Source organism: Oncorhynchus kisutch, linkage group LG24 (assembly GCF_002021735.2).
Source record: "Oncorhynchus kisutch isolate 150728-3 linkage group LG24, Okis_V2, whole genome shotgun sequence".
NCBI classification, from domain to species: domain Eukaryota; kingdom Metazoa; phylum Chordata; class Actinopteri; order Salmoniformes; family Salmonidae; genus Oncorhynchus; species Oncorhynchus kisutch.
Window position 1 is genome coordinate 36,337,717 of NC_034197.2, and position 139,913 is coordinate 36,477,629.

A 139,913-nucleotide genomic window follows, 5' to 3' on the forward strand; every position below is an offset into this window, starting at 1 on the left:
TCTAGGCTGTGACATTAGGGAACTAGGCCCTGACGCAAGGAGTCTAGGCTGTGACATTAGGGAACTAGGCCCTGACGCAAGGAGTCTAGGCTGTGACATTAGGGAACTAGGCCCTGACGCAAGGAGTCTAGGCTGTGACATTAGGGAACTGGGCCCTGACGCAAGGAGTCTAGGCTGTGACATTAGGGAACTAGGCCCTGACGCAAGGAGTCTAGGCTGTGACATTAGGGAACTAGGCCCTGACGCAAGGAGTCTAGGCTGTGACATTAGGGAACTAGGCCCTGACGCAAGGAGTCTAGGCTGTGACATTAGGGAACTAGGCCCTGACTCAAGGAGTCTAGGCTGTGACATTAGGGAACTAGGCCCTGACGCAAGGAGTCTAGGCTGTGACATTAGGGAACTAGGCCCTGGCGCAAGGAGTCTAGGCTGTGACATTAGGGAACTAGGCCCTGACGCAAGGAGTCTAGGCTGTGACATTAGGGAACTAGGCCCTGACGCAAGGAGTCTAGGCTGTGACATTAGGGAACTAGGCCCTGACGCAAGGAGTCTAGGCTGTGACATTAGGGAACTAGGCCCTGACTCAAGGAGTCTAGGCTGTGACATTAGGGAACTAGGCCCTGACGCAAGGAGTCTAGGCTGTGACATTAGGGAACTAGGCCCTGGCGCAAGGAGTCTAGGCTGTGACATTAGGGAACTAGGCCCTGACGCAAGGAGTCTAGGCTGTGACATTAGGGAACTAGGCCCTGACGCAAGGAGTCTAGGCTGTGACATTAGGGAACTAGGCCCTGACTCAAGGAGTCTAGGCTGTGACATTAGGGAACTAGGCCCTGACATTTTTTTTTATTTTACCTTTATTTAACCAGGCAAGTCAGTTAAGAACAAATTCTTATTTTCAACGACGGCCTAGGAACAGTGGGTTAACTGCCTGTTCAGGAGCAGAACAACAGATTTGTACCTTGTCAGCTCGGGGGTTTGAACTAGCAACCTTCCGGTTACTAGTCCAACGCTCTAGGCTACCCTGCCGCCCCATAAGAACATAAGTCTTGTGAGAGGAGTTGGAACCTGTTGAAAGCTGTTTCCCTACTGATTTTCGGCCTATTGACTAAGAGCAACTACTGATGAAGACAACCATTGAGAATGAGTAATATAACAGCGGTCAGTGGTGTAAAATACTTAAGTAAAAATACTTTCAAGTACTACTTAAGGAGTTTTTGGGGTATCTGTAATTTACGATTTATATTTTTGACAACTTTTACAACTTTTTTTTGACAACTTTTACTTCACTACATTCCTAAAGAAAATAATGTACTTTTCACTACATACATTTTCCCTGACAACCAAATGTACTCATTACATTTTGAATGCTTAGCAGGACTAGGCTGTGACATTAGGGAACTAGGCCCTGACATAAGGAGTCTTGGCTGTGACATTAGGGAACTAGGCCCTGACTCAAGGAGTCTAGGCTGTGACATTAGGGAACTAGGCCCTGACTCAAGGAGTCTAGGCTGTGACATTAGGGAACTAGGCCCTGACTCAAGGAGTCTAGGCTGTGACATTAGGGAACTAGGCCCTGACTCAAGGAGTCTAGGCTGTGACATTAGGGAACTAGGCCCTGACTCAAGGAGTCTAGGCTGTGACATTAGGGAACTAGGCCCTGACTCAAGGAGTCTAGGCTGTGACATTAGGGAACTAGGCCCTGACTCAAGGAGTAAAATAGTCAAATTCACATCCTTATCAAGAGAACATCCCTGGTCATCCCTACTGCCTCTGATCTGGTGGACTCACTAAACACACATGCTTAATTTGTAAATGATGTCTGAGTGTTGGAGTGTTCCCCTGGCTATCTGTAAATGATGTCTAAGTGTTGGAGTATTCCCCTGGCTATCTGTAAATGATGTCTGAGTGTTGGAGTGTTCCCCTGGCTATCTGTAAATGATGTCTGAGTATTGGAGTGTTCCCCTGGCTGTCTGTAAATGATGTCTGAGTATTGGAGTGTTCCCCTGGCTATCTGTAAATGATGTCTGAGTATTGGAGTGTTCCCCTGGCTGACTGTAAATGATGTCTGAGTGTTGGAGTGTTCCCCTGGCTATCTGTAAAGGATGGCTGAGTGTTGGAGTGTTCCCCTGGCTATCTGTAAAGGATGGCTGAGTGTTGGAGTGTTCCCCTGGTTATCTGTAAAGGATGGCTGAGTGTTGGAGTGTTCCCCTGGCTATCTGTAAATGATGTCTGAGTGTTGGAGTGTTCCCCTGGCTATCTGTAAATGATGTCTGAGTATTGGAGTGTTCCCCTGGCTGTCTGTAAATGATGTCTGAGTATTGGAGTGTTCCCCTGGCTATCTGTAAATGATGTCTGAGTATTGGAGTGTTCCCCTGGCTGACTGTAAATGATGTCTGAGTGTTGGAGTGTGCCCCAGGCTATCTGTAAATGATGTCTGAGTGTTGGAGTGTTCCCCTGGCTATCTGTAAAGGATGGCTGAGTGTTGGAGTGTTCCCCTGACTATCTGTAAATGATGTTTGAGTGTTGGAGTGTTCCCCTGACTATCTGTAAATGATGTCTGAGTGTTGGAGTGTTCCCCTGGCTATCTGTAAATGATGTCTGAGTGTTGGAGTGTTCCCCTGGCTATCTGTAAATGATGTCTGAGTGTTAGAGTGTTCCCCTGGCTATCTGTAAATGATGTCTGAGTGTTGGAGTGTTCCCCTAGCTATCTGTAGAGGATGTCTGAGTGTTAGAGTGTTCTCCTGGCTGTCTGTAAATGATGTCTGAGTGTTAGAGTGTTCCCCTGACTATCTGTAAATTATGTCTGAGTGTTGGAGTGTTCCCCTGGCTATCTGTAAATGATGTCTGAGCGTTGGAGTGTTCCCCTGGCTATCTGTAAATGATGTCTGAGTGTTGGAGTGTTCCCCTGGCTATCTGTAAATGATGTCTGAGTGTTGGAGTGTTCCCCTGGCTATCTGTAAATGATGTCTGAGTGTTGGAGTGATCCCCTGGCAAAAAAAAACAAGAAAATGGCGCCGCATGGTTTACTTTATGTAAGGAATTTGAAATGATTTAAACTTTTACTTTGATACTTAAGTATATTTTAGCAATTACATTTACTTCTGATACGTAAGTAGATTTAAAACCAAATACTTTTATACTTTTACTCAAGTTGTATTTTACGGTGTGACTTTCCCTTTTTCTTGAGTCGTTTTCTTTTAAGATTTGTTTACTTTGAATCAAGTATGACAATTTGTTTACTTTGAATCAAGTATGACAATTTGTTTACTTTGAATCAAGTATGACAATTTGTTTACTTTGAATCACGTATGACCATTTGTTTACTTTGAATCAAGTATGACATTTTGTTTACTTTTAATCAAGTATGACAATTTGTTTACTTTTTTAAATCAAGTATGACAATTGAAAGTATGAGTGGGTACTTTTCCCACCACCGACAGCTTGTGATGAGTGATGGGCTTTAAGATGGACTATGATATATCTATCCATTCAGCTTCCTCTCTGCATTCTCAATTACGCTTCTCTTCTTTCATTTTATTCCCCTCTTCATGCTTATAATGACTTTTTCTCTCTCCTCTCCTCTCTCTTTCCTGTCCTTAGTTTCTGTTTTGGCTATGGTCAAATGAAACGGAAGCCCCTGGCATCTCAGAAGCTCTCTCTGGCTAATCCCCTTGACTAAGAGGACACATTTCGGTAAACAGAATTGGGTCACAAGACATAAAGAGGCAAATGTTCACCAATTACATCATAGCATTTCCTGTAAGAGAGTGAAAGAGAGAGAGAGAGAGGGGGGGGTGGTGGTGTGCTTGACAGTGGGGGTGTAGGGGAGAGGGAGTTGTTGTGCCCCTGCTCCCGTTTCTGTGGAGATTTCTTTGACGATTTCGTGAGAAAAAGACATGTTGGAACAGAATGAAGTATTTCACATGGTTCTCTCTTCACCCCCTCGCCCTCTTCCTCTTTCCCAATCCCCCCTCCACAATCTTCCCCTTTCTCTCTTTTCTCGTGTATCTCTCTCCCGTCTCTCTCCATTTGAAACTGATTAACAGGGTAAAGCGTGTTCTCTCTCTCTCCTGGCTGGAGGAGATTCCACAGGAAGCCATGATGTGACCCAGCAGTGGGCCATGAGCCTGTTCTGGCCTGACCTGTTCTGGCCTGACCTGTTCTGGCCTGACCTGTTCTGGCCTGGTTGAACCTCCTCCTACTTGTTGGAGGAACACTGTGACCCGTCACACAGACAGGAGATTAGTTTCCAGGCCTGAATCTGGGGCTGATCTAATCCAAGCCAGGAGACTACATTAGGCCATGTCTGGGAGGGTGTCAGCTGACACATGGACCCTGTATCTGTCACTGTCGTTAGCCACCAGTCCTGAAGAGTGAGCAACGTGACGTGATGCTGTCTGGAGGATCTTGACACTGATGTGAGGTCAAAATGTCTTCCCCACACAGGTTTCAGTAACAGCTGGTTTTTGATAATGATTATAAAGTGGTCATAAAGATGACATAAATATGACATGCTAATGGCAATGTCAGGCTGCTCTGTGCAGACATAAGTCATCAGAGAGAGGTGGATCTGAAGCTTTGTTTTTCCTCATCAATCATACAAGGCTCACTCCAGTCCACCAGCCTTGAAAACTAAGCACACAACGTTCAAAAGAATTGTCTGAGCGTGTTATTTTTTTCTTACTGAACCCACCAGCTGTAGAACTATAAATCAGAGATTTAAAAACACAAATGATTATTTCTCTGCGAAGGATGACTGTTGAACTGTTGAACGTAGTCAGTAACTGTAAAGTAAAAATAGAACAGTGCGGGATGAATATTGACTATGGCTTTACCACTTGACTGGTTAATAGACCTCCCCTGTGTGACCTATGACCCCCCCCCCCTACTCTCAGTGGTCAGCTAGGGGCAGGGGATGGAGGGTGGGCCTGTGGGGGTGGTGAGGGATCAGAATAGATCAAAATGAGGTTACCAAGAGAGAGAGAGAGAGAGAAAGAGAGACCAAGTCACTAGGCAACACCCTGACGACGCGCTGGGGCTAATACATGCTATTTTTTTTTTAGGGGGCATGACACGGCCAGAGGGTAGGGTCCCTCTCCCTCCCAGTGGGCCCCCTCAGAAGCACACCTGCATCGGGAGTGGGGGTCTCAGCACAAAGACAGCCTGGAATATAGAGCAGCTCCACTATAGAGCCCCTAGGAGGAGAAGATACAGCAACAGACAACGAACAGGAAGAAAGCTTTGAAACCTGACCCCTCCACACACACACGCACGCACGCACGCACGCACGCACACACACACACACACACACACACGGTATAGTGCATTGTCACTGCAGCCTTACTACAGCACCATACTCCTAACAGCTGTCTCGTGTTGTATTCCTCTCTAAGTGTGTGTAGGTGTGCGTGTCGGTGTTTGTTCTTAGATCATGTTTCCCCGGCCACAACGTTCAGGCCTCTCTGTAGCGGCTTCAGTTTCACCACACAGGCCCGTGGACATGGTTTGCCTGTTGTCATGACACTGGGACTTGGTGCAGAGTGAATGCTGGGAACTGGTTTGCATCTCGGGACTCAGCAAACACAGCAGGGCAGAGACCCATGACCACCAGAGGAAGTCCCCCCCCACCCTACATACATACACGTCAGATATTAACTGAAGGAATACAATTTGACATTTTAATCATTTAGCAGACGGTTTTATCCAGAACAACTTGGAGTTGGTGCATTCATCTTAAAGTACATTTGACACAATAAATCAGCATGGGCAAGTCTGATAACAGCTTTTAACTCCTCTATCAGTGAGACTAGCCTATGTAATGTGGTAAAGAGGGTATCAAGTATTTATTATATCCTCCATGACGATATTACATCCCCATTTCCTATCTACAGGTAATATCTTCAGCTTCCTGCCTGTCCACAGAGATCACTGTGATTCATAAAGTACTTCCCCCTTCACACACACTGACGTGATGAATTCCAGATGTAGTTGGCATGTTTTATTAGCGGCTGGACGGCAGACAATAGGTCTTTACCTCAAGACTCTTCTCTTCTCTCTCAAAGGGCTGGACTGCAGACAGTAGGTCTTTACCTCAAGACTCTTCTCTTCTCTCTCAAAGGGCTGGACGGCAGACAGTAGGTCTTTACCTCAAGACTCTTCTCTTCTCTCTCAAAGGGCTGGACGGCAGACAGTAGGTCTTTACCTCAAGACTCTTCTCTTCTCTCTCAAAGGGCTGGACTGCAGACAGTAGGTCTTTACCTCAAGACTCTTCTCTTCTCTCTCAAAGGGCTGGACGGCAGACAGTAGGTCTTTACCTCAGACTCTTCTCTTCTCTCTCAAATGGCTGGACGGCAGACAGTAGGTCTTTACCTCAGACTCTTCTCTCTCAAAGGGCTGGACGGCAGACAGTAGGTCTTTACCTCAACACTCTTCTCTTCTCTCTCAGTATCCCCTAGCTACCAGACTGTCTCCACTCGGTAGCCACTCACCACCAGATTGACTTTAACTGTATAATCAGAATCACCTTTAGCCAACAAGGACATTTACATACACCCAGAATTAGATTTGGTGAAATGGTGCTGCTACGGTCAATAGAATCAACAAAGAATATAGACAATAAACAGAACACACAATAGATACTCATCGTTATCACCCTTAGTATCAGCAGAACTAGCAGCAGCCTCAACTGATTTGACAAGAGTTACAAAGACCGATTACACAACTTCATATCAGTTTCCTTCTAATGTTAACTATTAGGAGTCCTGGGCAACATTCGTAGAGCTTCTCTCAAATGTTAACAGTGTAATGAATCTACCTAGAGGATGGGGGTGTGACTAACACAATGAAACAGAAGGATGAATCTGGGCTCCTGCAGAGACATTTCCTCCTCTGCTTCCTCTTCTGTACTCTATCTCACGGCTCAGTTGTAGAGCCGAACCACTACGCCCCCTTGTGGCATATTTTCAATCTACAACCACTCGTAAATTCCTACATCCCTTGAGACAACTTATCCTCGAACACTTTGCTTTAGGAGGGGCATCACAGTAATTCCTTCACATCTCCTCACTATCCAAGACACCAGATACGTGTGGTTTCATAAATTCTCTCTCAGCTTGTTTGTCTGTCTGCATGTCTGTTTATCAGTCTGTCTGGGAGGCAGGCATGGGGCCAGTAACCGAAAGGCTGGTGGTTTTGAACCCTCAGAGCCGTAATGTGAAAAATCCGTTGATGTGTCCTTGACCGTCGTGTCCTCAAACAGGGAGTACAGGAGGGTGCTAAGCATACATCCATGTGGAATGGAGGGGTCAGCGTTGTGGAGGTGTTGTTGCCTACTCTCACCGCCAGGGGTCAGCCATCAGGAATTCTACGATCCAGCGGTGTAGTGAACAGACTCCAAGGCGCTTGCAAGCGTAGCTGCAGGTGGGAGTTTTTTAAATAAGCAACACTGGAACCTACAGTGCCTTTTGGAAAGTATTCAGACCCCTTGACTTTTTCCACATTTTGTAAAGTACAGCCTTATTCTTAAATGGATTCAAAATAAAATATTTTACTCATCTACACAATAGCCCATGACAAAGTGAAAACAGGTTTAGACATTTTAGCAAATGTATATTAAAACACAAGTATTCAGACCCTTTTCTATGAGATTCAAACTAGAGCTCAGGTGCTTAAAATACTGCTTGATTAGTTGGGCTCTTGCTTGCTGTACAACATCGAAACCCATTCAGTCTGTCTACAAACAGGCTCTCAACATGCCTGATAGGAAGCCCAATAGCCATCATCACTGTTACAAACTCAGAAAAAATCTTGTGCAACACACCAACGCATGTCTTGTATTCAAAATCCTAAATGGCCAGTCTCCTCCCCCTCCACTCAATACTTTTGTTAAACAGAAAACCCAAACATATGGCAGCAGATCCACAAGGTCTGCCATGAGAGGTGACTGTATAGTTCCCTTAATGAAAAGCACCTTTAGTCAATCTGTTTTCTCTGTGAGAGCTTCCCATGTCTGGAATATACTGTCAGACACACAACTGCATCACATATCACACTTTCACAAAATGCATGAAGACATGGCTAAAGGCCAAATCAGATTTGTGAACATTATCCCTAGTTGTATATTGCCGCTTTCCATGTTGTCTGTAGCTCATGAGGTGTGGAAACACTTGCTTTTATGGATTCTCTCGTTGCTGTTTGTCCTATGTTGCTCTGTCTGCATGCTACGTCTTGCTTGTCCTATGTTGCTCTGTCTGTATGCTACGTCTTGCTTGTCCGTATGCTACGTCTTGCTTGTCCTGTTGCTCTGTCTGTATGCTACGTCTTGCTTGTCCTGTTGCTCTGTCTGTATGCTACGTCTTGCTTGTCCTATGTTGCTCTGTCTGTATGCTACGTCTTGCTTGTCCTATGTTGCTCTGTCTGTATGCTACGTCTTGCTTGTCCTATGTTGCTCTGTCTGCATGCTAAGTCTTGCTTGTCCTGTTGCTCTGTCTGTATGCTACGTCTTGCTTGTCCTGTTTCCTCTGTCTGCATGCTATGTCTTGCTTGTCCTGTTGCTCTGTCTGCATGCTACGTCTTGCTTGTCCTGTTGCTCTGTCTGCATGCTACGTCTTGCTTGTCCTGTTGCTCTGTCTGTTTGCTACGTCTTGCTTGTCCTATGTTGCTCTGTCTGCATGCTACGTCTTGCTTGTCCTGTTGCTCTGTCTGTATGCTACATCTTGCTTGTCCTATGTTGCTCTGCATGTGCTCACTGCACACTGCTCGTTTGTTTTCTTAATGTAATCGTTTCTAATAACCTGCCCAGGGACTGCGGTTAAAAATTAGTCAGCTGGCTAAAACCATCACTTTACTTAAACGTTGATTAATGTGCACTGTCCCTGTAAAAATAAAACTCAAACTCGGGTGCATCCTGTTTTCATGATCATCCTTGAGATGTTTCTACAACTTTATTGGACATGATTTGGAAGGGCACACCGGTCTATATAAAAAAGGTCCCACAGTTGACAGTGCATGTCAGTAAAAACCAAGTCAAAAGGAATTGTCCGTAGAGCTCCGAGACAGAATTGTGTCGAGGCACAGATCTGGGGAAGGGTACAAAAACAATTTCTGCGGCATTGAAGGTCACCAAAAACATTGAGGGAGGTGACAAAGAACCCGATGGTCACACAGAGATCCTCTGTGGAGATGGGAGAACCTTCCAGAAGGACAACTATCTCTGCAGCACTCCACCAACCAGGCCTTTATGGTAGAGTGGCCAGACGGAAGCCACTCCTCAGTAAAAAGCACAACAGACCACTTAGAGTTTGCCAAAAGGCACCTAAAGAGGACTCCGACCATGAGAAACAAGATTCTCTGGTCTGATGAAACCCAGATTGAACTATTTGGCCTGAACGCCAAGCATCACATGTGAAGGAAACCTGGCACCATCCCTACAGTGAAGCATGGTGGTGGCAGCATCATGCTGTGGGGATGTTTTTCAGCAGTAAGGAATGGGAGACTTGTCAGGATTGAGGTAAAGATGAACAGCGCAAAATACAGAGAGATCCTTGATGAAAACCTGCTCTGGAGTGCTCAAGAATTCAGACGGAGGCGAAGGTTCACCTTCCAAAAGGACATGACACTAAGCATACAGCTAAGACAACACAGGAATGGCTTTGGGACAAGTCTCTGTCCTTGAGGGGCCCAGCCAGAGCCCGATCAAACATCGAGAGACCTGAAAATAGCTGTGCAGCAACGCTCCCCATCCGACCTGACAGAACTTGAGAGGATCTGCAGAGAAGGGAGAAACTCCCCAAATACATGTGTGCCAAGCTTGTAGCATCCTACCCAAGACCCGATGCTGTAACCACTGCCTAATGTCCTTCAACAAAGTACTGAGTAAAGGGTCTGAATACTTAAGTCAATGTGACATCAGTTATTTATACAATTAGCAAACATTTATACAAATAAATACAATTTTACGTCGTCATTATTGGGGCATTATGTAGATTTATTTATTTTTAATAAGTCAAGGGGTCTAAATGCTTTCTGCGCTGTAACATCCTAATTTCCCTCGAGTCATCCATCAGATGTGCTCTCCACGCCATCCCTCCTACAGCCCAGAATGCACTCCCCTGTAGAATGTTTTCTAAATAACCAGTTGGCTACTTCAACAAAAAACTAAAGACCTACACATTGGTTATGCTTCTCTACGGTGATACACACCATTTATTGAAAATAAACAAAGGCTGATAATATACTTTGAATTACACAAGTAGAATAGGAGAAAAGAAATGGTATATTTATTTGAAATGATAAGAGGGTTACTGAACTTCACCTAAACACATTACTACAGAACTCCTCAATCTTAAATCCCTAACAACCCCCCCCCCCCCCCCCCCCCGGCCTGAAACACACGGCTCCATTCTGCAAAAGGACAGAACTTCTACATAATCAAAGCAAAACAATCCCAAACCTAAAGAAAGAGGAACCATTTGATCCCCCTGGGTCTCCTCTCTCCGAGGACACGGTCTCCATCTGCAGGTACCGCTCAGTCACTGCACGTAACCAACTCCTATCCTAATACATTATTTCCATATAACAGACTCTTCTGATTGGATATGACTGAGCATGACAGAGTAAGACTCTCAGAAATCTCATTGTGTCATAGCAAATATCAAATCATGATTGCACAAGTTTAGTTACTTCCTTAAATACGCTGATCTGAATTCTAAGCGATTATTACCTTTACACTGGCCAACAAGTCAGGCGGCATGTAGTTACATGCACTACCAAATTGGTGCAATTATACCTTGAGAATGGTAGGTATTTAGGCCTACTTCCAGGCCAGAGGACAGTAGTACAGGTGAAGCTCCTTCTAAAGCATGTGTGTGACAATCGTAGACTCATCTCCAGCTTCCTTCACATCGTCCAATGACGTTTCATTCTCGATGAGGAAGGGATTCCTTTAGCAAACCAAGACGGGACAGAAACCAAACTAAACCACTGTTATCCGAGTATCCCGAGAGCAATTTCAAAAAAAAAAATCAGCTTCCAGTGATCTCAGATTCACCCAAAAAGAAAAAAAGGAAAACATATGAGTTTAAAATACTGGCGAATCAAATGAAATAAAAACCAGAAATATGAGAATGCAAAAGGGAAAGAAATACAAAACAAGAACGAAAACATAGGCACCAAAAAGCTGTTTTACAAACCACTTAAACTACAACATTTCCCAATGTTATAACAGTTATTTAATAAAAAAATCATCCACTTCCTTGTACAGCACACAACTGCAGGGAAACATGAACACCCTCCTAGGATGTGTATAGACAGGAGGGCTGCTGTGAACCTGGTGCCAGAGAGTGACGGACGACCTTGTAGGAACTTGGTCGTCATTTGTCTTTTTTCTCAACCTGTGTAGTCCCTTCTTTAGCAGCAACATCTTCCGCAGACACTTCCTCATACCTGTCAACAGAGACCAGGAAAGGATTAACAAAAACATTGATTTCACTAAGGCACAATTTATTCCAAATGAACATGCGTCATGCTGATACCAAAAAACAACCAATGGGAGAGGAGTGATGATTCCAATGCTGGCCCGGGACTCGGACAAATAGATAAAGACAACGTCTCAGCGGCAGCCCTTGAGATGACTGATGGCGTCTGAATCAGACATAACCAAAGAAACTCACAACACTTAAGATAAAAAGGGTTGGGGGTTTAATGTCTGGACCAGACAGGGCCTGGATAACAAAAAGGGCTGGGGGTTTAATGTCTGTACCAGACAGGACCTGGATAACTAAAAGGGCTGGGGGTTTAATGTCTGGACCAGACAGGGCCTGGTTAACTAAAAGGGCTGGGGGTTTAATGTCTGGACCAGACAGGGCCTGGTTAACTAAAAGGGTTGGGGGTTTAATGTCTGGACCAGACAGGGCCTGGTTAACTAAAAGGGCTGGGGGTTTAATGTCTGGACCAGACAGGGCCTGGTTAACTAAAAGGAGGAACCATTCTCTGGACATGGAACCCTTCTCAGTGAAAGCCTGACATTTACATTTATTTCAAAGGAGAGGGTTTGCATCTGCCAATGCCAGGGGTCCACAGAGCTCAGGTTTAAAAGAAGCGCACAAGAAATAGAGGGAAACTGAAAGCCAGGGTTGATGAGAGGGGTGGCAGGACAGGAGAGTGGGGAAGGGAGACATGGCCGAGAGAGAGGTGGTGGGTGCTCTGCCCAGTCAGACTGAACACAGGAGAAGTAAACAAAGAATGAGTGAATATAAAGTTTGTGTCGTCCGAGACACCAGCAGTGAGACAGACAGGAACCAGTCAAAAGTAAGCTGACAAGGCAGGTTGTCAGTTGGTACGAAGCCTTGGCACTGCCACCTTTGACACCCAGGTCTCTTAGCCTCTCCACATGTTGTGCCACCCCAAGGTCACATGTTGTTACCATGGTGATTATCAAGCAAGGACACATTCCTGGCAGGAGAGGTTTGGGGAATGTTTCTTCTCCTTCCCCAGCCCAGGTGGTTGCCCCAGCTGAGTGTCTAAGGACTGTTATTATGGCAGCAGGCAGCAGTCACCCCTCCACAGCCACAGGGCCGAGAGTAGGAGCTAGAGGGCTCCGAGTAGGAGCTAGAGGGCTCCGAGTAGGAGCTAGCGGGCCGAGCGTAGGAGCTAGCGGGCCGAGCGTAGGAGCTAGAGGGCCGAGCGTAGGAGCTAGCGGGCCGAGCGTAGGAGCTAGCGGGCCGAGCGTAGGAGCTAGCGGGCCGAGCGTAGGAGCTAGCGGGCCGAGCGTAGGAGCTAGCGGGCCGAGCGTAGGAGCTAGCGGGCCAAGGCCCTGAACCAGTAGGTGCATTTACATAACACACAACACTCCAAGCAGCACTGGGTGGGAGGAATGATATCAAATCAAATGTTATTTGTCACATGATGAATACAACAGGTGTAGTAGACCTTACAGTGTACTGCTGAATACAACAGATATAGTAGACCTTACAGTGTACTGCTGAATACAACAGATATAGTAGACCATACAGTGTCCTGCTGAATACAACAGGTGTAGTAGACCTTAGTGTCCTGCTGAATACAACAGGTGTAGTAGACCTTAGTGTCCTGCTGAATACAACAGGTGTAGTAGACCTTAGTGTCCTGCTGAATACAACAGGTGTAGTAGACCTTAGTGTCCTGCTGAATACAACAGGTGTAGTAGACCTTAGTGTCCTGCTGAATACAACAGGTGTAGTAGACCTTAGTGTCCTGCTGAATACAACAGGTGTAGTAGACCTTAGTGTCCTGCTGAATACAACAGGTGTAGTAGACCTTAGTGTCCTGCTGAATACAACAGGTGTAGTAGACCTTAGTGTCCTGCTGAATACAACAGGTGTAGTAGACCTTAGTGTCCTGCTGAATACAACAGGTGTAGTAGACCTTAGTGTCCTGCTGAATACAACAGGTGTAGTAGACCTTAGTGTCCTGCTGAATACAACAGGTGTAGTAGACCTTAGTGTCCTGCTGAATACAACAGGTGTAGTAGACCTTACAGTGTACTGCTGAATACAACAGATATAGTAGACCATACAGTGTCCTGCTGAATACAACAGATATAGTAGACCTTACAGTGTCCTGCTGAATACAACAGGTGTAGTAGACCTTAGTGTCCTGCTGAATACAACAGGTGTAGTAGACCTTAGTGTCCTGCTGAATACAACAGGTGTAGTAGACCTTAGTGTCCTGCTGAATACAACAGGTGTAGTAGACCTTAGTGTCCTGCTGAATACAACAGGTGTAGTAGACCTTAGTGTCCTGCTGAATACAACAGGTGTAGTAGACCTTACAGTGTACTGCTGAATACAACAGATATAGTAGACCATACAGTGTCCTGCTGAATACAACAGATATAGTAGACCTTACAGTGTCCTGCTGAATACAACAGGTGTAGTAGACCTTAGTGTCCTGCTGAATACAACAGGTGTAGTAGACCTTAGTGTCCTGCTGAATACAACAGGTGTAGTAGACCTTAGTGTCCTGCTGAATACAACAGGTGTAGTAGACCTTAGTGTCCTGCTGAATACAACAGGTGTAGTAGACCTTAGTGTCCTGCTGAATACAACAGGTGTAGTAGACCTTAGTGTCCTGCTGAATACAACAGGTGTAGTAGACCTTAGTGTCCTGCTGAATACAACAGGTGTAGTAGACCTTAGTGACCTGCTGAATACAACAGGTGTAGTAGACCTTAGTGACCTGCTGAATACAACAGGTGTAGTAGACCTTAGTGTCCTGCTGAATACAACAGGTGTAGTAGACCTTAGTGTCCTGCTGAATACAACAGGTGTAGTAGACCTTAGTGTCCTGCTTACTTACAAGCCCTTAACCAACAATGCTATAAGAACTTAAAAAATAAAAATACGTTTTAAGTAAAAAAACATCAAATAAAATATATCGTTGTAATCATGTAAATGATCTTTGAGTCTGGAGGAACAATTTTATGATGAGTGAAGATAGTACAAATTTGTCAAGCTAAGAGACAGGCAACCAATAGCACCATCTGGTGCTGCACGGTGAATGATTTTATTTGAAACAGGCTAAATGTTCACTACCACCGGTGATGAGGCTGACGCGTGAGCTTGGCTGATAAAAGAAATGTCATGATGGAAATAGGGAAGGTGTTATTACCTGAACATCTCAGTTAGTTCTCCTTTCAACAGAGCTACAACCAATGGGAATCCAATACAGGCTGGGACCAGGTATAGCAAGGCAGGCTGGGAAGGAAGAAAGAGACAAGACAACCAGTTGGTACCAGCCAAGTCGACATAAAGGTGACCCTTTGACCTGGGAATCAGTGCCTCTCACCTGGGCGTGTTTAAAGGTGTGCATGACCCAGATGGTCAGGCCCAAGCCAAAGATGTAGGCCAGGAAGCTGGTGTGGAAGTAGGTCCTGGTGTTCTTCTTTAGACTGGAGGGAGCAGACAGAACATAAAACACACGACAGGTAGGGAGAGGGAGGATATGGGCCATGTTCTTCAGACAGAACATAAAACACATGACAGGTAGGGAGAGGGAGGATATGGGCCATGTTCTTCAGACAGAACATAAAACACACGACAGGTAGGGAGAGGGAGGATATGGGCCATGTTCTTTAGACAGAACATAAAACACATGACAGGTAGGGAGGATATGGGCCATGTTCTTTAGACAGAACATAAAACACATGACAGGTAGGGAGGATATGGGCCATGATAGAAAAGAGTTAGAGCTCACCTGACATCAAAGCGGAGAAGTAAAGCAATGAAGATACCTGAAAAACAACATGTAATATTAACATTAACAGAGTGGGCAGCGCTATCAGAAGAAAATAAGGTGTACTGGAGGTGGATCTAATGCTGAAGTACTACCATTATCTAGTGGATGTGACAAGCCTATTGGTATGTAAAATTAGACGCTACTGTTGAGGGAAGAGGATGTTTTACTTGCCTGGAATGACAATATCTCCCAGCCCCAGCATTGCAAATTGACTGGCACCCAGACCCTTCTCCAGCAGGTCCTGGGGAAACACCACTGAGATGGACAGAAGAGAAGGGAGAGAGAAAGAGGGGGAAAAAATGGCTGTCACCGTGTGGTCAGATGTGATCTGATTACAGAGACCAATAGACGAGCACACACACAGTAACAGACATGAGTATTAAAATGGAGCTGGAATGCACAGCGGATGTTTTATGGGCTCCTGACCAAGTCGGCCATTTTGTCTGGGTTTCTTTTGCGCTGAGCTTAACTTTATTTGGACCTAATGTTTCAGCCAGTGTTCCCTCTGACAAAAAAAGAGCTTCTGGACATCAACTTCGAATTTGGATGAAGATTTCTACTACAACGAGTCGGTGGCACAGGACATACGGTTCACCCCGGACCAGGCTTTAATTCCGACACTCGGAAGAGAAAGGCAATATAAAAAGGCAGACCTAAGCACAAGAGGGCTGTCTGTTAACAGCTGGTGCCTAATCTCTAATATTAAGGAAGCCTCAAGGTTCTGCCCTTCCGAGTTAGAATACCTCATGATAAGCTGTAGACCATACTATTTACCAAGAGAGTTATCTATTAACCGCCACAAAACGATACGGTCACCGAGACAACACTCAACCAGATGTATAAGGCCATAAGCGAACAAGAAAACGCTCATCCAGAGGCGGCACTCCTAGAAAACTGATATCCGTCTGACCTAAATTCTACCAGCATGTCACCTGTGCAACTAGAAGCGAAAAAAATAAAAATAACTTGATCACCTTTGCATCACACAGAGACCCATACAAAACTCTCCCTCACCCTGCATTTGGCAAATCTGATCATAACTCCATCCTCCTGATTCCTGCTAACAAGCAAAATCTTAAAACATGAAGAACCAGTGATGCACCCAATATGGAAGTGGTCCAAACAGATGCTAAGCTACAGGACTGTTATGCTAAGCTACAGGACTGTTATGCTAAGCTACAGGACTGTTATGCTAAGCTACAGGACTGTTATGCTAAGCTACAGGACTGTTATGCTAAGCTACAGGACTGTTATGCTAAGCTACAGGACTGTTATGCTAAGCTACAGGACTGTTATGCTAAGCTACAGGACTGTTTCCCAGAACACAGACTAGAATATTATTCTGGGACTCATCCGACGGCATTGGAGGTTCCCACATCAGTTACGGGCTTCTTTAGTTTGTCGACGACATCACCACAGTGACCGTACGTACAGATCACAACCAGAAGCCATGGATTACATGCAACATCCGCACTGTGCTAAAGGGTAGAGCTGCCACTTTCAAGTAGTTAAACACTTACCCGGACACTTAAGAAATGCTGCTACACCCGTCAAACAGGCAAAGCGTCAATACAGGACTATGATCGAATCCTACTACACTGGCTCCGACGCGCCTCGCATGTGGCCGGGCTCGCAAACTATCAAGGACTACAAAAGGAAAACCAGCTGCGAGCTGCCAACTGACGTGAGCCTACTAGATGAGCTAAATGCCTTCTATCCTCGCTTCGAGGCAAGCAACACTGAATGATGCATGAGAGCACCAGCTGTTCCGGACAACTGTGTGATCACGCTCTCTGTAGACGATCTGAGTAAGCCCTTTAAATAAGTTAACATTCACAAGACAACAGGGCCAGACGGATTACCAAGACGTGAACTCCAAGCACCCGCTGACAAGTGACTTCACTGACATTTTCAACCTCTCCCTGACCCAGTCTAATAACTACATGTTGATTCAAGCAGACCACCCTAGTCCCTGTGCCCAAGAACACCAAGGCAACATGCCTAAATTACTATCGCCCCGTAGCACTCACATTTGTAGACATGAAATGCTTTGAAAGACTGGTCATGACACACCATCATTATCCCTGACCCAATCCAATTCGCATATTACCCCAATAAATCCAAAGATGATGCCATTTGTATTGCACTCCACACTGCCCTTTCCCACCTGGACAAAACGAACACCTACATGAGAATGCTGTTCATTGACTACAGCTCAGCATTCAACACCATAGTGCCCTCCAAGCTCATCACTAAGCTAAGGACCCTGGGACTGAACACCTCCCTCTGCAACTGGATCCTGGACTTCCTGACAGGGTAGGCAACAACACATCCGCAAAGCTGACCCTCAACTCAGGGAACACCTCAGGGGTGCATGCTCAGTCCCATTCTGTACTCCCTGTTCACCCACGACAGAGTGGCGCACACGACTCCAACACCATCATTAAGTTTTCCCGACAACACGACGGTGGTAGGCCTGATCACAGACAATGAGAAAGCCTACAGGGAGGAGCTCAGAGACCTGCAAGTGTGGTGCCAGGACAACAACCTATCTCGCAAGACAAAGGAGCTGATCGTGTACAACAGGAAACTGAAATCATTTACATCGATGGGGCTGTAATGGAGTGTTTCCAGAGTTCCCGGTGTCCACGTCACTAAGGAGCTCATAATCCAAACACAACACAGTCGTGAAGAGGGCACAACAACTCCTCTTCCCCCTCAGGAGGATGAAAAGGTGTGGCATGGGCAGCTGCACCATCGAAAGCATCTTGACTGGCTGCATCACCACTTGGTGTGCCAACTGCTTGGCATTTGAATGCATGGCTCTAGAGGGTATTGCATTACGGCCCAGTACGTCACTGGGGCCGAGCTCCCTGCAGTCCAGGACCTTGACACCAGGGGGCGTCAGAGGAAGGCCCTAAAAATGGTCCGACTCAAACCACCCAAGTCAGACTTCTCTTTGCTACCACACGGCCAGCGGCACTGAAGCACCAAGTCCGGAAACCAACAGGACCCTGAACAGCTTCTCCCAGCAAGCCATAAGACTCCTAAATAGTTAGTACAGATACCATTTGCTTATCTACATTGACTGTTTTTGCGCAAACTTTAGGCATCCGATACACTGCTGCTTACCATGTCACTTTATTTTTAGTTATATGTACATATCTACCTGAATTACCTCATGGCTTTAGAAGCTTCTGATAGGCTAATTAACATCATTTGAGTCAATCGGACATGTACCTGTGGATGTATTTCAAGGCCTACCGTCACACTCAGTGCCTCTGCTTGACATCCTGGGAAAATCTAAAGAAATCAGCCAAGACCTCAGAATTTTGTTTTGTTTTTTGTAGACCTCCACAAGTCTGGTTCATCTTTGGGAGCAAATTCCAAACGCCTGAAGGTGCCACGTTCATCTGTACAAACAATAGTATGCAAGTATAAACACCATGGGACCACACAGCCATCATACCACTCAGGAAGGAGATGCGTTCTGACTCCTAGAGATGAACGTACTTTGGTGCGAAAAGTGCAAATCAATCCCAGAACAGCAAAAGTCCTTGTGAAGATGCTGGAGGAAACAGGTACAAAAATATCTATATCCACAGTAAAACAAGTCCAATATCGAAATAACCTGAAAGGCCTCTTAGCAAGGAAGAATCCACTGTTCCAAAACCGCCATAAAAAAAGCCAGACTACAGTTTGCAACTGCACACACTGCTTTGCTGCAGGAGGGACTGGTGCGCTTCACAAAATAAATGGCATCATGAGGAAGTAAAAGTGTGTGGATATATTGAAGAAACATCTCAAGATATCAGTCAAGAAGTTAAAGCTTGGTCACAAATGGGTCTTCCAAAATATACAAGCATACTTCTAAAGTTGTGGCAAAATGGCTTAAGGACAACAAAGTCAAGGTATTGGAGTGGCCATCACAAAGCCCTGACCTTTATCCTGTAGAACATTTGCGGGCAGAACTGGAAAAGTGTGCACGAGTAAGGAGGAATGGGCCAAAATTCACCCAAATGATTGCGGGAAGCTTGTGGAAGGCTACCCAAAACGTTTGACCCAAGTTAAACAATTTAAAGGCAATGCTACCAAATACTAATTGAGTGCATGTAAACTTCTGACCAACTGGGAATGTGATGAAAGAAATAAAAAGCTGAAATAAATCATTCGCTCTACTATTATTCTGACAATTCACATTCTTAAATGTCAGGAATTGTGTAAAACTGAGTTTAAATGTATTTGGATAAGGTGTATGTAAACTTCCGACTTCAACTGTATATACAGCCAAGTTAACGTGACTCATCGCGTATCTATTATTACATTTTCTCTTCTCTCTGCGTTGCTGGGAAGGGCCAGTAAGTAAGCTTTTCACTTAGTCCACACCTTTGGTTTGATAGATGCAGCTTTTCACTTAGTCCACACCTTTGGTTTGATAGATGCAGCTTTTCACTTAGTCCACACCTTTGGTTTGATAGATGCAGCTTTTCACTTAGTCCACACCTTTGGTTTGATAGATGCAGCTTTTCACTTAGTCCACACCTTTGGTTTGATAGATGCAGCTTTTCACTTAGTCCACACCTTTGGTTTGATAGATGCAGCTTTTCACAGGCAGTCTAACATAAAAGTGAAGCGTATGGCTAACAGAGATTTACATAGCACTCGTTAAAGTTAAACATTAAATACAGTCTATAAAATATTGACTGCATTGACTTTAAAACAGGAAAACAAAAAAATCCCTTTACTCACACTTAATGGGTGCCTCGAATGACTTGGCCACAGTAACCATGACATTGGTGCCAAATACCTATAGGGATAACAGTTGTGTTTATTCAAGTGAGTCAATACACTCAGCTTAATGCTTTGACAGGGCCCGAGAGGTTTACTACAAAGCAGAATCAATGAGTAAACCAAATGCTTAAACAAGGTAGATGGCTATCTAGCAATCGAGATATTTAAGATAAACTTGAAATTGGCATGGTCTAATTGACTCAAATAAAAACACATACCAAAGTTCAGCTTTCTTAAATGAACCTGAACATCAATAGTTGTTTATCAAAGTAGCTGGATAACTCATTGATCCTGCTTTGTAGTAACACCCGCTGGGCTATAAACTGGTAGTACAGTATTGGGGTGATGTGGTAGACTTACCCAGAAGACATCATACACAAACAGCCCCCCCAGCAGGATACAGCCAGTACTGATGTTGTTCAGGTGCAGAAGCTCCACCCCATTCAGTGCGAACGCCAGGCCAAAGAGGTTGTTGGCAATCCAGTGCTGGGAAGAACCAAAGAACACGTTCAAAGGAGAACCAAAGAACACATTCAAAGGAGAACCAAAGAACACATTCAAAGGAGAACCAAAGAACACGTTCAAAGGAGAACCAAAGAACACATTCAAAGGAGAACCAAAGAACACGTTCAAAGGAGAACCAAAGAACACGTTCAAAGGAGAACCAAAGAACACGTTCAAAGGAGAACCAAAGAACACATTCAAAGGAGAACCAAAGAACACAAAGGAGAACCAAAGAACACATTCAAAGGAGAACCAAAGAACACGTTCAAAGGAGAACCATAGAACACGTTCAAAGGAGAACCATAGAACACATTCAAAGGAGAACCAAAGAACACGTTCAAAGGAGAACCAAAGAACACATTCAAAGAAGAACCAAAGAACACATTCAAAGAAGAACATATTCAAATAAGAACATACACAACACCCACACACCGAAGACTAGGAACCATATGTAAAATGTATGCACACATGACTAGGTCTCTTTGGATACAATAGTTTGCTAAATTGCATATAGAAATAATATGCTAAGACAAACTCAGATGAACACAACCACAAGAGTATTAAACTGGAGGGAATTTTATAGGACTAACTACAGGCTTACACACAACCTTAATATACTGTCATTTTAACTAACCTTCTTGAGGATGTACCAGACCCCAACCACAGTGCTGATGACCAGGCAGATCATGTCCTTGGTGTCAAACTCATAGTTGACCATCTCTGTTGGGGGGGGTAATCAGTGACATTAAAACATGTGCTTTTACAGTGTATTAACCATATGACTGCTTCTAGCGCTCTTTCCGGTTCCCCCTCACCTTCTTTGGTCTCTCCCGAGCCCTGAGTGAAGAGCAGCTGGTACTGCTTGATGGGGATGTTGGCAGGGAAGATCCTGTTCATGAAAGGACTAATGGACAGATTGGGGGGGGGGGGGCACAAATGTTGAGACTTTCAGGCTATATCCAATGTCATAAAGTGAAAGGTGAACCTAATAAAATGAACCAAAAGCTCTCACCTCATTGTGTGAGACAGTGCCAAAATCCCCAGGACAAAGAAATACATTGATAGCAGCAAGTTGATGTACTCTTGAGAGAAAATCTATGATTGAAACAAAACCAATTTAGCACTACTCCATTGACACAACATACAATCTCCCAGCACTAGTCTCACTAACTTTAAATCAGAGAGCTGGAAGGGAATACAGTCAAAGGGAATACAGTCAAAGGGAACACAGTCAAAGGGAACACAGTCAAAGGGAACACAGTCAAAGGGAATACAGTCAAAGGGAACACAGTCAAATGGAATACAGTAAAAGGGAATACAGTAAAGCAGAGGTACAGCACTATGTGGGAGATTGTTGGAGGGAATAGCAGTAGATTGTTACATTGTAATACTGCAGGAAATGATTCAGGACAAAAACAAGTGATGCAGGGACAAGGGGGGGGGGGGGTGATGATGCTCACTTTGAAGAAGAGATAGAGGCCGAAAAGGGTGCAGCTGGCAATGATGGGGAACCGTGCAGCATCTCTGCCTGTGATGGTCTCTGGCATGTCTGAGGAGTTCTGGGGAGTGAGAAACAAGGGTTGATGCGAGTGGTCAAGCATAAGCAGCACACTTCCTAAGTTCCTTCAAAACACAAAATAACCAACATAAGTTTTTCTTTTTGGGGGGGGGGGGGGGGGGGGGGGGGGGTTGCCTTTGTCCAATGTGTAGAATAGCGACGGCCAACAGGAGGGCCTACCACCTATGAGCCCAATTTTGATCCAGAAAAAAAAAACTGTTAAAGTTCCACTTCAAAAGAGAAAGCACTAGAATGGACTGTTTTTAGAGACTTTCTTTTTAGAGAATCTTTGTTTCATCACATCAGACTAATTCATCACAAAAGTAGTAGTTAGGTGACTGACAAACTCAAGCAGGTTACATGTTCGTGTCCCACTAGAGATAGGCCTAACTGAATGAAATTAGCAAATCTGCACAGGGAATATAATTTTAAAAAGGGGTCAATGTGGTGCGATGAGCAGCAAGGAACAAGACAGGACTGCAGCGAGCGATTTATTCCATCCAACTCTAAAGACCTCATCTCCAGTAAAATACTAGAGGCCTTTGACTTATCACCATCTGTGCCAGTTTCTTCTATAGCACAGTCACTGAACCTTATCAGCGTACACCCACCGCGTTCAGTGGGATTCTGGTCCAGGGGCCTTTACCTGTACACCAAACAGACCCACATCCTCATTGATTATGGGCAAAGCAGGACAATGAGGCCCACACCTTGACACTCGGTGCCTAACAACCAGAATGATTTCACACACAGAGATGGGAAACATACACGCATAGACAGTCATGAAGCATCTTCCAGATTGCCACAAACAATGTGTCAGAATAATACAAATCTGACTGTTCTGATCATCAGTTCTAATACTCACTCTGTACTCATAATCACAACCATTTTCTCCAGCAACCTAAGGACGAAATAAGTGCACAGAAAGTCATTAGCGGAGTATATTGCACGAGTATAGTAAGTAATCTATAGTAAACGTCAGGCGAGATTCTGGATGAGGCAGCAACCAACCACAAGTCAACACCAAACATGAAACGCTCTTTAGCAGAGTGCAAGTTAGTTAACCACACCACCAGAAAAAAAGTAGCTAGTTTAGTTTCAGCCACTCAAAAAGCCTGTCCTCTCTAATCGGTCATGTCATCAGACAACCAGGTCGTGCATCATCGGTTTCCCTCCACCCACCGACTGAAAGACCAGAAGTGATGGCAGTAAGGACACGTGTAGTTAAGAGAAACTATGATTAGCATATTCCTACTATACATTGAGCCCAGGGGCCTTAGAGAATAAAAAAAGCTAGAATTTAACTTTGAAACAATGTTAAAGAGTTCATGTTACCTAAAAACCTATCCAGATTATGCACACGCCAGAACAAAATTCCCTGAACCTTGTACATCTCAATCACCTGCTACAAGACTTGTCAGTAACACCCTCCTTCTTGGTTGAAATGATTTGAAAAACATCTTGCCAACTAGATCAATGTCATGATTTAAAAAAATAAAATGTATTGGCTACTATCAACAATAAACCAATCTAGTTATGTAGGGGAGTAAACTACCAGGCAAATAAGATGAACATATGGTGCATTGATCGCCCCAGTCAAGGCCGGCCAGTTCCCTAAACATGATTAGTTCGCTACATCATAATGTGAGTGACAGCTGGCTAGTGTTTCACGATACGTGTACCTGGGTGGGAAACTGGACAGACTGACAGGATCATTGCCTCCTTTTATGGCCCAACAGTTAGCTAACAGTGGGAACCTAGCTAGCTGAGTAATCTACCGCGGTACTTACTTGTAAAATGGCATTCATGTTAACATTACCTTGCTTTTGCCGCAGCTGACGGACCGCAGCGCACCGAAGAAGATGGGCAACAGAGCCATGAACACAAGGCTGCCATATGCCAGTGCTGTTCCCTCCGGTGTCGCCACAAACTTGGCCACTGTCGCGTTGACAGCGTCGGTACCATTGGAGTCGGTTGCATTCAGTCCGTCCAGAGCTGGAGTTTCGCTAGGTAAGACCGATCCTTGATTAACATCGGCCATGTTTGCAAGTTGCCCACCAACCCAACGGAGTCGTGTACGCTATTTGCCGCCTATCAAAACAGCTTGTTTCTATTAATGTTGGATTCTCCTTTGCTAAGGCCACGTTTCCTAACTCTGGCAATTGTCAAGCCTCTTCCTTGTTAGTTCACTTGTCAATATCGTTTCAAACCCGTACTTACTGCCGCCCAGTGGTCTGGATGGTTTGGGTAGACAGGTCCTCAAACAAAATGTGGCCTACTTTGTTTTAAAATCAATTTCGTTTTTATTTTTCAAATACTGTGTACAATACATGCATTGAACATTTACAGTGACAATGTAAAAACCACATCACATTAAAAACCTAATTGAATTTGAAATATTACAACCATTAATTTACAAAATAGATGTTACTAAATGCAGAAGTGGTGGCGTCGGGAAGCTATAGCCTTCCATTCAAGATATTATACGTCATACCTGAAACCACATGTCAGAGCAGAGCAAAACTGGGATCAGCAATCCAACACCAGAGTGTATACATAGATATGAATTGAAATGAGATGAGGGACATTATGCCGTCAATTTGTGTAGTGATACATGTTGCCGTCTCTAAAATGTCTGCAATCTCATGGGGACCAGTCAAAGATGGAATCACTGTTCATTAGAGGAGTGGTTCTCAAAGCTCTCCTCAGGAACCCCCAGTAGATCCATGCTAGCACGTTTAAACGTAGCAACTAATCATCAACATCTTGATTAGATGAATCAGGTGAGCAAGTTCAGGGCTACAGCAAAATAGTGAAGCATCTAGGGGTACCCGGGGACAGGTTTGACAAACCCTTGCATGAGTGAACCAGCTGCTCATTGAAGTTGTATAGATGTCCATACCATTGAATTAGAATGAATTCTACATTTCTATGATCCATACTCTGGAGAAGACCATCAGTCCTCCTCACACCATACTGGTTGAAGGTAAGATGTGCAGGGCGGAGGTGATGACAGAGAGAGCAATTAGCAGGAGAGGCTGAACCGGAGCTTGAAGCTGCCCTGACGATTTAGTCTTCAGCTCCACCTCAATAGGGAAGTGGTCACTCACTTCCAGAACCTGAAATTTGGAGATCAGTTTATTCTGTGTCATGACATCTATGACACAGGAAACAGACATAAAACAGGTGACTTTAGCATGTCTGGGATGGTACATCTTCTCCTGGGGCTTTTTTGAAGATGGATAGGAGTTTGAAAGGCTAAATGAAAATGTTGTTTGTAAAGAGGAAATTACCCTTTCTTTTGAGAGTTTATACTCATTGGCAATGTTGAAGACCTGAGCTGAATAAGGTTTGATGGTCTTCAGGAAACGCTCTCCGTGTACCACAATCCTAAGAAAAACAAAGTGTCCAATAGAGCTGAAGAGTAATATATTATTGGATCCATCAATACAGATAGTTTATAATCAAAATGCCCTCATTTCAAAGAATATCATTTCAGTGTAACTCATTTTTAAAATTTAAACCCACCTGTCATAGGCACAGCTGGTAGTATCCCCAACAGTGGTGTCCACCTGGTCCCTGATCAACCAGAAAAATCCAGGTATTGAGAAAAGTCGGATGTTCGCCTTGTCCTGCCGGGTCATGTGCCCACAACCAGCATTGAAGGCTCCAAGGAACATCACGTTCTATGGTACAGAGTGGCATTACATTGGTGAGAGAAGTATGTTCCAAAAGTTAGAGACTCAGAATCATGTAGCATGACAGATAACAGTAACTGCATTCATCTTACCGACACACACACTATGAAAAATAAGAACCAAACAGGAAACACCAACAGGTACTTGTCATGCCTCACCTCAGTATTCCACTTCATTTTGATTTCCTCAAAAACATCGTAGAGCTTGTCAATCTCCTTGATTGCGTCAGAGGCCATAGTGTGCAGAGGGATCAGAGAAAAGTCTCCAATCACTGTTCAGAGGAAGATCATTGGAAGTTATCCAAACAGAACACAATGAATTTCAAATTCTGATCTACTTAACTAACCTGTTTCCTTGGCTTGAAATCTAACAACAAAAGGGTCTCTGGAGAAAACAGCCGCGTTCCCCTCCTTTCTGTCAACGTACTGGTACTGAGCCGTCAACTCTACGGTTTCATTCCTGTGGAGAGGAGGTTACTTACAGCGCCATTCGTTTAGGCTTAAAGTCAAGCAGGACGACAGCGTTTAACCAGCATGTCGGGCCGAGATTCATTAGGTTAGGACAGGGGAGGCGGCATATTCAGGATCTCAAATGAATGCAAGTTTACGTCACGAGAGTAGCATTTAGAAATGAAGAGCTGTAATAGATTTAAACGAAAGCTTCACTTACCTGTACAGATAGACGTATTGCTCCTGGTCCTGAGGTGTTCGCCCCAGAACTCCACTGGCAACATATTTATAGTGATAGGCATCATATCTAAGAAGAAATTAACAAGAGGGTTGGTCCATAAATTAAGTGAAAAGACTTATCATAAATGATTTTCTTTATAATCAAAATCACAATTTATTGAAAGTGCATTTAACAAAAGACGCAATATATTTTTATAGGAAACAATCAAGGAATACAAAACAATGTATATATGCATCACTGAATGGTGCATGAGGAAGTTCCCTCAAATTGAAATCCAGACCTCTAAGCCAGTTCCACTGCTTTCCCCCTCCCCCCATCAGGGACTGTTTTAGACCTGGGACACCAGGTGGGTGCAATTAGTCATCAGGAAGAACAGAAAACCCGTCAGGCTCCGGACCTCGTAGGGTCAGATTGGAATACGCCTGAGGTAGAGTACTTGTTGCAGTCATAGATAGAGTTCAATGGATTCTCTTTCTATGGTAACAGTATCTAGATGCAACTGTACCTGTTGAGTGCTTCCACCAAAGCTTTAGTGGCATTGCCCTGTGTGTCTTTAACCTCCTGAAGGAGACAGATGTCACAGCGAGACACAATCTGTGGACAATCAACCAACCAGATTAGAACAAGAATGTCTAACAATCACAGAAAGATGCCTGAATTATTATAATAAAGTAATTGAGACTGATTTACCCAACCGTATGGAACTATAGTTTTAAAATGTTTGAGTTTAGTTCCTTCCTGGACCAGTCGTCATGAATAGCAACTGTATGATTGTGTTAAGACGAGGCCGAGTCTCACCCTGGTCAGAGTGTGCATCACCCTGAAGTTGGCTGCTTTGGCGTCGTCGAAGTTCTGGACATTGAAGGCACAGATCTTGAAGCTTGAACATAGCCCAAAAATACCAAGGAGAAGGAGGAGAGGAGAGTGGCAGGTCATGACTGAGCTGCTTGCTGTGAATGGAAAAGACATGTGAGACTACTGGTCAGGCAGGGTTTTGTTTTTATTACACTGAACGATACATATACATAGTGCAGTCGGAAAGTATTCAGACCCCTTCCCCACATTGTTACAGCCTTATTCTAAAATTCATTTATTTTATTCAATCTACACAAAATACCCCATAATGACAAAGCAAAAACTGGTTTAGATATTTTTTTCTAATGTATTAAAAATAAAACATACCTTACATTAGTATTCAGACCCTTTGCTATGAGACTCAATTGAGCTCCGGTGCATCCTGTTTCCATTGATCATCCTTGAGATGTTTCTACAACTTGATTGGATTCCAACCTGTGGTAAATTCAATTGATTGGACATGATTTGGAAAGTCACACACCTGTCTATATAAGGTCCCACAGTTGACAGTGCATGTCAGAGCAAAAACCAAGCCATGGAGGTCGAAGGAATTATCCACAGAGCTCAGAAACAGGATTGTGTCGAGGCACAGATCTGGCGAAGGGTACCACAACATGTCTGCAACATTGAAGGTCCCCAAGAACACAGTGGCCTCCATCATTCTTAAATGGAAGAAGTTTGGAACTACCAAGACTCTTCCTAGAGCTGGCCGCACGGCCAAACTGAGCAAATCGGGGGAGAAGGGCCTTGGTCAGGGCCATTACAATGAACCCGATGGACACTGACAGAGCTCCAGAGTTCCTCTGTGGAGATGGGAGAACCTTCCAGAATGACAACCATCTCTGCAGCACTCCAATCAAGCCTTTATAGTAGAGTGGCCAGACGGTAGCCCCTCCTTAGTAAAAGGCACATGACAGCCTGCTTGGAGTTTGTCAAAGCGCACCTAAAGTCTCAGACCATAAGAAACAAGATTCTTGGCATCACGCCTGGAGGAAACCTGGCACCATCCCTACTGTGGAGCATGGTGATGGCAGCATCATGCTGTGGAGATATTTTTCAGCAGAAGGGACTAGGAGACTAGTCAGGATCGAGGGAAAGATGAAGTACAGAGATCCTTGATGAAAACATGCTCCAGTATGCTCAGAACCTCAGACTGAGGCGAAGGTTCACTTTCCAACAGGACAACAACCCTAAGCACACAGCCAAGACAATGCAGGAGTGGCTTCGGGACAAGCCTCTGAATTTCCTCGAGTGAGTGGCCCAGTCAGTGCCCGGACTTGAACCCGATCGAACATCTCTGGAGAGACCTGAAAAATAGCTGTGTAGTGGCACCCCACATCCAACCTGACAGAGCTTGAGAGGATCTAGAGAAAAGAATGAGAGAAACTCCAAATACAGGTGTACCAAGCCTGTAGCGTCATACCCAAGAAGATGCTGTAATCGCTGCCAAAGGTGTTTCAACAAACTACTGAGTAAAAGGGTCTGAATACTTTTACCTCAGTTTATTTTGGTTAAATTTGATATTTTCTAAACCCGTTTTCACTTAGTCATTATGGGGTTGTGTAGATTGATGGGGGGGAACAATTTAATAAGGCTGTAACGTAACAAAATGTGGCAACAATGCCATACTCTTTTTGGACCGGACAGCATCAGATATGGCCTACACAGAGAGACAGGGGCATGGTTTCTCTCACTGGGATGTTTTACTCCTGTGAGATAGTCAGCATATTGCATTGCAAATTGAAGGAAAATTATGAAACATACATAAAAATATATTGGGGGGGGGGGGGGGGGGGGTCTGGCTTCCCCTTGGCCTCCATGAATATACCCCACTGATCCTAGAAAGACATTGCCTTTGGCTGCACATATTTGGCACATCATTGCACAAGTTAGGCTACACATGTAATATTTTGAGAAATTACAGACAGTAGCATACAAGTATGAAAATAGATTTAACATGAAATGTATTTCAATATGATAGGCCTATAAACTACGGTAGACTTAACCCACCTGTTGTGTTCATTTCATTTGAACTCCTTGTGTTCCCGGTCCAAAATGGCCACCCCATTATAGCTGATTATAAATCCATAATAATACATCTTATTCACCTAATCTTGTGTGAGATCTTTTTAAATCAACTTAAGTTTTAAACTTCCATTTGCTATTTATGGCCTGTAGGCCTCACTGACCTGAGCTCATTTTTTAGTTTAAATAAAGCATAATGTATTATTTTGACTATAAAACAAATACTCAGATGACAGTGCTAATTATCACAGACTACTTTGTGTCAAAGTTTAACAAGGACTCTCCTCCTCACCAGCGTCATGATCAAGAGCCTCGCAAACATACAGTACATCGTTTGGTCATTGTGGTGCCACAGAATGAATTGTGAGCAAGGCCCCAAAAAAGCTTTATATACCAGAGTTGCGAGAAAAGTTCTATATATTATTGAAACAATGTTAGATTGTGAGAATGACAACAGGTGTGGTTTCCGTGGGGTTTTCCATGGAAGCCAAGAAGGGCAGTAAGGTGTGTGTGTGCGTGCTCAAACACACATGCCTCTGGGAGAGGAAGTGTGTCCATCTGATGAATGTGCCTGAACTCAAATTTTATACACTAATTGTAGTCTCACACATTAATTTCTAATGACCGGTCGACCGGGAACACAAAAGTTGAATAAAACACCCAAAATGTAATAAATCTAAATGTATTTTGGTTAGTTAGATAAGTCTGAGAATTCAACATTTGTCTATAAAACATTCACACCAGCGGAAAAGTGATTAGATACAGACTCAAAAGAAGCAGACAAAAAAATAATCGGCGGCAGGTAGCGCGTTGGGCCTGTAACCGAAAGGTTGCTGGATCGAATCCCCGAGCTGACAAAGTACAAATCTGTAGTTCTGCCCCTGAACAAGGCAGTTAACCCACTGTTCCCCGGTAGGCCGTCATTATAAGTAAGAATTTTTTCTTAACCGACTTGCGTAGTTAATTATTATATATATTTTTTAAGCAGTTTCCTCCATGATAGTTTGTAGGCAACAACAAAAGCATTGAAGCATAATTACATTTAGAAGCTTTTGGGGAGCAAGGTGAAGATACAATATTTGAACAGAAAGAGTGAATATCATTAGTCTACCTTGTTTGAAGAGAACTTGGTGAGTTCCAGGTACACGGTGTTGAATTAAACTAATCTTTAAACACCTTGACAAAAGTCCCGTCTGGCTGCCGCTGGGTGTAGGTCAGGTATCAGTTTTCACCACGCCTTTAACACATCTTCCTGTCAGGTGATGTCCTGATCCGCTTCCTTTTTTTGGTCTTGTAAAACTGGAATCTACCAGTATACCGAGTGCCCAGTAGGAGTAAAATGCTTATTTTTTATATATATATATATATATATATATGTAAGTATATGTATATTGAGTCTCTATTTTCCTACCCACATAAAGGATGAAATCAGTGGACAACAGGTCAAATTCAAATTACGTTTATTCAACATTCTGACTTGTAAAGGGACTGTTTGGAATTTGTGACCCTATATGTTAGAGAAGAGCGAGGAAGGCGAATTCCACAGGGGGGGAAAAGTGTGAGCAAACTACACAGATCTGAGTCAGCCATGGCCAAATATCTTTAAATAAAAAATATAAACATGTAATTCTTACGTGACAGCTTTACAAATTCTCAAATAATACTTCTCACATAAACACATATTTTCATGTGGGCGATCAATTAATTTGGGACTTTTAGCCTAACTTACAATAAACACCAATAAAACATATTTGAGAAGTGGCTATGACACCAATCCACCAGACCGTCTAGTAAATCTCCAAAACTATTAAATTGTTCTATTGACAACATTATAATTTTTTTCCTCAGTGGAAAGCAAACTGACAATGTAATAGTCTTCTCAGTGCTTTGTAGAAGGCACACATCTGTAGATTAAATATATTTCAAGCAGTTAATGAATCAATATTTATCAAGCATCTCACCCAAACATTCAACTGTCTGCAATGTTATGTTTGCAAGTGTGATTATGGTACAGCTGATGCGTCTGTCTCTCTGCACGTTCCTCTGCCCAGGCATTGCTGACACAGGAGGAAAGCTTGGCATGGGCCCTCAAATCCTGAAAAGGTTCTACAGCTGTACCATTGGGAGCATATTGACTGGCTGCATCACTGCTTGGTATGGCAATAGCACCGCCCTCGATCACACAGAGGGTTGTACGGACAACCCAGTACACCACTGGGGCTGAGCCCCCCCCATACAGGACCTCTATATCAGGCAGTGTGAAAAATTGTCAGACCCCAACCACCCAAGCCATAGACTATATTCTCTGCTGCCGCACAGCAAGAGGCACTGGTGCATCAAGTCTAACAACAACAGGCTCCTGAACAGCATCTATTCCCAAGCAATATAATAAATAGCTAACCTTGTATCTTTATTTACCTTTTATTTCAATATTTGTTTATATGCACACTTACACTGTCACTCCAACACACACCCAAACACCCACTCCATCATCTGCTCACTCACACATAATATGCAAAAACATTTATAATGACTCTACACACCCACTCACATACAAGCTGCTGCTACTCTGGTTATCTTGTAAAGGGGACTAGGCTGTTGCCTAGTCCCCTTGCCCCTATACATATATACCACCATCACTTAATATGTAAGCGACCTCTGATAGATCATCAAATAGAACATCTCTGGATCCACCCTGATTGATTGATTGAATTTATTTGGCCCTCTGAGCAGAGATTTCAGTTTCAGTGAATAAAGTTGTGGAGGTGCCCATGGGGCTGAAGATTAGAGGTGTCCGTTGAGAGAAAGTCAGGTTGAGGTTGCTATGGTCAGAGTAGTACAGAAAGTGTCGAGCAGTGAAGAGAGTGGGAGAGGAAGATGGGACACTGAGAGGATTCCTGTGAGTAGGCGTAGACTAATAGAGAGTGATGGAAAGAATATGTGCTTTCAGTAAGGTAGGTTTCTTGGCATTCATAGCTACGGTTGTCAATTGTACTGCAGAAATGGATCAAAAGTCACTGAAAATAGAGGTTGTGGTGACAGCAACAGAGAAATACTTGGGATTGCGAGGTTTTACTGCAGAACAGATGCAGGGGTGTTGAGTGGCAGTGTTCTGTCCTCTCAGACCATTGGTCTGGAGCAGTACCTAAGTAAAAAATACTTGAAAGTACTACTTAAGTAGTTTTTGGGGGTATCTGTACTTTACTTTTACTTCACTACATTCCTAAAGAAAATAATGTACTTTTTATTCCATACATTTTCCCTGACACACAAGTACTTCTTACATTTTGACAGGAAAATGGTCAAATTTACACACTTATCAAGAGAACATCCCTGGTCATCCCTACTACCTCTGATCAGGCGGACTCACTAAACACAAATGCTTTGTTTGTAAATTATGTCTGAGTGTTGGAGTGTCAATCCGTAAATACATTTGTATTTTTAAATGGTCGTCGTCTATGTTTGCTTTATATAAGGAATTTGAAATGGTTTATACTTTTGATACTTAACCCTTGTGTGGTGTTCAGGTCTGTGGGACCCATTTCCAATGTTTACTAAAATAAAAATGGTTTTGTGAAGAATATGTAAATAAAAAAATAATAAAAAAATCAGTGAGTGCACACACTTGTGCACACTGTACACAATGTCTTGCGGGAAGCTACACAATGTCTTGCGGGAAGCTACACAATGTCTTGCGGGAAGCTACACAATGTCTTGCGGGAAGCTACACAATGTCTTGCGGGAAGCTACACAATGTCTTGCGGGAAGCTACACAATGTCTTGCGGGAAGCTACACAATGTCTTGCGGGAAGCTACACAATGTTATTACAATACATTATTTTACATGCTGTATTTTCCCACACTCTATCCCAGCCAGGTGCAAATTGGGGACACAACAAATAAATAGCTTTGCATGTGTGGCTCCTTACCGCAATCAATCAGTATAGCAAAAATCATCTCTGCTCAGAGGGCCTTAGAAAGAATGTTTGCAGAGAGAGAAGCCAGTGTGCAAGGAGCGTCTTCCACATTGGAATTTTGAGAATATGAGGATCTCTGAATTTACTCTCAAAGTGCTGACCTGTTGCATTCAACAACCACTGTGATTATTATTTGACCCTGCTGGTCATCTATGAATGTTTGAACATCTTGAAGAACAATCTGGCCTTAAATGGCCATGTACTCTTATAATCTCCACCAGGCACAGCCTGAAGAGGACTGGCCACCCCTCAGAGCCTGGTTCCTCTCTAGGTTTCTTCCTAGGGAGTATTTCTTCCACACCGTGCTTCTACATCTGCATTGCTTGCTGTTTGTGGTTTTAGGCTGGGTTTCTGTATAGCACTTTGTGACATCTGCTGATGTAGGGCTGCCGAGTGGTGCAGCGATCTAAAGCACTGCATCTCAGCGCTAGAGGCGTCACTACAGACTCCCTGGTTCAAATCTAGGCTTTATCACAACTGGACCCTGCCATAGGGTGGCGCACAATTGGCCCAGCATCGTCTGAGTTTTCCCGGTGTAGGCCGTCATTGTAAATAAGAATTTGTTGTTAACTGACTTGCCTAGTTAAATAGAGAAAAATTATTCAATATAAAAAGGGCTTTATAAATACATGTGATTGATAGGGTAAATAGTGGAATGGGGTGGTGTTTTATTTTATTATTATAAAACGTTTTGTTTTATTATTTAGTTTATATATATTTATATATATTTAGTTTTTTTTTAAACTTCTTTTTTTTTTTTGAGAGGGCTAATTAATAGTTGGCAAGGTCATTTCCCCCCAATTTTGTAGTACCATATCACAAATCAAATAAATGTAGGTACAGTAGGTGGCGGTGAATCTACCTTCAATTGGATGCGATCCGCCAACACAATTCCGAAGAAGAAGACATTCAGGGCCGCATCCAGTGGTAAAGAGGTCGGACAGACTGTCCTAAATAAGTTTGGGAGAGAGACCGAAGCGGCACAATGCTGATGAAATAAGGCTGGGTGCTTTACGGATCCATCATAACAGTGAGTAAGAGTTACAACGCCATTAACTTAGCTATTTTTTTTTTTTTTGCCAGCTAAATAAATTCAAGTAACTATGTAATTACCTAGCTAAATAGTTTTTCCTAGCTACTGTAGCATGTTGCCTCGTTGCTATAGCTACGTTAACAAGTTAATTAGTTAAATAAGCTGATTTCACCTGCTAGCTAACGTTATCTATTTGTATTATTTGTTAGCTTCGCTTAGCTACCTAGTTAGATGAAGTTAGGTAATCCTGTTAGCGAGCTAGCCAATCTATTTTACATTTGTAACTAGCTAGCTTGTCTGCTACTGTAACTACTTTCCCTTCTAGTTAAAGTCGTTGACAATACATTGTGCACGTTGGCGCTCTTGTCTTAGTTTAAAACACTAAAAACATACATGTATGCAACCATCAGACAAACGAAATATTAAAAGAACCGCTGACTAGTAAGATAAAGTATCTATTGTCTTTTTAAGAACCCCTACTCGAAGTGTCTGGTTTCGGGATTTCTGTTATTCATAAGCTACAATGTTTCCAGTCAAACGTTCTAGCTGGGGGTGTAACGTTAGTCACCTAGTTGACATGAGCTGTTACCATACGAAATAATGATTTGATATTTACTATTATAAGATGACTTACACCTACATGGATTTCTTGTAGGTTGTACACTAAAACTTACTATCTGTATTTCCTAGTGGTCTGATGGGATGGCTTCTAAGCTATTGGACAGACTGCGACGGACACTGTTCAAGGAAGGAGAAGTAGTTGCTAGGGAGTCAACTGATGTACCAGAGGACAGCTTCCCAGAGAGTTCTGAATTAGAGGACGACACAGAGTGTCTCTCAGAGCGGCTTGGGGGAACACTCTGCTTCGATGGGGAGAGAGCCATGGAATCAGAAGACCCAGGTGGGGCCTCAGGACCAGACAGTGATTCAGACTTCCTTGGAGAGTCCGTAGAGGATGGATTCAGCAGCACAGGTAATGTAGATCTTTGCAGCAACTAAAATAGGTGCCGTTACTCATTTCAGTGCCGGTACTGTTTTATATTTAGTTGCAGGAACTTTGCAATCATTTTTGAGCTAATATTCTGAGGTGCAGGAATGAAAGCAGTAGAATATTTGAGGTTGCTGCTGAGCATCCACAACTGTGATTATGTATGGACAATGATGTACTATTAGGCACAGTCAACTGAAACAGTCTGACCAGAATAACAATAGCATTCATTCCACGGTATCCTGTTTTCTTGAAACCGCACATTTCCTTGAAGGTTTTTCAGTCTGATCGTTCTCAGTTTAGATGAGTGGTTTTAGGGCAGTCTGAGCTGATGTCTCTCATTGTTCCTCAGACACCAGCCCAGTGGGCCTGTCTCCTGGAGGCTCATCCCTGCTCACATGTCAGCTGCAGGAGAGCTGGAGGAGCTTACAGAGCTGCAGTGTGCCTGAGAAGCTGGTGTTTGAAGTGACTGATGCCAGTGTGGTGCCAGAGAGCTCCTCCAAGTATGTGGTAAGTGTGAAACAGCAGAGATGAAAGTCTATTCCCTGGCTAAGCCTGTGTGTGACATCTCTCCCTCTCCTCAGCTCTACACCATCCATGTAATCCAGTCTGGGATGTTTGACAAAACCCCGGCCGTCATCACCCGGCGATACACCGACTTCGAGCGTTTGCACAGCCGCCTTCGCCGTCGTCACGGGGACCACATGGAGCGTGTCTGTTTCCCCCGCAAGAGGCTGCGCAAGAACTTTGTGGCAGAGACCATCGCCAAGCGGAGCCGGGCGTTTGAGCAGTACCTGGCCCACATGCACTCGCTGGCTGAGCTGCGGCGCTCGCCCACCTTTCTGGAGTTTTTCTACCTGGGTGACCTGCAGGCTGGCCAGATGCTGATGCGTGTGGGCCGTTACCAGGAGGGCCTAGGCCCTCTGCTCAACGGCCTGAGGCTCCAGGAGAAGCTAGGCTGTGAGCAGCAGGGGATACAGCAGCCTCACCACCAGCAGCGCACCCACTGGCTCTTCACCCTGTTGGCCCTGGTGACCTGCTTCCAGGAGCTGGAGCAGCTGGGGGAGGCCCAGGAGTACTGTGACCGAGCCCTGAGGGACCTGGCCCCCTCACAGGAGGCCCTGCAGCAGCACCTCTTTCACCCACTGCTCATCCCTCTCCTCCAGACCAACGTCAGGTTGTCGTGGAAGATCTCCAAGGATAAGCGGCGGTGGGAGGTGCTGCTACAGGAGATCCAGGACTCTGGGGCTGATGTAGGGAACCAGCCCAGCCTGAAGGAGTACCTGATGAAGGAAAACCTGGTGGAGAGCGAGGGAAACACTAAGGCCAAGGTCAAACGGGACGACGCCACTTAACCCGAAGATAATGGTCCTCCAGTTAGTTATGAGGAATGCACTTCATGTAGCCTTGCAATGAGGTATTTGGTCTCTTTTGACATGTATTTTCTACAGCAGTCTGGACTGTTAGCCATTCTAATATATACACTCAACTGACCAAGTCATACCCAATAAGCAGAAAACAATCACATTGTATAGAATGTCTCTAAAGTTCCAAGTATTCACTTAGCTTTACCTTGTAACTTGAAAACACTAAAGTTATTTCAATCATTATATTTATGATACAGCTGCTTTGTAGCAAATACTAATATTTTTATTAAACATTGTATTTTTCCTGGTCAATATTTCAAGTACTGCTGCTTTTTAAAACCTTTTTTCTTTTAATTATGCCATTCAGAATCTTGATGTGAGTGGATGAATAACTTTTAAGATAAAAAGGATCACAGTTCATTTTGATAAGGGAACAGGGATTTTCAAAGGCACATTTTCCACTGACTAATTTTCTACCTGTTACACGTGGGTGTTATTTGCTTGTTTACACAGTAAAGAATTAAGGGAAAACAATAGATGTCTGAGCTCTCGACAAAGCACTCCTAAATCTGTAAAGGAATTTTAACCAACCTTAGGGAATTGTTAATAGCCCAGATTATTCAGAGAATGTGTTTTATTGATATGCTTCGAGTATGCAGCCTCTGTACCTTTTTAGATTTGAGTCAGTATAGACTTACATGAGGGAAACGCATGTTAGTCTACGTTGAGTTCCAATTCTCAGATTTGGTCCCCTTCATATGCCATAAGGGGGAGTGAGAGGGCACAGGGAGGGAGCCAATTCACAGCTGGAAGTGTGTGAGAATGTTTTAGACGAGGTATGTTGGAACGGTGTATTTTTGCCACAATAACTGAAATAGGTCCTGTATTACAGAGCACAGTAACCATGCGATTAAGTGCAACAACAAAAAAGGTACCTTCCTACTCTGAAAGTATAGGCTGTAGTTGTCCTACTGTAATTGCATGAGTGACAATTCCAAACGAATGTAAAGATGTCTAGATTAAAATACTAAGCACTTGCAACAATGCATTTCAAAGTGCCTGCCTATTGTTTTATATTGTGAACTCTAGCCTTAACTCTGTATCCTTAACCAAATCCTATTTTCAGAGGACATCCTCAGTTATTTCCTTTGTCTATATATTCACTTAATATTATTGGAATATATTTTGTTGAATAAATCTATCCTAAAAATGTAGTGATGGCTTTTACTCTTTCCATTTGTATAGATGTAAACACAGTTAAAATCAAATACATTTTACTGATGTGCTTTCAGAAGATGACATTCAAGTTTCCATTTCTCTAAGAGGGGCCAATACAATAGAGACATTGACAAGTAGACGTATACCAAATCTCTGCGTGCTTCAGACAAACATTTGGTGCTAGTCATGGGCCTACTGTAGTAATCTGTACATCGTTACTATATTTCTAATATAATGGATGGACGTGTTGCTTCTTGCTTTGCCGTAGTATCACTTTCCAATGTTGTCATCTGAGGTGTGTGTTTGCGACAGTGCAATGCCATTAATCAATTGCTCTGATTGCATGGACCAAGAACAGAGATGGATCATGTTCTTCTTTCTCCAGACTTTACTGGAAGCGTTGAAGCCCTTTTAAGGAGAAACAAATGGAGGGGAATTACAAAGAACCCAACCTCAGTAACTCAGTCCTGTCAGCATCAGTCACAACTAAAAACATTATGTTTAACATGTGATTGATGGTTCCGTCACAGACCGTTGGCTGATCTTGGATAGTATCGATAGGCTTAGCGGACTCAGTCTTTTGGCAAAGCGTGGTGGCACAGTAAGACAGGACATCAATCAGGGTTTGTTGGACATAAGATGGTTTCCTCCAGCAACACTGGGGGACATGCTAGCAGCACCAGCTCCTCCTCCTGACTGGACATCCACAAAACCCATCCGCTGCCGCCTCTTCCTCTGATCCGTCATCTACACAGGAAACAGTATGTTAGCCAGGGGCATCCTCCTGGAAACACTAGCCTATATCATGAGGACATCAGTTAACCAAATTGTACTAGTTCTACCATTTTTTTTCTTCTCCAAAATAGATCAGCATCATAGGTATCTTATTATTTTGTCATTATAGTATGCTACCTTCCCTTGATAAGAGATGTGAATAAGTGCATTGTATATTGTTCTGGAGCTGGCCAGCTCCTCAATGTCTCTGACTAGGGGCTAGATTCTATCCATACTGCTGAAGAGCCGTGACATCGTTCGATTTTACATTTAAAAAGGTCATTTCCGATTGAGCCGACATGCAGCGTTTTAAACCGTAAATGGAGGCTTCGCGAACACGAGAAAATGTAAATTTTCAATCGCACTATAAAGTGGCTCTTCCGCGATACGGCTTGAATCTCGGCCTGTGTGTTATACCTGTTCTTTGAGCTCTGTTAGCTGTCCTGTGAGTTGGCTGACCACGTTCATAGTGGACGTCAGTCTGTCCTGCAGGTTCCTCATCTCGTTCTGGTCACCGTCTCCATCCGTCACCACCAGGGACATGGCCTGCATGCGGGGGAACCAGTCCAGGTTCTTACTCTGAGACAGACGGGGGGGGAGGACATGTAGAATCAGTGGCAGTGCTCTTCCCTAGCAACAGATGACCCCAGAGACAAAGGTATCCAATGCTACTTATAATAAGGATACGTTGTAAACTGGTTTCAGGGAGAGTTATTCTAGAGGTGGTTGTGTTAACCAATTAAAATAGAACTAAACCAGCTATTGCTGTACCTTTATCATGAGGGCCACATAACTCTCTGGTCCAGTGTAGTCCGTCTTGTTCTTCTCGCGAACAAGCACGATGAAATACAGGTAGTTCCAGATGTTGTGTTCCAACTTTATGTGCTCCTCAAAAGACACCGTTTTATTGTCAAACTTGTCCCTCTCCAGACCTGCAGGGAGTTTCAGGTTGAATGTTCAGATTGCATAACATGAGCTCATCATAATCACACCATGGTTATTTTTTGTTTGTTCCTTTCACAAAAAAATCTATTGGGTCTCACCACAGATGAAGCAGGTGGTCTTGAGGACCTCCTCTTTCTTCTGTTTCTCACTACGCAAGTCAGCGAAGGTGTCGATGATGACACCAAAGATCAAGTTGAGTACGATGATGATGACAATGAAGTAGAAGAGGAGATCGTAGATGACGCGGGCTGGGAACAGTGGCTCCTGCAAGGTACGCAATGACGCAAATTGTTCAAATGTAAACGTGAATGTTGGCTTGTGGAACATTTTGTACTCTGACATGAAGTGATACTGATGGATTGTAAGTAGGTTAATGTGTGTGGTGGGTCTTCGTTCGTACGTTTTTGGAGGGCCTGCGTAGCACGTCTCCCACCCCGCCACCGTTCCTCAAGCCGTGGTTCAGCACAGTGACGATGCACATGAGCAGAGTGTCACAGGCCCGCTCTGAATTGTTCTCCTCTGCTAAACCGTAAAATTGTTTAGCTATGTACCACTCACACCAGACTTTTTAAAGCACATTTTTACAAATCATCCATCCAAAATGTGTTTTATATTATTTCACTTTTATTTCCTATCCAAACCCATCATACGATGAGGGTGACTTAACCATTAAAGGAGCAATAGATGACTTACTAAGTAGAGACAATAAATAGAGACTAACCCTCAGGTTCAGCAGGGAGTCCTGCCTTGGCAGTGCAGCTGACTCCATCTCTACTGCAGGTGTTCAGGAAGTCTTGGGATGTCTCCTCGTTGCCATGTCGCCCTGCAGAAGATGATCCAAAATTAAATCCCAACCCTACAGTATACCATACACTGAACATAAAGTACTTTTTTAGTTTTTGTAAAAAAGAAAATGATTCGGCTTATCAACCAGCTAATTATTAGAATCAGGTGCGCTAGAGGAGGGTTGGAGTGAAAACCTACAGGAGGGTAGCTCTCCGGGAACAGGGTTGGAGTGAAAACCTACAGGAGGGTAGCTCTCCAGGAACAGGGTTGGAGTGAAAACCTACAGGAGGGTAGCTCTCCAGGAACAGGGTTGGAGTGAAAACCTACAGGAGGGTAGCTCTCCGGGAACAGGGTTGGAGTGAAAACCTACAGGAGGGTAGCTCTCCAGGAACAGGGTTGGAGTGAAAACCTACAGGAGGGTAGCTCTCCAGGAACAGGGTTGGAGTGAAAACCTACAGGAGGGTAGCTCTCCGGGAACAGTGTTGGAGTGAAAACCTACACGAGGGTAGCTCTCCGGGAACAGGGTTGGAGTGAAAACCTACAGGAGGGTAGCTCTCCGGGAACAGTGTTGGAGTGAAAACCTACACGAGGGTAGCTCTCCGGGAACAGGGTTGGAGTGAAAACCTACACGAGGGTAGCTCTCCGGGAACAGGGTTGGAGTGAAAACCTACAGGAGGGTAGCTCTCCAGGAACAGGGTTGGAGTGAAAACCTACAGGAGGGTAGCTCTCCAGGAACAGGGTTGGAGTTTTATTTTTTATTTTTATTTCACCTTTATTTAACCAGGTAGGCTAGTTGAGAACACCTTTATTTAACCAGGTAGGCTAGTTGAGAACACCTTTATTTAACCAGGTAGGCTAGTTGAGAACACCTTTATTTAACCAGGTAGGCTAGTTGAGAACAAGTTCTCATTTGCAACTGCGACCTGGCCAAGATAAAGCATAGCAGTGTGAACAGACAACAAAGAGTTACACATGGAGTAAACAATTAACAAGTCAATAACACAGTAGAAACCAAAGGGGGAGTCTATATACAATGTGTGCAAAAGGCATGAGGAGGTAGGCAAATAATTACAATTTTGCAGATTAACACTGGAGTGATGAATGATCAGATGGTCATGTACAGGTAGAGATATTGGTGTGCAAAAGAGCAGAAAAGTAAATAAATAAAAACAGTATGGGGATGAGGTAGGTGAAAAAGGGTGGGCTATTTACCAATAGACTATGTACAGCTGCAGCGATCGGTTAGCTGCTCAGATAGCTGATGTTTGAAGTTGGTGAGGGAGATAAAAGTCTCCAACTTCAGCGATTTATGCAATTCGTTCCAGTCACAGGCAGCAGAGTACTGGAACGAAAGGCGGCCAAATTAGGTGTTGGCTTTAGGGATGATCAGTGAGATACACCTGCTGGAGCGCGTGCTACGGATGGGTGTTGCCATCGTGACCAGTGAGCTGAGATAAGGCGGAGCTTTACCTAGCATGGATTTGTAGATGACCTGGAGCCAGTGGGTCTGGCGACGAATATGTAGCGAGGGCCAGCCGACTAGAGCATACAAGTCGCAGTGGTGGGTGGTATAAGGTGCTTTAGTGACAAAACGGATGGCACTGTGATAGACTGCATCCAGTTTGCTGAGTAGAGTGTTGGAAGCCATTTTGTAGGAGTGAAAACCTACAGGAGGGTAGCTCTCCAGGAACAGGGTTGGAGTGAAAACCTACAGGAGGGTAGCTCTCCAGGAACAGGGTTGGAGTGAAAACCTACAGGAGGGTAGCTCTCCAGGAACAGGGTTGGAGTGAAAACCTACAGGAGGGTAGCTCTCCAGGAACAGGGTTAGAGTGAAAACCTACAGGAGGGTAGCTCTCCAGGAACAGGGTTGGAGTGAAAACCTACAGGAGGGTAGCTCTCCAGGAACAGGGTTGGAGTGAAAACCTACAGGAGGGTAGCTCTCCAGGAACAGGGTTGGAGTGAAAACCTACAGGAGGGTAGCTCTCCAGGAACAGGGTTGGAGTGAAAACCTACAGGAGGGTAGCTCTCCAGGAACAGGGTTGGAGTGAAAACCTACAGGAGGGTAGCTCTCCAGGAACAGGGTTAGAGTGAAAACCTACAGGAGGGTAGCTCTCCAGGAACAGGGTTGGAGTGAAAACCTACAGGAGGGTAGCTCTCCAGGAACAGGGTTGGAGTGAAAACCTACAGGAGGGTAGCTCTCCAGGAACAGGGTTGGAGTGAAAACCTACAGGAGGGTAGCTCTCCAGGAACAGGGTTGGAGTGAAAACCTACAGGAGGGTAGCTCTCCAGGAACAGGGTTGGAGTGAAAACCTACAGGAGGGTAGCTCTCCAGGTACAGGGTTGGAGTGAAAACCTACAGGAGGGTAGCTCTCCAGGAACAGGGTTGGAGTGAAAACCTACAGGAGGGTAGCTCTCCAGGAACAGGGTTGGAGTGAAAACCTACAGGAGGGTAGCTCTCCAGGAACAGGGTTGGAGTGAAAACCTACAGGAGGGTAGCTCTCCAGGAACAGGGTTGGAGTGAAAACCTACAGGAGGGTAGCTCTCCAGGAACAGGGTTGGAGTGAAAACCTACAGGAGGGTAGCTCTCCAGGAACAGGGTTGGAGTGAAAACCTACAGGAGGGTAGCTCTCCAGGAACAGGGTTGGAGTGAAAACCTACAGGAGGGTAGCTCTCCAGGAACAGGGTTGGAGTGAAAACCTACAGGAGGGTAGCTCTCCAGGAACCCTGCCATACACTGACCATACATGTTTGCTTTTTATCATATGTTATTGTACCGTCCATACGTTGACTGCTAGTAAAGGCTACCTGTCTGATGGTCCAATAAGGTCATTAGCCTTGCTCAAGCCTTGGCGTGCCATAACGTATCATAGGAGCAGGAGCCTATATCCGGTTTCTGTAGCATGAGATAGCTTGATGTACAAGTACACCCCAATTACTTTTCAATACATTTCAAAACAAGTATTAAGAACCTTTTTTTTGGAGAAAAAAAAAACCAAGTAGTTGAATATTGGAATGTACTTGCAAAAACACGACTCAAATACACTGACATAGGTACTGACCCAGGTATTTAATCCAGGTATTTGAAAGTACACTACATGACCAAAAGTATGTGGACACGTGCTCATCAAACATCTCATTCAGAAATCATGAGCATTAACATGGAGTTGGTCCCCCCTTTGCTGCTATAACAGCCTCCACTCTCCTGGGAAGGCTTTCCAATAGATGTTGGAACATTGACGTGGGGTCTTGCTTCCATTCAGCCACAAGAGCGTTAGAGAGGTCGGGCGTTTCAATTCATCCCAAAGGTGTTCGATGGGGTTGAGGTCAGGGCTCTGTGCAGGCCAGTCAAGTTCTTCGGCACCGATCTAGACAAACCATTTCTTTATGGACCTCGCTTTGTGCATGGGGACATTGTCATGCTGAAACAGGAAAGGGCCTATCACCCTACAGCCCCAGATCATGATTTCTCCTCCACCAAACTTTACTCTTGGCACTATGCATTCGGGCAGGCAGTGTTCTACTGGCATCCACCAAACCCAGACTCATCCATCGGACTGCCAGGTGGTGAAGCGTGATTCAACACTCCAGAGAACAAATTTCCACTGTTACAGAGTCCAATGGTGGCGAGCTTTACACCACTCCAGCTGACTCTTGGCATTGCGCATGGTAATCTTAAGCTTGTGTGCGGCTGCTCGGCCATGGAAACCCATTTCATGAAGCTCCCAACAAACAGTTATTGTGCTGCTGTTGCTTCCAGAGGCAGGTTGGAACTCAGTAATGAGTGTTACAACCGAGGACAGATGGTTTTACATGATACAGCACTTGGCGATCCTGTTCTGTGACTTTCTGTGGCCTACCACTTCGGCGCTGAGCCGTTGTTGCTCCTAGACTTTTCCACTTCACAATAACAGCACTTACAGTTGACCAGGGCATCTCTAGCAGGGCAGAAATTTGACAAACTGACTTGTTGGAAAGGTGGCATCCTATGACGGTGCCACATTGAAAGTCAATGAGCTCTTCAGTAAGGCCATTATAATGCCAGTATTTGTCTATGGAGATTGCATGGCTGTGTTCTCGATTGTATACACCTGCCAGCAACGGTTGTGGCTGAAATAGACGAGTCCACTAATTGGAAGGGGTGTATGTATGTGTAGTGTACTTTCAAATACAATTTGGTTGACTTTGGTTTTAAAAATAAGCATTCAAATAAAAGTACTTGTTTTGGGATGTGTATTTGAAAATACTAAAATACAATGTATTTAAATAACAAAACCAGGTCTGAACTGAATGCTAGGGCCTTATCTCCAGTTTCCTTAATGCTGAGTGCCAAGCAGAGGTGCATCAGGGTCCCATTTCTTGCAGTCTTTGCTATGACTCGGCCGAGGGTTGAACTCCCAATATCAGGGCGGACACTCTAACCACAAGGCAAATGAGTTGGTGATGGTCCAGTAAGTCAGGTGTCTGCGGCACGGTCTGTCTGAGTCTCATGGTCCAGTACCTGAGGTTATCTGAGGCACGGTCTGTCTGAGTCTCATGGTCCAGTAAGTCAGGTGTCTGCGGCACGGTCTGTCTGAGTCTCATGGTCCAGTAAGTCAGGTGTCTGCGGCACGGTCTGTCTGAGTCTCATGGTCCAGTAAGTCAGGTGTCTGCGGCACGGTCTGTCTGAGTCTCATGGTCCAGTACCTGAGGTTATCTGAGGCAGTGGGTCCACCTCCATGATGAAGTCATTCTTGAGGCAGAGGAAGCCCACGATGGAGAACAGGTAGACCAGGATGATGGCCAGCAGGGCAGTGAGCAGGATGGAGCGCCCATTCCGGGTCACACTCTTTATCACGTTGAACAGCGTCTCCTCTCGGTAGATCAGATCAAACAGCTACACACACACACACACACAACAAAAAGAGCAAAAACAAATCCTAGGGTCTTTGTGTGTATGTAGATGTGTGTGTACACTGAATGATGTAATGCCAGGTGATTGGTACTTATTGCCAGTAATATTATTAACATAACGTTGTGAGTCATAAGGGTCACCCACCAGGAAGCTGTAGAACAGCTCGTGGACACAGAGGCCCAGGGTGCTGGTCAGAACGTAGGCCAGGTGATACAGGAACTCCACGTCCATCACCATCGCACGGTAGCCCATGATAAATGTCCCGTTGTTGCCCACAAAGCTCACCACAAACACTATCTTATTTATCAGCTGTGGAGAGGAACAGATGCACAGTCATTGGATCACCATGTTGTCATTGATATTCAGCATATTTATCTATAAGTTTAACAGAACCCAGCTCTAAGCCTACGAGACCAATCCTAACCTCCATATAAATGTTGCACTTAGTCTCCCAGTTGGAATTAACTCAAGTGAGGCTTACATTGAGGGTTCCCAGTAGGATGAGAGTGGGACCGATGCCAAAGTGGTAGATGGAGCGCAGTATAAGGGCCACGGTGAAGGGCCTGAGGCCGTAACCCTGGGAGAACATTCCCATGACGGACAGACCCAGGAAGCCCCAGAACAGCATGGACAGCATTGAGTCGTCTATCGCACCTAGGGGACAGCAATCACAGCATGAAACCTTTTGTTTCTTTTTCTTCAATAAGTACACAGGATGAGGATTCTGGGAACACACCAGTGGAGGCTGCTGAGGGGAGGGCAGCTCATACCACTCCATTCCAGCCATTGTTATAAAACATGGTTTTCATATGTTTGGTATCATTCCATTCCAGACATTATTATGAGCCATCCTCTCCTCAACAGCCTCCACTGACACACACAAGCCTCACCTTGGCCTGAGTCGTAGGGGTAGAAAAACGCGATGATGAGGTTGATGAAGACGGCCAGGTTAAAGGAGATGCTGCCCCAGGTGCTCATCCTGCGAGAGAACCAAAACAGCACCGGCATACCTGAAACACAAACACCCTTCAGTGCTTCTACACCTGCATTGCTTGCTGTTTAGGCTTTTAGGCTGGGTTTCTGTACAGCACTTTGAGATATCAGCTGATGTACGAAGGGCTATATAAATACATTTGATTTGATTTGATTTTATCACCACACAGCATCCGTGTGAGTGAGTGTGTGAGTGAGTGAGAGAGTGTGTGAGTGAGTGAGAGAGTGAGAGAGTGTGTGAGTGTGTGAGTGAGTGAGAGAGAGAGTGTGTGAGTGAGTGTGTGTGAGTGAGTGTGTGAGTGAGAGAGAGAGTGTGTGAGTGAGTGTGTGTGTGTGAGTGAGAGAGTGTGTGAGTGTGTGAGTGTGTGAGTGTGTGAGTGAGAGAGTGTGTGAGTGAGTGTGTGTGAGTGAGTGAGAGAGTGAGAGAGTGAGAGAGTGTATGAGTGTGTGAGTGAGTGAGTGATTAAAGCCAGTAGAACTTGGACAGCGGCATCAGAAGAGCCAAGCTTATATTTTAATAATTTGACACTTTTATCCAGAGCGACAGTTAGTGTATTCATCTTAAGATAGCTAGTTGGGACAACCACATATCACAGTCATAGTAAGTAGATCTTGGCCTCAATAAGTAGTTATCAGCGAAGTCAGTCTCAGTAGGAAAAGACGAGTGCGAGTGTTAGTTCCTGGAATTGTTTTTGCTTACTGCGGAGCTTCTTCTGCCACTCCATCTCATTGTGGAGGAAGGAGGCCTGCTGGAAGAAGTGTGTGACCTTGCTGCCCTGCTCGTCCTGCTCGGTGGTGTTGAACACACGGAACTTGGACTCCTCCATCAGGAACTCACAGATGGGATGAATGGGGAACACGATCTGCTCCATGCTGCGGTCCTCACGCACAATCTGACCGGAAGACAGACGGACAGGGACAAGTTAGGACAGTGGTCTTTTGCAGTCGGGCACTTCAGTTCGAGTGAACTTCAGACTATTCACAATGAGCAAGCTTGACTACTGTAGTACGGGGCGAATTGAGGGGAGAAGTGTGGCTGTGGAGACCTCTATCTGTGAAGTGTGTTGGTCATAGAACTCCAGTGGGTCCTGCTCCTCGATCTCCAACGGCACCGTAGATTTCAACATCTGAGAGAGAGGTCTGTTGTTCAGGTTCAGCTGCAGGAAGTCAACAGGAGAAACAGAGGTTCAGCTGCAGGAAGTCAACAGGAGAAACAGAGGTTCAGCTGTAGGAAGTCAGCAGGAGAAACAGAGGTTCAGCTACAGGAAGTCAACAGGAGAAACAGAGGTTCAGCTGCAGGAAGTCAACAGGAGAAACAGAGGTTCAGCTACAGGAAGTCAACAGGAGAAACAGAGGTTCAGCTGCAGGAAGTCAACAGGAGAAACAGAGGTTCAGCTGCAGGAAGTCAACAGGAGAAACAGAGGTTCAGCTACAGGAAGTCAACGGGAGAAACTCTCCTGCTCTTTTTGAACTTTTCCTGTTGAAAAACAATATCCCAGTAATGTACACACGCTTAAAGGTAAAAAAATATATATATAGTTTGAGCACCCTCTACCCCCCCAAGAAGACTGGAGTAGGACTAACAACATCAGAGAGAATCATTAGTGAATCAAAACATCCTGGCTTTCCCCATTCAGCTTGTGTTTCCATTCTAGATCCACAGCTACTCCTTCCAAGGCATGGTTTATGTTAAACCGTTACCAGGCATATAAACGAAGTACGGATATGCAAATATCCCCATTTGACGGCATGGTGCTTGCAATGCCAGGATAGTAGGTTTGATTCCCGGTCCCACTCATATGTAAAAAAAAAATATATATAATAATAATAATGTTTAAAAAAAATGTATGCTCAGATGACTATAACGCTTTGGATAAAAGCGTCTGCTAATTATCTTATTATATTAAAATCAGTTGTTAAACAAAGATTGCAGTGAGTCTGCAACCATTGATGCGAGCAGCTGTAGCATAGACGTAGCGGTAATGTGAATGGAGGCCGTTCACAGAACAACTTCCTCCAATTAATAATAAAACCAGATATACTGAAACCTTGTACAAACAAACAGACTTTAAAATAAACACACGTTAGAAAGGCTACAAAGAATGAACAGACAAACGTGATGAAACGAGAGTGAGAACCACTGACCATAGAGGATATACCCTCCTCTCCTGCTTCTGTCCTCTTGGCAGGTTTCAGTAGATTGAGCAGGATCTTATTGTGCCTCGCCAGCTGACCAAAACATGGCCCACAATCATAAGCATAACAGGTGAAAGCATTATTCTCTAACATTAACTAATTACGTTATTAATTAAAGGAGTGTATCAATATACTTCGTTAATCTGAAGAGGACCATTACCTGAAGTGCCAGGATGTAAATGTTGTGGCCGACCTCTTGAGGTGACACCACTCCAACTTCACACTCACTCTCCTGCTGATAGGCTTTCTTTATCACCTCTACCTGGGGGCAGAGTAGAATACTGATGTCGGCTGACGTCTACTGTACAATTCTGCACCGTCCTGTGTGTGGCCGTTTTAGAGGTTAGTTATAAAGAAGAATGAGGAGAAAGAATAGAGGGAGAAGAAGAAATAGAGATGGGTCTTTTGCTCTGACCAGTTCCCGAGGTCGGAGGTTAAACAGTATCCTCTCTGCATTCTCGTTGTCATGGCGACTCTCCATCAGAGCCAGCAGCAGCTTGGAGGCGTTGTCCTGGAAACAGGAGAAACAATGCCGTCACTGACCATGTCATTTCAGAGGTACGACACAGAGAGGAGTTAGGACACAGAGATCTATATTTATAAAGTAGAACAACAGGAAGTGAACCTTGAGCTGCAGCACCATCTCCATGCGGTAACAACACAGAGGACTGATGTCATTCAGTATGAGGGCTGTGATGATGTCGATGCCGTTGGACTCATGGGCCACTATACAGGTCTACAGAAACAGACAGTTATTATCACAACATGACAAAGTATCAGTGTTATGTCTTTAACCTCACAGAACTTTTAATAAACCTCATTTCTGGCGGTATTATCAAAGTATCTGTCTGAAGAAAAACAATTCTGTCGAACTGTGTGCGATTATCTGACCTGGTTCTCGTGGCAGGGGCCCTGGCAGTACTCTGTGAGCGTCTCCAGGGTCTGGGTGATGAGGACCACGTTGCTCTCGTTAATGTAGAGGCCCAGCAGGCCCAGGCCTCCTGTGGTGCTGCCACACATGACATCCAGAAACTGCAGTGTCTCACACACCAGGTTGTAGTTGGTCTTGTTGTTCTGGCAGCGCAGGAAGTTCTGGGAGGGAAAGGGAAGGATGGTCAGTCATGTTGGGTCGCTGGGTTAAACAGACCATTTTCAGTTTCATCACCCGTAGCTACCTCATAGCTGAGTTTTGTATAATGACGACTGACTGTTTAGACCTCAGCAGAGAGTAAATTGCAGTAGTATCAGTAGTAGTAGTAGCAACAGTAGTAGTAGTAACAGTATCAGTATCAGTAGTAACAGTAGTAGTAGTAGCAGCAGTAACAGTAGTAGTAGTAACAGTAGTAACAGTAGCAGTATCAGTAGTAGTAGTAGTAACAGTAGTAGTAGTAAGTAACAGTAGTAGTAGTAGTAGTAGTATCAGTAGTAGCAGTATCAGTAGTAGTAGTAGTAACAGTAGTAGTAGTAAGTAACAGTAGTAACAGTAGTTGTAGTAGCAGCAACAGTATCAGTAGCAGTAGTAGGAGTAGCAGCAGTATCAGTAGTAGCAGTAGTAGTAGTAGCAGCAGTAGTAGGAGTAGTAGGAGTAGCAGCAGTATCAGTAACAGTAGTAGCAGCAGTAGTAGGAGTAGCAGCAGTATCAGTAGTAGTAGTATTAGTAGTAGCAGTAGTAGGAGTAGCAGTATCAGTAGTAGCAGTAGTAGTAGTAGCAGCAGTAGTAGGAGTAGCAGCAGTATCAGTAACAGTAGTAGCAGCAGTAGTAGGAGTAGCAGCAGTATCAGTAGTAGTAGTATTAGTAGTAGCAGTAGCAGCAGTATCAGTAGTAACAGCAGCAGTATCAGTAGTAGTAGCAGTATCAGTAGTAGTAGTAGCAGTATCTGTAGTAGTATCAGCATCGGTAGTAGTATCAGTAGTAGTAGTAGTAGTAGTAGTAGTATTATCAGTAGCAGTAGTTGAAGCAGCACCACCGGTAGCAGCAGTAGTATTAACAGTAACAGTAGTAGAAGCAGTAGTAGTAGTAGTAGCAGTAACAGTAGTCATAGCAGTAGTAGTGGTGGTAGTAGCCGTAGTAGTAGAAGTAACAGCAACAGCAGCAGCACTAGTAGCAGCAGTAACAGTCGTAGTATCAGAAGCAGTAGTCATAGTAGTAGCAGCACCAGTAACAGTAGTCATAGCAGTAGTAGTAGTAGTAACAGTAGTGGTAGTAGTAGTAACAGTGGTAGTAGCAGTAGTAGTAGTAGTAACAGTAGTGGTAGTAGTAGTAACAGTGGTAGTAGCAGTAGTGGTAGTAGTAACAGTAGCAGAAGTAGTAATGGTAGTAGTGGTAGTAACAGTAGTAGTAGTGGTAGTAGCAGCAGCAGTAGTAATAGCAGTCTTAGTAGTAATGGTAGTAGTAGTAACAGAAGTAGTAGTAATAGTAGTAGTAGTAACAGTAGTAGTAACAGCAGTAGTAGCAGTAACAATGGTAGTAGTAGTAATGGTAGTAGCAGTAACAGTAGTAGTAGTAGTAATGGTAGTAGTAGTAGTAACAGTAGTGGTAGTAGCAGTAGTGGTAGTAGTAACAGTAGCAGAATTAGTATTTGTAACAGCAGCAGTAGTGGTAGTAGCAATGGTAGTAGTAGTAGTAGCAGTAACAGTAGTAGCAGTAACAGTAGTAGTAACAGTAGTAGTAGTAACAGTAGTAGTAGTAACAGTAGTAGTAGTAACAGTAGTAGCAGTAACAATAGTAGTAGTAACAGCAGTAGTAGTAACAATAGTAGTAGTAACAGCAGTAGTAGTAACAGTAGTAGTAACAGTAGTAGTAGTAACAGTAGTAGTAGTAACAGTAGTAGTAGTAACAGTAGTAGTAGTAACAGTAGTAGCAGTAACAATAGTAGCAGTAACAATAGTAGTAGTAATGGTAGTAGCAGTGGTAATAATGGTAGTAGTGGTAGTAGCAGTAACAGTAGTAGTAACAGTGGTAGTAGTAGTGGTAGCTGTAGTAGTAACAGTGGTAGTAGTAGTGGTAGAAGTAGTAGTAATGGTAGTAGCAGTAACAGTAGTAGTAGTAGTAACAGTAGTAGCAGTAACAGTAGTAGTAGTAGTAGTAGTAGTAGTAGTAGTGGTAGCTGTAGTAGTAATGGTAGTATCAGTAACAGTAGTAGTAGTAGTGGTAGCTGTAGGAGTAATGGTAGTAGCAGTAACAGTAGTAGTAGTAGTAGTAGCTGTTTCAGCTGAATCAGTTGTGCTTGTTCTGCCTCTCGCCCACCTGTAGGTCCTGGTTGTGATTCTCACAGAGCAGCTGGAGGAAGCGTAGGATGGGTTTCATGATGATAACTGCAGGGCCCATCTCTGTCTCTTGCTGATCAGACTCAGAGGCCGGGACAACAGAGCCAGGTAGAACCGACCCATCAGAGCCTGGCAGGAGACATACCAGGGAGGGAACCATGAACAAAGTGAAATGTAATATAATATATATAAGTGAAATACAATATACCCGTACCATATAGACTTACGTACAATACGTAGTCATTGACACACAATCATAGTTTTTTCTGTTATTTCATAACCACGACAGTCGAAACCTGCATTTGACTATCTGAGATCAGAGTAGTGTCCCTCTCACCAGTCTGAAGGTCTTTGTTAGTCATCTCTCCCACGCTGACTGATACGTTGGCCTTGATGTCCATCTGAGCGTTTATCATCCGGTCGTGGAGGACCTTGAAGAATTTCTCTGACTTGTTGTCCCCCATCATCAGCTTGTAGAAGGAGTTCTAGGAGATCAAAAATTATCAGTGTGTTGCCCTCCTCCAGTAGTCCTAAGGCCATCTGGGTGCTCTCCTGTGTTATAGCCTACCTGTATCTCTGTGTTACCCCCCTCCAGTAGTCCTAAGGCCATCTGGGTGCTCTCCTGTGTTATAGCCTACCTGTATTTCTGTGTTGCCCCCATCCAGTAGTCCTAAGGCCATCTGGGTGCTCTCCTGTGTTATAGCCTACCTGTATCTCTGTGTTGCCCCCCTCCATCAGACATATGGCCATCTGGATGCTCTCCTGTGTTATAGCCTACCTGTATCTCTGTGTTGCCCCCCTCCATCAGACATATGGCCATCTGGGTGCTCTCCTGTGTTATAGCCTACCTGTATCTCTGTGTTGCCCCCCTCCATCAGACATATGGCCATCTGGATGCTCTCCTGGAAAATCTTGTTGTTCTTGGTACTCATTATGAGGTCGGTGAAGAGTTTAGTCCCACCCTCCCTGTCCAGATGACACTGAATAGCAGCTACAGCCACCCAGTCCCTTTCCTGCTCAGCACCTAGACATACACATTAACTCATTAACACACACTGTAAACAGGAACACAGTATAAATAGGAACACAATCAGTATAGACATGCACATTAACACACTGTAAATAGGAACAGTCAGTAATAATCTTGTTCTAAGCTGAATATAAACAAACCTGTTGCTCCAAGTTCAACCAGCTCTGCCTTGTTGTTCTTCTTGTTGGTGAACAGGTAGTTCTGTAGCAGCACCTTCCTCAGTGCAATCCCCTTATTGATGAGAAATTCAGTCACAAAAAAACATGGTTAGATTCTTACCCAAATAGTACCTCAATTACACACCTTCATAAAACCTTTCTTAAATGGACTCAGATATTCTACTGGTCAATCTACCAGACCTACACTGACTGGTCATTGAGTCTTCACCTTCTCGTCAAAGTCCAGTGTACGTATGAGCATCTCCTGCAGAATCCTCAGAACCTTGATACAGAGCTTCTCGTCGGAGTTCATCAGGGCTTTAGTGTGCTGAATCAGTCTGGGCCACAGGTACACAGTGACAATGTTAGACCTCTGCCAACTCTTACAAAGACTTGCTCCACTCTATTGAACTAAAACTATTCATTGGAATGCCCTTTAACTTAGCATTTGGAAAAATGTGTATCTGTAAATTCCACTGTGCTGGTAAATAAATACACCCTCCCCACCTCAGAAGGGCAGACCCTTGGCTTACTTTGAGATGAAGCCTCCTGATTCGCAGCGTTGCCGTGCATCCGTTCCTTCCAGGAAGAGGAGTTCAGGTTGCTGCAGGACATCCACCAGAACAGACAGCTCTGCGTTCAACAGCGGCTTCAGACGCTGCTCCAGAGTCCCGATGATATCCTGAACATGAATCAAATCTAGCTTTAATTTTTATTATTAAAATATCAACACACAATACGATAAAATATGGAGATAACATCAGTGTAGAGGAACAATGTTCACATCACAGGCAAACAGAGGGAAGGGACAGGGTTATAACCCCGCTGGGTCAAACACCAAACCCTCAAGAACAGTGAAGAGACAGAGAGAAGGGACAGGGTTATAACCCCGCTGGGTCAAACACCAAACCCTCAAGAACAGTGAAGAGACAGAGAGAAGGGACAGGGTTATAACCCCGCTGGGTCAAACACCAAACCCTCAAGAACAGTGAAGAGTCAGAGAGAAGGGACAGGGTTATAACCCCGCTGGGTCAAACACCAAACCCTCAAGAACAGTGAACAAACAGAGAGAAGGGACAGGGTTATAACCCCGCTGGGTCAAACACCAAACCCTCAAGAACAGTGAAGAGACAGAGAGAAGGGACAGGGTTATAACCCCGCTGGGTCAAACACCAAACCCTCAAGAACAGTGAAGGGACAGAGAGAAGGGACAGGGTTATAACCCCGCTGGGTCAAACACCAAACCCTCAAGAACAGTGAACAAACAGAGAGAAGGGACAGGGTTATAACCCCGCTGGGTCAAACACCAAACCCTCAAGAACAGTGAAGAGACAGAGAGAAGGGACAGGGTTATAACCCCGCTGGGTCAAACACCAAACCCTCAAGAACAGTGAACAAACAGAGAGAAGGGACAGGGTTATAACCCCGCTGGGTCAAACACCAAACCCTCAAGAACAGTGAAGAGACAGAGAGAAGGGACAGGGTTATAACCCCGCTGGGTCAAACACCAAACCCTCAAGAACAGTGAAGAGACAGAGAGAAGGGACAGGGTTATAACCCCGCTGGGTCAAACACCAAACCCTCAAGAACAGTGAAGAGACAGAGAGACGGAGGCCAAGGAATTTTCCCACTGCTCTTTCTGTTGTGGCTATGGCTGAATAAAGTGATGGACACAGGAGGGGAATGGGAGCAGGGTGGATTATGGGTCCAACCTGCAGCTTCTCAATGATGTTCTTGTAGTCCCAGGGGTTGTTGGGGGCGGAGGGGCGGCTGGAGCGGGTGGAGCTCTTGTAGTTGGGGTTGGAGCGGGACAGAGAGTTGAGGGAACTGCTGCTCAGCATGGTGGTGATCTGAGACTCCAGGTCCAGAGGCAGGGATATGGAACGGTTCTTCGCTGCACACATAAGATTGGAGAAAGTCATCATTAAGATCAAAAGGTACTCCCATTCAAACAATCTTAAGTTATATTTACAAACCTTTATTTAAACTAGGCAAGTCAGTTAAGAACAAATTCTTATTTGCAATGACAGCCTAGGAACAGTAGGTTAACTGCCTGTTCAGGGACAGAACGACAGATTTTTACCTTGTCAGCTCGGGGATTTGATCTTGCAACCTTTCGATTACTAGTCCAACGCTCTAACCACTAGGCTACCTGCCGCCGCTGACTTAATTTGACCTTGTGTGTCTAGGCCCTGTATACCCCTGACTGTAGCCCACCTCTGGGCCCTGTATGCCCCTGACTGTAGCCCACCTCTGGGCCCTGTATGCCCCTGACTGTAGCCCACCTCTGGGCCCTGTATGCCCCTGACTATAGCCCACCTCTGGGCCCTGTATGCCCCTGACTGTAGCCCACCTCAGGGCCCTGTATGGCCCTGACTGTAGCCCACCTCTGGGCCCTGTATACCCCTGACTGTAGCCCACCTCTGGGCCCTGTATGGCCCTGACTGTAGCCCACCTCTGGGCCCTGTATGCCCCTGACTGTTGCCCACCTCTGGGCCCTGTATGGCCCTGACTGTAGCCCACCTCTGAGCCCTGTATGGTCCTGACTGTAGCCCACCTCTGGGCCCTGTATACCCCTGACTGTAGCCCACCTCTGGGCCCTGCAGTAGGTCCGTCTCACCTGTCATAGCCAGGGTACGGATGCAGGTCTCCACCAGGCCTCTGTGTTGCTGCTGCAGCCAGGGACATTCCAGCAGACGCATGCTAGACTGGAGCAGCTGTGTTACTGTGGTGTGGTGGGTCTGGTTAAAGGCACAGAGGATATCAGAGTCACACAATGAGAATTCATTACACTTCCTGACTACACAAACACTGTAAGACAATACACAGGCTCTACAGTAAACTTTATATCATGACAAAGCCTCTGAGTAGGCAGCAGCAGTGTGCTGACCTGTAGAGAGGTGCTGTTTTCAGAGAAGGGGGAGCTGAAGAAGGCATTGATGGTGTCAAACACCACGTTGATGATGTACTTCTCCAGGATTGGGTCAGTCAGACGCTTCTCTCTCTTGTTACACACCTAGAGGGATTAGAGAGGACAGGAACTATAGAAGAAAGGCCGGGGTCACTTTACCCAAAGACCCACGGGTCAGGTCAGGCAGTATGACCCTGTTAGGGCCCTCTGTTTCACGCCATCATACGACATGCCTGCATTTTAACCTTTTTATTTAAAGCTTTTTCATCAAACTGTCCCTTTATCTTTTTTATGTCAGATGGTCCAGCTCCATCCTCAGACAATCGCTTTCATGTTTGATGTAATTCTCATTTCTGGAAAAGGCTTAAAATATAGGATACAATCTTGCCGTGTCATGTGATTGCGAAAAACACAGAGAGGATGAGACTTGTGGGTGAGAGTGGTCCCATTGATTGGGGAGTGAGACTTACCCTGGCCATGTCCACGATGAAGTCCTCAAACAGTTTCCAGATGTGGTTGCTGGTGTAAATCTCCTTCATCTCTACCTCTGTGTCTACGTAGCAGTGATTCACAAAGTTCACATAGGCAACCTTCACCTGAGGAACACACACACACACACACACAGCTGGGTCAGCCGTCTTTACATTTTGTAATGATTATGTTACCTTTGCAGGTGTATGTCCGCAGATCATTACATGCTGCTGTGTTTTTTTTCTAAATGAGGATAATAGAGGCTACTAACTAATTAATTATATGCCTGTTCCATTTGAGACATACCTCTGTGATACAGTCCTCGTGTGTGACCACTCTCATCACGTCCTCTAGGGGCAGCAGCGAGGTACATTTGATCTCTGTGTAAACGTTCTTGCCCTCAGCGCAGGCAGATAGTAGCTCCACCAGAGAGATGTGGTAGCGCAGGGGGCTGTGCTCCTGAACCCCCTCCCTGGACTCTGCCATCAGCTCCAGCATGGTGGAAAATGACGCCTTGTCATTATAAAACACCACCACATCCTCACCGGCGTTGGTTAACTAGAGGGGAGACAACCACACCGTGTGAGATGAACAGTTACGTCATTATCGATGTGAGTCATGTGGCTGGATGTGGTTCGGTTCATCTGTTATTTTAGTAGCGTTTCACACACAAACTTTGGATTGTAAAACAGACGAGACAAGATAAACATGGAAAAAAACTTCAGCATTATTTACAACTTTTAGAGGTTGATTCCATACCAATTAAAAAGTCAGGGTTAACAATGCATTGTGGGGGAAGGTTCCTTACCTCAGTCATAATCATGTCCTGACACTTCTTCACATACTTCCCCTCGGCCTTGATGATGGTGTGCAGGAAGTTGAGGTACTGGACGTGGCGTCCGTGAGTGGCCAGGCAGTGGACGAAGTGCTGCAGCACGTTCTCACTGATCTCTGTACACAGTTGGTAGTTATTACTGAAGATGTGCTGAACCGTCTCAGCCTCCATGAGCTGGGGGGGGGGGGGGTAGAGAGAAAGAGAAACAGGTGAAGGGAGAGAGCGAGAGAAGGAGCGAGTGGAAGGGAGAGGGAGAAAGGGGAGAGAGAAAGAGAGAGCGAGTGAGAGAGGGGAAGGAAGGAAGGAAGGAAGGAAGGAAGGAAGGAAGGAAGGAAGGAAGGAAGGAAGGAAGGAAGGAAGGAAGGAAGGAAGGAAGGGAGGAAGGAAGGAAGGAAGGAAGGAAGGAAGGAAGGAAGGAAGGAAGGAAGGAAGGAAGGAAGGAAGGAACAGAGAGAAAGAGAGAGGGGAAGGGACAGAGAGAAAGGAAAGGGACAGAGAGAAAGTGGGGAAAGGGAGAGGGAATGGGGAGAGGGGGAATGGGGAGAGACATGGGGAAGGGAGAGAGGGAGCAAGAGGATGAGAAGGAAGGGGAAGAGAGGGAGAGAAGGGGGAGAAGGGAGAGAGAGGGAGAGAGAGGAAGGGAGAGAGAGGGGAAGAGGAAGGGAGAGAGAGGGGAAGGGAGAGCGAGAGAGAGAGAGAGAGAGAGAGAGAGAGAGAGAGAGGGGAAGGGAGAAAGGGAGAGAGGGAAAGGAGATGGTTCATTATTACGTCTGATGAGAATAGGATGCATTGAAGTGGAAAACAACATGGTGTGTGAATTCACTCACTCCTGGGTTCAGGAAGAGGCTGAGGTTCTTATGAAGCAGCACCTGGTTCTCCAGGTTCCCCATGCAGAACTTCTGCAGGAACAGGTGAGTGCACCTGATGATCCCTTGCATCTTGGTGTCATGCTGAGAACCAGGAAAGTGTGTGTGAGTGAGAGAGAGAGAGAGAGAGAGAGAGAGAGGTCATGTTATTTAGGGTGGCTTTAAATAACAACACCGGGATGTTTTAGTAGATATGTTAGTATTGGACTATGTGTTTTGTTGTCAGTGTGGGGGTAAGGCACCGTTCACGTACATCCCTCACCTGATCATATGACACCTGCAGCAGGTCCAGCATCACTTTGTGGGCTCCCATGTTCTTCAGGAGCCTCTGCTGCTTCTTCCACACCCCCGTGCTGCACATCTTATTCAGACGCTCCATGATCTGGAGGAAACAGAATGTCTTCAGAAATACAGCTCAACACTACTCCGCGGGGACTATGGGACATGCTAACCTGGGTGAAGGAAAACGTGACAGCTCCAATGGAAAAGATACACACCTCTCTGACTTTCTGGTAGTTCTCATTGCTCTTATCCAACTGCTCTTTCTTCAGGGTCACATCCTCTAAGTCCATCTAAAAGGAAATCAGAAGTGCTGTTAGCACGGTGTAGCACGGTGTTAGTTCATACACTAAGTGCTGTTAGCACGGTGTTAGTTTCTACACTAAGTGCTGTTAGCACGGTGTTAGTTCCTACACTAAGTGCTGTTAGCACGGTGTTCGTTTCTACACTAAGTGCTGTTAGCACGGTGTTAGTTCCTACACTAAGTGATGTTAGCACGGTGTTAGTTCCTACACTAAGTGATGTTAGCACGGTTTTAGTTCCTACACTAAGTGCTATTAGCACGGTGTTAGTTCCTACACTAAGTACTGTTAGCACAGTGTTAGCACGGTGTTAGCACGGTGTTAGCACAGTGTTAGTTTCTACACTAAGTGCTGTTAGCACGGTGTTAGTTTCTACACTAAGTGCTGTTAGCACGGTGTTAGCACGGTGTTAGCACGGTGTTAGTTTCTACACTAAGTGATGTTAGCACGGTGTTAGTTTCTACACTAAGTGCTGTTAGCACGGTGTTAGTTCCTACACTAAGTGCTGTTAGCACGGTGTTAGTTCCTACACTAAGTGCTGTTAGCATGGTGTTAGCAAGGTGTTAGGTCCAACACTAAGTGCTGTTAGCACGGTGTTAGTTTCTACACTAAGTGCTGTTAGCACGGTGTTAGTTCCTACACTAAGTGCTGTTAGCACGGTGTTAGTTTCTACACTAAGTGCTGTTAGCACGGTGTTAGTTCCTACACTAAGTGCTGTTAGCACAGTGTTAGTTTCTACACTAAGTGCTGTTAGCACGGTGTTAGTTTCTACACTAAGTGCTGTTAGCACGGTGTTAGTTTCTACACTAAGTGCTGTTAGCACGGTGTTAGTTCCTACACTAAGTGCTGTTAGGATGGTGTTAGTTCCTACACTAAGTGCTGTTAACACGGTGTTAGTTTCTACACTAAGTGCTGTTAGCATGGTGTTAGTTCCTACACTGGTAATAATAGAGTTTCTTCAATCTAAAGCCCTCACCTCTACATTTTCATTTTTGTCCTTCTTCCCCTCCCCTCCACCAGAGCCGCTCTTCTTGTCCACCCAGAGCTCAGACTTCTCCACCATGGTGCGGAGAAGGTCAAGGTCACTCTTTATCAGCTTGTAGTTATCAACATCCTGCCCCGAGATCAACAACTGGACCTGAGGACAACATGGAGAGAATTTCAGAGAGACCGGGAAACAAAGATAGCAAGAATATATAGATACTGTATAAGAACGAGATGGCAATAGAGTACTTGACGATCCTGTACCAAGTTTATATTGGAGTGCAGGTCATTATTGTTTGTTTATTATTTGTTTGCCTTCAGTGATTTCATCATTTTGAATTGATCTCCTTACCTGTTTAAAGGTGTGCAGCACCTCCTGTCTCTGGCTGAAGTGCTTGAAGAGCAGCTGGAGGGCCCCAGACACCAGTGGAGGGTAATCATGCATGGTGAGGTGGATCAACACCCTCAAGAACATTCGACCTCCCTCATCATCCACCTCTAGTATGCTGTTCCCCTTCCTGACAGGAGGACACAGTCAAGGGTTAGCATGCTGTTACCCTTCCTGACAAGAGGACACAGTCACGGGTTAGCATGCTGTTCCCCTTCCTGACAGGAAGACATAGTCACGGGTTAGCATGCTGTTACCCTTCCTGACAGGAGGACACAGTCAAGGGTTAGCATGCTGTTACCCTTCCTGACAGGAAGACATAGTCACGGGTTAGCATGCTGTTCCCCTTCCTGACAGGAAGACATAGTCACGGGTTAGCATGCTGTTACCCTTCCTGACAGGAGGACACAGTCATGGGTTAGTATGTGCTCCTCTGTATCTCAGTTGGTAGCGCATGGCTCTTGCAATACCAAGATTGTGGTTTCAATTCCCGGGACTGCCCATATGTAAAATGTATGCACGCATGAATGTAAGTCGCTTTGAATAAAGGCATCTGCTAAATTACTTATTATTATTATTATTATAACAACAACACATGTTCTGGAGAAGGAATTATGTAGTGAACCTACCCCACACCAAACATGGCCTCTGCCTGATCTCCTATGTGCTGCAGGTTGATGGTGGCTGTTTAAAGACAGAGTTAAGGATGTGATTTATGGAGGTGGAGAGAAGCTGTTCAAAGAAGAATAATGTAGACAGGAATGGGTCCCTTAAAATAGCCACTGCACTACCTGCTTGCTCCATTGATGTTGTAGCATCGGCATCTGCCATGGGATAAACATCAACAAACTCCTTCTTGAAGACAGACAGCAGGAAGGAGAGCCGGTAATCCAGGCGGACATTCAGGATAAACTGAAGATCAACAAGAGAAAGAAAGAACAGTGCTTCGCATTAAAAGGGATACATGAAGGGCTATGACTTGTTTTCCATTACAAGCATAAACACAACCCTATGAGAAGATGTCGTAGCTTCCAGTAGGTTTATCCAACCTGCAGGATTTCCAGTATTTTCAACTTGGTGTCCATGACGGTGATGTCCTGTTTGCCGATGCTGTCCTTGCTGCGGTTCGGTCCTTCTATAATGGAAACACTCCTCCCTGGACCTCCAAACATGGACTGTTTCCTGGTCAGTACCATGGTGGACATCATCTGACCCACGCCATGGATGGAACGCTTCATGTTCTTTCCTAAAACACAGAATGGGAGATGTAAAGAACCCTGAAACCACTTCATTATTACGGAGATGGTGAAAAGCATTGAGGAAACCCGAATATGATCGTCAGTTTGTTGTTTTTCATAAAATGTGTGGTAATTCTCCCCTAATACTGTTGAATGCAGAGAAGAGGTGTTTCTTATCCTCTTACCACTACCATCGTCCTGTAGCACAGGGTGAAGGGAAGGGTTGGGAATACAGTCAATGATTCCCAGAAGAGTGCGTGTCAACCTCAGCAGCTCAAAGAAACTGTAGAAGCCGAAGTAGATGAGGTGTCTGGCCAGGCTCACCACCTGAGGGGACAGAACATTCTAGCAGTTATCATTCTAAAGTGGTAGCGAGCCAGAGAGTTCTTGTACCATTACCAAATATAGGTGTTTTTGAGGTTTTCACAGTATTGTTAAATGGTAATAGGAATGACGAGGGAATTGACACCTCATAGGTGAGTTTGTTCTTCTCCTCGTCAGCGAAGGGCAAGTCGTCATTGAGGACGTTGTTGAGGTACTCCTCCATGAACACCATGGTGTTGGCAAACTTGTTCTTCTTATTGTCCCGCAAGTCATCCATGTTGGAATCATAACTAAGCAAGGGAAGAGATAAAGAAATACACAGCCTTAGTTAAACCGTACCTCAATGTGCACAATGGAATGTTCTGGGGAAAAAATGCTTGAAGTCTCACTCTTTAATTGTGATGGAGGTTGGGATCTCTGTCCACAGACGTGCAAACTTGACAGGGGTCACCAGCTCCTGAGGGTCTCGGTCGACGTGCGTGTGCAGCATGAGTCTGCAGAAGGAGGCTCTGAGGTCAAAGGGCAGCGTCTCGTCCATCATACACAGGAAGATGAGTTCCACATCCAGCTGCTTAGAGATCTCACCTATGGCCAGGTACTGGCGGTCCAGACATATCCGAGCATACAGCTTCAGCTGGTACCTGCAGGGACAAAGGGGAAGGTTTGAGAATGAAGCATACACAAGACTTCATCAAAGTAGGTCACAGAGTTTAAATACTTCAGATTAGTACAATTTCATGTTCACATGACCTTTAGTAACAGTACATTCCCATATCTAGACCTAAGGGAAGGGGTGCAACTTTCACTTTCACAGTGGACTCCCGCATTATGAGGGGTCCTCAGAGAGGTCAGGTAGGCAAAGCTGGTGTATAGGACCAGCATGTGAGAGATGAACAGCGGCAGCTGCTGTCTGTTACGCTCTTTCAATGAGTTGTGAATGCAAGCAGAGCAGAAACTGGCTACTCTTTAGTTGACTGACCTAGCTGGCAAGGTAACTGCTGTTTGACAGGGGGAGGGGGGAGTATTTATTCCCAGTGCTGCTGAGCTAGTAGTGTAACTGACATGTTACGTTAGCTAATGTTTCAGTCCCTCTCGACTGAAGTGAATGAACTACTAGCAGCTTGCTAGTAGCTACCATAGCCAGTTGAGCTCTAGCTAGCCTCTAATTATCTGTCAGGTAGCAGTATCTAACAGCTCGCGTGTATGGACACGTTTTGTAGCCTTTGTTTTGTCCCATTTCAACAGAAGTCAATTTGATTATGTACCATTAGCTAGAGCTAGCCAAAAGTTGGCTAACGCTAGCTAGCTCATTAACCTTAGGTAATATTTTTGTCTCAATCCACACTAGACCACACTAGGCCAAATGATTGAAAACCGATATTGTATTAGTTTTTTTCAGCGCAATGTGAGTTGTTATTAGTCAGTATAGCAATGTAACTTTATTGATCTGTCAGTGTCCCTAATTAATTCACTACTTTTCACACTGACACGGTATAAACAGCTCTACAGGCTTCACTGTCATGGTGCGCAGTCAATACACAACACTATGCTCATAATGTCCCAGCAGGATCAGATGGTGACAGGTGTCCCAGCAGGATCAGACAACCAGGGAAGACCAGTCTACGGAGCTCAGGTGAATTTAGCTGAATATTATAACAATCAGCGAATGGATACAAAGTTCCATCTCGAGTTGATGGCTACAGTCTGGGATCAGGGTATAATGGTAATTTCAATTATTTAACCATTTTTATTCTTGGATAATATAATGTATAAATGTACACCAAGGTAATTCTTTGTCATGCCTCATCTGTGCAGGATCATATGGTGACAGGGGTCTCATCAGGATCAGGCAGTCAGGGAAGACCAGTCTGTGACGGAGCAGAGGTCATGCAGCTAGGGAAGACCAGTCTGTGACGGAGCAGAGGTCATGCAGCTAGGGAAGACCAGTCTGTGACGGCGCAGAGGTCAGGCAGTCAGGGAAGACCAGTCTGTGACGGAGCAGAGGTCAGCCAGTCAGGGAAGACCAGTCTGTGACGGAGCAGAGGTCAGGCAGCTAGGGAAGACCAGTCTGTGACGGAGCAGAGGTCAGGCAGCTAGGGAAGACCAGTCTGTGACGGCGCTGAGGTGAACTTTTGCAGATACAGTTTATTGAAACTATTTTAAGGCAGTCTGACAAACTTCTAAAGTTGATTTCCAAACTGTATCGAGGGTTGAGAGGCTTTTCGCAATGAGACAAAACAAAAATGTAAGGAAGACCTGGGAGACACTATTGATGATGATGATGAATGGATACAGATGTGTTTGAATGCCCCATCATGTTCATATAATCTCAGACATAAATTACTGCAGTTTAAGACCATCCAGAGAACATACTATATGCCAGTATGAGTGAATATCATGCACTCAGAAATGTCATTCTGCTGGAGGTGTAAAACACAAAGGGGGACATATTTGCATATGTTATGGTCTTGTGAAGGCGTTTGTATTAAACTTTTGTTTCCCCAAACTTTCCCTTGAGTGGGCTGGCTGGGCGTTCTGGCTGAAATGTGATATTGTAACGATGTGCGCTGAGAGTCGGGAAGCAAGTTCAGGGAGGGAGTGATTTTAATAAATAAATGAAGCAAACGCGTAACACAAACAACGCACAGACATGACCCAGGAACAGAAACAATGATGCCTGGGAAAGGAAGGAACCGAAGGGAGTGACATATATAGGGCAGGTAATCAAGGAGCGTAACGATGGTGACGGGTGTTTATCATAATGAGCAGCCTGGAGACCTAGAGGCCGGAGAGGGTGCACACGTGACGGGTGTTTATCATAATGAGCAGCCTGGAGACCTAGAGGCCGGAGAGGGTGCACACGTGACGGGTGTTTATCATAATGAGCAGCCTGGAGACCTAGAGGCCGGAGAGGGTGCACACGTGACGGGTGTTTATCATAATGAGCAGCCTGGAGACCTAGAGGCCGGAGAGGGTGCACACGTGACGGGTGTTTATCATAATGAGCAGCCTGGAGACCTAGAGGCCGGAGAGGGTGCACACGTGACGGGTGTTTATCATAATGAGCAGCCTGGAGACCTAGAGGCCGGAGAGGGTGCACACGTGACGGGTGTTTATCATAATGAGCAGCCTGGAGACCTAGAGGCCGGAGAGGGTGCACACGTGACGGGTGTTTATCATAATGAGCAGCCTGGAGACCTAGAGGCCGGAGAGGGTGCACACGTGACGGGTGTTTATCATAATGAGCAGCCTGGAGACCTAGAGGCCGGAGAGGGTGCACACGTGACGGGTGTTTATCATAATGAGCAGCCTGGAGACCTAGAGGCCGGAGAGGGTGCACACGTGACGGGTGTTTATCATAATGAGCAGCCTGGAGACCTAGAGGCCGGAGAGGGTGCACACGTGACGGGTGTTTATCATAATGAGCAGCCTGGAGACCTAGAGGCCGGAGAGGGTGCACACGTGACGGGTGTTTATCATAATGAGCAGCCTGGAGACCTAGAGGCCGGAGAGGGTGCACACGTGACGGGTGTTTATCATAATGAGCAGCCTGGAGACCTAGAGGCCGGAGAGGGTGCACACGTGACGGGTGTTTATCATAATGAGCAGCCTGGAGACCTAGAGGCCGGAGAGGGTGCACACGTGACGGGTGTTTATCATAATGAGCAGCCTGGAGACCTAGAGGCCGGAGAGGGTGCACACGTGACGGGTGTTTATCATAATGAGCAGCCTGGAGACCTAGAGGCCGGAGAGGGTGCACACGTGACGGGTGTTTATCATAATGAGCAGCCTGGAGACCTAGAGGCCGGAGAGGGTGCACACGTGACGGGTGTTTATCATAATGAGCAGCCTGGAGACCTAGAGGCCGGAGAGGGTGCACACGTGACGGGTGTTTATCATAATGAGCAGCCTGGAGACCTAGAGTCCGGAGAGGGTGCACACGTGACGGGTGTTTATCATAATGAGCAGCCTGGAGACCTAGAGTCCGGAGAGGGTGCACACGTGACGGGTGTTTATCATAATGAGCAGCCTGGAGCCCTAGAGGTCGGAGAGGGTGCACACGTGACGGGTGTTTATCATAATGAGCAGCCTGGAGACCTAGAGGCCGGAGAGGGTGCACACGTGACGGGTGTTTATCATAATGAGCAGCCTGGAGACCTAGAGGCCGGAGAGGGTGCACACGTGACGGGTGTTTATCATAATGAGCAGCCTGGAGACCTAGAGGCCGGAGAGGGTGCACACGTGACGGGTGTTTATCATAATGAGCAGCCTGGAGACCTAGAGGCCGGAGAGGGTGCACACGTGACGGGTGTTTATCATAATGAGCAGCCTGGAGACCTAGAGGCCGGAGAGGGTGCACACGTGACGGGTGTTTATCATAATGAGCAGCCTGGAGACCTAGAGGCCGGAGAGGGTGCACACGTGACGGGTGTTTATCATAATGAGCAGCCTGGAGACCTAGAGGCCGGAGAGGGTGCACACGTGACGGGTGTTTATCATAATGAGCAGCCTGGAGACCTAGAGGCCGGAGAGGGTGCACACGTGACGGGTGTTTATCATAATGAGCAGCCTGGAGACCTAGAGGCCGGGGAGGGTGCACACGTGACGGGTGTTTATCATAATGAGCAGCCTGGAGACCTAGAGGCCGGGGAGGGTGCACACGTGACGGGTGTTTATCATAATGAGCAGCCTGGAGACCTAGAGGCCGGAGAGGGTGCACACGTGACGGGTGTTTATCATAATGAGCAGCCTGGAGACCTAGAGGCCGGAGAGGGTGCACACGTGACGGGTGTTTATCATAATGAGCAGCCTGGAGACCTAGAGGCCGGAGAGGGTGCACACGTGACGGGTGTTTATCATAATGAGCAGCCTGGAGACCTAGAGGCCGGAGAGGGTGCACACGTGACGGGTGTTTATCATAATGAGCAGCCTGGAGACCTAGAGGCCGGAGAGGGTGCACACGTGACGGGTGTTTATCATAATGAGCAGCCTGGAGACCTAGAGGCCGGAGAGGGTGCACACGTGACGGGTGTTTATCATAATGAGCAGCCTGGAGACCTAGAGGCCGGAGAGGGTGCACACGTGACGGGTGTTTATCATAATGAGCAGCCTGGAGACCTAGAGGCCGGAGAGGGTGCACACGTGACGGGTGTTTATCATAATGAGCAGCCTGGAGACCTAGAGGCCGGAGAGGGTGCACACGTGACGGGTGTTTATCATAATGAGCAGCCTGGAGACCTAGAGGCCGGAGAGGGTGCACACGTGACGGGTGTTTATCATAATGAGCAGCCTGGAGACCTAGAGGCCGGAGAGGGTGCACACGTGACGGGTGTTTATCATAATGAGCAGCCTGGAGACCTAGAGGCCGGAGAGGGTGCACACGTGACGGGTGTTTATCATAATGAGCAGCCTGGAGACCTAGAGGCCGGAGAGGGTGCACACGTGACGGGTGTTTATCATAATGAGCAGCCTGGAGACCTAGAGGCCGGAGAGGGTGCACACGTGACGGGTGTTTATCATAATGAGCAGCCTGGAGACCTAGAGGCCGGAGAGGGTGCACACGTGACGGGTGTTTATCATAATGAGCAGCCTGGAGACCTAGAGGCCGGAGAGGGTGCACACGTGACGGGTGTTTATCATAATGAGCAGCCTGGAGACCTAGAGGCCGGAGAGGGTGCACACGTGACGGGTGTTTATCATAATGAGCAGCCTGGAGACCTAGAGGCCGGAGAGGGTGCACACGTGACGGGTGTTTATCATAATGAGCAGCCTGGAGACCTAGAGGCCGGAGAGGGTGCACACGTGACGGGTGTTTATCATAATGAGCAGCCTGGAGACCTAGAGGCCGGAGAGGGTGCACACGTGACGGGTGTTTATCATAATGAGCAGCCTGGAGACCTAGAGTCCGGAGAGGGTGCACACGTGACGGGTGTTTATCATAATGAGCAGCCTGGAGACCTAGAGTCCGGAGAGGGTGCACACGTGACGGGTGTTTATCATAATGAGCAGCCTGGAGCCCTAGAGGTCGGAGAGGGTGCACACGTGACGGGTGTTTATCATAATGAGCAGCCTGGAGACCTAGAGGCCGGAGAGGGTGCACACGTGACGGGTGTTTATCATAATGAGCAGCCTGGAGACCTAGAGGCCGGAGAGGGTGCACACGTGACGGGTGTTTATCATAATGAGCAGCCTGGAGACCTAGAGGCCGGAGAGGGTGCACACGTGACGGGTGTTTATCATAATGAGCAGCCTGGAGACCTAGAGGCCGGAGAGGGTGCACACGTGACGGGTGTTTATCATAATGAGCAGCCTGGAGACCTAGAGGCCGGAGAGGGTGCACACGTGACGGGTGTTTATCATAATGAGCAGCCTGGAGACCTAGAGGCCGGAGAGGGTGCACACGTGACGGGTGTTTATCATAATGAGCAGCCTGGAGACCTAGAGGCCGGAGAGGGTGCACACGTGACGGGTGTTTATCATAATGAGCAGCCTGGAGACCTAGAGGCCGGAGAGGGTGCACACGTGACGGGTGTTTATCATAATGAGCAGCCTGGAGACCTAGAGGCCGGGGAGGGTGCACACGTGACGGGTGTTTATCATAATGAGCAGCCTGGAGACCTAGAGGCCGGGGAGGGTGCACACGTGACGGGTGTTTATCATAATGAGCAGCCTGGAGACCTAGAGGCCGGAGAGGGTGCACACGTGACGGGTGTTTATCATAATGAGCAGCCTGGAGACCTAGAGGCCGGAGAGGGTGCACACGTGACGGGTGTTTATCATAATGAGCAGCCTGGAGACCTAGAGGCCGGAGAGGGTGCACACGTGACGGGTGTTTATCATAATGAGCAGCCTGGAGACCTAGAGGCCGGAGAGGGTGCACACGTGACGGGTGTTTATCATAATGAGCAGCCTGGAGACCTAGAGGCCGGAGAGGGTGCACACGTGACGGGTGTTTATCATAATGAGCAGCCTGGAGACCTAGAGGCCGGAGAGGGTGCACACGTGACGGGTGTTTATCATAATGAGCAGCCTGGAGACCTAGAGGCCGGAGAGGGTGCACACGTGACGGGTGTTTATCATAATGAGCAGCCTGGAGACCTAGAGGCCGGAGAGGGTGCACACGTGACGGACATAGAGGATGTCTTTGTACTTTATTTGTTAGGTTATTGGTTAAAAGGTACAACACAATATTAATTATTGAATTATCATGGATCTAGTTCAGTCTCAGCAATCACTTAAACAATATGTAATAACGATCTCTTACCCAGCTTGATGACTGGGGGCATTTTGCTTACTTCATGTTTTTCTACATAGAGACGGCTAGAAGGGTCATGGGTCATATTATATTGTGTAGAAATGCAGGAAATAAGCTTTAGATGCCCACAAAAATGGGAGACCCCCCCCCCCCCCCAGCCAACTTATCCCCCCCCACTTCTAAAACCAAAGTTGCGCCGACTGATGTTAGATACGTAGTCTCGTTCAGAATAAATAAAAGGTTAAATAAATAAATCCATCTACCTATAGTATCTGAGCACGTTCTCGTCATGGGCGTTCCCCTGTCTGGCCTCCTGGGCTAGCTGTCTGATGCCCTTCTCTTGCTTCTCATTGGTCTTGTCAGTCCAGACCAGCCACACCTCATCATCGTCAGCATACTCCTCCATGCCCATGAATTCAGTGGCATGGGGCATCTCTTTGGGCACTCGCCGTCTGAATGGGCAAACACATTAGATCATGAACACTCAACCCAGAAGAAAACACACACACACACACAGAGAGAGGCCATTGCATGTCAACTGTATTTGCTTTTGTGTGTGTAGGAATATACACAGTAAAGAAGAGCACCACTTACTCAGTCTTGATGAGAATGTCTTGGTTCCTGGGATCCAGCACACACTTACAGATCAACTCCTGAGTTACAGAAATGGCCACGTTATTGGACACACAAAGATCTGACAAGTAGTCCAGAAACCTGAGGGGAAACAGGCCAATGTTTAAGTTACACCACAAAGGTTATGAATTAACATAAATATTATTTGAATATTAGTTTTGGGGGGGTCTCTCTCCTCACCTGGGTTCCCTGTTCTTGCGGACCAGGCTAACGAAGGTCTCCACCTCCTTCTTAGTGATGTGTTTCTCCAGCAGCTTGCGGTTGTTGTGCAGCAGGGCAGTGATGGTGTCCTCAGCCAGGATGTCATAGCCAATCTGAGACTGCATCAACCCAAACTGCTTGGCTATGTGCTCCTGAGGGAAGGGGGGGGCAGAGTGGGGATTTTTTTGTGCTGTCAGCCACTTTGTGTATCATCCAAGTGGCCTGTTGCTCTACATTTAGCTTCAGCATTTAGCAGCTAAGGAGGCCCAGGGATCAATGAGTTTATATTGGGTCAGGAAAAGTAATCTACCCTGTTACAGAATGTCAGTCAATGTGGTGTACAGTACCTGGTTCTTGCGGTAGTCCTGCTGTGAATGTCGCAGCACCCGGTAACAGAGGCGAAACATGTACTGGTAAGGGGAATTCTTCTGGTCTGACAGCTCCTCCAATCGCAGCAATGGGCCTTCTGCCCCTTTATCCTTGAACGGGGCCTTCAGGATCCCAAAGATCTGTGGCGGGACAAAAGAATAAAGAAATATTCAAGGTAACATGTGACAATATGGATATAATTATGACAAGAAAAAGATAAACCTATATGTGATCATATTGATGTTTAGGCAGGAGCCATTACACTAGGCTTGTTTAAAATGGTTCTTCTGACCTGTTTGAGGATGTTTTGTTCCCTCATGAGTTTCTGTCTCTCTCGGTTGACCTTGGTCATCACCACATCTAGCACAACCTGACCGCTGTTGGGCGTGTCCACCACAAAGAACACCAGATCCTCTAGCAGCTTAATGGCAAACCTGCAGTGTCAAGGAAAAGGACACACACACACACAGCTGTTACTGGTCTGGCCAGGGAACTAACCCTATTGACTGCTACAGTGCTAGCTCTTAAAATACTGACCTCAATCAAGTAGAACGGAGAGGAAACAGACCAAAAGCTTTCTTTCATAAAAATGGTTTGATTTCATGGATATATTTTTGTTAAGCCTTTTCTGCAGACACTTTACCTTCTGTCATTGAGGCTGATAAAGCCCTCGTTAAACCTGTCCACTACGGTGCTCAACATGAAACTGGCATCGTTGGCAAAGTCCAGGTCCCGGATCTCCATCACTGGCACTGACACGATGGCAAAGGCCTCCTTATCCTCTTTGGTAGGACAGGTGCCCAGCTGAGAGAGGGACATGGAACAGAAAAACTGTCTGTTGTCTGACAGGAAGTCAGTGTCAAGTGACAGTGAGTTTACAACAAACAGCCTGTACTTACCATGAGTCTAATAGGTCTCTCCTCATCTATATCTATGGGCACGTTGGTACTCTGTATCCACGTGTTGGTGCATAGGTGTCTGAGGCGCACATACGAATTCCTGAGAGGAAGAAAGTTTACAAGAGAGCCAGTGAAACATACTGTAAGTCTTTGCTGTATGGTGCAGAGTCGATGCAGTACACTACCTTGGCACAAAGGAGTCTGTTTTCTGCAGAGTTGTGGGGTCTAGCTCAAACAAAGAGGCAATGTCATTCCCATGTGGCATAGCCGACAGCTTGTACTTGATCCTCTCGCCCAACATCTTCAGTTTTCTTCTACTTTCCTGCTACAGAGGGCAGGGGTCAAGGGTCAGGGTTTAACACAGTAACACTGACTGTCAGCATTACACCGGCATGAGTAACCCTAGACAGTCAAATAATATAGTATGCGTACCGTATCGTCGATCACCGACGTCTGGAATTCAACGCCGTCCCCTTTGTAACCCGGATTTTCCTAAAGCAACGATAACAACAGACCGATGCTCTATGAGGTAAAACGACCCAACATCAATACATCAATTTAAATGAACAACATCACTACAATGAACCACAACGTGGTGACTAAAAGCCGTGGTCCAATAAGCAGTATTTATCAGGGTGTTACCTCAGCTGCCAGGTAACTTCCTGTGGCAAGGTGTTTAAAACGATAGAGAGTGTTCCAGTGTCCGGCCCCTCCTCGACACGGATCATGATGCACCACCTTGTGGGGGGGGGGGGGGGGGGGGGGGGGAAATCACACCATCAAAAACAAACCTCAGGTCATTCCTTAAACCATTTAGCTACGGTACAACAGAGCATATTGTGTGTGTGTGTGTACCAACCTCCACTTCCCACAGGGCATTGGAGCTGGTGGCAGAGGTAGCAGACTGGCGCAGGGTGGTACGGAGGAACACATGCAGCTTGACCTTGTACTCGTCACAGGTCAGGAACTTCTCCTGCTCCGCATGGAACAACCGCACCACATCCCCCTGACAGGACACAGCAGCAAAGTGATGCGTTCATCTCAAGCTGGAGGTTCTAACGCTATTATTCCTGTTAGCCTGTGAGAGTGAAGAAGAAATCGATCACAGTGATAGAAGGACGTCAAGGACGTTACAGGAGACTTACTCCTTTCAAGACCTCATCCTTATGGTCACTGAACATCATGAACAGGTTGATCTTCCAGCTAGTGTTGCTGTTCACCGAGTTCACCTGCAGAGGGACACACACACATACACACCATGGCACACCTGTTGCATCTACAGTAGACTCATCTGGATAACCCAGAGCTAAAATCTCAAAACGAGTAGATCTGTTTCACAATAGATTAACATTACAGCTATTCATCATTGCCGTCAGTAACAACTGTTTTGTCTGTGTGTGTGTGTGTGTGTGTGTGTTCGGTGCGTGGGTGGGTGTGACAGGAAGAAGCCTCACTCTTCCAGAGAGTTTGCCACGGATGAATCAGACGATGTGGTTATGACGACAGAACTCTCCATTACCTCTTTGCATCCAGTGTGGTCGGAGAGCTCATAGTTGCTGGCGTGTAGGGGCTGGCCTGCATTCACTGGGTTCAGGATCACCTTGTCTCCCACCACTACCTGCAGAACAACACATGACCAGACTGGTTGCGGTTATGTACCTTGGATGACTGATAATTCCGACCGATGTCTGTACTCCGTACTCATCACAGTAAAAAAAAACAAGCCAATGCTATAATTGGCAGTATCCTTCTGGATAGTGGTTATGGTACTTTTCTTGGTGAAGCTAACATTTTAGGTTAGTGTGTATTAATGTCATTTGAGTCTGTACTGTAATACGAGTTAGTTGAGTTACATTGTCTCCGTTGGCCCTTAGCTTCCAGAAGGGTTGGATGAACATCCAGGAGCCCTCATTCCCCGTCCCGTCCAGGGTGACCCGCATGGCATTCTTCTCCAGCAGGGCAGGCAGACGCTTATTCACAGTCAGGTATTTATTACTCTTCATATGCAGCAGCTGTCAGCCAGGATACGTAAACACAAAAAGACAGGCACACAGGCCACTGTTAAAACCTCCCAAAAAAAATCACTCACTTTCATATCATGTCTGTGATAATGTGCTGTTATGACAGTAGGTTGACATGGATAGAATGCACCACTATCCTATCAAGAATGGGAATCAGCCAGTCAGGAAGGGAACCACTTAAGAAAGCATGGTTGGAAGACCAAGATGAATAGTACTAAAACCATGTATCGACACACAGGATTCCCACCAGATGTTGTCATTCAGAGACTATGCTGTCTCAGACATTTCAAAAGGAGATAATGAAGGGGAAAGTAGCACACCTGTCCTCGCTGAAGCTTATTATGGTTAAAAAGAGATTAAAAAAGGAGAATTAGAGTTGTAAACTTCCTGGGAATTTTCAATCAATTCCCTGGTTTTCCCAGAAATCCTGGTTGGAGGATTATGTATTTCCTGCTTACTCCCTCCAACTGGGATTCCCGGAAACCAGGGAATTTATTGAACGTTCACTGAATTGTACAACCCTAAGGAGAATAAAGGACTGGGGGAAACCTGAGGAAGGGTGAGGGTGTGTCCAGACCTTAGAAGAACATCAGTAAATCCCCAAAGCTAAATTAGACCTTACTTCCTGGAAGATAAAGTGACTGCAGGTCACAGCAGGTTAGTTGTACTGCATTGTATGCTTGTCATTGTGACCCCAAGGTGTGCTGTGTGTACTCGCTGCACAGCCATTAACAGCCATTAACAGATTACAGCTAGTGATCTCCAGAGAGACAGACTCCCCTTTTGTCTTCAACCCTCCCCTACCCTCCCCCCTCAGTCCGTCAGAAGGACATCTACACTACACAGTTGAATAACACCTATAATGTCTGCCCAGATCAGCGAGGGCTCTTAACATAGACTCTTCACTGTGTGTGCCATTCTGTAAGTGTATTCATCTTCAGATAGCTAGGTGGGACAACCACATATCAGGGTCATTGTAAGTGTATTCATCTTCAGATAGCTAGGTGGGACAACCATATATCAGGGTCATTGTAAGTGTATTCATCTTCAGATAGCTAGGTGGGACAACCACATATCAGGGTCATTGTAAGTGTATTCATCTTCAGATAGCTAGGTGGGACAACCACATATCAGGGTCATTGTAAGATACACAACCCAACCAAGCCACACTGCTTCTTAACACAGCGCGCATCCAACCCGGAAGCCAGCCGCACCGATGTGTCGGAAGAAACACCGTGCACCTGGCGACCTTGGTTAGCGCGCATTAGCCACAGGAGTCGCTAATGCGTGATGAGACAAGGATATCCCTACCAGCCAAGCCCTCCCTAACCCGGACGACGCTAGGCTAATTGTGCGTCGCCCCACGGACCTCCCGGTCACGGCCGCTTACGACAGAGCCTGGGCGCGAACCCAGAGTCTCTGATGGCACAGCTGGCGCTGCAGTACAGCGCCCTTAACCACTGCGCCACCAGGGAGGCCCCAGAACGTTTGTTTCTGAACATTCTCCGATCTATTTGAGAAACATTCCCAACGTCAAACCAGTTGGGAACACAATCCTAGAACACTACTAAAATGTCAATTAAATGTAAACACGTTTGAACTTTTAGGAAAAGTTCTGTTAATTAAAAGTAAATACCTAGAAAATAATGTTTGTCATTTAATGTGTTGAGAATGTTCCAAAGCCAAGCAACTATCCTGCACCATTTCCCAGAACGTTGTGGGAAGGTTGTAACATAACCTTAGGACAACCACACTCTCACCAAGCTCTAAGTGACATATGGTTCTCTGAACGCTGTGTGCTCGCTGGGTGCATACTTGCTGAAAGTGATTCAACACACAGGTATTCTGGGACCACTCCCTGATCGATACTGTGCAGGTGTGCTCAAACCCTTCACCAGACACATTACTGATTGGTGATCTGCAGACCCATCACACTGACAATGTGCAGGTGTGCTCAAGCTTCCCTTCAGGTACAAGACCAGCCATTCATTGACATCGTCCTAATCCAATTGCATTACGCTGCTGCTACTCTCTTATTAACTATGCATAGTCACTTTAAAAAACCCACCTACATGTATATACTACCTCAATTACCTCAAATAAACGTACACACATTGACTCTGTACCGTAATACCCTGTATATAACCTCCACATTGACTCTGTACCGTAATACCCTGTATATAGCCTCCACATTGACTCTGTACCAGTACCCCCTGTATATAGCCTCCACATTGACTCTGTACCGTAATACCCTGTATATAGCCTCCACATTGACTCTGTACCAGTACCCCCTGTATATAGCCTCCACATTGACTCTGTACCAGTACCCCCTGTATATAGCCTCCACATTGACTCTGTACCAGTACACCCTGTATATAGCCTCCACATTGACTCTGTACCAGTACCCCCTGTATATAGCCTCCACATTGACTCTGTACCATAACACCCTGTATATAGCCTCCACATTGACTCTGTACCAGTACCCCCTGTATATAGCCTCCACATTGACTCTGTACCAGTACCCCCTGTACATAGCCTCCACATTTTGGCCGCCTCTCCTTCCAGTTCTCTGCTGCCAATGACTGGAACGAACTACAAAAATCTCTGAAACTGGAAACACTTATCTCCCTCACTAGCTTTAAGCACCAACTGTCAGAGCAGCTCACAGATTACTGCACCTGTACATAGCCCACCTATAATTTAGCCCAAACAACTACCTCTTTCCCAACTGTATTTAATTTTAATTTATTTATTTATTTTGCTCCTTTGCACCCCATTATTTTTTTATTTCTACTTTGCACATTCTTCCATTGCAAAACTACCATTCCAGTATTTTACTTGCTATATTGTATTTACTTTGCCATCTTGGCCTTTTTTGCCTTTACCTCCCTTCTCACCTCATTTGCTCACATTGTATATAGACTTGTTTATACTGCATTATTGACTGTATGTTTGTTTTTACTCCATGTGTAACTCTGTGTCGTTTTATCTGTCGAACTGCTTTGCTTTATCTTGGCCAGGTCGCAATTGTAAATGAGAACTTGTTCTCAACTTGCCTACCTGGTTAAATAAAGGTAAAATAAAATAAAATAAAATAAAATTGACTCTGTACCAGTACCCCCTGTATATAGCCTCCACATTGACTCTGTACCAGTACCCCCTGTATATAGCCTCCACATTGACTCTATACCAGTACCCCCTGTATATAGCCTCCACATTGACTCTGTACCAGTACCCCCTGTATATAGCCTCCACATTGACTCTGTACCGGTACCCCCTGTATATAGCCTCCACATTGACTCTGTACCGGTACCCCCTGTATATAGCCTCCACATTGACTCTGTACCGGTACCCCCTGTATATAGCCTCCACACTGACTCTGTACCGGTACCACCTGTATATAGCCTCCACATTGACTCTGTACCGGTACCCCCTGTATATAGCCTCCACATTGACTCTGTACCGGTACCCCCTGTATATAGCCTCCACACTGACTCTGTACCGTAACACCCTGTATATAGCCTCCACATTGACTCTGTACTGTAACACCCTGTATATAGCCTCCACATTGACTCTGTACCGGTACCACCTGTATATAGCCTCCACATTGACTCTGTACCGGTACCACCTGTATATAGCCTCCACATTGACTCTGTACCGGTACCACCTGTATATAGCCTCCACATTGACTCTGTACCGGTACCCCCTGTATATAGCCTCCACATTGACTCTGTACCGGTACCCCCTGTATATAGTCTCCACATTGACTCTGTACCGGTACCCCCTGTATATAGCCTCCACATTGACTCTGTACCGGTACCCCCTGTATATAGTCTCCACATTGACTCTGTACCGGTACCCCCTGTATATAGTCTCCACATTGACTCTGTACCGGTACCACCTGTATATAGCCTCCACACTGACTCTGTACCGGTACCCCCTGTATATAGCCTCCACATTGACTCTGTACCGGTACCCCCTGTATATAGCCTCCACATTGACTCAGTACCAGTACCCCCTGTATATAGCCTCCACATTGACTCTGTACCGGTACCCCCTGTATATAGCCTCCACACTGACTCTGTACCGGTACCACCTGTATATAGCCTCCACATTGACTCTGTACCGGTACCCCCTGTATATAGTCTCCACATTGACTCTGTACCGGTACCCCCTGTATATAGTCTCCACATTGACTCTGTACCGGTACCACCTGTATATAGCCTCCACACTGACTCTGTACCGGTACCCCCTGTATATAGCCTCCACATTGACTCTGTACCGGTACCCCCTGTATATAGCCTCCACATTGACTCAGTACCAGTACCCCCTGTATATAGCCTCCACATTGACTCTGTACCGTAACACCCTGTATATAGCCTCCACATTGACTCTGTACTGTAACACCCTGTATATAGCCTCCACATTGACTCTGTACCGGTACCACCTGTATATAGCCTCCACATTGACTCTGTACCGGTACCACCTGTATATAGCCTCCACATTGACTCTGTACCGGTACCACCTGTATATAGCCTCCACATTGACTCTGTACCAGTACCCCCTGTACATAGCCTCCACATTGACTCTGTACCAGTACCCCCTGTATATAGCCTCCACATTGACTCTGTACCAGTACCCCCTGTATATAGCCTCCACATTGACTCTATACCAGTACCCCCTGTATATAGCCTCCACATTGACTCTGTACCAGTACCCCCTGTATATAGCCTCCACATTGACTCTATACCAGTACCCCCTGTATATAGCCTCCGCATTGACTCTGTACCGGTACCCCCTGTATATAGCCTCCGCATTGACTCTGTACCGGTACCCCCTGTATATAGCCTCCGCATTGACTCTGTACCGGTACCCCTGTATATAGCCTCCACATTGACTCTGTACCGGTACCCCCTGTATATAGCCTCCACATTGACTCAGTACCAGTACCCCCTGTATATAGCCTCCACATTGACTCTGTACCGGTACCCCCTGTATATAGCCTCCACATTGACTCTGTACCGGTACCCCCTGTATATAGCCTCCACATTGACTCTGTACCGGTACCCCCTGTATATAGCCTCCACATTGACTCTGTACCGGTACCCCCTGTATATAGCCTCCACATTGACTCTGTACCGGTACCCCCTGTATATAGCCTCCACACTGACTCTGTACCGGTACCACCTGTATATAGCCTCCACATTGACTCTGTACCGGTACCCCCTGTATATAGCCTCCACATTGACTCTGTACCGGTACCCCCTGTATATAGCCTCCACACTGACTCTGTACCGTAACACCCTGTATATAGCCTCCACATTGACTCTGTACTGTAACACCCTGTATATAGCCTCCACATTGACTCTGTACCGGTACCACCTGTATATAGCCTCCACATTGACTCTGTACCGGTACCACCTGTATATAGCCTCCACATTGACTCTGTACCGGTACCACCTGTATATAGCCTCCACATTGACTCTGTACCGGTACCCCCTGTATATAGCCTCCACATTGACTCTGTACCGGTACCCCCTGTATATAGTCTCCACATTGACTCTGTACCGGTACCCCCTGTATATAGCCTCCACATTGACTCTGTACCGGTACCCCCTGTATATAGTCTCCACATTGACTCTGTACCGGTACCCCCTGTATATAGTCTCCACATTGACTCTGTACCGGTACCACCTGTATATAGCCTCCACATTGACTCTGTACCGGTACCCCCTGTATATAGCCTCCACATTGACTCTGTACCGGTACCCCCTGTATATAGCCTCCACATTGACTCTGTACCGGTACCCCCTGTATATAGCCTCCACATTGACTCTGTACCGGTACCCCCTGTATATAGCCTCCACACTGACTCTGTACCGTAACACCCTGTATATAGCCTCCACATTGACTCTGTACCGGTACCCCCTGTATATAGCCTCCACATTGACTCTGTACCGGTACCCCCTGTATATAGCCTCCACATTGACTCTGTACCGGTACCCCCTGTATATAGCCTCACTATTGTTATTTACTGCTGCTCTTTAAATTATTTGTTCTCACTTTTTTTTCCTTCTTAAAACTGCATTCTTGGTTAGGGGCTCGTAAGTAAGCATTTTACTGTAAGGTCTACTACACCTGTTGTGTTTGGCGCATGTGACAAATACAATTTGATTTGATTTGTTTGATGTATTTGATATTGTTCCACTCATTCCCCTCCAGAGATTACCACGAGCCCATCCTCCCCAGTTAAGGTGCCACCAACCTCCTGTGCTCAACAGTGCTGCTGGGAATGCAGACCTTACCTGAATGTGTGCTGCTGGGAATGCAGACCTTACCTGAATGTGTGCTGCTGGGAATGCAGACCTTACCTGAATGTGTGCTGCTGGGGATGCAGACCTTACCTGAATGTGTGCTGCTGGGAATGCAGACCTTACCTGAATGTGTGCTGCTGGGAATGCAGACCTTACCTGAATGTGTGCTGCTGGGAATGCAGACCTTACCTGAATGTGTGCTGCTGATAATGCAGACCTTACCTCTATGTGTGCTGCTGGGAATGCAGACCTTACCTGAATGTGTGCTGCTGGGAATGCAGACCGTACCTGAATGTGTGCTGCTGATAATGCAGACCGTACCTGAATGTGTGCTGCTGATAATGCAGACCTTACCTGAATGTGTGCTGCTGATAATGCAGACCTTACCTGAATGTGTGCTGCTGGGAATGCAGACCTTACCTGAATGTGTGCTGCTGGGAATGTAGACCTTACCTGAATGTGTGCTGCTGGGAATGCAGACCTTACCTGAATGTGTGCTGCTGATAATGCAGACCTTACCTCTATGTGTGCTGCTGGGAATGCAGACCTTACCTGAATGTGTGCTGCTGGGAATGCAGACCGTACCTGAATGTGTGCTGCTGGGAATGCAGACCTTACCTGAATGTGTGCTGCTGGGAATGCAGACCTTACCTGAATGTGTGCTGCTGATAATGCACACCGTACCTGAATGTGTGCTGCTGATAATGCAGACCGTACCTGAATGTGTGCTGCTGATAATGCAGACCTTACCTGAATGTGTGCTGCTGATAATGCAGACCTTACCTGAATGTGTGCTGCTGGGAATGCAGACCTTACCTGAATGTGTGCTGCTGATAATGCAGACCGTACCTGAATGTGTGCTGCTGATAATGCAGACCTTACCTGAATGTGTGCTGCTGATAATGCAGACCTTACCTGAATGTGTGCTGCTGATAATGCAGACCTTACCTGAATGTGTGCTGCTGATAATGCAGACCTTACCTGAATGTGTGCTGCTGATAATGCAGACCTTACCTGAATGTGTGCTGCTGATAATGCAGACCTTACCTGAATGACAGTGCCGTATTTTACTACATCGCCATGGACCTTCTTGTTTTCGGTCTCGTTCTGTTTTTGCTCCAGATTAGAGGCATGCTGTGGAGAACAAGGAAAGGTTTCATCAGTGTCCAATGTACTGTCTCTAACCTGATGGTATGACCCTTGTTCTACTGTCTCTAACCTGATGGTATGATCCTTGTTCTACTGTTTCTAACCTGGCGGTATGATCCTTGTTCTACTGTTTCTAGCCTGGCGGTATGACCCTTGTTCTACTGTCTCTAACCTGATGGTATGATCCTTGTTCTACTGTTTCTAACCTGATGGTATGATCCGTGTTCTACTGTTTCTAACCTGATGATATGACCCGTGTTCTACTGTTTCTAACCTGATGGTATGACCCTTGTTCTACTGTTTCTAGCCTGATGGTATGATCCGTGTTCTACTGTTTCTAACCTGATGGTATGACCCTTGTTCTACTGTTTCTAACCTGATGGTATGATCCTTGTTCTACTGTTTCTAGCCTGGCGTTATGACCCATGTAAGTATCTTTTACCTGTAGTTTCTGAAGTAGCACCACATCAGCAATCTTGTCCTTCTCATGCTTGGCCTGCTTGGCTTTCCAGAACTGTTTCTGTGCAGAGTAGCGGTTCATGGGACACACTTTGAAGAGGCAGTCTAAGACAAAATAGTGTGATTAAAGAGTTAAGATTGCTAATAAGGGGACTGGTGAGTATATATAAAAAACCTGTTTAATATAATATGTGTGTGTGTGTGGGGGGGGGGGGTGCCAGTGAGGCACTGTTTTACGATTACTATGCCAAGATGGCTGCCACTCTCCTGAGCATCTATGTACTTTATAGCAAAGATGAGCTGTGTCACTGTCTGAGCAAATGTATATCGCTTCCACATTAAATGAATAGTTTGCTTAGGGAAGAAGACAACTATAATTTGCCCCACACCCACCATAAGGGAGAGTGGATCTGGGTGTCAGGTAAATATTGACTCTCCTCATCCTCAGAGGGATATCCTGTTTATTAAAGGAGCCTAATACTAATATTGGAGATGAAGGACATCATCTGACGGTCTGTGTGCTCTGCTCTGTGAGTACAGTAGTTGTTACCTGTCACACAGGTCTGGCAGGGAGGTTATATCAGCACCATAACTACAAACATCCTTAAAATGCATGTTGCCCCCCCCTCAGAAATATTGAAATGTTAACTTTGATACAGTCGAGTTGTGGCAGGCACTGGAGGCTGTAGCACCTTAATTGGGGAGGACGGGGCTCGTGGTAATGGCTGGAGTGGAATTAGTGGAATGCTATCAAATACATCAAACATGATCTTCTATGTGTTTGAAACCATTCCATTCCATTCGCTCCATTCTGGCCCTTATTATGATCGGTCCTCCCATCACCAGCCTCCAGTGGTAGCAGGATAAATCTTTATAAAGGGAATCATACAAACTACTGACAGAATATTAGTCATATAAAAACCATCATATGGGAAACAATTATAGTATTATTAGACTGTACTGGACAGTATTGCTGAGACTTCTGGGACAACAATATGTTTACTTCAATGGGCAAGTTGTCTTGTCTGTTTAAACTGAGATCCAAGGAGTATGACATCAATGAACCTTCGATCAGACAGAAATGCACGGAATGCGTGTCACCCCAGTGATGGAATCGGAGACAACTATGTGTGGGTTAGGGAAAAAAAGTGTATGCTGTCTTCATTTGGAGTCTGTTCTCTCTGGTGCCCATATCAAACTGAGTAGGCAGAGCTGTACATTCCCCGTATGTCACAGTCATGGGCACACTGAGTCACAAGCAAACACACAACAACATATTGTGAATCACTCTCACAAACACATAGGGAAGTACGCATGCACACATGTACATAACACTCCCACAATGCACCCACACACATGCACCCACACACTACATTGTAGGCCTAAAAAAAAATGTGAATACTAATCTGACCTCTGAACTTCTTGGGGGGATTGTCCAGGTCCCCTGCAGCTGGCTCTACCACACATCTGTCATCCACTAACCTGGGGAGAAACACAACACACAGGAGATCAACACTTGCACTGCTTGTTGACGTACCCCTGAAATCCACAGCTTTCCCCCCCACACTTCCCCTCTAAATCAGGGACTGAATTAGACCTGGCACACCAGGTGGGTGATTTCCCTCTAATCAGGGACTGAATTAGACCTGGCACACCAGGTGGGTGATTCCCCTCTAATCAGAGACTGAATTAGACCTGGCACACCAGGTGGGTGATTCCCCTCTAATCAGGGACTGAATTAGACCTGGCACACCAGATGGGTGATTCCCCTCTAATCAGAGACTGAATTAGACCTGGCACACCAGGTGGGTGCAATGAATTATCAGGTAGAAGAGAAAAACAGCAGTAGTCCAGCCCTCGTGGGGTAAGACTGGAATAACACCCTGATATGCATAATGACAACATACGGCAAAGTTAATGTTGTGACACTAATGTCCTTATGCAGAAACCATCTACATGGATTTACTCCAGGTCTCATTGTGGTCATACTTCAGTAGCTAACCACTGTAAGAGAAAGTGACTTAAAGGACTTGCTAGTGACGTAGCCCTTTCCTGCAGTCAAATGACCTAGTGGCCTCATGGGTGGAATGTTCATATTTTTCATAATCAACAAAAATATATTTTGGGCTGAAAATCTGGTGTTTCTATGTCAAACTGTTTTGTCATATTTCAGTCTTCTGAGATGTGCAGTGGGGCAAAAAAAGTATTTTAGTCAGCCACCAATTGTGCAAGTTCTCCCACTTAAAAAGATGAGAGAGACCTGTAATTTTCATCATAGGTACACTTCAACTATGACAGACAAAATGAGAAAAAAAAATCCAGAAAATCACATTGTATGATTTTTTAAATGAATTTATTTTCAAATTATGGTGGAAAATAAGTATGCGGTCACCTACAAACAAGCAAGATTTCTGGCTCTCACAGACCTGTAACTTCTTCTTTAAGAGGCTCCTCTGTCCTCCACTCGTTACCTGTACTAATGGCACCTGTTTGAACTTATCAGTATAAAAGACACCTGTCCACAACCTCAAACAGTCACACTCCAAACTCCACTATGGCCAAGACCAAAGAGCTGTCAAAGGACACCAGAAACAAAATTGTAGACTTGCACCAGGCTGGGAAGACTGAATCTGCAATAGGTAAGCAGCTTGGTTTGAAGAAATCAACTGTGGGAGCAATTATTAGGAAATGGAAGACATACAAGACCACTGATAATCTCCCTCAATCTGGGGCTCCACGCAAGATCTCACCCCGTGGAGTCAAAATGATCACAAGAACGGTGAGCAAAAATCCCAGAACCACACGGGGGGACCTAGTGAATGACATGCAGAGAGCTGGGACCAAAGCCTACCATCAGTAACACACTACGCCGCAAGGGACTCAAATCCTGCAGTGCCAGACGTGTCCCCCTGCTTAATCCAGTACATGTCCAGGCCCGTCTGAAGTTTGCTTAGAGAGCATTTGGGTGATCCAGAAGAAGATTGGGAGAATGTCATATGGTCAGGTGAAACCAAAATATAACTTTTTGGTAAAAACTCAACTCGTCATGTTTGGAGGACAAAGAATGCTGAGTTGCATCCAAAGAACACCATACCTACTGTGAAGCATGGGGGTGGAAACATCATGCTTTGAGGCTGTTTTTCTACAAAGGGACCAGGACGACTGATCCGTGTAAAGGAAAGAATGAATGGGGCCATGTATCGTGAGATTTTGAGTGAAAACCTCCTTCCATCAGCAAGGGCATTGAAGATGAAACATGGCTGGGTCTTTCAGCATGACAATGATCCCAAACACACTGCCCGGGCAACGAAGGAGTGGCTTCGTAAGAAGCACTTCAAGGTCCTGGAGTGGCCTAGCCAGTCTCCAGATCTCAACCCCATAGAAAATCTTTGGAGGGAGTTGAAAGTCTGTGTTGCCCAGCAACAGCCCCAAAACATCACTGCTCTAGAGGAGTTCTGCATGGAGGAATGGGCCAAAATACCAGCAACAGTGTGTGAAAACCTTGTGAAGACTTACAGAAAACGTTTGACCTCTGTCATTGCCAACAAAGGGTATATAACAAAGTATTGAGATAAACTTTTGTTATTGACCAAATACTTATTTTCCACCATAATTTGCAAATAAATTCATAAAAAATCCTACAATGTGATTTTCTGGATTTCTTTCCCTCATTCTGTCTGTCATAGTTGAAGTGTACCTATGATGAAAATTACAGGCCTCTCATCTTTTTAAGTGGGAGAACTTTCACAATTGGTGGCTGACTAAATACTTTTTTGTGTAATATTTGAATGCAAACTCAAGACAAAGGAGATGATTGTGGTCTACAGGAAAAGGAGGGCCGAGCCCCCATTCTCATCGACGGGGCTGTAGTGGAGCAGGTTGAGAGTTTCAAGAGAGTTTCAAGTTCCTTGGTGTCCACATTACCAACAAATAAACATGGTCCATGCACACCAAGACAGTCGTGAAGAGGGCACGACAAAACCTATTCCCCCTCAGGAGATTGAAAAGGTTTGGCGTGGGTCCTCAGATCCTCAAAAGGTTCAACAGCTGCATCACTGCCTGGTATGGCAACTGCTTGGACTCCGACCGCAAGGTACTACAAACAGTAGTGCGTATGGCCCAGTACATCACTGGGGCCAAGCTTCCTGCCATCCAGGACCTCTATACCAGGCGGTGTCAGAGGAAGGCCCTAAAAATTGTCAAAGACTCCAGCCACCCTAGTCAGAGACTGTTCTCTCTGCTACCGCACGGCAAGCGGTACCGGAGCGCCAAGTCTAGGTGCAAGAGGCTTCTAAACAGCTTCTACCCCCAAGCCATAAGACTCCTGAACATCTAATCAAAAGGCTACCCAGACTATTTGCACCCCCCCCTCTTTTACACTGCTGCTACTCTGTTATTATCTATGCAATTGTCACTTTAATAACTCTACCTACATGTACAAACTACCTAAATTACCTAGACTAACCGGAGCCCCCGCACATCAACTTTGTACCGTTACCCCCTGTATATAGCCTCCACATTGACTCTGTACCGGTACCCCCTGTATATAGCCTCCACATTGACTCTGTACTGGTACCCCCTGTATATAGCCTCCACATTGACTCTGTACTGTAACACCCTGTATATAGCCTCCACATTGACTCTGTACCGGTACCACCTGTATATAGCCTCCACATTGACTCTGTACCGGTACCACCTGTATATAGCCTCCACATTGACTCTGTACCGGTACCCCCTGTATATACCCTCCACATTGACTCTGTACAGGTACCCCCTGTATATAGCCTCCACATTGACTCTGTACCGGTACCCCCTGTATATAGCCTCCACATTGACTCTGTACCGGTACCCCCTGTATATAGCCTCCACATTGACTCTGTACCGGTACCCCCTGTATATAGCCTCCACATTGACTCTGTACCGTAACACCCTGTATATAGCCTCCACATTGACTCTGTACCGTAACACCCTGTATATAACCTCCACATTGACTCTGTACCGTAACACCCTGTACATAGCCTCCACATTGACTCTGTACCGTAACACCCTGTATATAGCCTCCACATTGACTCTGTACCGTAACACCCTGTATATAACCTCCACATTGACTCTGTACCGTAACACCCTGTATATAGCCTCCACATTGACTCTGTACCAGTACCCCCTGTATATAGCCTCCACATTGACTCTGTACCGTAACACCCTGTATATAGCCTCCACATTGACTCTGTACCGTAACACCCTGTATATAACCTCCACATTGACTCTGTACCGTAACACCCTGTATATAGCCTCCACATTGACTCTGTACCGTAACACCCTGTATATAGCCTCCACATTGACTCTGTACCGTAACACCCTGTATATATCCTCCACATTGACTCTGTACCGTAACACCCTGTATATAGCCTCCACATTGACTCTGTACCGTAACACCCTGTATATAACCTCCACATTGACTCTGTACCGTAACACCCTGTATATAGCCTCCACATTGACTCTGTACCGTAACACCCTGTATATAACCTCCACATTGACTCTGTACCGTAACACCCTGTATATAACCTCCACATTGACTCTGTACCGTAACACCCTGTATATAGCCTCCACATTGACTCTGTACCGTAACACCCTGTATATAGCCTCCACATTGACTCTGTACCGTAACACCCTGTATATAGCCTCCACATTGACTCTGTACCGTAACACCCTGTATATAGCCTCCACATTGACTCTGTACCGTAACACCCTGTATATAGCCTCCACATTGACTCTGTACCGTAACACCCTGTATATAGCCTCCACATTGACTCTGTACCGTAACACCCTGTATATAGCCTTCACATTGACTCTGTACCGTAACACCCTGTATATAGCCTTCACATTGACTCTGTACCGTAACACCCTGTATATAGCCTTCACATTGACTCTGTACCGTAACACCCTGTATATAGCCTCCACATTGACTCTGTACCGTAACACCCTGTATATAGCCTCCACATTGACTCTGTACCGTAACACCCTGTATATAGCCTCCACATTGACTCTGTACCGTAACACCCTGTATATAGCCTCCACATTGACTCTGCACCGTAACACCCTGTATATAGCCTCCACATTGACTCTGTACCGTAACACCCTGTATATAGCCTCCACATTGACTCTGTACCGTAACACCCTGTATATAGCCTCCACATTGACTCTGTACCGTAACACCCTGTATATAGCCTCCACATTGACTCTGTACCGTAACACCCTGTATATAGCCTTCACATTGACTCTGTACCGTAACACCCTGTATATAGCCTCCACATTGACTCTGTACCGTAACACCCTGTATATAGCCTCCACATTGACTCTGTACCGTAACACCCTGTATATAGCCTTCACATTGACTCTGTACCGTAACACCCTGTATATAGCCTCCACATTGACTCTGTACCGTAACATCCTGTATATAGCCTTCACATTGACTCTGTACCGTAACACCCTGTATATAGCCTCCACATTGACTCTGTACCGTAACACCCTGTATATAACCTCCACATTGACTCTGTACCGTAATACCCTGTATATAGCCTCCACATTGACTCTGTACCGTAACACCCTGTATATAGCCTCCACATTGACTCTGTACCGTAACACCCTGTATATAGCCTCCACATTGACTCTGTACCGTAACACCCTGTATATAGCCTCCACATTGACTCTGTACCGTAACACCCTGTATATAGCCTCCACATTGACTCTGTACCGTAACACCCTGTATATAGCCTCCACATTGACTCTGTACCGTAACACCCTGTATATAGCCTTCACATTGACTCTGTACCGTAACACCCTGTATATAGCCTCCACATTGACTCTGTACCGTAACACCCTGTATATAGCCTTCACATTGACTCTGTACCGTAACACCCTGTATATAGCCTTCACATTGACTCTGTACCGTAACACCCTGTATATAGCCTCCACATTGACTCTGTACCGTAACATCCTGTATATAGCCTCCACATTGACTCTGTACCGTAACACCCTGTATATAGCCTCCACATTGACTCTGTACCGTAACACCCTGTATATAGCCTCCACATTGACTCTGTACCGTAACACCCTGTATATAGCCTCCACATTGACTCTGTACCGTAACACCCTGTATATAGCCTTCACATTGACTCTGTACCGTAACACCCTGTATATAGCCTCCACATTGACTCTGTACCGTAACACCCTGTATATAGCCTCCACATTGACTCTGTACCGTAACACCCTGTATATAGCCTCCACATTGACTCTGTACCGTAACACCCTGTATATAGCCTCCACATTGACTCTGTACCGTAACACCCTGTATATAGCCTCCACATTGACTCTGTACCGTAACACCCTGTATATAGCCTCCACATTGACTCTGTACCGTAACACCCTGTATATAGCCTCCACATTGACTCTGTACCGTAACACCCTGTATATAGCCTCCACATTGACTCTGTACCGTAACACCCTGTATATAGCCTCCACATTGACTCTGTACCGTAACACCCTGTATATAGCCTCCACATTGACTCTGTACCGTAACACCCTGTATATAGCCTTCACATTGACTCTGTACCGTAACACCCTGTATATAGCCTCCACATTGACTCTGTACCGTAACACCCTGTATATAGCCTCCACATTGACTCTGTACCGTAACACCCTGTATATAGCCTCCACATTGACTCTGTACCGGTACCCCCTGTATATAGCCTCCACATTGACTCTGTACCGTAACACCCTGTATATAGCCTCCACATTGACTCTGTACCGTAACACCCTGTATATAGCCTCCACATTGACTCTGTACCGTAACACCCTGTATATAGCCTCCACATTGACTCTGTACCGTAACACCCTGTATATAGCCTCCACATTGACTCTGTACCGTAACATCCTGTATATAGCCTCCACATTGACTCTGTACCGTAACACCCTGTATATAGCCTCCACATTGACTCTGTACCGTAACACCCTGTATATAGCCTCCACATTGACTCTGTACCGTAACACCCTGTATATAGCCTCGACATTGACTCTGTACCGTAACACCCTGTATATAGCCTCCACATTGACTCTGTACCGTAACACCCTGTATATAACCTCCACATTGACTCTGTACCGTAACACCCTGTATATAGCCTCCACATTGACTCTGTACCGTAACACCCTGTATATAGCCTCCACATTGACTCTGTACCGTAACACCCTGTATATAGCCTCCACATTGACTCTGTACCGTAACACCCTGTATATAGCCTCCACATTGACTCTGTACCGTAACACCCTGTATATAGCCTCCACATTGACTCTGTACCGTAACACCCTGTATATAGCCTCGCTGCTGTTATTTTACTGCTGCTCTTTCATTATTTATTACTTTGACTTTTTAGGTATTTTTCTTAAAACTGCATTGTTGGTTAAGGGCTTGTAAGTAAGCAGTACACTAAGGTCTACTACACCTGTTGTATTCAGCAGTACACTAAGGTCTACTACACCTGTTGTATTCAGCAGTACACTAAGGTCTACTACACCTGTTGTATTCAGCAGTACACTATGGTCTACTACACCTGTTGTATTCGGCGCATGTGACAAATAAAATGTGATTTCATTTGAAACTCAAAATGGAATATATTTCAACATTATCTGTCATGGCGTCTTCTTTTTTTAAGCCCATATGTCACGTTCTGACCGTAGTTCCTTTGTTTTGTCTGTGTTTTAGTATGGTCAGGACGTGACATATGGGCTTAAAAAAAAGAAGACACCATGACAGATATAGTGGGCAGTCTGTTTGTTTTTCTATGTTGGTTTATGTGTTCGGCCTGGTATGGTTCTCAATCAGAGGCAGGTGTCGTTAGTTGTCTCTGATGGAGAATTATACATAGTAGTAGTCTTTTTCCACCTGGGTTTCGTGGGTGTTTATTTTCTGTTCAGTGTTTTTCCAGCACCATTCAGGACTGTTACCACGCTGCACCTTGGTCCTCACCTCCTTCCACCTACGATGTTCGTTATACCATAACCATGTGTGTGAGGTGTATACTTTTGTTTCAAAGTAGATTTGTTTAAGACTACCCTGATTTGGCCCACTGCAGTAAAAGATTAAAGGTCTTGCTAATGACTAGTGACTTAACCCCCTAGAGTCGATGTCCCCGCCCCGCGCAAATCGAATTAGCATAATAATAACTACAACAAATCCCCATAAAAATCTGTCAGTTTCAACTGGGGACATGTTTTTCTTTTTGCATCCACTGATGTCGCAATTCCGCATCTGAGGTGAAATGTGTCAGAGCTACAGTGGTGTTTGTCAGATCATGAGACAGCCCATCTGAGGTGAAATGTGACAGAGCTACAGTGGTGTTTGTCAGACCATGAGACATCCCATCTGAGGTGAAATGTGACAGAGCTACAGTGGTGTTTGTCAGACCATGAGACATCCCATCTGAGGTGAAATGTGACAGAGCTACAGTGGTGTTTGTCAGACCATGAGACATCCCATCTGAGGTGAAATGTGACAGAGCTACAGTGGTGTTTGTCAGACCATGAGACAGCCCATCTGAGGTGAAATGTGTCAGCTACAGTGGTGTTTGTCAGACCATGAGACAGCCCATCTGAGGTGAAATGTGACAGAGCTATAGTGGTGTTTGTCAGAACCTGAAAATCAGTCTTCTCACAAAATTGTCTGTAGAGTCTGAACGGTTAGTGTCCAAACTATTGTGACCCCTCTATGTAAAGATGAGACACTCACGAACACGTCGGTTGTTTTGCTCGAAGACGCACACAGGCCTCACAAGACTTGTCTGAAGATCTCCGGTCCCAGTTCACAAAATGAATGGGAGTATATTGGGCGGCAGGGTAGCCTAGTGGTTAGAGCGTTGGACTTGTAAACCGAAATGGTTGCAAGTTCAAATCCCTAAGCTGACAAGGTACAAATCTGTCGTTCTGCCCCTGAACAGGCAGTTAAGCCACTGTTCCTAGGCCGTCATTGATAATAAGAATTTGTTCTTAATAACTGACTTGCCTAGTTAAATAAAGGTTAAAAAAAAAATATATATATATGGAGATTGCTTCGTGCCCCCCACAATGAACTGTTTATAATGTAACAATGGCCTGTCCGCAAAGCATATGTCATTTCCTGGTATGTAGATAATGTAGCCTGAACAGTGAACACTAAATGAACTGTTTATAATGTAACAATGGCCTGTCTGCAAAGCATATGTCATTTCCTGGTATGTAGACAACAGTATGTCCACTGTGATTGGCCAGAGCCGACACAGTGTCTAATGACAGACTGTTACATAATGGCCAGTGTGAGTTTTAGTTGTGGACTCTGATTAGAGCCAAAATAACTGAGTAAGATTATTCCAGATCTGTTGTTTTCCCTATATTGTTGCGAAGTGATGAACCAGGATAAAGACAGTTTCCCAAAATGACTTCCATAAAGCAGATTGGATTGTTTGATTGTATGATTCATGCCTTATTATCAAATGACACATGGCCTGAAAGGCCAATTGTCAGTTGATTTGAGTCAGAATTCTGTATTTTATTTTTCCTCACTGTCTCACGGTCACGGTTAAGAAAGACGGTTTAAAGACATCTGACCCAGAGTGTATTTAAACCCACGATCATGACCTGTTTGCATTTCCTTATTTAACCACCCCTCCCTCCCCACTATGGACTTCCACAAGCTGTCAGTAAACATAACGAATCCCTAGAGACCACTAGCAGCTCAGAAAACTAAATATACAAATCAAAATTAGCCTAATTACGGTCTCCCTGCAGACTCTGAGCTTTCTTCGGATCATCGGTCACATCCTTCCACTTTAAAGTCAACTCTTAGCATGAATTGAACTACAGTGTGTACAGCGCCTACAGAAAGTATTCACAAACCCTGGACTTTTTCCACATTTGTTGCGTTACAAAGTGGGATTAAAATGAATTTAATTGTAATTTCTTGTCAACGATCTACACAAAATACTCTGTCAGTGGAAGAATTTTTAAAATATTTTTAAAAGAAAAAGAAACACAAATTATATTGTGCATTCTGAAAGTATTCAGACCCTTTTCAGACTTTTTCCACATTTTTACATTACAGCCTTATTTTTTAAAATGATTACATGATTTATTTTTCCTCAACAATCTACACACAATACCCCATAATGACAAAGTGAAAAATATATATATGGATTTTTGCAAATGTAAAAAATAAAAAATAAAAACGTATGTAAATAAGGTATTTCAGTTTGCTTTGAGACTCAAATGACCTCAGGTGCATCCTGTTTCCATTGATCATCCTTGAGACGTTTCCACAACTTGATTGGAGTCCACCTGTGGGAAATTCAATTGATTGGACATAATTTGGAAAAGCACACACCTGTCTATATAAGGTCCCACAGTTGACAGTGCATGTCAGAGCAAAAACCAAGCCATGATGTTGAAGGAATTGTCCGTAGAGCTCAGAGACAGGATTGTGTCGAGGCACAGATCTGAGGAAGGGCGCCAAAACATTTCTGCAGCATTGAAGGTCCCCAAGAACACAGTGGCCTCCATCCTTCTTAAATGGAAGAAGTTTGAAACCACCAAGACTCTTCCTGGAGCTGGCTGCCCAGCAAAACTGAGCAATTGGGGTGACCAAGATCCCGATCGTCACTCTGAAATAGCTCCAGAGTTCCTCTGTGGAGATGGGAGAACCTTCCAGAAGGACAACCATCTCTGCAGCACTCCAGATCAGGCCTTTATGGTAAAGTGGACAGACAGAAACCACTCCTCAGTAAAAGGCACATGACAGCCCACTTGGAGTTTGCCAAAAGGCACCAAAAAGACCATGAGAAACAAGATTCTGTGGTTTGATGAAACCAAGATTGAACTCTTTGACCTCAATGCCAAGTATTCCGTCTGGAGGAAACCTGGCACCATCCCTACGGTGAAGCATGGTGGTGGCAGCATCATGCTGTGGGGATGTTTTTCAGTGGCAGGGCAATGACCCTAAGCACACAGCCAAGACGATGCAGGAGTGGCTTCGGGACAAGTCTCTGAATGTCCTTGAGTGGCCCAGCCAGAGCCCGGACTTGAACCCGATCAACATTTCTGGAGAGACCTGAAAATAGCTGTGCAGTGACGCTTCCCATCCAACCTGACAACGCTTGAGGATCTGCAGAGAAGAATGGGAGAAACTCCCCAAATACAGCTGCCAACCTTATACTGTAGCTTCATACCCAAGAAGACTCAAGGCTGTAATTGCTGCCAATGGTACTTCAACAAAGTTGAGTGAAGGGTCTGAATACATATGTAAGTGTTATGGACTTGAAAAATAAATCTAAAACTGGTTTTTGTTTTGTCATTATGAGGGGGGGGGGGACAATTTGATCAATTTTAGAATAAGTCTGTAATGTAACAAAATGTGGAAAAAGGGGTCTGAATACTTTCCCTGAGTCAATATATGCTAGAAATACCTTAGGCTGTGAGTTAAGTCTGAGGTTCGCATACCTGGATTGTGCAATATTTGCCCATTTTTATTATTTTAAGAATTCTTCAAGCTCTGTCAAGATGGTTGTTGATCATTGCTAGACAGCCATGTCTTTCCACAGATTTTCAAGACGATTTTAAGTCAAAACTGTAACTAGGCCAGTCAGGAACATTCAATGTTGTCTTGGTAAGAAACTCCAGTGTATATTTGGCCTTGCGTTTTATTCTATTTTACCTTCATTTAACCAGGCAAGTCAGTTAAGAACAAATTCTTATTTTCAATGACGGCCTAGGAACAGTGGGTTAACTGCCTGTTCAGGGGCAGAACGACAGATTTGTACCTTGTCAGCTCGGGGGTTTGAACTTGCAACCTTCCGGTCACTAGTCCAACGCTCTTGTCTTGCTGAAAGGTAGATTTGTCTCCAAGTGTCATCTAGTATTTTGCCTGTGCTTAGCTCAGTTTTTTTATATAAAAAAAACTCCCTAGTCCTTGCCAATGACAAGCATACCCATAACATGATGCAGCCATGCTTTTGATACTCAGTGATGTGTTGTTGGATTTGCCCCAAACATGATGCTTTGTATGCAGGACATAACGTTAATTTATTTGCCACAGTTCTCTCAGTATTTTAGTGACTCATTGCAAACAAGATGCATATTTTTGGATGTTTTTATTCTGTACAGACTTCCAGCTTTTTACTCTGTCAATTAGGTTAGTATTGTGGAGTAACTACAATGTTGTTGATCCATCCTCAGTTCTCCTATTACAGCCATTAAACTCAGCATCTGTTTAAAAGTCACCATTGGCCTCATGGTGAAATCCCTGAGCAGTTTCATTCCTCTCCGTCAACTGTGTTTTTTTATTTTTTTTATTTCACCTTTATTTAACCAGGTAGGCTAGTTGAGAACAAGTTCTCATTTGCAACTGCGACCTGGCCAAGATAAAGCATAGCAGTGTGAGCATACAACAAAGAGTTACACATGGAGTAAACAATTAACAAGTCAATAACACAGTAGAAAACAAAGGGGGGGTCTATATACAATGTGTGCAAAAGGCATGAGGAGGTAGGCAAATAATTACAATTTTGCAGATTAACACTGGAGTGATAAAAGATCAGATGGTCATGTACAGGTAGAGATATTGGTGTGCAGAAGAGCAGAAAAGTAAATAAATAAAAACAGTATGGGGATGAGGTAGGTGAAAAGGGTGGGCTATTTACCAATAGACTATGTACAGCTGCAGCAATCGGTTAGCTGCTCAGATAGTTGATGTTTGAAGTTGGTGAGGGAGATAAAAGTCTCCAACTTCAGCGATTTTTGCAATTCGTTCCAGTCACAGGCAGCAGAGTACTGGAACGAAAGGCGGCCAAATGAGGTGTTGGCTTTAGGGATGATCAGTGAGATACACCTGCTGGAGCGCGTGCTACGGATGGGTGTTGCCATCGTGACCAGTGAGCTGAGATAAGGCGGAGCTTTACCTAGCATAGACTTGTAGATGACCTGGAGCCAGTGGGTCTGGCGACGAATATGTAGCGAGGGCCAGCCGACTAGAGCATACAAGTCGCAGTGGTGGGTGGTATAAGGTGCTTTAGTGACAAAACGGATGGCACTGTGATAGACTGCATCCAGTTTGCTGAGTAGAGTGTTGGAAGCCATTTTGTAGATGACATCGCCGTAGTCGAGGATCGGTAGGATAGTCAGTTTTACTAGGGTAAGCTTGGCGGCTTGAGTGAAGGAGGCTTTGTTGCGGAATAGAAAGCCGACTCTTGATTTGATTTTCGATTGGAGATGTTTGATATGAGTCTGGAAGGAGAGGAGAGTGGAAGGAGAGTTTGCAGTCTAGGAAGGACACCTGTATCGTTGTACTAACTGGGTGTATCGATACACCATCCAAAGTGTGATAACTTCACCATGCTCAAAGGGATATACATCTGCCTTTTTTTTACCCATCTACCAATAGGAGCCATTCTTTGAGAGGCATTGCAAAACCTCCCTGGTCTTTGTCATTAAATCTCTGTGTTTAAAATTCACTGCTTGACTGAAGAACCTTCCAGATAATTGTATGTGTGGGGTACAGAGATGGGGTAGTCATTCAAAAATGTATATCGAACACCATTATTATAGTTAGTCCATGGAAATTATTATAATCTAAGCAAATTTTTACTCCTGAAGTTATTTAGGCTTGCCTTAACCAAGAGGTTAAACTTATTGACTGAAGACTTTTCTGCTTGTCATTATATATTAATATATTATATATATATCTAAAAACAATTCCCCTTTGACATTATGGGGTGTTGTGTGTCTAGGTTTAGTGACACAATCTACATTTAATCAATTTTAAATTCAGGCTGTAAACGCATCAAAATGTAGAAAACGTCAAGGGGTGTGAATACTTTCTGAAAGCCACTGTAGGTTGTAATCTATAGCCTATTATACTGCATGTGAGGATGTGGTCACTACAAAGCTTCTTAAAGCAGTCTGAACACTTTGGGTTGCTCCTCTTTAGAGTGCCCATAGAACCTATTACCCAAAGATGGCTGAAACATGCTGAAGTGCTATTTCCATGACAGCAGATGAAAAACACAAGACAGGCTCACAGTTCACACAATGCAGTGGAAATATGCAAAAAAGTATCTAAAAGCCGCTACCTGAAAGGCCAAGCTAATCCTACATCTTTACCATCGGTTTGTACATGTTTGCGTGCAGAGGGTTGTCTCTGGTTAATCTCCCTATATCCCCCTCCTTCACATAATCAATGGGAGTCATCTAGCAGCCAGGTGAGGTTTGTCTACGTAGTGTGGGTTCATTGCTTTGGCTAGAGGCTGGTGTGCTCCCCTGGTCATTTGCATTGCGTATGAATCACTTACAACTCAGGATTTGAGGTCTTTATAAAAACAAGATTTATTTGTTAAACTTCACGGTCATTGAATTAATTCACATAGATATTGAATATCATTCAATGTGATTTTTAACTTATGCAAGATCTTTGTTTTATATATATATATACAGTGTATTCGGAAAGTATTCTGACTCCTTGACTTTTACAACATTTTGTTGTGTTACAGCCTCGTTCTAAAATTGATTAAATAAAAACCTCATCAATCTACACAATACAGATCTGTACCTCGACACAATCCTGTCTCTGATCTCTACGGGCAATTCCTTCGACCTCATGGCTTGGTTTTTGCTCTGACGTGCACTGTCAACTGTGGGAACTTAAATAAACCAGTGTGTGTCTTTCCAAATCATGTCCAATCAATTGAATTTACCACAGGTGAACTCCAATCAAGTTGTAGAAACATCTCAAGGATGATCAATGGAAACAAGATGCACCTGAGCTCCATTTTGAGTCTCATAGCGAAGGGTCTGATTACTTACACCTTATTAACATAAGTTAAATAAGTTAAAGTTAAATAAAATTGCCAAAAAAATCGAAACCTGTTTTCGCATTGTCATTATGGGGTATTGTGTGTAGATTGAGGAAAATATTTTATTTAAGCAATTTTAGAATAAGGCTGTAATGTAATTTTGGGGGGGAGAAGTCAAGGGTTTGGAATATTTTCCAAATACACAATATATTTAAATTGCAGTATGAATACCATCAGTGGTGTGCTGTTTGAATAGGCTACCATCAGTGGGTTGAAGATTTTCACCTGAGACAGAGAATGCAAAGCATGTGTGATTGAATGCAGAGCTATCATCCCTCACAAGAAGGGAGCAGGCTCTAAAACTACACAACAGAAAATCAGGACCTTTGTTGAAGCTGCACCAGGTGTATGTTCGTGGTTTTAAAGTCTGTGCCACTTTTTAAAAAACAGTCTAAAGCACTGCTGAGGCACCAGGCTGTGTCACAGCTGGCCGTGACCAGAAGCCCCATAGGGTGGTGCACAATTTGCCCAGCGCTGTCCGAGTTAGGGTAGGGTTTGGCTTGGGGGTACTCCTTGGCTCATCGTGCTCTAGCAACGGGCCGGGTGCCTGCAAGCTGACTTCGGTCGTCAGGCGAACAGTGTTTCCTCTGACACATTGGTGTGGCTGGCAGTGTGTTAAAAAGCAGCGCAGCTTGGCTCATGTCTCAACCTTCGTCTCTCCCGAACTCGTTGGGATTGGCAACTCGACATCACAAAATTATATTTTAAACTGTCAGGTCCCTGAGGATTTCATTCATAAACACAGATCTGCACTGTGTTCTGTCATGTGTAAATAACTCAACAGGCACCAACACAGATGCTGTCAACAATAGTTACAACTCATTTGTTCTGCTTCTTCTGTCCTTACAGGCATCATGTGTTATACAGTAAGACAGACTTAAAGCAGCTCTAGCTATTTAGCTCTGAAGTTCAGTATCCATGTTTTAAATATAAGTCCAGCATTTATCATCATTATTGGTCATTTTTGGCCATTGATACACAACTTAGATGTAATGTAATTCTGAAATAATATTTTATTCTGTTAAGTGTTAGAGATTTGAGGTAACCCCCCCAATACAAACTTTCTCTCTGGACAGAGACCTGATGTGAACCTAAAGTGCATCACAGTGTGCTTCAAGACACTTGCTTAAAGCTATTTGTCATACTGAGCTAGAACCTTCCAATAGGCAGCCCTGTGTTGTCAGACAGTCAAATGTGTGTCCTGTCCTCGACAGAGATTTGGCATGCGTTACCCACTGCTCTGTCCCTTGTTGTGACTGATTACAGCAATCATCCCAGTGTTTGAATTTATGCAAACTAAGAGACATGATTTTAGAGACATGCTGTTGTACAGTCCTCATGTGACCGACCCTGTGTTATAGACTACAATCCACTTCCCCATCGTTCCAGAAGGAAGCAATTGTGCCTCTCCACAGATGATAAATAAATTAAACATTGACTAGATATTGTTTCAAATATGACTCAGCCAGACAGTTATAGCCTACTTCGCGATAGTGAATAAATTAAGTGTGGCTAATAGGTGACTCAAGAGTCTGTTTGAACAGGCATCAGAGGCCAAGCCCTGGAGCTGTTTCAGTGGCTGCCTGGACAGGGCTCCACTCCTAGGAAAAAGCTGTTATTTGTTTGTCCCCATAGGAGAACCCTTTTTGGTTCCAGGTAGAACCCTTTGATGGTGAAAAAGATTCTACTTGGAACTTTATATAAGTGAAAAGGTTCCACGTAGAACTTTGTATTAGTGAAACATTTTTATTTTCAAAGGTTGTCCCATGGGGACAATTGAAGAGAAATGAAATAAAATAATGAAAGCTTTGTGGATGGGCAGCAGAGGCATCATGCCCATAGGGGGCACAGGGGCAAGTACTCCCTCAGATTTGTCCTGAAAATAAAATACTTTTTGTTGTTGTTGTTTCTCTGTAAAATTAAAAGCAACCTAGCTATTTTATGAAGTTGACTTTAGTTAGCCCAGATAGGTTCTCAATCTTCCAGCCTGATAGCTTGAAATGGCTTCTTGGTAGCAAGTTATCAATCACGCTAAAGTAGCTAGGTTGTCTATCTTAGCTTGCATGCCCTCTGGCAAGGCTGGTAGACTTTAGAAAAGCAAGCAATAACTAAATGTACTGAATAAGACTCACAAACCTTTTACCCAGATTTTTTGCAGAGAACCATATTTTGTTTCTTTAAAAAAAATAAACGAGTCAAGGAGGATACAGACAGCTCAAGAGGTATGCTTAGATATGCAGAAAAATACATATTGTTTACATAGAATTAAGCAGGGCCTAGCACCACCCCGGAACACCCCCCAGCCATCCTCACATACTTTGTGCCCCCTCAGATTTTTGCGGTGCCTGACGCCCCTGGCGGGCAGCTCCAAGTGAACACAAAAGGGCACCAGAATACATCGAATGCTGTTCCTTCTCCGGCAGCAACTGGAGAAACCACAGGAAGCACTATGAATAGAGATGATTTAAAAACATCACAAATGGCAACGTATTCCCTACATAGCGCACTACTTTTGACCAGAGCACAATGGGCCCTGGTCAAAAGTAGTGCGCTTAATAGCGGATAGGGTGCCGTTTTGGTACAGTCCCACGTTACCAGAGCACCTATCCGTTGGAAATCTCCAAAGAACACACTTGGAATCGCTTCCTTATCCTGACATAATTCCTACTACAATAATGGCATTCAGGCAAACAATGGAAGGGGGCTGCAGTGTATATGTGAACATAAACAACCTCAGGATACTGTCAGGGGAATATATCCTGGGACAAAGTTGTAGCCATGTTTTCACTGACAGAGTATTAAACCAATAATGTCTACGATCTTTTTTTCAAGGACATGTTTCTGACTAGAAGAAACGCACCACTACTTTAGACATTGGCGACAGGGTAGCCTAGTGGTTAGAGCGTTGGACTAGTAACCGGAAGGTTGCAAGTTCATATCCCCGAGCTGACAAGGTACAAATCTGTCGTTCTGCCCCTGAACAGGCAGTTAACCCACTGTTCCTAGGCCGTCATTGAAAATAAGAATTTGTTCTTAGCTGACCTGCCTAGTTAAATAAAGGTAACATTTTTAAAATCATATGCCTGCACAAAATCAGGTGAAACAACACTATTAATCATCAACAACATAGGCCAACTCTTCACTCTAATGCCTTGCAATGTGAAACACAGTTTAAAATGGTGCTCTCCAACCCTGTTCCTGGAGAGCTACTGTCCTGTAGGTTTTCACTCCAACCCTGTTCCTGGAGAGCTACTGTCCTGTAGGTTTACACTCCAAACCTAAAGGAGGGTAGGAGTGAAAACTTAAAGGAGGGTAGCTCTCCAGGAACAGGGTTGGAGTGAAAACCTAAAGGAGGGTAGCTCTCCAGGAACGGGGTTGGAGTGAAAACCTAAAGAAGGGTATCTCTCCAGGAACAGGGTTGGACTGAAAACCTAAAGGAGGGTAGCTCTCCAGGAACAGGGTTGGAGTGAAAACCTACAGGAGGGTAGCTCTCCAGGAACAGGGTTGGAGTGAAAACCTAAAGGAGGGTAGCTCTCCAGGAACAGGGTTGGAGTGAAAACCTAAAGGAGGGTAGCTCTCCAGGAACAGGGTTGGAGTGAAAACCTAAAGGAGGGTAGCTCTCCAGGAACAGGGTTGAAGTGAAAACCTAAAGGAGGGTAGCTCTCCAGGAACAGGGTTGGAGTGAAAACCTAAAGGAGGGTAGCTCTCCAGGAACAGGGTTGGAGTGAAAACCTAAAGGAGGGTAGCTCTCCAGGAACAGGGTTGGAGTGAAACCCTAAAGGAGGGTAGCTCTCTAGGAACAGGGTTGGAGAGCCCTGGCTTAAAGGATTAGTTCACTATTTTACAACTTGAAAGTAGTCTATTTGCCAGGAAAAACTGTAATCCATGGTTCAGTTTTCTAAATAGATGAAGTTTGTAATGACTAACCTTAGCCACTGCTAGCTGAAAATCAATGGAACAAAGTTGTAAAATAGTGAACTCGTTTTAATGAGCTGTTTGAACACAACAATTATAATGTCTTACTAGAAAACAAGATGTTTCCATATGGTTATGCTTCACTATCTAGAGATCAGACTCCATGGCCATAACTTATTGTCATCAGCTGATGAAATAAATGAGGGTCTCTCAGAGACACAAAATCTCAGATGCAATGATCTCATGACTTTAATATGTCTGGAATTGTTATAATAGCGTAATGTGCTGTGTAACATGAGCTACACAAATACATGAAGCCTAAATCATGGATTCGTGGAGTTTCGTATTTCTCTGTAAAATGAATTCACTACGCAGAGAGCAAAACTTGACATAGAGGCTACAAGAGGTGAAGGAGATAAATGTGAGTCTCGATTCGAAGTCGACCGATGGGGTAACTACCGTATGTTGAAATTAAGATCTGTCAAAATGACAAGACTGTAAATTTATAAACACAGGCAAGGTAAAGTGTTTGTATGGACATGCACATACTTACCCAAGAGTACTTATAAAACCATTGACAGAGCCCTCCGCGTAAAGGGAAACGATGTCCCCAATGTGCAAAAAGCTGGACATTGAATCCGACATCTTCGGTGTCTTTCGCGTTGACAATTATCAACTGAAATACACGTGTCCTCTTCTGTATTCTCCACTTGACTGCTGCGACTTTTTGAAGCGCTACTCGTATCTGATCTTCCTCCTCGTGCACTGAGAGCTAAGAACTCTCATTCGAACTAATGAAGATTTCGTTGGAATGCACGGAGGACAATGTAGTTGATTCAAATTATAGTTTAAATTGTTTCATTAAATAAAGTTTAAAACCGAAAATGAACAATGACAACCCGATGTTAATGAAAGTAGAGAAAGTCCAAATGTGTCAGCGAAGTCCTCATGTTGACACTGCACCTGAAGACAGATAGAATTGGAACCAGGAAGTGTTATCTTGATAACTCCTCAGTTATCTGTTCTTGGTTCAGTTTTCTTCTCAGTTGCCTGTTTCTGACTGTAGAAAGTGCAAGAGAAAGATTGCGTTATACCCTCTCTTGCCTACATACATTAATACAATGAGAGTTGGTACAAATTGATGGTACAATAGGCTACTAATGTTTGTTCATCTGCTCATTATAGAGTCAATAAAAGTCAGATGATTTAAAGGGCGTCAATAAACCATCATTTAACCTATATAAACAAATAAACCATAATTTCAACTATATAAATCATAATTAAGAGATATAGTTTATTGAGTTTAATATGAACAGATATATTTGTGGAGGGTTTTAAATTGAAAAGTGGATCACAGCTGCACTACTGTCTATGAGAGTGTGATGTAGTGGGAATCAAAATATTCCTTTTTTGATTTAGTCTTTTCTACATGCTGGAGTTTAACTAGGCCTATTTCAGACATCACTCTCTTACCATAGTTTACCATCTATAAGGGTTCTTGCTTACTACATCGTCATAGTTTTGGTCTTTCTAAAAGCTCCAGTTCAACGTATTGAACAACATTTAGGCAGCTGTGTAGCAAACACGTACAGCCAGCCATGCTTTCTGTACAGCCAGCCATGCTTTCTGTACAGCCAGCCATGCTTTCTTTCCGCCCACTGTTGACAACTCATAGTAGCAGGCGAGTCATGCTCAGCCTTTGGCTTGGACTTCCTGGTGCAGTCAAGGGGTGATACAGCCTAGCTGTTTGTGTAGGAGAGACGTCTTGCTGCTTTCCTTACACAATACAGTATGTACAATCGAAATGTAGCCTCTCTTTCGTGGATTTCTAGAGGGCAGGTCTGATCGGTTGATCTCATCTAGCTGTTCAAAAAGTCAGTGTTTGAGGAAATTGACATTTCTAACAATGTGCAACCTTATCTGAAGTACTTTCTGAGCCAAAGTACAACTCTCTAAACGTGCAGTTCTTTCTTTCTTAGATTTCACATTAAATATCAGTTGACCCTCTGTATTTTCGCCACGATTCCTCTGGTTAGCGCGTGCATTGAAAGGCCATTGAAACGGACTGACTTACTGCCATTAACTATCATATCCCAGGCCCCGACCGTACATGGACCCTACAAGGCAACATTTATTATCTGGCTTGGCCCATGTGAATGTATCCATGGTGAACATTTGGAATTCAAGGTTCCTCCGTCTTGTTTCTATGGTGATGGAGACAAAGGCCCAATGAAGGAGCTGTGAGAGAGGCCCATAGAGGTCCACTGGACCTGGGGAACATTCGGTCTCTCTCATTGTGATTAACACCTACTTTACAACCTCACAGCAGTGATGGTTGGAGAGACCAAACCTGGACTGTATTTTACACCTCACCTTCCCCTGTACAGGTACCACACAGAAACCTTAAGCTGGAGAGCCACCTTCTTAATTCATTTCATCAAGCATTTAACATCCGCTTTCATTCAAACAAAGTGCAACAAAGGTTTTGTGGGTGAAGGAGCATAGCGTATTTATTTAACCGTTTATTTACCTGGGTGTAACAGTATAACTTCCATGTCACTGATGCGTCGTGAAACAGTGTTGTTTGATGGAGGCATTGTCTGTTTAAAAAGAAAAAGCGAAGCACATTTTTATTTGGCGTTTGGTAATACCTGGTCTATGGAGATTTCATGGTTGTGTGCTCGATGTTATACACCTGTCAGCAACGGTTGTGGCTGAAATAACCAAATCCACCAATTTGAACAGGTGTCCACATATCTTTGTATATATAGTGTATTTTTTTATTTATTTGACCTTTATTTAACTAGGCAAGTCAGTTAAGAACAAATTCTTATTTTCAATGACGGCCTAGGAACAGTGGGTTAACTGCCTGTTCAAGGGCAGAACGACAGATTTTGTACCTTGTCAGCTCGGGGATTTGAACTTGCAACCTTTCGGTTACTAGTCCAATGCTCTAACCACTAGGCTACACTGCCACCCCTATAGTCAGTGAGATGTGTGAAACACATCTCACTGACTTAGAAATTCCTTAGACATGATGAAAACAAGCCCATATTCCCCCCAGGGTGAAATTCCCCTTTAAAACCCACCCAGCTACATGGGGGAAAATGCCAGGAAAATAGGTGTCAGTCCGTTTTCTTTTCAGCGTTAGGTCTAAAGTTATACTGTTACACCTAGTTAAATAAAAGGTTAAATAAATACGCTATGCTCCTTCACCCACAAAGCCTTTGTTGCACTTTGTTTGAATGAAAGCGGATGTTAAATGCTTGATGAAATGAATTAAAAAGGTGGCTTAACGTTTCTGTGTGGTACTTGAGTTATACGCGCGCATACCCGGGTGCGAACCGGGCACCCTCTGCACATGTCAACAACAGTTATATTATTATTTGTGCCCTGGTTCTATAAGAGCTCTTTGTCACTTCCCACGAGCCGGGTTGTGAGGACAGACTCACACTCATTCTTATGTTTTAATAAATGTATCGTATAGTGTGTGTGTGAGAGGCTTACAATGATGGCAAAAACAACATTTGAGAGTGCACTGATCCTGGTGCTAGAGGGGGTACGCAGCTGGAGGTGGAGTGTTTGAAGGGGTATGGGACAATAAAACGTTTGGGAACCACTGCCGTAGACAAACATCAGCAGTAGCATGGCCTTACTGAAGATCTCAGTGACTTTTAACGTGGCACCGTAATAGGATTCCACCTTTCCAACAAGTCAGTTCATCAAATTTCTGCCCTGCTAGAGCTGCCCCGGTCACCTGTAAGTGCTGTTATTGTGAAATGGAAACATCTTAAGAGCAACAACAGCTCAGCCACACAAGCTCACAGAATGGCAGTGCTGAAGCGCGTAGTGCGTAAAAATCGTCTGTCCTCTGTTGCAACACTCACTACCGAGTTCCAAACTGCCTCAGAAGCAATGTCAGCACAATAAACTGTTCTTCGGGAGCTTCACGAAATGGGTTTCCATGGCCGAGCAGCCGCACACAAGCCTAAGATCACCATGCACAATGCCAAGCGTCAGCTGGAGTGGTGTAAAGCTCGTCATTGGACTCTGGAGAAGTGGAAATGCGTTCTCTGGAGTTATAAATCACGCTTCACCATTTCAGAGTCAGACATACGAATCTGGATTTGGTGGAACGCTACCTGTCCGAATGCGTAGTGCCAACTGTAAAGTTTGGTGGAGGAGGTATAATGGTCTGGGGCTGTTTTTCATGGTTTGGGCTAGACCTCTTAGTTACAGTGAAGGGACATCTTAATGCTACAGCATACAATGGCATTCTAGATGATTCTGTGCTTTCAACTTTGTGGCAACAGTTTAAAGAAGGCCCTTTCCTGTTTCAGCATGACAATGCCCCCATGCACAAAGCGAGGTCCATACAGAAATGGTTTATCAAGATTGGTGGAAAAACTTGACTGGCCTGCAGAGAGCCCTGACCTCAACCCCATCGAACACCTTTGGGATGAGTTGGAACGCCGACTGCGAGCCAGGCATAATCGCCCAACAACAGTGCCTGACCTCACTAATGCTCTTGAGGCTAAATGAAAGTCCCCGCAGAAATGTTCCAACATTTAGTGGAAAACCTTCCCAAAAGAGTGGAGGCTGTTTATAGCAGCAAAGGTGGCCCAACTCCATATTAATGCCCATGATTTTGGAATGAGATGTTCGATGAGTAGGTGTCCACATACTTTTGGTCATGTAGTGTAATTGCACAGCAGGAAGGCAGGTCTGGGCTTTGCTGATGCCTTCTGGTGTATTGATGGGGGGGATTAAGTCATACAATCAAAATATTGATTGACATCAAGAGGGCAGATGACAAATACAAATGCCTAGCTAAGTAAGTTATTTTTCCTGCAAGCCACCTAGCTAGTTAGTTAACTGTAGTTTATCTACTGAAACCCATGTTTGTATTGCTGGCTAACATACTATACTACATTGTTACAGTGGGGGGAAATCAAATTATTTTTCAGTTTGTTAACTTAGGTAGGTGGCTAGCTAGTCTAGCTAGCTAATTGAGCTAAACAACTACAGGTAGCCATATTTATGACAAAAAATAGAGAACAGATCTCTGATTGTAAAACCTATCTCGATTGTAAAACCTCTTCCTTTTTAGTCGTAGATGTGGCTCCTAAACAGCAAGCTATAACAATGCAACCAGCCACCTGAAGCTAGGTTTATCAGCAAACGTTAGCATATGACTAGAGTTGGCTTGCTAGTTAGCCTGGCATCTGCTAACTTGTTACCACAGATAGAACAATGAGCTAGATATTTCACCGGGTGTATAAATGTAAAGCATCCAGTTGGCATTTCCACTCACTACCAAATATGGTGATGAGAGGAAGCCCAGTGGTGTGCAATGGGAGAAGATGGAGCGACATGTACATTTTGCAAATTTTCTCAACATTTTCTCATTGATGTTTCCAAAATGACACTGAACAAAAATATATATTTTCAGAAATGTTCCATACCAAAAAAAAACTTATTTTTTCACACATTTTGTGCACAAATTTGTTTACATCCCTGTTAGTGAGCTTTCCTCCTTTGCCAAGATATATATTTTTCATATTTTAAAACTTTATTTAACTCGGCAAGTCAGTTAAGAAAAAAAATCGTATTCACAATCACAGCCTACAAAGGCATGCTGCGGGGACGAGGGCTGGGATTAAAAATCAAAATCTAGGACAAAACCCTCATCACGACAAGTGAGACAACACTACACAAAGAGAGACACCACAACACTAGATAAAGAGAGACCTAAGACAACAACATAGCATGGCAGCAACACCACATGACAACAACATGGTAGCAACACAACATGGCAGCAGCACAAAACACGGTACACCTGACAGGTGTGGCATATTAAGAAGCTGATTAAACATCATGATCATTACACAGGTGCACCTTGTAAAGGCACTAAAATGTGCAATTTTGTGACATGACACAATGCAAACAGATGTCTCAAGTTTTGAGGGAGCGTACAATTGGCATGCTGACTGCAGGAATGTCAGTAATGCAGGAATGTCCACCAGAGCTGTTGCCAGAGAATTCATGATTTTACTATAAACATATGTGCCTAAGCATGCCGGTTAGACATTGCTGTAGCTATATACTGTCTGCCTATCTACCTAGGTACATTTGTACAGTCTGGTCACTGTGCAAAGGTTGAGGGTTATGCCATATTTCTTTCTATTAGGCAAGATATTGTTGTAAACGTAATATCTGTGCATGTCCTCACGTATGCATGTTCAACTAGTCTACCCTAATGTTGTTATGCTGGCACAGTTCAACTGTCTTTCAAACTGTGCAATGGAGTATCATTTATTATATATATTTTTTGTCTTGCAGACGATACAGTGTGGTGCCTGGTCTTCTTCCTGGAGTGGATTCTTGGAGAGAAACAGATTTTCTTTGCCTGCGTGTGTTGTTGTGGCAGAACTGTATCCTGTGAACTGTATTCTTCTCGATGGACAGAAGACGACTCAAGAGGAGCTGTTGTTTGATGGCAGTTTGGTCATTACAACACTCCTCCCACAGCTGTACAAGTATTCCCTGAACTTACTGTATGTTCCTTTATAATGGCAATTTCATCATGACCACCTCTCCTCCCACAGCTTTCATCATGACCACCTCTCCCATCATCTGCTGATCACCACTTCTCTTAGTCTACGTCGTCAATTCGTCTCATAAAGTGTCTGTGTCCAGTGGCAAGGGATCAGTTTGAATTTAGAAAATGCTCAGTTATTAAAATAAATACCTTTTTTTTTTGCTCCATGAAGTAATCCAAGATGTCTGTCATCATGACATGCGACACTTTGTGGTGGACCACCCACCTGTTTCGATCAATGAGAGAAGATTTGAAATAGATAAAATGCCACTGTTGGATTACTTCGTTATTTAGGGACAATGAGGGACATTGGGAGCTGTTTTTGAGAGGAAAGATCAGTCAACAAAGGGAATGGGCTGGGGGAGCTGCAGAAGGTGTGAGAAGTCTTAGGAGGACTGTTCTTACACATTATGTTTTGCTGTGTATGGGAAATTGAGGAGAAATGCCACCTTTTAATTGTTCTCATACACAACAATACAGTGACTGTCTCTAAGCACAACTGAATCGCCCTTCCTAGTCTCAAAGACCTGTCTGTAAACCTCCCTCAGCCCGTTGACTTTGACAAATCGTTTGTGTCAATAGTAGTCCTTGGCAGAGGAGTTTTTGTAGCTGTGTCTTTGTATTGTGTTTTGAGAATCTGCAGAGAGAAGAATGTGTTGGTTGTGTCATTACTGTTGTGGTCTTGATGTTACACCTTGCAGTGTCCTTTGCCCGTTTCTGTCCCAAAATCTTGCGGTACTCCATAACTGCAAGGTGTGCCCGCTCCCTCATGCGCGTGTGCACAAAATGCCCACGCTTTGTGTTTTTTTTCAGCGGGGTGGACTCCAGATAACCTGGAGTTTTACAAAGAGAAAAGAGGTAGACTCAATTGATGACATGGTCTGGAAGGTTCTCTGTGGTCCTCAGTCTACATCTAACCACCTGTAACCCCACAACACAAACCATACAAACATGCTTACTGTAAATCTTAGCCGTCAGCTTGTGCATATTTTTAGCCAACTTACCTTAACCAGAGCTAATAGAATGGTGGAATCAGATGATGTACCACCTACAACAAAACACCTAACAATACACAATTTAACCACCCTACTAATTGTATTGATCTCTATTAGACTGGGTAGCTTAGCATACCTATCATGGATTTTTCAGTACTGTCAGCTTGCTGTTAGCTAATTAGCATCAGCTGAAAACCAACTAACCAACCATAGACAATTTATACACATGCATCATTACTACCAACACACCGAGAGTGAGTTAGCTATAATCGACAATTCTATTTTTAGTAACGGAGTGTTTTCCAGACAAGGGTGTAATAGATGGCTACCAGATTGAGTTACTCTTATTTGCTAACGTTCGCTAGCTTACATTCGCTAACGTTAGCCAAACTGGTATTGCATCACTTCCCAGCTGTTGTTTAAATGTATTCCCCATCCATTCAGCCTGAAAATCCCTCTGATAATCTTTGGCCACTGTAAGCATCATTTTTGATAGCTGCAAACAACTGGCAGCATCGGGGTACATTTCTGGTAGGTAGCTAGTACGGTGAAAGATAACTTATTTTCACATTTGTTTGTAGTTAGCACAGCCAGACAACACCACTCGGGCATGATGACAAACATTAGTGAAAAACAAACGTAAACAAATAGAAGTTCTGAGACTACTATGTGTTGGTTGATCGAAGTAAACAACACCATAAACCAAGTTTGTGGTCACGCCCCATCTATCTAGCGGAGTGGTATCAGCATTTGCTATAAATGCTGGACTTAATGCTTCACTATGAGCAGCCAAAAACACAGGAAGCCAAAACTTCCTGATTCTACCATTGAAATGAAATAGTGCTCTTTCTAGCTTGTGGTTTGGATCATTTTGACGTTTATGACAAAAACATAATGTTGTTAATATAGTCATGACTAATCTCAGCAAAAAAAGAAACGTCCTCTCACTGTCAACTGCGTTTATTTTCAGCAAACTTAACATGTGTAAATATTTGTATGACACTAACAAGATTCAACAACTGAGACATAAACTGAACAAGTTCCACAGACATGTGACTAACAATAATGGAATAATGTGTCCCTGAACAATGGGGGGATCAAAATCAAAAGTAACAGTCAGTATCTGGTGTGGCCACCAGCTGCATTAAGTACTGCAGTGCATCTCCTCCTCATGGACTGCACCAGATTTGCCAGTTCTTGCTGTGAGATAATACCCCACTCTTCCACCAAGGCACCTACAAGTTCCCGGACATTTCTGGGGGGAGTGGCCCTAGCCCTCACCCTCCGATCCAACAGGTCCCAGACTTGCTCAATAGGATTGAGATCTGGGCTCTTCGCTGGCCATGGCAGAACACTGATATTCCTGTCTTGCAGGAAATCACATACAGAACGAGCAGTATGGCTGGTGACATTGTCATGCTGGAGGGTCATGTCAGGATGAGCCTGCAGGAAGGGTACCACATGCTCCTTTTCACCCCATTATTTCTATCTCTACCTTGCACATTCTTCCACTGCAAATCTACCATTCCAATGTTTTACTTGCTATATTGTAATATTATATTGTATTTACTTCGCCACCATGGCCATTTTTTTGCCTTTACCTCCCTTATCTCACCTCATTTGCTCACATTGTATATAGACTTATTTTTCTACTGTATTATTGACTGTATGTTTGTGTATTCCATGTGTAACTATGTGTTGTTGTTTGTGTCGAACTGCTTTGCTTTATCTTGGCCAGGTCGCAATTGTAAATGAGAACTTGTTCTCAACTTGCCTACCTGGTTAAATAAAGGTGAAATAAATAAACATGAGGGAGGAGGATGTCTTCCCTGTAACACACAGTGTTGAGATTGCCTGCAATGACAACAAGCTCAGTCCGATGATGCTGTGACTCACCGCCCCAGGCCATGAAGGACACTCCACCTCCAAATCGATCCCGCTCCACAGTACAGGCCTCGGTGTAACGCTCATTCCTTCAACGATAAATGCAAATCCGACCATCACCCCTGGTGAGACAAAACCGCGACTCGTCAGTGAAGAGCACTTTTTGACAGTTCTATCTGGGCCTGCAATGATGGGTTTGTGCCCATAGGTGACGTTGTTGCCGGTGATGTCTGGTGAGGACCTGCCTTCTAACAGGCCTACAAGCCCTCAGTCCAGCCTCTCTCAGCCTGTTGCGGACAGTCTGAGCACTGATGGAGGGATTGTGCATTCCTGGTGTAACTCGGGCAGTTGTTGTTTCTATCCTGTACCTGTCCCGCAGGTGTGATGTTCAGATGTACCGATCCTGTGCAGGTGTTGTTACACGTGGTCTGCCACTGCGAGGACGATCAGCTGTCCGTCCTGTCTCCCTGTAGCGCTGTCTTAGGCGTCTCACCTTACAGACATTGCAATTTATTGCCCTGGCCACATCTGCAGTCCTCATGCCCCCTTGCAGCATGCCTAAGGCATGTTCACACAGATGAGCAGGAACCCTGGGCGTCTTTCTTTTGGTGTTTTTCAGAGTCAGTAGAAAGGCCACTTTAGTGTCCTAAGTTTTCATAACTAAGACCTTAATTGCCTACCGTCTGTAAGCTGTGTCTTAAAAACTTCTTAAGGCTAAGGGGTGGTATTTTCACCTCCAGATGAAAAGTGTGCCCAAAGTAAACTACTTGGGCCCATAAGCTAGGATATGCATATTATTGGTAGATGTGGATAGAAAACACTCTGAAGTTTCTAAAACTGTTTGAATGATGTATATGAGTATAACAGAACTTATTTGGCAGGCGAAACCCAGAGGACAAACCACCCAGGATTTTTTTTTTTGAGGTCACTCTCTTTTCAATGGGGTTTCTATGGGGATCTGGATTTCTAAGGCACTTGCTTGCAGTTCCTATCGTTTCCACTGGATGTCAACAGTCTTTAGAAATTGGTTGATGTTTTTAGGGGGTTCTAATTTGAACCCGAAAAGGTTCTACCTGGATCCAAAAACAGGTCCCCTATGGGGACAGCCGGAGAACCCTTTTGGAACCCTTTTTTTCTAAGAATGTAGAAACATACCTGAGGTTTAGGAATGTGCCTTTACCATGGAACCTGTGTGTGTGTGTGTGTGTGTGTGTGTGTGTGTGTGTGTGTGTGTGTGTGTGTGTGTGTGTGTGTGTGTGTGTGTGTGTGTGTGTGTGTGTGTGTGTGGACACACGTTGGTGCAGGAAAGAGGTGTGAGTTATTGCCAAGAGCAGTGCAAATGAGCACTATAATGGCACATTCCAATAGATTGTAGACTAAGTAAATTACTCCACCTCTCCTACGGGAAAAACCTGTCAATGCTGTTGTGTGTATAGTAGGGGAGCTGAGCTGTTCATGTGGATTTCGAAACAGGACACTGTTCCAACACTATGGAAATATACTGCGCCTTTGGATAACACAACAGATCTGCTTATATATATATATAAATATATACAGTGCTTCTACACCAATGCTTGCTGTTTGGGGTTTTAGGCTGGGTTTCTGTACAGCACTTTGAGATATCAGCTGATGTATGAATGGGCTATATAAATAAATTTGATTTGTTATACAAGACACACAAGAAGACCATCTGCATGTATCCTTATTGATGTTGTACCACCTGGATGTAATATTGAAATGAATGGGACCAGATCGGTGTTTGGGATTGGTGTACTTTTTGGAGACATGCACTGCCCTCTAGATGCACAACATAAAACTGCAACTGATCAGTATTTTGACCAGCAGAGGGCACAAACGCTTTGCTCCATTTGGGGGTCCATAGAGAGAAACAGATGAGTTCGCCTCTTGTCTTTCCCTTTTCAAAGGGGACCAGCCACCCATGATTGAGCAGGCAACAGTACTTGTTAACAGACTCACAGACCTGCCTATGGGACTGCAGCCACAGGACGCAGAGAGAGACAAGTTCCCCAAGCTTCAGCATCCCACCACAGATTGGGCAACTTCTTCTTCTCTACTAAATTAACTTCTGCTGAGGGGGTCTCATTTTGACATCGTCTCCTGCAGTGATCAAAGCTGGGAAGTTCTGGAATTTAAAAGAAAAGCTACTTTTCAGGCTACTGCTCTCAAGATGATTCCCTCTATTTCACTGGTGGTACTATTGACTGTGTGGGCTTCCGATGCGAAAAAAATTCCACAGACAAACAGTGCATCTCTTGAAAAAGATATGTTAAATCTCGACATTCAAGTCATTCAAAGCCATGGTTATGACAATGAGGATGTGAAAGGACTGGAATGGGACAAGCACCACAAGAGAGCACCGCGGGGTGCAGACAACGAGGACACAGGCGCAGGTGAACCTCAGTCTACCTTCTCACGGTCTTATGTGAACGAGTTCACCTCACCCAGAGCTACCCAGTTCTCTAGCTCAACCCTGGAAACTGGGGCCAACACAGCCTCAACCCTGGAAACTGGGGCCAACACAGACTCAACCCTGGAAACTGGGGCCAACAAAGACTCAACCCTGGAAACTGGGGCCAACACAGACTCAACCCTGGAAACTGGGGCCAACAAAGACTCAACCCTGGAAACTGGGGCCAACACAGACTCAACCCTGGAAACTGAGGCCAACACAGACTCAACCCTGGAAACTGGGGCCAACACAGCCTCAACCCTGGGAACTGGGGCCAACACAGACTCAATCCTGGAAACTGGGGCCAACACAGACTCAACTCTGGAAACTGGGGCCAACACAGACTCAACCCTGGATACTGGGGCCAACACAGACTCAAATCTGAACACTAGGGCCAACACAGACTCAACCCTGGACACTGGGGCCAACACAGACTCAACCCTGGACACTAGGGCCACTGGGGCCAACACAGACGTGGATCAGGGCAACAGCAGCACTACAGGAAGGTGGATCACCAACATCCACAACCCTCTGTACCCAGTGACTGACAGTTCTTACACTGCCTACGCTGTCATGTTCCTGTCCCTGGTGGTGTTCTCTGTGGGGATTATAGGGAACCTGGCTGTGATGTGCATCGTCTGGCACAACTACTACATGAGGAGTACCTGGAACTACATCCTGGCCAGCCTGGCTTTTTGGGACTTCCTGGTGCTCTGCTTCTGTTTACCTGTGGTGGTCTTCAATGAGCTCACCAATAAGAGGCTGCTGGGGGACATCTCATGCAGAGCGGTACCATATATGGAGGTGGGTTTGCTTCCCTTAGCCCCCCCCCCCTCAAGCCAAGCCATACTTCTCTGTCCATCGATTTTGGAATTTTCGATGCTCCCTGACCTTCTAGAGTTAATTTCAGTGATTATTAGTGAACTGGACCCAGTCAATAAACTGTATGAATGTAGTGATTATTAGTGAGCTGGACCCAGTCAATAAACTGTATGAATGTAGTGATTATTAGTGAACTGGACCCAGTCAATAAACTGTATGAATGTAGTGATTATTAGTGAGCTGGACCCAGTCAATAAACTGTATGAATGTAGTGATTATTAGTGAACTGGACCCAGTCAATAAACTGTATGAATGTAGTGATTATTAGTGCGCTGGACACAGTCAATAAACTGTATGAATGTAGTGATTATTAGTGAACTGGACCCAGTCAATAAACTGTATGAATGTAGTGATTATTAGTGAACTGGACCCAGTCAATAAACTGTATGAATGTAGTGATTATTAGTGAACTGGACCCAGTCAATAAACTGTATGAATGTAGTGATTATTAGTGAACTGGACCCAGTCAATAAACTGTATGAATGTAGTGATTATTAGTGAACTGGACCCAGTCAATAAACTGTATGAATGTAGTGATTATTAGTGAACTGGACCCAGTCAATAAACTGTATGAATGTAGTGATTATTAGTGAACTGGACCCAGTCAATAAACTGTATGAATGTAGTGATTATTAGTGAACTGGACCCAGTCAATAAACTGTATGAATGTAGTGATTATTAGTGAACTGGACCCAGTCAATAAACTGTATGAATGTAGTGATTATTAGTGAACTGGACCCAGTCAATAAACTGTATGAATGTAGTGATTATTAGTGAACTGGACCCAGTCAATAAACTGTATGAATGTAGTGATTATTAGTGAACTGGACCCAGTCAATAAACTGTATGAATGTAGGTCCATGATCAAATTACCATTTAGATTTGGTTTTAGTCATTTTAAAGTATATTGAGTTTGTCCCCCCCCCCCCAAACCACACGTGTGCCTGGATTGGACCCCCCCATGAGCCGTATGTTTGACACCCCTTTAAAAAAAACATGGTACGTGTTTATAAACAGTGTGTGTGCAGCATGTGAAAAGTGTAGTTATGGCTAATTCCACAGGACATTTTGTAGATTGAAAGATCACAACGGTCATAAAAAATAGACAGGTAAGCAGAAAAATAACAGCCCACGTAGCATATCTGATATGTTCTTCCTCTTTGACCCATTTAACGCTCCAGGTGACCTCCCTAGGGGTGACATCCTTCAGCCTGTGTGCCCTGGGTATAGACCGCTTCAACTCTACCACCTGCTCCCAGCCCAAAATCCGTCGAGTGGAGAGCTGCCAGTCCATCCTGGCCAAGCTGCTGGTCATATGGCTGGGCTCCATGGTGCTGGCGGCACCAGAGCTGCTCCTGTGGCAGCTCAGCCAGGCCGTGTCTCCAGCCACAGGGGCTGTGGTGGACTCCTGCACCATGAACCCCACCTCCAACCTCCCCGAGTCCATCTACACCCTGGTCATCAACTACCACGAGTGCCGCATGTGGTGGTACTTTGGTTGCTACTTCTGCCTGCCCGTGGTCTTCACCCTGCTGTGCCAGCTGGCCACCTGCCACGTGTCCCATGACGGTATCCCCCGGCGCCTGGAGGAAGGTTCCCCCTCCAAGAAGCAGAAGATACAACACAGTCAGCAGGTGGAACGCCAGCTCAACTGCACCGTGATGGCCCTGGCCGTGGTCTACGGCGTCTGCGCCCTGCCGGAGAACGTGTGCAACATCGTCCTGGCCTACACCGCCATGCCCATCTCTGACGACACCGCCACCCTACTGGCCCTCATCAACCAGTTCTCCCTGTTCTTCAAGTCGTCGGTGACGCCGGTGCTGCTGCTGTGCCTCTGTAAGTCTCTGAGCCAGGCCTTCATGGACTGTTGCTGCTGCTGCTGTGAGGAGTGCCAACCCAGTGGCTCCCATTCCCCTGGCACCGAGGCCAAACTCAAGAGCACCAACGAGATGTCCTCCTCCATCTTCTTTGACAAAGCCAAGGACAGCTCCACCATCCTGTCGATCAGCGCGTCCAGCTGAACTGACCTCTCCTGCTTTCTTTCCTTTCCATCGCCTAAACTGGTTAGATGTGGTAACAAAGCAACTCACCTTTCAGCAGTGGACATTCCAACCTCAACCATAGACACACCTTTTTGTTTTCCAGTGCCAGCGTCACCTTCTCTGTAGCCTTAATGTCTGTAATGTCTCTCCTTTTGATGTTCTCTCCAAATAGATACAACACCCCATCCAGTTTTAAGGTGGTTCATTTGACAGGAAGTTCAGACATTGACTAAGTGCAGACTAGGGGGAGGGGCTGGAGAGAAGAAGGAGAAGAGCTCCATTTAATATCCTTGTAGAAGTGTCACCCCAATGTGTGTATTTTAAGGATTATTAGGTCAAAAATAAACAGAGTATTATGTTATATTACTATACTAGGGTTGACTAACAGCCCCAGAGTGTCCCGGCACTGAGATCATTATTTCTTGATGTCACAACTATTAACATATCTGTAATATGATGTGTGTTGGCTCTTTAGTCGACACAGATAAGTTTGCCTTGTCATTTTCTTCATGCCCCCCCCCTCAATTATCGACACAGCTATTTCATCTTTAGCCGTCCCATGTCATTGTGTATCAATTATTGTTTTGAGTTATATTAATAATCAACGGGGATGGTTTAGACATAGTATTTTCCATAAAATCAAAGTGCTGTGAATAATGCAAAGTTATTTTACCAGATAATCATGAGAAGTCACTGTACAGAGGTCAAGGTTATAAACAGGTTATAAGAAGGTTAGGAAAGAAGTCAGACATCATTTTATGAATAAGAGACACAGCTGTAGTTTGTAATTTATCAGCGCTAGTCATTTTTCTCACGGAGAGATTTCATAAACGTCAGTTTTTAAAAATTTGCTCAACCAGATGAAGGGATTTTGGGTGATTTGTGCTTGATGTGCATCCCATTGACCATCTGAAACTCAATAATGGGGTCCTCTCTCTGACCTGGAACATATTTATCCTCTCACTGATTCAGGCTTTGGACAGCAGCAGAGCTCCTCTCATAAGGGTGTCATTGTTCTCCAGGGGCCAGTGGAAGCCTCCACTCTGAGGCCCTGGGAGTGGAACTACAGTTGAGTTGCCAGGTTACCGTCCCAAAATTCACGGGTATTGTAGACGGGCCAAAACCGGACAGGCCTTCCACCGTTTTCTCACCCCTGTCTGGTGCTCCAGTCCAAATGAACACGTGGCACTACTGCATGTTCTCTCATGTTGTCGTGAAGGTATATATGTTTTTTGATCAGTTACAATGGAGATGGACGTTGGCTTGGGGATGTGAGACGTTTCCATTGTGATGGACTAGGTTCAATCAGAGAACACCACCACAGTACAGACACCAGAATTATGTAATGTGTTGTTTCCAACATACAATGAAACTCAAGCCAACCTGATTGGACAGCATATCAAAAGATCACCAGTAAGCCAATAGAGGGCAATAGTAATGGCGTCTTTTTGTAGGTATTAACAAGAGGCTAACTTCACCAGGGCTTGTTGGCTAAAGTCTATGGGGATCAACACTGTAAATAAGGTCTGAGGAGATCTTATACTGTACGTTTTGCTCTATGAGATAATCTTCATCAGCTAACCAGTGTCCATATTCAGGTTCCTATGCCTCTGCTGCAGTTAGTTATTTAACTCTAAGTTAGTAATTATTGTAACCCTTACGAAAAAAGATTGTAGTTATTTTAACCCTTACGAAAAAAGATTGAAATTATTGTAACCCTTACGAAAAAAGATTGTAATTATTTTAACTCTTGTGAAAAAATATATAAATTATTTTAACCCTTACGAAAAAGATTGTAATTATTTTAACCCTTACGAAAAAAAGATTGTAATTATTTTAACGAAAAAAGATTGTAATTATTTTAACCCTTACGGAAAAAAGATTGTAATTATTTTAACGAAAAAAGATTGCGGCAAATAGTGTGTCCAAAATAACACTTTTTTTTACGACAGTAATTTTGCAGTGTAACAGTGCACTGTACTGTAAATGCAGTTCAACTTTTGTAAGGGCACCTTTTGTCAATTTTGAAGCATTTATGTAATCAAAACAAGCACATAAAGTGTTCATCATTGATAAAGCTTATGTATTATCTCATAAAACAAAATGTATAAGATCTCCTAATGCTATGTTAACCTCAGACCTTATTTTCAGCGTTAGTGGGGCAAAAAAGTATTTAGTCTTTTTTTGTCTGTCATAGTTGAAGTGTACCTATGATGAAGATTTACAGGCCTCTCTCATCTTTTTAAGTGGGAGAACTTGCACAATTGGTGGCTGACTAAATACTTTTTTGCCCCACTGTATATCCCAAAACCCCATTCTTTCCTCATTTAATTTTCATCATAGGACAGGCAAACAAACCAGAGGTAGAAAATGCTAACTCATTAATGTTTATTACCAATACCCAATTGTGATTAGCTTAGAAGTCAGTTTGAATGTACAGAGACAGTCTGGTTTCTCCATTAAATGATGCACTGATTGAAGAGTTTAGAGACAGAGGAGGTATTTTTTCCCCCGGGGGTGGTTGACCTCTTTAGAGTCTCTCTCTCTGGGTCTTGGAGCATGTTCAGAGGCTGTCAGGGCCTGGGCAGATGGTGCTGGAGACTCATTAGCAGTGAGCGGAGCTCCTCACCAGCTCCTGTGGACACTAATGACTGTACAGTGAACAGTCGCCTCTCTGTTTCATTAATGAAGCCACCGACACAAATCAACGTCCCCATGCCACAACATCCAGTGTCAGTCCGGTAGGTAAACAAATGGAGAGAGTCATTCCAGGATGAAAAGTTGACTACATGATGACGCAGCAAGCTGGCGTTACAAGCAGCAATAGGACAGAAGTTATCAACCTTATAGATCAGATAATGTCTACTCATTTGATTGATACTGTAAGTGCATATCTAAATGCTTGATGAAACAATGTTTTTGATTAAACTACTTTTTCCTGCATTGTAGTGTGTTTATGAAACAAGATGAGGGGGGGGGGGGGGGGGAGAGAGCGAGAGAGAGAGAGGGGCCTCTTTGGGTTGGCTCAGTGAACGTAGACTAATATGACCTGAATGTCCCCACTTATGAACACAGGGCTGCCTCACCTCCCCCTGATGCGGGGACAATGTTTGTTTTGTTCTGTGGGAAAACTGACGAGGGTTGGGGGGAGCTCTGTTGTCATGGCAGAGGCCTGACAGAGAGCTTTGGCCCTCTGAGGAACACAAATTGATCTGAATCAGAGAGGCTGGCGTGGATCCTGAGCATGAATGTCCACACACACCGGTCCGGTCCAGACCCAGGCCTCTATAGCGGACCACCTTGTTCTCTCTGGACAGGAAGCCTCATTATTGTCATGCCAAGGAGGGACAAGAACAGAGCTTGTTGTCACAACTCGTTCATATTCATGGCCTAATGCGGCTCAACCCAGAGAAGAAGGAGAGTAGGGAGGCAAGTAACTTCTATTCAGCTTTAGTCTGGGCCATTCTGAGATCACCCATCTCATAGTACCTCTCTGGTACCAACAGTTCCTCCCCTCTCTGGGGTCTGGGTGCTTGGGAAGCTCTCTACAACAACACAACAGTTCCTCCCCTCTCTGGGGTCTGGGTGCTTGGGAAGCTCTCTACAACAACACAACAGTTCCTCCCCTCTCTGGGGTCTGGGTGCTTGGGAAGCTCTCTACAACAACACAACTTCTTTACCACATTGGTGCTTAGATTTGTCATACACAAAGGCTTTACCCACTTGTTGAAGATCAGCATTGAGAAAGAGGTGAGAGTGTTGTAGGGGAAGAACACCCCCCCCACACGTGTAGTGTATTATTTATTTGTATTTAACCTTTTTTAACTAGGCAAGTCAGTTAAGAACAAATTCTTATTTTAGAATGACGGCCTACCCCGGCCAAACCCTCCCCTACCCCGGCCAAACCCTCCCCTACCCCGGCCAAACCCTCCCCTAACCTGGACAATGCTGGGCCAATTGTGCGCCGCCCTATGGGACTCCCAATCACAGCCGGTTGTGAAACAGCCCGGGATCAAACCAGGGTCTGTAGTGACGTAGTAGTGACTGAGATCGCTGCGCCACTCGGGAGCCTCGAAAGTGTAAGCACGTTACTTGCCTACTCTACTTTACTGACTTTATTGTCCCCATGGAGACATTTTGTTGCAGTGTCAAATACATGTTTAAAGTAGCGTTTAAATAGGAAAACAAATTGACAATACAACTTTCATAACAGTTACATACCAATAAAAAGAGACTAGCCTGCTGGTCTCACTGGGTCGGTAGGAACATTAGCCTGCTGGTCTCACTGGGCCGGTAGGAACATTAGCCTGCTGGTCTCACTGGGTCGGTAGGAACATTAGCCTGCTGGTCTCACTGGGCCGGTAGGAACATTAGCCTGCTGGTCTCACTGGGTCGGTAGGAACATTAGCCTGCTGGTCTCACTGGGTCGGTAGGAACATTAGCCTGCTGGTCTCACTGGGCCGGTAGGAACATTAGCCTGCTGGTCTCACTGGGCCGGTAGGAACATTAGCCTGCTGGTCTCACTGGGCCGGGAGGAACATTAGCCTGCTGGTCTCACTGGGTCGGTAGGAACATTAGCCTGCTGGTCTCACTGGGCCGGTAGGAACATTAGCCTGCTGGTCTCACTGGGCCGGTAGGAACATTAGCCTGCTGGTCTCACTGGGCCGGTAGGAACATTAGCCTGCTGGTCTCACTGGGCCGGTAGGAACATTAGCCTGCTGGTCTCACTGGGCCGGTAGGAACATTAGCCCGCTGGTCTCACTGGGCCGGTAGGAACATTAGCCCGCTGGTCTCACTGGGCCGGTAGGAACATTAGCCTGCTGGTCTCACTGGGCCGGTAGGAACATTAGCCTGCTGGTCTCACTGGGCCGGTAGGAACATTAGCCTGCTGGTCTCACTGGGCCGGTAGGAACATTAGCCTGCTGGTCTCACTGGGCCGGTAGGAACATTAGCCTGCTGGTCTCACTGGGCCGGTAGGAACATTAGCCTGCTGGTCTCACTGGGCCGGTAGGAACATTAGCCTGCTGGTCTCACTGGGCCGGTAGGAACATTAGCCTGCTGGTCTCACTGGGCCGGTAGGAACATTAGCCTGCTGGTCTCACTGGGCCGGTAGGAACATTAGCCTGCTGGTCTCACTGGGCCGGTAGGAACATTAGCCTGCTGGTCTTACTGGGCCGGTAGGAACATTAGCCTGCTGGTCTTACTGGGTCGATAGGAACATTAGACCGAGCTATTTAGGAGAGATATCACACCTGGCACAAATGACTGTCTAGTTCTGTTTTCCCTGAGTAGTTCAAAGTCCGGGTACAGGGGGTGCCTTGGGTCTAAAATTATTTTGTGAGCCTTGCGGAGGGCCCTGACCATAAAGATCTCATTCAGGCCTTTCTGTTTGACTCCAAGTACCTTGCTTGCTGTGGAGATGATCCTTCTCAACATATTTCTCTGGCTGACAGTGGAATTGCCAAACCAACAAACAATACAACAAGTTTAAATACTCTCAATGAAAGATTTGTAAAAACAGAGTCAGTACCATTAACATTAAAAGATCCCAGCTGTTCGAGAATCTACTGGTTTAGGTGTACAGTTCTTGGTTCACAAATCCCTGTTCGATACCAGCCTTTGACTAAATCTAAAATGGTAATTGTTATATAATGAAATATACAGAGAAACAATACACAGTCACAATAGATCACTAAAATCAATGATTTGAAACATCAAAATGCGTGAAAGTGCCAGTCAGAGTTTATGAGTTTATCACAGGGCAGCATTGTGTGAAACAGACAGAAGACACATAATGGTCCAACCCAGTGGACTGCTCAGTCTGCTACTAGGCTTTACCTCAGCAGTTGATCAGCTCCAAGTGACAGTCCTGAGGTTATTAACCACCAATCCTGCTAAACGTCCTCAGTCTAACGCACAACCTCCTTCCATTAACAAACTGCCCCCAGGATACTCACTATAACGTTACGATCAGAAGTAGTATAGACCACACACATACACATTTAGGCCATGTGTGTGTTTAAAATACTTTTAGAGGGATTGACTGCCTTACAGTCTAATCTCAATCACCCAGAAATTATCTGCGACGGGAACCTACTGCCCCCTGCTGTTACCTCAATGCAACTCCTGCTTCAATAATATTATTTTGGTAGGCTTGGATCTTCCCAAATCCTTTAGAAATAGTTTCAGAAAATAATATTTTGTGGTTTGCCCAAAAATGAGATATATATATATTTTTTTACTTAAGTGTCTAATGCAGTCCCTATAGGACTTTCACTATCTTACTATTCAAAGACAAGACCTAACAGAGGACAGAGAGCAACAACTCTTTAAAGGGCCTATCCGTAGTTGAAACAATAACAAAGCCTTTCTCGCTCTCTCTCGCTCTCTCTCGGAGGACCTGAGCCCTAGGACCATGCCTCGGACCTACCTGGCCTGATGACTCCCTGCTGTCCCCAGTCCACCTGGCCGTGCTGCTGCTCCAGTTTCAACTGTTCTGCCTGCGGCTATGGAACCCTGACCCGTTCACCGGACGTGCTACCTGTCCCAGACCTGCTGTTTTCAACTCTCTAGAGACAGCAGGAGCGGTAGAGATACTCTGAATGATCGGCTATGAAAAGCCAACTGACATTTACTCCTGAGGTGCTGACCTGTTGCACCCTCGACAACCACTGTGATTATTATTATTTGACACTGCTGGTCATCTATGAACATTTGAACATCTTGGCCATGTTCTGTTATAATCTCCACCCAGCACAGCCAGAAGAGGACTGTCCACCCCTCATAGCCTGGTTCCTCTCTGGGTTTCTTCCTAGGTTCCGGCCTTTCTAGGGAGTTTTTCCTAGCCACCGTGCTTCTACACCTGCATTGCTTGCTGTTTGGGGTTTTAGACTGGGTTTCTCTACAGCGCTTTGTGACATCAGCTGATGTAATGTATTATAAAATAAATTTGATTGATTGATAAAATGCTGAGGGATGCATTTGGAGAAATGTAGCCACTCTCAATTCCATGGAAAGAGCTATGGATGCAAATACAGTGGGGAGAACAAGCATTTCACACACTGCCGATTTTGCAGGTTTTCCTACTTACAAAGCATGTAGAGGTCTGTAATTTTCATCATAGGTACACTTCAACTGTGAGAGACAGAATCTAAAACAAAAATACAGAAAATAACATTGTATGATTTTTAAGTAATTAATTTGCATTTGATTGTAAGACATAAGTATTTGATACATCAGAAAAGCAGAACTTAATATTTGGTACAGAAACCTTTGTTTGCGATTACAGAGATCATACGTTTCCTGTAGTTCTTGACCAGGTTTGCACACGCTGCATCAGGGATTTTGGCCCATTCCTCCATACAGACCTTCTCCAGATCCTTCAGGTTTCAGGGCTGTCACTGGGCAATACGGACTTTCAGCTCCCTCCAAAGATTTTCTATTGGGTTCAGATCTGGAGACTGGCTAGGCCACTCCAGGACCTTGAGATGCTTCTTACGGAGCCACTCCTTAGTTGCCCTGGCTGTGTTTTGGGTCGTTGTCATGCTGGAAGACCCAGCCACGACCCATCTTCAATGATCTTACTGAGGGAAGGAGGTTGTTGGAAAAGATCTTGCGAAAAATGGCCCCATCCATCCTCCCCTCAATACGGTGCAGTCGTCCGGTCCCCTTTGCAGAAAAGCATCCCCAAAGAATGATGTTTCCACTACCATGCTTCACGGTTGGGATGGTGTTCTTGGGGTTTTACTCATCCTTCTTCTTCCTCCAAACAGGGCGAGTGGAGTTTAGACCATAAAGCTCCATTTTTTCTCATCAGACCACATGAACTTCTCCCATTCCTCCTCTGGATCATCCATATGGTCATTGGCAAACTTCAGACGGGCCTGGACATTCGCTGGCTTGAGCAGGGGGACCTTGCGTGTGCTGCAGGATTTTAATCCATGACGGCGTAGTGTGTTACTAATGGTTTTCTTTGAGACTGTGGTCCCAGCTCTCTTCAGGTCATTGACCAGGTCCTGCTGTGTAGTTCTGGGCTGATCCCTCACCTTCCTCATGATCATTGATGCCCCACGAGGTGAGATCTTGCATGGAGCCCCAGACCGAGGGTGATTGACCGTCATCTTGAACTTCTTCCATTTTCGAATAATTGCACCAAAGAGAGAATAAAGTAGATGTCACGGGTCAAAATTTTGATTGATGACCCTATGTGAACCTATGTGAACTCTATGTGAACCCTATGTAGTGATGACGTGTGCATGTCTTCTGGTCAGGCAAGCCTGGTTAGGTGGGGGCTATGGGTTGAGTAAGGGTCCATTTGACAGGCCGTTAATGATTGATGACCCAAGCCTGATTTATGACCCTATGTAATGATTTATGACCCTATGTCATGTAGAAGGGTGCATGCCCTGGGTTGAGTAAGGGACCATGTGTCAGGTCAACCTGTTACTGTTTCTCACGGTTTGGGTTGGTTAAGGCCCCTTATAAAGCCGCTGAACAATACCTGTTTAAGACTGTACATGATAACCCCCCTGAATATTAAACAAAAATGACACCTATGCCAATTTTAGGGATGTTATGCTCGGCTTGTCATGAACCCAGTGACCAAAGCCTTGAAGAAGTTCTGTGTGAAGCTCCAGAATGTTTTAAAGGATTTTTGGGTACGAGTGAGGGCCACATGTCTTACATATTCCACCCGGAGGATTCTACGGTAAAGATATTCACAGACCGTGGACCCAAACCCCTTTATCCTGCAAAACCTGGGAGTTTTCCCCCGGCTCTGGGGATGAGAGAATGGCTAAACATCAGGCTGGCTCTTTGTAAAATTGAACAGGTCCTAAGTGTTACAAATGTGCCAGGATATGCGTTGGAAGAACAGGTCTGCGGCCGCAGTGATCTCAAGGCTCTAAGAATTGCTTCAATGGACTATAGCCCTGACAACAAAGTGACAATTTTAGCCTGTGACCTTTATGATAAGGCTAATGCTACAAAGTCTGTCAATTCTCCGGTAGCTTCCAGAGCACGCAAACATGTAAACTTTTTTATTCCTGTGTTTAGTTTTAAATGGGTGGATTATCCAATTTTCATAACACTTATGAATAAGCTGGACATTCTCTTCCAAAATGGGGAACAGTTAAAGCGCTGGGCGAGGCTTTCCTTGAGACAGAGTCAAGACCAAAAGGCCCGACGGAGGATCTACCCCTGGAGTGAAAACTTACCATGTGTTGATGGACATAGCAAGAGAGCCTTGCCTTTTGAGGGTGAACTCGACACGGACAATGGCGGTTGGTTGCATAAGCTCCCAGGATCTGTAAGAAAGGCATCGTAAAATACCTTAAGAATGTAACGATATAAAATGTATGTACTAAATATTTTGAATGAAATAAATGGTTTTAAAATCAGAATCTCACCACGTTATGAACTCTCGCGTTTGTTCACTCTTAGCGCAGTCTGTCCCTGAGAAAAATCTTGCGGAAAAAGCCATGTGCGCGCGCATGTGCGTGAGGGAGTTTTCTGTAGTGGCTGTGTGTGTGTGTGTGTGTGTGTGTGTGTGTGTGTGTGTGTGTGTGTGTGTGTTTCAAAAACAGAAAAAGGGGGGCGGGTTGTTTGTTAAAAAAATACCCTTGCATGCCTGGTGGGTCGTTTGAAACCAAGGTTTACACTAGCCTGCAAAACAGATGCCTACCCCCCAACAATAATATTGTGTCTTACGACTCCTAATCTTAAAGGCCTTTCATAAAACTATTTTTTTAGGTGGGCTAAAAAGTCATTCATCCCAGCGATGTCGAGAACAACACACCCCATGCATCTAGGTGCTAGCACCCCGGAGATTTTAGAAGCTCCAAAAGGATCCTAATGTTTAGACACACCCAATACCATGTGTTTGAAATGTGTCAAATATACCATGGGCGGGGGTATAGCCCGAAAAAAACGACAAACCCCAAATGCTATGTAAAAAAATCATTCAGGGGTTTTTCTCTAGGTCGTAGGGTACAAAAGCGCTAGAAACCATGGGCAATGTTAGCAGCGTTTTAGTTCCGATGCAAACAGCACCTCCAGAAACTCCAAGAATCGTTATCGGACTGAAGCGTTAAAAAAGATAATCGGGGAAAAAAGTCTAATGGATCTATCGCAAGGTGAGTTCTTGAAATAAATCTTTATTAGATTTGGTTGTTGTTGGGGAATTGTTTGAAAAGCGTGGGATGTTATAGAAATATTAAACAATCATTAGGATCAGTATGCTTACCGTATAACAAGGCAATATTAGCTAAAGTGATTATAGCTTTAATATTGTCGAATGTTTTATAGATTCTGAAGCATTCACGCAGATACTCCGAGGTATAACTGAGCTCGAACCATCCAATGGGGCTCCGAAACAAAGTGCCGACAAACAAACGCCTGCCCTGAATTGTCAACGTAAGTAAGCTCCAAGAATTCCATACATAAAAATATTTATACCTTAAAAACAAAAAGTGTGGGCATCTTATATTAAAAGTTATTTTATATGTTTACAGAGGACCTAAAGCCTAGAAGGTTAAACGATGCCATATGGAGCCTGAACGGTTTCTGCGAAGCATATGACTACGAGACAATTCTGCCCTACTCCCAGGATGTATTTACACAAAAGCAGCGAACAGAGACTTTAAACGGCAGGTCAACTCCCCTTGGCCAGGACAACGTTGTCCCCCATATTTCTAAACACCAAAGGATAATTAGTGCTCAGATCCACAGTTCCGCTTCACCCGAACAATTCTACTTGGCCGATATTCACGAGACGTCGTTCCAAGGACTAGGTATGAATCAATTATATATTATTATTTATATATATTATTATTTTAATATTTATATATTTTTTTTATCCCGGAATATGTTAAAACAAGGCCTAATGCTGTTTTTTTTTTTTTTTTTTTTTGTTTTTTTCAGGCTCACCATCTACCGAACCTGCAGATGCTGTAATACAGGTTGAACAAAGACATCAGCCCCTGGTTTCAGAGCTTCTTCAGAACAGCCCTCGTCAAAAAAGCCGAGGTATTTAATTAATGTATTGTTAATATATAGGCTTATATCTGAAATGTATTTGGCATTTTTAACATATTTTAGGGTTAATAACCTATTTGTGTATGTATTATTTTTATTTCAGACTCCTCACCGGCTTATGAACACAACGCACAAACATCGGAGGATGCCCAGACAAGCATCCCCGAGGAGGCTCCAAAGACACCAGCGAAACCTGATGATGTCAAAGATTTAAATGACATTTCTGAGGTAGACGATTTGATGTTCTGTGAAGCTGCCAACCTTCTTGAATCGGCCAATTCTGTGGGGGAAACAGCAGATTCTGAAATAGACCAAGAACGTTTTTTCAAAGCGTTTACCCTGGGTTTAAAATCACGAAAGGCTCTACTCCAGAGGCGCATGTGTATTCTACTCGAGCATCAATACAATCAGGATGTGTCATTCTGGCGTAGCGAGCTACCCCGTATGTTAAAAAACATTAGGGCTAAAACAAGCAAATACCGCCGTTAAAAAACACACATGTAAACACACACACACACACACACACATCCTTAATTAGACAGATGGCGCCCCCTATAGACCAAAGTGAGACAATTGAAACCCTCTTAGCCAGGATCCCTACAGAGCTCCAAGATATAGTTAACCATATGAATGATTCGGGGGTAATTGACATAATGACAATAGATGAAAATCTATTATCCCAGATTCCCTCCGAACTCATAGACATTATTACACGTATGAATGAGTCAGGGCCTTCCGAGGAAAACATGTTAACACAGATTCCCGAAACCATCATATCTCTAATTACCCAGCTTAACGCGAGCCCTAGGTTTAATTCGGCCCCACAGACACCTCTAAGACAGCCTTTAACAACATTGTCCGAAGAGTCTGAAAGTCAATATGATGTTTTTGAACAGTTGGACAAATGTCTAGCAAATCTGGAGGGGGGCGGTCTTGAGATCAGTGTACAGAACGAGAGCGCTAGGTTTAATTCGGCACCCCAGACACCTATAAATCAGCCTTTAACACCAATGTCCGAAGAGTCTGAAACCCAATACGATGTTTTTGAACAGTTGGACAATTGCCTAGCAAATCTGGAGGGGGGAGGTCTTGATCGAAGTGTACATGTTTTGCGTCGAAATAAATTCAACAATAGTGAGGTTCGCCAGTTTTTCAATTTCGCATGGGCGGGTCAGATTCGGGAATATGCTGTGTTTTACGTAATGCTTATGGACACTTTGAATGAACTGTTAGCGAGGATTAGAGATTATAGCGAACCTAGGGATCTCTTACAGTTGGAAATTTGTGGAGACAGTCTACAGAGCAAGGTGTCGCTTATTTTACAGAATGGTGAAGCAGAGCTTGAACAATTTGTTAAACTGCTAGAACGCCTTGTTCAGTCAAATTTAAACGTGCTAGCAGATAGGACCCTCGAACTTGTAGTACAATTAGTACGCCAACCACAAGGGGGCGGGGGTCAGAGACGAAAGCTCGAGAGTTTAATGCAGTCCGAAATCATAAGCAATAAAAGGGCCTATCTCATAAACGTTCACAATCCAGGTAATAAGCTATGTTTTGCCATAGGTTTGGCCCACTTACTCAGCCCAGGATGTACTGATCAAGCCGCGTTACATAAAGCTCGAGAGCTACAAACTGCGGTGGGTCTCGGTATACAGGATGCTGTGGCTTTCTCAGACATAGTCAAATTTGAAAACTTTCTGAACATCAAGATTGTGGTTTTGTACCACAGTAGGGCTAATGACGCTCTCCTCAAGTTCCAAAATATACCCGAACCACATCCTAAGACTATGTACTTTTATGTGCAAAATGAGCATTACTATGCCGTAACTAACATCACAGCCTTTTTAGGCGCGCCATATGTCTGTCCAGCCTGTCATACCGGCTACACACGCATGGGGGGGCACTCGTGCCGTTACAACTGTTCAGTATGTCTGGATAAACATTGCCCTATGCAGCCGCTAAACTTGACCCCCTGTGCGGATTGTCACCGCACATGTCGTTCGGCCTACTGTTACGAAAAACACAAAACTGAAACATGGCATCCCAAGGCATGTAAATCTGTAAGCAGTTGTGACATTAACAAGAAATGTCCAAAATGTCATTGCAATTACAACCTTAAAATAGATAGCCCTAAACCTCATGTTTGTGGAATTATACACTGCCCAATCTGTAAAGGTCCTTTGAAAAGCAGAGACGCGGAAGCGGTTCAAGAAGTAACACATGAGTGTTACATTCAGCCCTTGGCTGAAGATGAACATACAGAGAAATATGTGTTTTATGATTTTGAGACAACTCAGCAATCAGGGGTTCATTTGCCTATTTTTGTGTCAACCATGACTTTCAAGGGTGAAAAATGGTCGGCCGAGGGACCCAATTGTGCCCGACTCTTTCTAAAACATTTTAGAAAAGCCCAGTACAGAAACTTCACGTTTATAGCTCACAATGCTAGGGCCTATGACTCCTATCTGCTTCTGAACCCTTTGATACAGCAAGGCGTGGCACCCAGTGTCATAGCTCAAGGGAGTAAAATATTATGCTTTGTTGACCCCGCCTTCAAACAGAGATACATTGACAGCTTAAGCTTCTTACCCATGAGATTGGCTCAAATGCCAGAGGCCTTGGGTTTTGAAAACTCTGTCAAAGGCTATTTCCCTCATTTCTTCACATCTGAGGAGAATCTACATTATATAGGATCTTATCCAGCCCCCGAAATGTACGGGTGTGATCAAATGTCTCCCAAAGAGCGTGAGAGATTCATGACATGGTACGAGACCGTAAGACATGGCACTTTTGATTTCCATAAAGAGATGGAATCATACTGTGACAATGACGTTGTTATACTTCGTGAAGGATGCCTCAGATTCAGAGAAGAGGTAATCAAAGATGCGGGCATTGACCCCTGGAGCTGTACAACTATTGCATCAGCGTGCATGAAAACCTATCGTACACACTATCTAACTCCTGAATCTATAGCTATCCCATCGCCAGACAACTACCGACGCCAATTCAAGGCCTACTCTAGTGGTTCCATTCAATGGTTGGAGTACTTGGCCCAGGATAAAGATATTTTTATCCAACATGCTTTGAATCGGGGGGAGAAGGCTTTTGGGCCTTACCATGTAGATGGATACACACAGATTGACGGGGTTGAGACAGTGTATGAGTACAACGGTTGTTTCTTCCACAGTTGTAAATTATGCTTTGTCCCTCACACCTTGTGTGTCCTAACCCAAAAGACTTTTGGGGAAATGTACCAAGAGTTTCAAGACAAACTGAATTCTTTAAAGGCTACTTACGGGTTAAAAGTTGTGGTTTTGTGGGAGCACGAATGGACAGCCCTCAAAAAGGTAGATCCTAGTGTTAAGGCCTTCCTTACCCATTATGACCCTCCAGAGCCCCTGGAACCGCGACAGGCCTTGTTTGGAGGCCGGACCAATGCTTTGACATTGCGTTATGTAGCTCAACCCGACGAGACAATAGGCTATGTAGATTTTACATCCCTATATCCTCATGTAATGAGTTCCTCATTCTATCCTATAGGGCATCCTGAAATTATTCACAGCGACTTTGACGAATCCCAAAATTATTTTGGTTTAATCAAAGCGACTGTCTACCCTCCTAGGGGGCTGTTTATACCTGTGTTGCCTTACAAGGGTCCTAAAGGAAAACTTTTCTTTCCCCTTTGTCGCACATGCTGTGAAAACCACAACCAGGAAAACCCCTGTGATCACACAGATCAAGAAAGAGCCCTGACCGGTGTATGGGTCACTGTAGAATTCTCTAAGGCTTTAGAGAAGGGGTATCGTGTGGCCAAAATCTTTGAAGTGTGGAACTTTTCCAGGAAATCAGACACACTTTTTAAAGAGTACATCAAAACCTTCTTGAGATGCAAGCAGATGGCTTCAGGCTATCCTGCATCGGTCACAGATCAAGAAAGTAAAGACCAGTACATTCAAGACTACCATGACAGAGAAGGCATACTTCTTGACCCTGACAGAATAGAGGTCAACAAAACCAAAAGAAATGTGTCGAAATTGTACTTGAACTCCCTTTGGGGGAAATTAGCGCAGAGATGCAATATGCTAACAACTTCGATCATTAAAGACCCCGAAGAATTTTTGGAATTTGTTTTTTCGGACCAATACGAAATTTCACATTTTTCCTTCTTGAGTCAAGACATTGCCTTGGTGCAATGGAGGCGCCACCAAAAGTGGGTTCTACCCCCGGGTAATGTAAATGTGTTTCTTGCAGCATTTACCACAGCCTATGGCCGCCTTGAACTGTACACCCTCATGGAACAGCTTCAGAGGCGGGTTCTTTACCACGACACAGACTCTGTGGTCTATGTAAGCAAACCGGGGGATTGGACCCCCCCACTTAGCAACTATCTTGGGGGTTTAACGAGTGAACTCGAAGAGGGTGACCATATTACAGAATGGTCCTCATGTGGTCCAAAAAGCTATGCTTTTAGGACTAAAGCCAATCACGTGGTGTTGAAAGCCAAAGGCGTGACTCAAAACTATGAAAATGCACCGCGTGTAAACTTGGAATCAATCACGCGCTTGGTCGAGGGGTTCGTAAAGGACAAGAATAGTGACTTGGAGATTTTGAGCTCCTACAACAAAATAGTGAGGGATAAAAAGGGGTTCCATCTAAGAAACGCACCACTCACTAAAAGATTCAGGGTAGTCTATGACAAGAGACAGCTATTGCCTGACGGTACCACATTGCCCTTTGGCTACTGACTTATGCTACAAGCCCCAGTGTGTCTTAAAGCTTAAGATATTATGACTGCTGTCGAGGGTTTTGACCCCCGGCTACAATTGCCTTTTTCAGCATTAATTGCCGGCCCTTCAAACAGTGGCAAAACTTTTTTTGTAAAAAGTATTTTAGAGAATTCTGAACATGTGTTATCTCAAAAGCCTGACAATATTGTATGGTGTTATTCATGTTACCAACCTCTGTATGATGAATTATTGAAGACAATAAAAATCAAGTTTGTTGAAGGAATACCCGATTCTCTGTCTGATGATGAACTTCTCCCCCCACATGTAAATAATCTGCTGGTTTTGGACGATATGCTATTTGCTGGTAGCGAACACCCTGAAATTGCACGAGCTTTTACCCAATATACTCATCATAGAAACCTGTCCGTGCTTTACTTGGTCCAGAATGTGTTTCACCAAGGTAAAAATAGTCGGACCATTAGCTTGAATGCCAACTACATGGTATTGTTTAAAAATCCTAGAGACAAACTGCAAATTAGCACTCTAGCTCAGCAGATGTACCCTGGACGGAAATCATACTTTATGGAGAGCTATGAGGACGCTACCAAAGAGCCATTTTCTTATTTAATCGTGGATTTAAAAGCAAATACTCCAGAACACCTTAGGCTCCGTACAGGGCTGTTTCCGGGGGAGAGGCCTGCTGCATACCTTCCTAAAAAGTAAACGCTATGTCTCTGCGTTTAAAAAGAAACCTCCCCCTCTTGAGAAGGCTAGTGGGTTCTACAGCTAAAGAACGGAAGGCCATCTTGGGTCGCTGTTCTTCAGATCTCATATTAGCCCTATGTGAGATTGCTTTGAATCTTCTCAAAGGACGCATTCCACTCACCCTGAACCAATTGAAAAAATTAAGGAGACAAAAGACAGCGATCAAACTCTTTGCCAATAAAAGGGCCAGTCGTCAAAAGAAAAGACATAGTATACAACAGTCTGGGGGTTTTCTTCTACCTTTACTCAGTATAGCCGTGCCCTTCATCACCAGCCTTATTGCGGCCAGACGTGGGGGTTGAACACGTGGTGTGATGGCCACTAAAATGTACTTGGTGCCTCAACAAGAGTTGGATAGACTTAAAAAACAAATGCAGGGTCCTGAAGATATCAGACAAACAGCGGAAAATGATTTGGATACGGCCATGAAGGATGTTTTGAACCGAAAAGGATTGAACCCCTATGATAAGATTCAAAAATACACAAACCTAATGCAAAGGTATTTGACTCGGGTAAAGCAAGGGGAGAGAGAGACTAACCATTTAACCCTTTCCCTACCGGACCCTTTAACAGATGTCGAACCTAACGATAGCCATGCCCCTGTAAGGCCTGTACCGTCGATCTTACCTAGTGGAGATAATATGTCGGGTGAAGCTCAAATGCCATTTGAAGATAAAGTTATGCATGACCTACTGACACATGTGCCTTTACGTAACAGGAAGAATGTTAAATACATTATGAACAAGATAAAAGACTCAAAGGGGATAGCTGCTTGGAACGACTCTGGAGAGTTTATCCTTCAGGGCTCTGTGGTTAGGGGGTCCCATATGCAGGACTTGCTTAAAAGTACCACGGCTGCCCACAAGGTTGCTGATGACCGAAGGCCTCCCGGCTGGCGTCAGTTTCTTAAGGCCCTGGCAATCCTCAACATCCCCCTCTCCGGTGTACCCAACCATAAGCTTCGTCAACAGATTCAAGCTTTAAAACAAAAGCCTTCAACGAGATACAGCACCCCTAAAGATGCCCCAACGACACCGGCCCCATATGAAAGCGATGATGCTAACCCATTTACTCCCATGAACGTCTCAGGACCTTTTCCTAAACCCGATCTCTCGGCGTGGTTAGACTTTTGAAAATGACTTTTGAATGACTATGATTAAATTCAATAAATTTTTATTTGAAAAATAAGCAAGTTAACATTTGTGGCATTCTTGAAACATATGACGTGAGCATACGCCTTGATTACGCGTTCTTAAAGGACACACATTTGAACACTTTTGATATTTTCTAACAAAACAAGATACAAGGTTATCATTACTTCTTAAATCATCCTTATAAAGAGACATAACATCTTCAAAAGAAACTCCCCGGGCTCTTTGGCACAGGTAAAATACACAGTGGTGACCGCATGTAGTGGAAAGGTTATCTTGCACTTGTTTGATGTTGTAGTAGATCTTTGTACCGTTTAGGGTCAAAAAATCTTTAATAGATTTAGGGAAATGTGAAAAACCGGGGGGAAAGCCATAGGAATCAAAAAAAGTTGAGATTTTTCGTCCACCTTCCTGTTCTAATGTCATAGCTAGCCAATGTTCACCAGGCATGTGTTTAGGATGGGTATTGACAATAAACATTGCAGGCCTCTCAGACCATATCTCCATAGGTAATTCATCACAAGCCAACACTCCACAAAATTGTTTTCCAATCAAGCGGCTCATGAGCCCGTCCAACTCTTGGGTATTCATGTCTTTGTTCAAAGGTCCTTAATAATAATCCACTAAGACCTGTCTTCGGGCATTCACTTCCAAGATTGAATCAGAGCATGCGTAAACAATCATGCTAACTGTACAGGCTAAAGGTGTACGGAAACGCATTTCCAGCCTGAGGTTACCTTGGGACACCACAGACAGATTTCCTGAGGTGTCATCATCAGGTGATAAATTGAAAGCATACAATGTGTAACCCTCTGCAAAATCATTTCTGTCAATAGGTAAAGAGAGATCTTTTAGATGTCGCCCTGTAGCCAGGAATAGATTGTAAAATTCTCGCACAGATATGTTGTTATTAAATTGTGGTTGGAAAGCCTTCGCCGGAACCTGACGTCTGTCCTGACAGAGCGCTACATACTCTGCATTGAAGTGCTGAAAATTAAAGGGGTTTTTATCTAAACTGCCCGTATTAGAGGCGTGATCAACCAGACCTATAACCACATATCTAGGTAAAGGGCCTAGAAATAGGTTTTCTTGACTGCAGATTCTACTGCCCACAGGTATGCTAAAGGTTTTCATGGTAATTCTTTGGAGAGGGTAAAGGGCATTTCCTTTCATCAAAGCATGTGAGTGACCCAGGCGCACGGCCGGAGATACAGATACTTTTTTAATAAAAAGGGTTGCCCCCAACACTTTCAAACTAAAATCCCCGTCTTGGGGAGACATCAGGCAAAAATCATCCTTGGCCCTGGTTAATTTTAATCTTAAATCAACCGAATTTAAGAGTAACCGTTCTTGAAAGAAAATGTCAGAGTGTATAGGGCCTAGCAAATGAAACTCTCGAGATTCGGCGCAGTAGCGAGCTCGTGCCGCTAGTCCTTTGTTTGCACCGGTGGAAGGGTCTGTCGATTCCATAGAGGCTCCTGCAGTATCCTTGCTAAACAGCCCGGCGCTAAATTGGGTTTTGAGAGTGTCTTCGGAGTAGTTTAGTAAACACTCCATGATGGCTCTATAAGGGTATGTAGCGCTGCTTTGACTGATTAGGCGTTCACCCAAAGTCACATCAACTTGGGAGAAAATGGTGGCCAAGGGGTAATTAATGAGACTCACTTTGGCATCGTCTGCAATATTAGACCCATCTCTTTTGGTCACTTTTAGACGTAAATGCACCAAGGTGTTGTTGAGGTCCAGATAGTTGTCACCATGGCCTGGTATGAAAAATTCGATAGGCCCGTTATCGGTAATAGCAGAGAGAGGGGCTATCTCCACATAACTGGATCTATCTATTGAATGCTGCGTTAACGGTGCCGTGAAAAGATCAAGTTCTGTCTTTATAGCTTCAGAGGACATTCGATGTAAAAGAGCCATGTCACTTATTCTTTTAGAAAATACTTCCTAGTATTCTTTTAGCCTGTTTTGGTACAGACCTCCTCACTTTACCCCGTCTTTGACTTACTGAGGTTCTTTTAACAGTTAACCGCCGCTTTTTAGGTGCAGGTCTACGCCTTAAACCAGGGGGTCTCTTTTTTGGCCTTCGAGACAATATCATAAGCCCCGAGCCTTCTTGATGCTCCACCTCTGGTGACGCCCTTCGGGTCATAGCATTGGCTACAACCTCACTTACTATATTTTTAGCCGCTGATTTTAAATGTGGTTTGGCTATGCTGAAGCCTCTCTTCATAAACGGTAAAACCATCCTGAAGAGGTTACGGAATATACCTCCTATCCCCGAACCATACATTGTCGGCGCTCCATGATATCCTGGTAGTCCATTACCCACTTGATCCACATAGTATGAAACATAACGGTTAGGGTCGAGCTGATGGTGCTCCATAACCCTTTTATTTGTATTATGTTTATAAATATAATACAGCTATTATATATGTAGAGAGGTTTTGGTGGGTCTAAAGTGGAGTTTTACAATCGTTTTACCATAAGTAAATTCAATGTTTTCGTTCTGATCCGTTTTAAGCTCAACCAGAATGTTTTCAATATAGTTCTTGCTGACATGTACGTAGTGCGGCTTGTCATAATTGACAGTGACGATGTCCCCATCCTTGCCGTCTATATGAACTGTTCGCAGGAGGGGCACACAGCTGTCTCCGACCCTTTGATAGGTTATGATGTCGGTATAGACAAATATGTTGTAAAAGCCTGCATGTATATCCGCAGGGAATGGGAATAATTTATCGTTCACATACGTCCATTTATTGGGACCCATCCCCAACATGTAGGATAAATTACCGCTGGTCTTTATACCTCCGTTAGCAGGCCCTGAGATTTGTATCCTTTTATGGATTGGATTGTAGAATAGGAATATTTCCATCTTGTTCAGGGTTAGGTGTTCATTCAACTCTGAGACGATCCTGTCGACGGTTCTATAGAAACCTTTTTTAAGCTTAATAAGTTTCGCAGGTTCCGAGAACCTTTTGCAATAAAAATCACGGTCCTTAGCTTTGATATTATACCAACTATGGGGGTATGTAATCTCGCTGAGACCTACTTCCCAAGCCTCTGATAACTCTATAGGCTTTGGAAAATTGGTTGTATACTTCGAACTCTGATTATTACGATATATCTGTGCCGACGCATTACTGGGGAGAGTCAGGTAGAAGCCGCTGTGTTCCATGATGCCCAACTGTGTACACGCGAATGATGCGCTAGTTATCATGACTAGGGGTTTAAATTAACCCCCGTTGCCTCCACCACATCCTGCTCCAATACCCAACTGTTGAACTTTTGAGGCCAGTTTTTCCAGCGGACCAGCAACCATTTTTTACCCTTTTCTCTCTTCTGATCTAGAATCTCCTCCACGTGAAAGACTTTGTCTTTACCCAACTGGACCTTCTGTAATTCCTTCTCATAAAAAGATCCCTCTATAAGATCCCCGTCATAATCTTTTAATTTGTAGACCGGCGGAATGCGTGGCAGACATTCGGTAACGGTAAACAACTCCGAGCTAAAGCCTTGTTCGTATTTTTTGTCGAAAACACCCCTCAACTTTGATATACGCACCAAGTCACCCACTAGGAATTTAAAAGTCATTTTTTTCTTACGGCGAAGTGGGAACAAACCATACATATTTTTAAAGACTTGAAAAGAGTTTTCCGAAGAGACCTCCGAGGGCTTCATACGTATAGTCTTATGGTAGCTGTGGTTGTAACCGTTTACTAAATCCTGAACTATGTCTGTATATCGGTTGGTGTTGTGAGCTGTAAAATAGCGCCACATCCGCTCTTTCAAAGTCCTATTAAAGCGTTCCACAACCGAAGCTTTCAAATCAGAGCCTGTAGCAAAATGTACTATATTATACTTATTCATTAGCTTCTGAAATGTTTGATAAAAAAATTCTTTTCCGCCATCCGTCTGCACTTTCTTGGGGGCGCCTCCTGCCTTCAAGATCGATTCAAAGGCCCTGGTCACCTCTGCCCCGCTCTTATTTTTTAACACCCTTACATAGGCTAATTTAGAGAAAATATCTATAACCGTTAGCATGTAGCGATTTCCATCATTTTTATCGGCAAGGGACTGCATGTCACATAGATCCGCCTGAAATTGGGATAATGGATGCGTAGAAAAAACTCTATTTCTTGGAAAATGTTTTCTTACAGGTTTATGTAGAGTGTAGGCATCTTGCTCTGATAACCATTCATTCACTTTAGCATCGCTTAACAGACTACCTGTTTCTTCGACTATAGCTCTCTGTAAACGCTCTTTACCCCCATAAGACCCGGGGTTAGAGGGATTATAATATATGTTTTTCAACAGCTGCTCAGCCATCCTTCTTGCCTCTCTGAGGTACAATAACTGTAATGAGCCACTTTCATATAACGACAACATTTCAGTTTGTGAATTTTTATTTTAAGAATGCAACAATTATTACGTATACAGACAATTCAGGATTTGTTGCAAGATACAAGTCCCCGTTTTCTCAACAATCACAGCATGCAACACCCTGTATATATTGTTTAGATTTACAGGTTTGTTTCGCTGAATTTTTAAAACACACACGTCTGATATATAAGTATATAAACAACAAATATGATACACATTCACATTAAAGGGTGGTTCAAACAAATAATGTAAAATCTTAGCCAAAGTTATTTCTAGTTCTTCAGAATCCTCAACAAGCCTTGATACCATATGTGACCATTGTAAACTCTCGCCCGTATGTCGGACATGTTTCATGATTTGCTCCATTTTTAACACACGCTCTACAATAACCCCTGTATTGTGGGTTGTGTAGAACTTTACATTGTTCACTTTATTTTCAATAATCTGATGCATAACATTTGTAAGGTCTCTCAAAGAAAAAATGTATTTATTCGCTCAAACATCGTAGACACATAGTTACCCATAGCTCTAAATAAACAAAATGTCACTCGGTCTCTTGGGATTTATTGAGCCAGAAAAGCATCACATCAGCCATCACAGCTTCCCTGTATTTGTTGTCGTCCACCAGGGTGTGTCGGATTTCTTTGAGTTTCTCATGGATGAAGAGGGCCTCCTTCAGTTCATGTAGGAAGGCTTCGGTTACCCCGTAAACTCTAGGGATAGCTGGCGCAATACCCATAGACTCCAGGGCGATGACCAGCGCTGGTATAAAACGGCAGGACCACAGTCTTTTCACCAGCTCCTCAAAATGATTGAAAAAGTAGTATCTAGGAGGGTCGTAGAGGCAAGTATGACGACGCTGGCTGGGATGATTGATCTCACAGCCGATGCATTTTTCTCGTATATATTCGCCAATCACCACGTTTAAAAGTGTAGCTACAGAGGCCTTGATTGTATCCACAAAAATAGTACTGGCCACCCCATCAAACACATCCTCAGGCTGGGTAAATGTCGGGGGTGTCACGGGTCTTGCCAGGGGTGCGTAGAGTGTAGGGCTTCGTGGCATAGAGTCTTTAGTGTCGGGCCCCCATGACGTAGTGGCTTCCTAGTAGATGGTCTGGAGATCCATGGTGTATGCTGAAATGAAGAACTGGCTGCTTTTTTCTTTTTATTGTAGAACAAGACCCTTGGGTATCTGGGGGGGCGGGGTTAAAAAGCATCCGCTTACTTAGTTATCTTCTTGAGGCTCTTTTGCATCGTAATCTTACGATTCGTATATATTATGCACTTCTTTAAATGAACAAGGCTCTGACGCTGTTGGCTCTGTACAAAGAGAGCATCCAACGGTTGCAACATTTTCAATTCCAGTACATCCCAACTGTTAAAAGGAATAAGCAGACGCAGTCGGGTATCCCCAGTCAGGCCACCACCCCTAAGTTTGTGGTTTCGGATTGCCTCGGTGCCGATATAGAACTCCACGCTGCCGCACGGTCGGCCATTCTTTCTTTGTATTTTCACCCTGTGAAATATTGTCCTGAGGAGTCCGGGGTACCTTCCCAACGGGTCTCGTGGCCGTGAACACACTATACCCCCTTGGTGATAAGGCTCAGTTCAGGACACACAAACCTTGCGAAAAACCGACCAGTCTTCAACACCATATTCCAAGCCTACAGTCTGGTCTGTATATTCTTCTCCTTCATCTACCGTATAGAGGGTCACTCTACAGGCCAGGTAATCAAACCGATACCCCCACTGCTGGCCATTAAGACATCAACACTTGATCTGTCAGAGCATTTGCTGGCGGTATTTGGGTTCTATACACATTTAAAAAACGTTTTTTTGGCGCATCATATATTGCTGGTTGATACTTTGCCCTTGCTCTATGGGCAACCCGAAGGCCTGTTTCAGTTGTTACAGTCATCACTGCTTTGGTACCGATCCCAAATTCCATGGTTATTCTTAAGATCTTGTGCCACTCTTAAACAGGTATTGTTCAGCGGCTTTATAAGGGGCCTTAACCAACCCAAACCGTGAGAAACAGTAACAGGTTGACCTGACACATGGTCACTTACTCAACCCCACAACACCCCTGGGCATGCACCCTTCTACATGACATAGGGTCATAAATCATTACATAGGGTCATAATCAGGCTTGGGTCATCAATCATTAACGGCCTGTCAATGGACCCTTACTCAACCCATAGCCCCCACCTAACCAGG

At 44.7% G+C, this 139,913-nt stretch overlaps 5 protein-coding genes across 12 annotated transcripts; 2 read left to right on the forward strand and 3 right to left on the reverse strand.

The window, feature by feature from the left end:
* Positions 1-10,171: 10,171 nt before the first annotated feature.
* Positions 10,172-24,324, reverse strand: LOC109869846 (minor histocompatibility antigen H13). 2 transcript variants are annotated; one of them, XM_020460117.2, is made up of 13 exons: positions 23,943-24,313; positions 22,989-23,024; positions 22,026-22,124; positions 21,578-21,660; positions 21,381-21,469; positions 21,200-21,285; positions 20,422-20,547; positions 20,020-20,077; positions 15,442-15,525; positions 15,229-15,265; positions 14,821-14,923; positions 14,644-14,729; positions 10,172-11,439 (listed from the first exon to the last, which is right to left on the reverse strand). In XM_020460117.2, exons 1-13 carry the CDS (start codon positions 24,162-24,164, stop codon positions 11,367-11,369), a joined length of 1,182 nt encoding a protein of 393 aa, XP_020315706.1. In that variant the 5' UTR covers positions 24,165-24,313; the 3' UTR covers positions 10,172-11,366. The 2 variants fall into 2 exon arrangements, with proteins under 2 accessions (XP_020315706.1, XP_020315707.1); XM_020460118.2 differs by lacking the exon at positions 22,989-23,024 and having other exon boundaries at positions 23,943-24,324.
* Positions 24,325-24,406: 82 nt separating this feature from the next.
* On the reverse strand, positions 24,407-30,645 carry LOC109869847 (deoxyribonuclease gamma). Its single transcript, XM_020460120.2, has 9 exons — positions 30,503-30,645; positions 27,310-27,461; positions 27,017-27,105; positions 26,491-26,577; positions 26,168-26,280; positions 25,980-26,092; positions 25,652-25,809; positions 25,417-25,513; positions 24,407-25,242 (listed from the first exon to the last, which is right to left on the reverse strand). The coding sequence occupies exons 2-9, from the start codon at positions 27,445-27,447 to the stop codon at positions 25,090-25,092; spliced, it is 948 nt and encodes a 315-aa protein (XP_020315709.1). The 5' UTR covers positions 27,448-27,461; positions 30,503-30,645; the 3' UTR covers positions 24,407-25,089.
* A 3,574-nt stretch (positions 30,646-34,219) lies between these two features.
* On the forward strand, positions 34,220-37,970 carry LOC109869856 (sorting nexin-21). The gene is made up of 4 exons (XM_020460133.2): positions 34,220-34,398; positions 35,092-35,374; positions 35,742-35,899; positions 35,974-37,970. Exons 2-4 carry the CDS (start codon positions 35,104-35,106, stop codon positions 36,742-36,744), a joined length of 1,200 nt encoding a protein of 399 aa, XP_020315722.1. The 5' UTR covers positions 34,220-34,398; positions 35,092-35,103; the 3' UTR covers positions 36,745-37,970.
* A 43-nt stretch (positions 37,971-38,013) lies between these two features.
* LOC109869089 (inositol 1,4,5-trisphosphate receptor type 3) lies at positions 38,014-101,753 on the reverse strand. 7 transcript variants are annotated; one of them, XR_004205183.1, is made up of 59 exons: positions 101,307-101,753; positions 82,324-82,394; positions 80,896-81,017; positions 80,352-80,438; positions 72,823-72,981; positions 72,489-72,587; positions 72,115-72,198; positions 71,829-71,975; positions 71,612-71,707; positions 71,402-71,461; positions 71,155-71,294; positions 70,970-71,069; positions 70,714-70,874; positions 70,363-70,504; positions 70,049-70,210; positions 69,681-69,853; positions 69,462-69,581; positions 69,131-69,319; positions 62,002-62,253; positions 61,758-61,902; positions 61,474-61,615; positions 61,100-61,296; positions 60,842-60,962; positions 60,680-60,734; positions 60,015-60,180; positions 59,655-59,816; positions 58,595-58,669; positions 58,351-58,479; positions 58,059-58,181; positions 57,205-57,405; positions 56,703-56,954; positions 56,396-56,521; positions 55,905-56,030; positions 55,635-55,755; positions 54,727-54,908; positions 53,548-53,696; positions 53,244-53,352; positions 52,997-53,087; positions 52,675-52,850; positions 52,164-52,311; positions 51,807-51,955; positions 49,451-49,651; positions 49,185-49,295; positions 48,975-49,070; positions 48,720-48,821; positions 48,509-48,592; positions 47,410-47,520; positions 47,064-47,256; positions 46,261-46,380; positions 45,852-46,024; positions 45,515-45,679; positions 45,163-45,352; positions 40,415-40,516; positions 40,094-40,212; positions 39,792-39,957; positions 39,520-39,680; positions 39,166-39,327; positions 38,507-38,721; positions 38,014-38,382 (listed from the first exon to the last, which is right to left on the reverse strand). XR_004205183.1 is itself a non-coding variant. In XM_031803610.1 (58 exons), exons 1-58 carry the CDS (start codon positions 101,396-101,398, stop codon positions 38,593-38,595), a joined length of 7,986 nt encoding a protein of 2,661 aa, XP_031659470.1. In that variant the 5' UTR covers positions 101,399-101,753; the 3' UTR covers positions 38,014-38,592. The 7 variants fall into 7 exon arrangements, 5 of the variants coding, with proteins under 5 accessions (XP_031659470.1, XP_031659472.1, XP_031659471.1 ...); XR_004205182.1 differs by having other exon boundaries at positions 40,094-40,215; XM_031803610.1 differs by having other exon boundaries at positions 38,014-38,721; positions 40,094-40,215; positions 71,155-71,291.
* Positions 101,754-112,187: 10,434 nt separating this feature from the next.
* On the forward strand, positions 112,188-118,570 carry LOC109868955 (G-protein coupled receptor 37-like 1). Its single transcript, XM_031804361.1, has 2 exons — positions 112,188-113,507; positions 114,767-118,570. The coding sequence occupies exons 1-2, from the start codon at positions 112,422-112,424 to the stop codon at positions 115,604-115,606; spliced, it is 1,926 nt and encodes a 641-aa protein (XP_031660221.1). The 5' UTR covers positions 112,188-112,421; the 3' UTR covers positions 115,607-118,570.
* Positions 118,571-139,913: the final 21,343 nt, after the last annotated feature.

Bases quoted from the DNA above. Each gene is read 5' to 3' on its own strand.
- LOC109869846 (XM_020460117.2), bottom strand. From the start codon at position 24,164: ATGGCCGATGTTAATCAAGGATCGGTCTTACCTAGCGAAACTCCAGCT. The intron at 15,266-15,441 runs GCAAGTAAAACA...GTTGTTTTTCAG, and splicing joins GGGAGATATTGTCATTCCAG to GTATCTTCATTGCTTTACTT. The intron at 14,924-15,228 runs GTGAGCTCTAAC...TGCTCCCTCCAG, and splicing joins CTTCTCCGCTTTGATGTCAG to TCTAAAGAAGAACACCAGGA.
- LOC109869847 (XM_020460120.2), bottom strand. From the start codon at position 27,447: ATGACCTGCCACTCTCCTCTCCTCCTTCTCCTTGGTATTTTTGGGCTA. The intron at 27,106-27,309 runs GTGAGACTCGGC...GATTGTCCACAG, and splicing joins TGATGCACACTCTGACCAGG to ATTGTGTCTCGCTGTGACAT. The intron at 25,243-25,416 runs GTAATTTCCTCT...TCCAAATTTCAG, and splicing joins ATAAACTCTCAAAAGAAAGG to GTTCTGGAAGTGAGTGACCA.
- LOC109869856 (XM_020460133.2), top strand. From the start codon at position 35,104: ATGGCTTCTAAGCTATTGGACAGACTGCGACGGACACTGTTCAAGGAA. The intron at 35,375-35,741 runs GTAATGTAGATC...ATTGTTCCTCAG, and splicing joins GGATGGATTCAGCAGCACAG to ACACCAGCCCAGTGGGCCTG. The intron at 35,900-35,973 runs GTAAGTGTGAAA...CCCTCTCCTCAG, and splicing joins AGAGCTCCTCCAAGTATGTG to CTCTACACCATCCATGTAAT.
- LOC109869089 (XM_031803608.1), bottom strand. From the start codon at position 101,398: ATGTCGGATTCAATGTCCAGCTTTTTGCACATTGGGGACATCGTTTCC. The intron at 70,505-70,713 runs GTAAAGTGTCTG...TTGACACTGCAG, and splicing joins ATCAGCCTCAATGACAGAAG to GTTTGCCATTAAGCTGCTAG. The intron at 58,480-58,594 runs GTGTGTATCTTT...TGTTTCCTCCAG, and splicing joins ACTACCAGAAAGTCAGAGAG to ATCATGGAGCGTCTGAATAA.
- LOC109868955 (XM_031804361.1), top strand. From the start codon at position 112,422: ATGATTCCCTCTATTTCACTGGTGGTACTATTGACTGTGTGGGCTTCC. The intron at 113,508-114,766 runs GTGGGTTTGCTT...TTAACGCTCCAG, and splicing joins GAGCGGTACCATATATGGAG to GTGACCTCCCTAGGGGTGAC.